At 47.7% G+C, this 144,179-nt stretch overlaps 1 protein-coding gene across 1 annotated transcript; it reads right to left on the reverse strand.

Annotated features, from left to right (window-relative positions):
- Positions 1-6,725: 6,725 nt before the first annotated feature.
- tha1 (threonine aldolase 1) lies at positions 6,726-92,830 on the reverse strand. The gene is made up of 7 exons (XM_038778257.1): positions 92,502-92,830; positions 59,155-59,238; positions 24,668-24,756; positions 16,684-16,866; positions 13,983-14,120; positions 8,109-8,301; positions 6,726-7,201 (listed from the first exon to the last, which is right to left on the reverse strand). Exons 1-7 carry the CDS (start codon positions 92,701-92,703, stop codon positions 6,909-6,911), a joined length of 1,182 nt encoding a protein of 393 aa, XP_038634185.1. The 5' UTR covers positions 92,704-92,830; the 3' UTR covers positions 6,726-6,908.
- Between the last annotated feature and the right edge of the window lie 51,349 nt (positions 92,831-144,179).

Here is a 144,179-nt window from a genome sequence, read left to right on the forward strand (position 1 = left end):
AGAAGCTGAGGGCAATAATAGCCAAGTTGCACAGATGGCAGGATGGGAGAGGATCCTGCGTTGGGCTCAGTAGACAAAAGCAAGCAGTTGGGAGGGACACAAGGACATTGGGGTGGACTTGGCGACCTGCAGGTCCAAATTCAACCACCCAAAATCGGCCCTGTACAAAAACAATGTTATTTTCCTGATGTTATTCCCAACCAGCCTCTAGGTGGCGCACCAGATCAAGAAACATATTTTACTACCCCAACAGGGGCGGATGAGTTTGTCCGTACAAATGGATTAGACAAAAGGCAAAGGAGGCAGCGGAGAGGAAGACGCAGAGAGATAGCGATGGAAATGGACAATTTTGCGCGGGATTGCACTGCCTTGCTATGAGTAAGGGAACACGCTCATAGGAAAGAAGGGGCCGAGGGCAGTAGAACTCAGGTGTGAGGAATAGACAGAGAGGACAACAACGGAATGGGCGTATGAAGGGGTCAGATCAATCCCGGGAGGGGGGGTCACCACACTAATGGGGAAAGCTAGTGCCAGGAAGTATGACAGAGAGGGGGGGGGGGGGCGCGGTGCATCTCTCAGTGGGGAGAGGGCGTCTGGCGGGGGGGGGGAACACACAGGGATAGGGGGAAACCAGGTGAAGATAGAAAGGGGGCCACGGGGAGGCAGGTAGGGGGAATAAAAGGGGGTAACCACAGCGACATGGAGGGGAAGGGCTCCAGATTGGCTTCACCAGGTCAAGTTCGGAAAGATGGAGCAAGATGGCACCCAAAGCAGCCACTTTGGAGGGGCCCGAAACATAGGGAAATCCTGGAATTCAGGGGCTCACCCACATGGCGCACACACAGTTGCCGGCCATATTGGGTGGCCCCTGGACAAAAGGAAACATCCACCAGTGTGGTAGTCACCACTGTTGGATTATATTGTATATATGGGTTTTATGGTAAGGCCCCTGTACTACAGGTACGGGGATAGATTCCTGCCTGCTGACTCCGCCCAGTAGGCGGAGTATAAATGTGTGTGCTCACCGAACAGCAGCCATTTTGTCAGCTGCTGTAGGAGACCACACATCACTGTGTATTAAAGCCTCGATTACATTCTACTCTCGTCTCGTCGTAACAAGTATGGTTGATCCCGCAGGAAGGGGTGGGGGGATTAGAAACCCCCCACCAGGATAATCACCCGGAACATTATGGGACTTAACAGCCCAGTGAAAAGATCCAGAGTCTTCGCCCACCTGAAAAGTATCAGAGCCGACATAGTCTTCCTGCAAGAGATGCACCCATCTCCTCACGCTCTCGGCCCTGGCTACCCGGTGACAGTAATGCAAGTACTGGAGGGCCAGGCCTACCAATCTCCTTCTCCTGTTTAGTACTGTTTTGGGGATTCTTGGATTTTTCCCTCCCCACACAAACGCCATAATACGGGGTATCGGACCAGCCAGAAATACACATGGGGAGGATGGACGACGCCCTTGCCTTTACTTCCCTAACAGTCCACTGGAGAATCCTGCTCGACTGGCGTTCAGCAGCACCACCATAGCTGCAGACTGGCTGACAGACCTATCAGAATTTCTCTGCCTGGGGAAGATTAAGTTCACCATCCAAGGGTCAGAGGAGTGGGGGTCGTTCACAACTTGTTCCAAGACCTGTTCGAAGCCAAGAACCAATGGGGGGGGGGGGGGGGGGGGGGGGGGGGGGCAGTGGGAGAGGCGGCGGACGCACGGGAGCTATAGAGACCACAGGGAACAGACAGAAATGGGTGGGGAGAGACCAGAGGAAACGAGGGGGAATCTAGAAAGCGGCCGACACAGGGACCCAACACAAGGCCACACGGCAGAGAACCCTCAAAGTCAGGCCCACAACAGGAGGGGAAAAGGAGGGGGAGGGGTGAGGCCAAGTGACAGGGAGGGAGAGGAAGAAGGAGCGCACAGCGCACTGCCCACATATAAACACTGAACAACCACCCGCAGTGGTCAACAGACCCCAAAGGGTCAAGCAAAGGACCCTGAAACAGCGAAAGAAGGAAGGTGGGAGGAAGGGGAGCAGGGGAGAGGGGAGGGGGAGGGAGATACCGAAGAAGAACTATTTGTTAATTGTAACCATCTCATCTATGTTTAAGGAATGTACAGTGTAAAAGTGTAAAACATCAATTAAAATATTTCAAAGGCAGAGAAGCATTGATGAATTGTCCACTAATGTCTTTATTCATATCTACATCAACTTATTGAAAAGCAGCAGCACCCCCCAAACCACCTACAATCTGCTGCAAAAGGTGACCCACGTAGACAGAAAATTACAGACGAGTTGAAAAGGTAATAAGTAGAAAACATTACAAAATGTGAAAGTGGGGTTTACTGTGAAGGTCGAGGACCCCATCGAGGCTTCACCACTCAGCAGAAAGGCTAGTTCCTGAGTACAAGGTGACACACATTGTGGAACACAAACTCAACTAATCTGACCTGCACTGATCAAAGACAAACTTTCAAATACAGATGCGCAATTAGGAAATATTATTAGTGGTGTAATTATTGAGACGGCTCACTGAGTAACTTAGACATTCACGTCACCCCACCCCTTTGGGGTTAATGGGCGCATTATTTCTCTCTCTCGCTGTTAACATCCACTGAATTAAGGTTCCAGTGAGGAACCAGACAGTCAAAGCGGTAAGCGGCTGGGTAGCGACACCTCTGCTGAGATGTCATTTGCTGACCTGGGTTTCTGCCTTGTGTGTGAGTTACCATGGTTAACCTATCCTGAGCAATACACAAGTCAGCAACAGAGAGGCTGCTAGACAACCTGCTTTCAGGAATCTTGCTCGAAACCAAGTGTAAAGAAATGCCCGAAGCCCAATGACAGCTCTAACTCTTGATTTTTCTTCCTGCGTAGGGAATCATTTGGTGTCTCACCTTAAATTCTTTCCTCTTCAAAAGTGACAACAGCCATTGTATTGATATGATGAGATGTATTGATCAGGTGGTGTACAACATAATAACAATATGGCACAGTAGTATGAGGAATGGTACTTTATCACTAATACCACAGACTATGTTCAACAGGGCACAAGGGGGTGATCAAAGTGACGGTGTGTTGTGTGTTACTCAGAGGTGAGATGGAGCATTGAAGGGTTGAATTTGTGCTGAGCTGGTTAATGCATTTGAATGACATTCCTTGGTTCAATATTCTAATGAAGGTTTTTGAAATTAGTTTTATCCAAAGTATTTGAGAAATTTGGCAGTGTCTTTGTCAGTGATAGTGCATAAGCTGGCTTGGACCTTTGTGTCTTGCTGGATGGGGAGATGAGTGAACTGATTTTAATACCGAGTGCCAGACATGCAGAGAGGAAATGACAATGCCTCTTTGTTCTGTACAGTGACTGCCCTGAGACATACCGATTCATTGCAAGGAAAAGACATGGAACACTGCATTGATTTCTAGTTGTGCAATTTGGATTAGGCTCCTGATTGAGAGCAAGCTAGTACAGGTCACATCTGATATGCTCTCTTTGCACACAGTTTTACCAAGTCTATAGGGGCCTTTGTACCTTAACTGCCCCTCCGCCAGTTTCACGTTTTTTTTTGAAATAATTTTTATTGAAAAATTTTGAATTTATACAACAATAAAGCACCATAGTAAAATACCAAAAATAACAATAATATTAGCAATCATAAACATTCGCCCCACCTCCATGAACAACACAGCATTTTAACAACAATGCAAATTAACACAATATAAAGTTACAGAATAGAAACTACAATAAGGAACACTCCCCCCCCCCCCCCCCCCCCCCGGGTTGCTGCTGCTATTGACCAAGATACCTATCTTTGAGCCAGGAAGTCCAGAAAAGGCTGCCATTGTTTATACAAACCTTGTATTAATCCTCTCAGGGCAAATTTGACCCTTTCCAATTTTATAAATCCCGCCATGTCACTGATCCAGGTCTCCACACTTGGGGGCCTCGCATCCTTCCACTGTAGCAGGATCCTTCGTTGGGCTACTAGGGACGCAAAGGCCAGGACACCGGCCTCTTTCGCCTCCTGCACTCCCGGCTCTACCGCAACTCCAAAAATCGCGAGTCCCCACCCTGGTTTGACCCTGGATCGAACCACCCTCTACACCGTCCCCGCCACCCCCTTCCAGAATTCTTCAAGTGCTGGGCATGCCCAGAACATATGGGCGTGGTTCGCTGGACTCCCCGAACATCTGGTGCACCTGTCCTCACCCCCAAAGAACCTACTCATCCTAGTCCCGGACATGTGGGCCCGGTGCAACACCTTAAATTGGATTAGACTAAGCCTCGCACATGAGGAGGAAGAGTTGACTCTCTCCAGGGCATCCGCCCAAGTCCCGTCCTCTATCTGCTCCCCGAGTTCCTCCCATTTAGCCTTCAGCTCCTCCACTGACGACTCCTCCACCTCCTGCATTACCTTATAGATGTCAGACACCTTCCCCTCTCCGACCCACACCCCCGAAAGCACTCTGTCCATCGTCCCCCGCGAGGGCAGCAAAGGGAATCCTTCTACCTGTCGCCTAGCAAACGCCTTTACCTGCAAGTATCTGAACATGTTCCCTTGGGGAAGCTCAAATTTATCTTCCAGTTCCCCCAGGCCCGCAAACCTCCCGCCAATAAACAGGTCCCTCAATTTACTAATGCCTGCCCTTTGCCACCCCCTAAATCCCCCATCTTTGTTCCCCGGGATGAACCGATGATTGCCACCCAGTGGAGCCTCCATCGAGCCCCCTGTTTCCTCCCGATGCCGTCTCCACTGTCCCCAGATTCTTAGTGTCACCGCCACCACTGGGCTCGTGGTAAACCTCTTAGGGGAGAGCGGCAACGGCGCCGTTACCATGGCACCCAGGCTCGTACCTCTACATGACGCCATCTCCATTCTTTTCCATGCCGCCCCTCCCCCCTCCATCACCCATTTACGCACCATTGACACCTTGGCCGCCCAATTGTACCCCAGAAGGTTGGGCAGCGCCAGCCCGCCTCTATCCCTCCCTCGCTCCAGGAACACCCTCTTCACTCTCGGAGTCCCATGTGCCCACACAAAGCTCAAAATACTGCTAGTCACTCTCCTAAAGAAGGCCCTGGGGATAAAGATGGGCAGGCACTGAAAGAGGAACAAGAACCTCGGAAGCACCGTCATTTTGACGGACTGTACCCTTCCCGCCAACGACAATGGCAGCATGTCCCACCTCTTGAACTCCTCCTCCATCTGATCTACAAGCCTGGTGAAATTATGTTTGTGAAGAGTCCCCCAGTCCCTGGCCACCTGCACCCCCAGGTACCTAAACCCTGCCCGCCTAAGCGGGAGCCTACCAATTCCTTCCTCCTGGTCTCCAGGGTGCACCACAAACACCTCACTCTTGCCTAAATTTAATTTATAACCTGAAAAGGTCCCAAACTCAGCTAGCAGCTCCATCACCCCCGACATCCCTCCCACCGGGTCCGCCACATACAGTAACAGGTCATCGGCATACAACGACACCCTATGTTCCTCCCCACCTTGTACCAAACCTCGCCACCTCTCTGAATCCCTCAACGCCATCGCCAGCGGCTCGATTGCCAGTACAAACAACAAGGAAGACAGGGGGCAACCCTGCCTGGTCCCTCGGTAAAGCCGGAAGTACTCCGACCTCCTCCTATTCGTGGCCACGCACGCCATCGGGGCCTCATATAGCAGCCTTACCCATCTAATGAACACGTCACCAAATCCAAACCTCCCCAACACCTCCCATAGGTACCCCCACTCCACTCTATCGAAGGCCTTCTCCGCATCCAGCGCCAGTTTCACGTTTTTAAGGCGCACTAATCGGCACCCGCGTGACCACTTGCTGAGGAGGCCGTTAGATCACGGGGTGCCGTTAGACAGGGGGTCGCTCCCGTTAATTGTACGGAGATTGGGATTAAGTGGTGATTACTGGTTTCTCGCCCCCGCTCAGGTGGAATCTTGATTCTGCCAACAGAAATGGGCTGGTTAGATTGCAAACAGATTGGCACCCGCGCGTTCCTTAGTTTTGGCCTCTCACGTGATTTAAAAAAAAAAAAATTTAGAGTAGCCAATTATTTTTTCCAATTAAGGGGCAATTTAGCATAGCCAATCCACCTAACCTGCACGTCTTTGGGTTGTGGGGGTGAAACCCACGCAGACACGGGGAGAACGTGCAAACTCCACACGGACAGTGACCCAGGGCCGGGATTCGAACCCGGGTCCTCAGCGCCGTAGGCAGCAATGCTAGGCCTCTCCCGTGATTTAACAGCCTCGTCACGCTCTCACTTAAGCGCAACCTGGCCGTACAATGGTGCCCATAATAACTAGGTATCTAAAAGGTTTGAGACGCACAGCTTGTTCAGTTGAATTCAGCCACCAGTATAAATTGGAAGCTGACTCTCACTCTATTGAGTCACATTGTACATTCTGCAACATAATTGTCATTGTGCACATTTTAAATCATACTTATAGCCCGTCGTGGGTTTGCTTTCTTCCGGCAAATGCGACACATTTCCCTGATCAGTCATTGATCTAGTTGTCAGTCATCAGCAAAATATTGGGGCCTGGTTTTGCGAACTGATATATGAACAGCCGATTGCCTATTGCTGAACTCTACACTTGCTCAGTGACGATTCAGCAAATCGGACACCAGGGTTGCAAGACTGGAGATGACAAGGTTGGGAGGATCAAGGCCATGAAGCAATGCAGGCAGAAAACAGGACGAGAATTTTTAAATCACCAGGAAAGTACAACATCCGCAAAATATGATTTCCAAGAACAAAGCGCTGAGAACAATGCCATCAGCCCTGACAATTAGATCCAAATGATCACACCCATTCTTCACCTGACAAATTTTTATTCCTTTCAATCCATGATTATTGCATTTGAAGGATTGCAAAGTTTGGTTTATCCACTGCTATTTTTGATTGACTTTCTCTATCACATACTGTAGTTTCCGTAAGGCCAGGTCAGTATCCTCCTCTGATACGTCCAGGTGCCAAACAGCGCGGACTTTGCAATCATACACATGATGTAGTAACACTTGCACACCACATCCCATTGCAGTCACTTCCTCCTCAGTCACTTCTGCCATCTTGTCACAGAATTCCTTGGGTGAGATTCTTGGGTCATTAATTGGGAACATTATAATATTTGTTTCCACAGCATTGATATCGATGTCACAAATGGAGGAGGAAAATGCCTGGACACCTGTGAACAAGATTTGCCAAATCAGACTCTGGAGCGTGATAGGGCAATAATGATGGGTCATAGGGACAGGGGTTGGTCAATCAGCCTTTTGAGCATGTTCCACTTTACAATGAGACGATGACTGCTCCGTAATTTAATTCCACCTGGTTTGGCTTCATATCCTTTTATATAGGGGGCGGCATGCTTGCTTAGTGGTTAGCACGGCTGCCTCACAGCACCAGGGACCCGGTTCAATTCCGGCCTTGGGTCACTGTCAGTGTGGAGTCTGCATGTTCTCCCTGTGTCTGCGTGGGTTTCCTCCGGGTGCTTCGGTTTCCTCCCACAGTCCAAAGGTGTGCCAGGTGAGATGGATTGGCTATGCTAAATTGCTTCTTAGTGTCCAGGGATGTGCAGGTTGCTTTACAGGGATAGGGCGGGATGGGCAGAGGAGTGGACCTAGGTAGAGAGTACTTTCAGAGGGTTGGTGCAGACCTGATGGGCCGAATGGCCTCCTTCTGTACTGTAGGGATTCTATGGATACCTTTTGATTAGTAATTTGGAGTCTCAGGTCACGATTTGGTGCCTTGGCCTTCATTTTAGGCTTCAATCCGACAACTCAGCTGTGCCAGCTTTGAGCCTGTGTTACACAGAGCAGCTGGCGGTCCTTTCAACATGTGAACCAGCCCATGGATCAAGCAGCGGCAACTGCAGGCCGCGCCTGAATGCTCCAGCACATGGCTAATGGCAGGGCTGAGGGAGAAAATCATCCATCAGTAACTCATCATGTCGGGCCCCATCACTAGTCTGGATTTACTCGCTTTCGAATAAGGAAATAGAAATGTCGAATAAATTGAAAAAAGCGACAGAACTGCAACAGGTTATTTTGAGTAAGGAGGTGAACTATGAAATATTTACATCAGGTTGGTACCTTGAGCAAATTTCCTGGTATTTCTGTGATCATCCCGGAGCCTTTCAACCATATCTGACAAGGAGATGAGTCCGGCAGCAGCCAATACCCCGGCCTGTCTCATCAGCCCTCCAAGTACTCTCCGCACACGGATGGCCTGATTGATGAATTCTTTTCGGCCGCCAATGAGAGACCCGATTGGAGATCCTAAACCCTGCACAATTCACAAACACAGTCAACTTAAACAGAAAGACTGTCCTCAATGGAAGTTCGGACCACATTCCACGTGAACACTGCCTCACGAAGGCATTACTTTTTTTTGATAAACAGTTTTATTAAGACATTTTGGCACAATAAACAACACTAATATAAAACAGTGTGCAAAAAAAATCATTATAGTGCAAGAAAATCAGCTCCTCTCCCGCAAGGACGAGCCTAACGACCCTCCTAACCCCCCCCGCCCCCCTCCCCACCTCCCCCGCTGACGATTAATTTTCCACGAAGAAGTCGTTAAATGGTTGTCACCTCCGGGCGAACCCATACAGTAACCCTCTCAAAGCGAACTTAATCTTCTCCAGACCGAGAAAGCTCGCCATATCTGATAGCCAGGCCTCCGACTTCGGGGGCTTTGAGTCCCTCCATGCCAGTAGTATTCGTCGCCTGACTACCCGGGAAGCAAGGGCCAGAACGCCGGCCTCTCTCTCCTCCTGGACTCCAGTGTCCTCCGAAACCCCCAAAAATAGCCACCTCTGGACGCATCACCACCCCTGTTTTCAGTACCCGGGACAGAACATCCACGAACCCCCTGAGTTTTGAACATGCCCAAAACATGTGGACATGGTTCGCAGGTCCTCCCGAACATCTGGCGCACCTGTCCTCCAATCCAAAGAACTTACTCATCCGGGCCAATGTCATGTGGGCCCGGTGGACGACCTTAACTTGAATCAAGCTGAGCCTGGCGCATGTTGCGATCGCATTAACTCTGCTCAACGCCTCCACCCATAAGCCCTCTTCGATCTCATCTCCAAGCTCCTCTTCCCACTTTAGCTTCAGCTCCTCGGTCTGTGACTCCTCCACTCCCATAAGTTCTTTATATATATCCGAGACCCTCCCCTCCCCCACCCATCCACTGGACACTACCCTGTCCTGGATCACCCTAAGTGGCAGGCGTGGGAAGAATGGAATCTGCGTAGAAAGTCCCGCACCTGCAAGTACTTGAAATCATTCCCTCTCGCCAGCCCAAATTTCTCCTCTAACGCCCTCAAGCTCGGGAAGCTCCCTTCCAAGAACAGATCCCTCATCCTCTCAATCCCAGCCCTCCGCCATGCTCAGAACCCACCGTCCATATTCCCAGGGGCAAACCGGTGATTGTCGCAAATTGGGGACCAAACCGTTGCTCCCATTCCCCCCACGTGCCTTCTCCATTGGCCCCAGATCTGCAAAGTCGCCACCACTATGGGGCTGGTGGAGTACCGTACCGGTGGGAGCGGCAGGGGCGCCGTAACCAGGGCTGCCAACCTGGTGCCCCTGCACGAAGTGACCTCCATCCGCCCCCAAACCGACCCCGCACCCACCATCCACTTCCTTATCATAGCTATGTTGGCCGCCCAGTATGGCAGCGCCAGCCCCCCTTCCCCTCGGTTCCTCTCGAGCATAACTTCCTCACCCGCGGGGACTTTGCCGCCCACACAAATCCCATAATCATTTTATTAACCTTCTTGAAAAAAGACCGTGGAATGAAAATGGGGAGACACTGAAAAACGAACAAGAATCTTGGGAGGATCGTCATTTTAACCGTCTGCACTCTCCCCGCTAGTGTCAGTGGGAGCGAATCCCACCTCCAGAGGCATTACTTTAAAAAAAATAAATTTAGAGTACCCAATTCTTTTTTTCAAATTAAGGGGCAATTTAATGTGGCCAATTAACCTACCCTGCACATCTTTGGGTGGTGGGGGTGAAACCCACGCAAACACGGGGAGAATGTGTAAACTCCCCACGGACAGTGACCCAGAGCCGGGATCAAACCTGGGACCTCGGCGCTGTGAGGCAGCAGTGCTAACCACTGTGCCAACATGTTGCCCCACAAAGGCATAACGCTGCCGTTGGCAGGCAGGCGGCAGCATGAGGGAGACACAGGTGAAGTACAAACCACGGAAGTCTCCTAATCACAGCTACGGTTGCGATGATTGGCCATATGCCTCTATCTTCAGCTCACGTCTGCAGGAGGATTACCTATTGTGGCAATGCTGAAGTGGGGGGGGGGACGGGGGGACGGGCGGTTTAGCCAGCACTCAGTTCCTGTTTCTGGATCACCAGACAAGGAACTGGGAACCTATTTACTGGAACATTTTCTCCCGTTTGCAACATGTTGATGCAGTGGTTAGCACTGCTGCCTCATGGCGCTGAGGTCTCCTGTTTGTCAGAGTTATACTGGGGCCGAGGTGTCTGGTGTGAAAGGTCACACTCCAACCCCACAGTACGACGTGTCTCAATGACAATAAGACAGTACGTCAGAGCTGAAAAGGAAGTGTTAAACGCCACCTGGGACAAAGACTACTTAAAGCGTATATCCCCATTTAAGAAATTTGTAAACATTCAAATGAATACTTTGCATCAGTATTCACCAAAGAGAAGGAATTGGTGGATGTTGAGTCTGGAGAATGGTGTGTAGATCGCCTGGGTCACACTGAGATCCAAGAAGACGAGGTGTTGGGCTTCTTGAAAAATATTAAGGTAGATAAGTCGCCAGGCCTGATGGGAACTACCCCAGAATACTGAAGGAGGCTAGAGAGGAAATTGTTGAGGCCTTGACAAAAATCTTTGGATCCTCACTGTCTTCAGGTGATGTCCCGGAGGACTGGAAAATAGCCAATGTTGTCCCTTTGTTTAAGAAGGGTAGCAAGGATAATCCAGGGAACTACAGGCCAGTGAGCCTTAAGTCAGTGTTAGGGAAATTACTGGAGAGAATTCTTCGAGACAGGATCTACTCCCATTTGGATGCAAATTGACGTATTAGCAAGAGGCAGCATGGTTTTGTGAAGGGGAAGTCGTGTCTCTCTAACTTGATAGAGTTTTTCGAGGAGGTCACAAAGATGATTGATGCAGGTAGGGCAGTGGATGTTGTCTATATGGACGTCAGTAAGGCCTTTGACAAGGTCCCTCATAGCAGACTGGTACAAAAGGTGAAGTAACACGGGATCAGGGGTGAGCTGGGAAGGTGGATACTGTACTGGCTAGATCATAGAAGGCACAGAGTAGCAATGGAAGGGTGCTTTTCTGATCGGAGGGCTGTGACGAGTGGAATTCTGCAGGGTTGAGTGCTGGGACCTTTGCTGTTCGTAGCATATATAAATGATTTGGAGGAAAATGTAACTGTTTGATTAGTAAGTTTGGTGATGACACAAAGGTTGGTGGAATTGTGCATAGCGATGTGGACTGTCAGAGGATACAGCAGGATTTGGAGACTTGGGCGGAGAGATGGCAGATGGAGTTTAATCCGGGCAAATGTGAGGTATTACATTTTGGGAGGTCTAATGCAGGTAGGGAATGTACAGTGAATGGTAGAACCCTCAAGTATATTGAAAGTCGGGGAGAGATCTAGGTGTACAGGCCCACAGGTCAATGAAAGGAGCAACACGGGTGGAGAAGGTAGTCAAGAAGGCTTACGGCATGCTTGCCTTCATTGAGTATAAGAATTGGCAAGTCATGTTGCAGCTGCAAAGAACCTTAGTTAGGCCACACTTGGAGTATAGTGTTCAATTCTGGTTGCCACACTACCAGAAGGATGTGGAGGCTTTAGAGAGGGTGCAGAAGAGATTTACCAGGATGTTGCCTGGTATGGAGGGCATTAGCTATGAGGAGCGGTTGAATGAACGCGGTTTGTTCTCATTGGAACCACGGAGGTGGAAGGGCGACCTAATAGAGGTCTACAAAATTATGAGGGGCATAGACAGAGTGGAGAGTGAGAGGCTTCTTCCCCAGGGTAGAGGGGTCAATTACTAGGGGGCAAGGGGCAAGGTATAGAGTAGATGTACGAGGCAAGTTTTTTACACCGAGGGTAGTGGGAGCCTGGAACTCCCTGCCGGAGGAGGTGGAAGCAGATTACACAGAGGGTAGTGGGAGCCTGGAACTCCCTGCCGGAGGAGGTGGAAGCAGATTACACAGAGGGTAGTGGGTGCCTGGAACTCCCTGCTGGAGGAGGTGGAAGCAGATTACACAGAGGGTAGTGGGAGCCTGGAACTCGCTGCCGGAGGAGGTGGTGGAAGCAGATTACACAGAGGGTAGTGGGTGCCTGGAACTCGCTGCCGGAGGAGGTGGTGGAAGCAGATTACACAGAGGGTAGTGGGGCCTGGAACTCGCTGCCGGAGGAGGTGGTGGAAGCAGATTACACAGAGGGTAGTGTGTGCCTGGAACTCGCTGCCGGAGGAGGTGGTGGAAGCAGATTACACAGAGGGTAGTGGGTGCCTGGAACTCGCTGCCGGAGGAGGTGGTGGAAGCAGATTACACAGAGGGTAGTGGGAGCCTGGAACTCGCTGCCGGAGGAGGAGGTGGTGGAAGCAGATTACACAGAGGGTAGTGGGAGCCTGGAACTCGCTGCCGGAGGAGGAGGTGGAAGCAGATTACACAGAGGGTAGTGTGTGCCTGGAACTTGCTGCCGGAGGAGGAGGTGGAAGCAGATTACACAGAGGGTAGTGGGTGCCTGGAACTTGCTGCCGGAGGAGGAGGTGGAAGCAGATTACACAGAGGGTAGTGGGGCCTGGAACTCGCTGCTGGAGGAGGAGGTGGAAGCAGATTACACAGAGGGTAGTGGGTGCCTGGAACTCGCTGCCGGAGGAGGAGGTGGTGGAAGCAGATTACACAGAGGGTAGTGGGGCCTGGAACTCGCTGCCGGAGGAGGTGGAAGCAGATTACACAGAGGGTAGTGGGAGCCTGGAACTCGCTGCCGGAGGAGGTGGTGGATGCAGATTACACAGAGGGTAGTGGGTGCCTGGAACTCGCTGCCGGAGGAGGTGGAAGCAGATTACACAGAGGGTAGTGGGTGCCTGAAACTCGCTGCTGGAGGAGGTGGTGGAAGCAGATTACACAGAGGCTAGTGGGTGCCTGGAACTCCCTGCCGGAGGAGGTGAAAGCAGATTACACAGAGGGTAGTGGGTGCCTGGAACTCGCTGCCGGAGGAGGTGGTGGAAGCAGGGACAATAGTGACATTTAAGGAGCATCTTGACAAATACATGAATAGGATGGGAATAAAGGGATACGGACCCAGGAAGTGTAGAAGATTTTAGTTTAGAAGGGCAGCATGGACGGCACAGGCTTGGAGGGCCGAAGGGCCTGTTCCTGTTCTGTACTTTTCTTTGTTCTTTGAAAACAGTAGGGTTGTTTGTTTTGTTGGAACAGAGAAGGTGACGGGGTGACCTAGTTGAGGTGTCCAAAACTATGAGGGCTTAGTTCAGGTTGACAGGAAAAACTTGTTTCCTCCGAGCTGCGTGGTCAGTTACCAGGAACATAGATTTAAGGTGATTGGTAGAAGGATTTGAGAGGACAGGAGGAAAAAGGTTTTCACCCAGAGAGTGGGAGGTGTCTGGAATTCACTGCCTATATTGGTGGTTGAGGTTGGAATGCTCAATTCATTTAAGAGGTACCTGGCTCTGCCTCTGAAGTGCTGGAACCTGCAAAACTATGGACCAGGTGCTGGAAAATGGATTAAAATGAGCGACTTGTTCATTTTTTCTCCTTTTTGGCCGGCACAGACATGATGGGCAAAAGTGCCTCTTTCTGCTTCATAACCTTTCCATGGTTCTTGACCACCCAAGGACACCTGACGCACTTGTCCTCTACCCAGAGCGCCCCACCTCTCTTCCTGCAGGGACTCCCTTCTCCCGGTTATATGGTGCATACCTTGTTCAGACACACGGACACAGAGTCACAGAGTCGCAGAATCTCTGAGGCCTTAACATCCAAAGCTACAGCTGCGTTCATCAGACGAGCGCCATCTATGTGGATAGGCAGCCCATACCTGTCACTAAGATCCCGTACCTGTAACATGAGCAGAGGAACAGTGACTCAGAGGAGAACGACCAGTCTACACAGGCAGTGAATGCTGCTACTTCCAGCATCTCACACAGTGGGAGCTGACGATTGTCCCACAGAATGAAACTGAACATTTGTGTATAATGTTACTGGAGTCTCAACTCTCTGAACCGACTCACATTCAGAGTGTTGCTAACCTTCCGAGATTGGCCTGGAGACTCCAGGAATAACCGGTAAATTTCCTGCATAATACTGGATACAATCCATGGAGGCGGTGGCGTAGTGGTATTGTCGCTGGACACGTAAACCAAGGACCCAGAGTAATGTTCTGGGAATCCAGGTTCAAATCCCTCCACTGCAGATGGTGAAAATTGAATTCAATAAAAATCTGGAATTAAAGTCTAATGACGACCATTATTAGACTGTTGATTGTTGTAAAAACCCATCTGGTTCACTAATGTCCTTGAGGGAAGGAAATCTGCCGTCCTTACCCGCTCTGGGCAACATGGGACTCCAGACCCACAGCAATGACTCTTACCTGCCCCCTCAAGGGCAATTAGGGATGTGCAATAAATACTGGCACAGCCTGTGATGCCCACGTCTCATATGCGATTTAAAAAAAAATTCCCAGCAATAAACGCTCAGTAAAATTTGTCACCCAAAAACACAGCATCGGTTTTCATATGTTGCTAACAACCACGAGCTGGACCTCACAATTAACACTCTCAACCCTTTCGCTGCCTGGAAATTGCCAGGCTATCCTGCTGATATGCAGCTCTGGATGTGCAGACATTTTCTCCAACTAATTACGGAGTAGACAAGGATCCATTTGCTCCTTGCTGCAAACCCCACTCCCTCACCGCTGATTCCATCCCACATCCTGAAACTAACCCAGTCTGAGGGTAAAGGACACAATTTGCCCTCGGATGAGCTGCTGCCCACATATCCGTAACGTCAATGCCCATCACCAAGGGTGGTGCAGTTACACCAGTGCTGAGCAGCTGCCTGAGCCCTGAAGGATCTCTGTGCCAGACTGGGCATCTGGCAAGGGAACCAACAAGAGGGAGAAACTCACCAACCTGCTCGTCGCGGATGCATCTGCCCATGGCAGTATTGGGAGGAGTGACCACCAGGCAGTGCCTTTTACTGGGTCAAAATCCTGGAGCTTCCTTCCTAACAGCGCTGTGGGTGTGCCTGCAGATGGATTGCAGAGTTCTCAATGTTCACCCACCACAACTCTCACAAGGGCAATTAGGGATGGGCAGCATATTGCTGGCCTTACCAATGATGCACACGTCCCAGGAGATTAATCTATTGTATGCCCTATATTTTCCCCACGTATAGAACAATCAGATTGGACTATACGTAGAACAATACTTTTCACTGTACCTCGGTACACCTGACAATAAAGCTAGAAGAAAGCTGAAGTCACATCTTCTGACAGGGTACTCTCCATCATGTTGTGTGGCACTATCTTCGTGTTAAATGGGATGGGCTCAGAACAAGTCAAACCCAAAAATGAGGCACTGTGGGCCAGGGCAGCAGCAGAATTACAATCTGTAGCCTCATGGCCCAAGCATGTCCCCCACTCTACCATTACCGTCAAACCTCAATGAGGAATGCAGGAGGGCACGGTGGTGGACAGTTAAACAGTTAACTGGAGGTGGAGGATCCGCAAATATCCCCATCTTCAATTATGGGGGAGCTCAGTACATCAGGGCAAAAGACAAGGCTGATCCATCTCAGCCTCCCATCATCACCTTCAGCCAATTTGATTCACTCCTCGTGATATCAAGGTATGGCTGAAGGCACTGTGGGAGTACCTGCACCACATGGACTGCAGCAGTTAAGAGGGCAGCTCACCACCACCTTCTCAAGGGAGATTGGGGATGGGCAATTAATCTCACATCTCACGAACGAATAAAAAACAAATGTGCTTGCTGTCAGATTTTGTCTAATGTTTCACTATGTAAACGGCACTATACGAATACAAGTTGTTGCTGATTGATCAGTGCTGAGCTTGTGCCCCCCCTGGTGGCTGCAGTAAGCATACTGCTCGATCTTCAGTCAGATATGGTGAATCTGAATCGCCTGCCGTCTGGGCCACACACAAACTAAAAAAGGCCTATTCCGTGCTACCTCCTTTCCTGATGGTTCTGGTTGTTACTGAACGAAAGCGTTGCCTGTGTCTTTACTGGTTAAAGCTTGACTCTTAAAGTTTGATTACTTGGGCAGCACGGTAGGACAAGTGGATAGCACTGTGGCTTCACAGCGCCAGGGTCCCAGGTTCGATTCCCCGCTGGGTCACTGTCTGTGCAGAGTTTGCACGTTCTCCCCGTATCTGGGTGGGTTTCCTCCCACAGTCCAAAGATGTGCAAGTTAGGTGGATTGGCCATGATAAATTGCCCTCAGTGACCAAAAAGGATAGGAGTGGTTATTGGGTTACGGGGATAGGGTGGAAGTGAGGGCTTAAGTGGGTCGATGCAGACTCGATGGGCCGAATGGCCTCCTTCTGCACTGCATGTTCTGTGTTCTAAAAGCAGTCTGGACAGTTTCAAGATTGCCTCACCTCCTGGAGAAAGGAGAGTGGTGGAATGCGCCCTCCTGTGAAATTTTGAGTGTTCTCAAGGCAGATGACGGAGGTCTGGGGGCAGTGAGTGCCTGATGAATTACGTATTTTGGATTCCACTTCATTTAAATCAAATGTTCCATCCGGAAGGTTCCTCACAACTCGTGAATGAATTCCAGCGATCTGAAAAATAATAAGAATAATTTTCTTTATTGTCATACAAGTAGGCTTACATTAACATGCCCTCCTGCATTCCTCATTGAGGTTTGGCGGTAATGGTAGAATAGGCCATGAGGCTACAGATTGTAATTCTGCTGCTGCCCTGGCTCACACCGCCTCATTTTTGTGTTTGACCTGTTCTGAGCCCATCCCATTTAACACGAAGATAGTACCACACAACATGATGGGGAGTAGTATCCTGTCAGAAGATGTGACTTCAGCTTTCTTTTAGCTTTATTGTCAATGATGTTACTGTGAAAAGCCCCTAGTCACCCCACTCCGGCGCCTGTTCGGGTACACAGAGGGAAAATTCAGAATGCCCAATTCAGCTAACAAGCATCTCTTTCGGGACTTGTGGGAGGAAACCGGAGCACCCGGAGGAAACCCGCGCAGACACGGGGAGAACGTGCAGACTCCGCACAGGCAGCAACCCAAGCAGGGAATTGAACCTGGTACCCTGGTGCTGTGAAGCAACAGTGCTAACCACTGTGCTACCGTGCTGCCCATGTGCTAAAGGCGATACTTCTAGTGATCAGCATTTATGCTTTAATAGCATTTTTAAAGAGCAGGGACAAATACAGTGGGCTGCATGACCACCTTCTGACCTGGGTGATTCAATCCTGTAAATATGGAGGATTAACTGTGGATGCAGACAAGCAGAAAAACCAGTGTGAGACAATCAGGGCCCAAAAGATAGACAAACAGGAGAGAAAGAGAGAGACAAAGAGGAGAGAAAGAGAAGGATAAAGCCAAGATGCACACAAATAAGGCTGATTTAACTTCTCACTTTAAAGTTTGATTTTCCCAAATTCTGTGGTTAGGGCATGCAATCATAAACTGAAATCTAACAATGCACCACTAGAGGGCTGCAGCTACACAGTAATAGGATTGCTTGACCAAGCAGGGCCAATGTGGCAGCTACTTACCAACAATTTTCTCCATATTATAATAACATAATAATAATCTTTATTGTCACAAGTAGACTTACATTAACACTGCAATGAAGTTACTGTGAAAATCCTCGAGTCGCCACACTCCGGCGCCTGTTCGGGTACACTGAGGGAGAATTCAGAATTCACCGAACAGCATGTCTTTCGGGACTGTGGGAGGAAACCGGAGCACCCGGAGGAAACCCACGCAGACACGGGGAGAACGTGCAGACTGCGCACAGACAGTGACCCAGGGCAGGAATCGAACCTGTGACCCTGAAGCTACGAAGCCTCAGTGCTATCCACTGTGCTACCGGATATAAATTTTACTTTTACATTCCAAGTTAACTTTACTCGTCGAATGATCAGGTTTGGGATTATTTGGGTAAATGCCACATGCAGCAAGGAGGGTGGAGCCGGGAGGATAAAAGACCCTGAGAAGAGTGGGAGTGGGGCCAGAGTGCTCGTTTGGAGCTCCTGTGGTGGGGTCAGAATTCATAAGTGACACGGGGCAAGTGGAAGCTGTAGATCGAGTGAGAACCGTTGGGTAAGTATGTACTACTTTTATAGCTTATAGTTTGTATGGTCTATATTTTGTGGTCTACAGTTTGCAAGGACTATAATCTGTAGTAACGAGCACCAGGGAAGCAGGGCCCTAGAGTAATTGATATTATCTGATTTTAAGAACCTTCCAAACGGTTTAATTTAAAGGGGCAAGTCATAGCAACAGAAAGCAAAGCCGTGGTGTGCTCCTCCTGTTCTATGTGGGAAGCCTGGACCATTTCAAATGTCCAGGGCCAGCATGCGTGCAGTGCCTCCAGCTGCAGCTCCCGGAGGTAGATTTTGGATCTGGAGCAGTGGCTGGGTTCACTGTGGAGTAGGCGTAAGACGGAGAACATCATGGATAGCAGTATAGAGAGGTGATCACACCACAGGCTAAGACTCCACAGACAGGAAGGGAATGGGTGACCACCAGGCAAAGCAAGACAATTAGGCAGTCAGTGCAGGAATTTCCTGTGGCCATTCCCCTGCAACACAGACATAACGCTTGGGGTGAATGGCCTCTCAGGGAAAAACAGCAACAGCCACATACTTTCAGAATGCTGCACAGGGGAGGAGCAAAGTGTGGGAATGCATTAGTTTAGGGGATTCAATTGCAAGGCGATAGGATAAGCATTTCTGTAGCTGCAAATGAGGCTCTTGGATAGTATGTTGCCTCCCTGGTGCTCGGGTCAAGGATGTCTCGGAGCAGTTACAGGACATTCTGGAGGGGAGGGTGACCAGCCAGAGGCTGTGGTACACATTGGTACAAACAACATAGGTTAAAAAAGGGATGAGATCCTAAAAGCAGAATAAAGGGAGTCAGGAAGAAAGTTGAAAGTTCAAAGGTTGTGATCTCAGGATTACTTCCAGTGCCACCTGCTCGTCAGAGAAGAAATAACAGGATATATCGGATGAATGGGACAGTGGGACCAGTTCTAGGGGAGGTGGTACAAGAACAAACTGGACGGGTTACACCTGGGCAGGGCCGGGACCGAGTCCGAGGGGAAGTATTTGCTCGTGTGGTTTTGTAAGGGTTTAAACTAAAATCGCAAGGGGATGGGAACCTTTACAAAGAGTCAGAGGAGGGGGAAAAATGAACAAGAACAAAAGACAGAAAGGGGAATAAGAAAAGTGATAGGCAGAGATAACAAGGACCAGAATCAAACAGGGCCACAGTGAAAAATAGTGGCAGCGGGAGAAGGAATGTTAAAAAGAGAAGCCTGAAGGCTTTGGGCGCGATTCTCTGCTCCCCACGTGGGAGAATTGCGGGAGGGCCCCCCGACAAAATTCACGCCCCCCGGAGCCCCCCGCGCTTTTCCCCACCCACCCCCGCTCGGAACAGCGACCGGCGATTCTCTGACCCGGATGGGCCGAGTGGCCTGCCGTTCGCGACGGCGGCGACCACACCTGGTCGCTGCCGTCGTGAAATCGCCGTGAGATGCCCGTTTTGGGGCTTGTAGGGGGCCTGGTGGGGAATGAGCACCACGACTGTGCTCGGGAGGGGACAGGCCCGCGATCGGTGCCCACCGATCGTCGGGCCGGCGTCTCAATCGGACGCACTATTTCCCCTCCGCCGCCCCGCAAGATCAAACCGCCACGTCTTGCGGGGCAGCTGAGGGGAAAGACGGCCACTGTGCATGCGCGGGTTCGAGCTGTCAGCCGTCGTGACGTCAGCCGCGCATGCGCGGGTTGGAGACGGCCAACCTGCGCATGCGCGGCTGACGTCACATAGGCGCCGCCGTCGCGTCACATAGGCGCAGTGCCCGGCGGGCGAGAGTTACGGAGCGCCGCTCCTAGCCCCGCCGGGTGGGGAGAATAGGGGGCGAGGAGTGGCCTCCGAGGCCATCGTGAAACTCGGCCGAGTTGACGACGGCCCTCCCAATTTTTCCCGGGAGCGGAGAATTCCACCCTTTGTACCTTAATGCGCAGAGCATTTACAATAAAGTGGATTAATTAATCGCGCAAATAGATGTAAACGGATATGATACAATCAGAATTACAGAGACATGGCTGCAGGGTGACCAGTAATAGGAATTAAACATCCAGGAGTATTCAGTATTTAGGAAGGACAGACAAAAAGGAAAACGTGGTGGGGTTGCAGTGCTGGTTAAAGAGGAAAATAACACAATAGTGAGGAAGGATATTAGCTCCGACAATGTGGAATCTGGGTAGAGCTGAGAAACGTCAAGGGGCAAAAAACGTTAGTGGGGGTTGTATAATGACCCCCAAACTGAAGTGGTTATGTTGGGATCAATAAGAAGTCTGACAACACCAGGTTAAAGTCCAACAGATGTGTTTCAAATCACTGGCTTTCGGAGCACTGCTCCTTCCTCAGGTAATGTTGGGAATGGAAGTAAACAGGAAATTAGAGATGCGTGCGATAAAGGAACATCTGTAATTATGGGAAACTTTAATCTGTATATAGATTGGGCAAATCAAATTAATAGCAATACCGTAGAGGAGGAATTCCTGGAGTGTATACGGAATGGTTTTCTGGATCAATGCATTGAGGAACCTCCTAGAGAACAGGCCATCTTAATCTGGGTTTTGTGTATCATTGGTAAACTATTTGGGCGAGGCCCCTATGACAGAATTCTTCATCAAGATGGAGAGTGACTAAGTTGATTCTGAGACTAGGGTCCTAAATCTAAATTGAGGAAACTACAATGGTAGGAGGCCCAAGTTGGGTATGACGGATTGGTGAATGCTACTTAAAGGGATGATGGTGGACACACAATGGCAAACATTCAAAGAGCGCTTGGGTGAGCCGCAAAAATTGTTCATTCCTGTTTGGCGCAAAAATAAAATGGAAAAGGTGGCCAAACCATGGCTTATGGGGAAATTAGAGATAGTATTAGATCCAAGGAAGACACACAAATTGGCCAGAAAAAACAGCAGATCTGAGGATTGGGAGCAGTTTAGATTTCAGCAAAGGAGGACCCAGGGGTTGATTAAGAAGGGGAAAATAGAGTACGAAGTAAGCTTGCAGGGAACATAAAAACTGACTGTAAAAGCTTCTATTGGTATGTGAAGAAAAAGGATTAGTGGAGACAATGAGTCCCCGACAGTCAGAAACAGGTGAATATATAATGGGGAACAAAGAAATGGCTGACAAACTAAACACATATATTGAGACCAGTCGCGGATGGTAAGCATTGCAGGTGCAGCAGGCAGTAAAAAAGGCAACTGGTATGTTGGCCTTCATAGTGAGAGGATTCGAGTACAGGAGCAGGGATATCTTGCTGCAATTATACAGGGCCTTGCGTGCCTGGGTGAGGCCACACCCTGGAATATTGTGTGCAGTTTTGGTCCCCTTATTTGAAGAAGGTTGTTCTTCCTCCAGAGGGAGTGCATCAAAGGTTTACCAGATTGACTGCTGGGATGGGGGGACTGAAGAGGAGGAGATATTGAGTCAGTTGAGATTATGTTCACTGGAGTTCAGAAGAATGAGGGGGGAATCTCACAGAAACCTATAAATTTCTCAGAGGACTAGACTGGGTAGATGCAGGAAGGATATTCCTGATGGCGGGAGAGTCCAGAACCAGGGGTCACTGTCTAAGGTTATGGGGTGAACTATTTAAGACTGAGATGAGGAGAAATTAAATGAAAATCGCTTATTGTCACGAGTAGGCTTCAATGAAGTTACTGTGAAAAGCTCCTAGTCGCCACATTCCGGCGCCTGTCCGGGGAGGCTGTTACGGGAATTGAACCGTGCTGCTGGCCTGCCTCGGTCTGCTTTCAAAGCCAGCGATTTAGCCCAGTGTGCTAAACCAGCCCCTCCTTTATCTAGAGAGGGGAGCCTGCGGAATTTGTCACCACAGGAAGTAGTTGACGCCAAAACATTGTATGTTTTCAAGAAGGAGTTAGATAGAGCTCTTGGGGCTAAATGGATCATAGAATCCCTACAGTGGAGCAGGAGGCCATTCAGCCCAACGAGTTTGTACCGACCCTCTGAAAGAGCACCGTACCTAGACACAATTCCGCACCCTATCGCCATGACCCCACCTAGGGGCAATTTAGCACGGCCAATCCACCTAACCCGCACATCTTTGGACAGTGGGAGGAAACCCACGCAGACACGGGAAGAATGTGTAAACTCCCGGGCGGCATGTGGCGCAGTGGTTAGCATTGGGACTGCGGCGCTGAGGACTTGGGTTCGAATCCCGGCCCTGGGTCACTGTCACTGTGGAGTTTGCACATTCTCCCCATGTCTGTGTGGGTTTCATCCCCACACCCCAAAGATGTGCAGGTTAGATGGATTGGCCATGCTAAATTGCCCCTTAATTGAGAAAAAAAATAATTGGGTACTCTAAATTTAAAAAAAAAAATGTGTAAACTACACAGACAGTTGCCCGAGGTTGGAATCGAACACGGGTCTCTGGCGCTGTGAGGCAGCAGTACTAAGTATTGTGCCACCGTGCCGCCCATCAAAGGATCTGGGGGGGAAAAGCGGAAACAGGTTACTGGATTGGATGATCAGCCATGATCATAATGAATAGTGGGGCAGGCTCAATGGGCTGAATGGCCTCCTCCTGCTTCTATTTTCCATGGTTTATGTTTCTACTGTTTACAGAGTCAGCATCAGTACAGTAGATGTTGCACCTTACACAGGGATGAGAATCCGCAGTTGAAACAGAGTGGGACTCATTTTTGTCTCATAGTTTTAATCAGACCATAAAACAAAGTCAGGCCTTGAGCTATTTGAGTTGTCATTTGGATGCTGCGAGGAGGGGGAACCATAGATTTTCACTATCTGAATGGGTACGGTAAACTGGGATAAATACTCATCTGGCGTTTCGAAAAACCTTTGATTATAGCAAAATACAGCATCGGATTCCAGAAAGGTACCGGACTGTCTGCAGCTCCGAGAGTTTCTGGTCGCTCACTTCTATGGTCTGCAGGATTTCACTCCGGTTATGGCTTTATGCGGGATCTTGCTGTGCGCAAATTGGCTCCCTCCTTTCCTACACGGCAACAGTGATCAAATTTCAAAAAGACCTTCATTGGCCTTAAGGATGTCCTGAGGTGGTGAAAGGTGCGATACAAAGATCTTTCTTCCACAAGGGCCATTAGATTAACACCTTGCCCGATGGGTGCTGTGGTGCAGTGGACTGCATTGCGGTGTCCGCCACGATTATATGAACAAAGAACAAAGGACAATACAGCACAGGAACAGGCTCTTTGGCCCTCCCAGCCTGTCCCGGTCATCATACCACCCTTGGCCAAAACCCTTCGCACTTTCTAGTGCCGAATCCCTCTATACCCATCCTATCCATGTATTTGCTGAGGTGCCTTTTGAACGCCGTTAAAGTATCTGTTCCGACTCCTGCTGTGAAAGTTGGCCAGCGATCCTCTTACTCAAGAGAAGGTGCTACTGAGGTAAGACAAGATAATCCGTTGCGTTTTAACGAGGACTTGTCATAATTCTGCACCATAGCCTCGCTCTGAAGTTAGTGCCGGGGGTGATCACAGCGGCCGGGTGATAGCCGTGGGGAAGTGGAGATGTAGATCTGAATTGAAGCAAAGTCCTAAAGTCTGCAGGAAAGTCGAAATATCAGGAACGAGACTGCTTCTCAGTTTGTGGCAGAGATACAGATTTGGGAAGTCCAGGGAGAGATGTATTTCACATCTGGGATTTATGAGGCCGACACTGGGTGGATTAAAAAAAGCTCCATTCCGCAGCATCTCCTCTACATCCATGAGCAGCAAGCTCCATTAAGATTAACCTTAAACCAAAAAAAAAGAGACTAGTGTGCTAATTGTGGGATAATTATGGATGTAACGAACATGAAAAAGAGTGAGCCTCTTCCGGGGGCTGTGATAGTGCACTCCTCCCTCTGTCACTGGGAGGGGTAGAGTTAGAGATTCTGAACAGTGACTGTTCGGACCAGGGCTGTGCTGGGTTTTAGTTACAGCACTTCAGTTGCATATTAAATATATCTCTGGCGGTTTAGTAGCTTGCTCCACGAATTGCTAATTAGCACTGTAAATATCCAGACATTATTGCAGATGTGGAAAATCCATGTGCAAACCGGGTTTGGGTGTGTCTGTGTGTGTGTGAGGAGGCCCAACTGTACTTTACAGACTCAGCATATTTAAATTTGATTTCATGTCAAACTGGATCAACCTCCCCCAGCCGGCCGGCGCCAAACCTAAATTTAGCTGACGTTATTATGAGGCTTGACATAAAAAAAAATAGGGACACGCTGTACTGTTTACTGACAGCTTTAATTAAGTGTCACATTCTCCTACTGGCTGGCCCCCAGTGTAAAGTGCTGAACGGGCTGCTGTACCTGAGCCACTCCTCCCTGTTCGCAGAGATGGATGTGTGCCTGGTCCCCGACAATCAGTTCAGCTCCCCTCTCCGGGCAATGGCACATAACTGCAAAGGAGAAGAGAGACTCCAGTTATTATTGAAAACGGTGAGATTCCTGGCACTGGAGATGCCGCTGGAGTGGTTGGGGGAGCCCCTAAGGGCGACAGGCCTCATCGGGGGGGGGGGGGGGGGGGGGGGGGGGGGGGGGGATGGGAACCATCGGTGGGGGTTCGCCCCTGGGGTACAGATGTGAGAGACCCAGCGCCAATGGGTCCTACAGACCCCCCCCCCCCCCCCCCCCCCCCCCCCCCGGATTATGTGCCCCCATAACAGGTCCGACTACAGCTGCTACTTATCTGTCCCACCAAACACCCCCAGGGCACAGCCTTGTCCGTGGTAATATGGCGCAGGTCACTTTAACTCCCTTTGACTGTGAGCAGCCTCTGGCTGCACAGCTGACTGCTACTGCTAATAAGGAATCGGCGTTGTTAGTTGCGGGAGCACTTCACAGCTGCAGCTTGGGTTTGCTGTTTCTGCTGGTGGCTGCAGATGGTTGGAGGTTGCTGTTTCTGATTCCTTCCTTTTCTGCGGCCGGAAAGAAGGACAATTTTTTCTGAGACACCCGAGTCCTGGAACACAGGGTTCAGGGGGATGTCTGTGTCTGGAAGGCAATCCGGTTTGAAGCAAGAAGACGATGCAGGACCTGGTGCGCGACATTGTTCCAAATGGGCCACCTGATGAAGGCACTGAAGAAATGCTTGCGCAGATTGCTGATGCTGTTTTTTGCTGGTGTGGTGAGTGCTGCAATGTAATTGGCACGTCACCGCGGGTTAAACTCACTGAAAATCAAGGTTGTTCAACTGCACCTGAGGGATGGGCAGCACGGTGGCGCAGTGAGTAGCACTGCTGCCTCACGGCGCCGAGGTCCCAGGTTCGATCCCGGCTCTGGGTCACTGTCCGTGTGGAGTTTGCACATTCTCCCCGTGTTTGCGTGGGTTTCGCCCCCACAACCCAAAAAGGTGCAAGCTAGGTGGATTGGCCACTCTAAATTGCCCCTTAATTGGAAAAATGATTGGGTACACTAAATTTATAAAAAAAAAAAAAAAAAAAAAAAAAAAAAAAAAAACTGCACCTGAGGGTCAGTGGAACATGTGGATGCCAGGATTTGGTTCTGGTGAGATTGGGCCGTGTGGGAGGGGCCTGCACAGCTCCTGGATGGAGAATGGCTCTCATACGTGGAACAAGTAACACATTGATGCACAGGTCATTTCTACAATAAAGTTCTGGACATGATGACACATTCTCAGGCTCATCCTCCGTTTCTGTTGAGGAACCTGCGCGGGGCGATACCAAGTGTTTATTTTGTGAAAATGAGCTGATATTGCTTTTCTTTGCTGATTCATGGTCAGTGTGATATGTGGAATGCTACGAAGTTTATTTTCAAATCTTTCTCACTCTCGTCTGTTCAACGAACAAAATATTCTCAAGTGGAATCTCATGGGTACATGTTCCATGTCGCAGGCGAGTGCTATTGCCGAGCATTCCAATCAAGCTGTGAGGCCGGGCACTCTGCCTGAACACTGTAGCTATCAAAGTCACAGAGGCAGCAGCCAACAATCAAACACCAAAGAACCAAGCTTCGGCACTGGGGATAATCCTGCGACCAGAGGGTGAGTATGCGTGGATTGGAGAGGGTACCAGAACCAGGTCCCTCGAGTGTTCCCAGCACAACTGGCTCATTGGATGGCACCCTGAGAGAAGGCGGGAAATGTAAGGGTGGGGGAGGCTGGTGGGATTGGAGGGTCTGGGGGTGGAAGCTATAACTGACTGTTGGTCTCTCACCCTCTCCAATCCCTTACAGATATCACATTATGGATGGTATTGTGGATCTCACGGTGCTGGCCACAGTCCAGCTGGCCAGACGGAGGAGAAGACGGCGGCGGCGGCGTCAATGCAGTCTTCAGGACGGGAGCCCACATGCAGGGGCCTGTCGCAAACGCAGAGGACGTGGCCGCCCATCAGGCGGGGGTGGGACCCAGACGGGGATGCCAGTGACAGCCCAAGGTGGACAGGTGTCGTAGGTCGTCTGAGGAGATGACGGACAACATGAGGGTATGGTGTGGCACCCGTGAGGGCATGGTGTGGCACCCATGAGGGTATGGTGTGGCACCCATGAGGGTATGGTGTGGCACCCGTGAGGGTATGGTGTGGCACCCATGCCTTGTCCTTGCGGATACCCGCTCCCGGTATCTGAGCAGGGGCTTGTGCGGCATCTCACAGCCCCCATCCCCCACCCTACCGTCCATTCTCTGCCCCCCTCCCAGCCCCACATCCCAACTACCCTGTCCCACCGTCCCAGGGTGTGTGTAACATTATTCCAGGGTAATGGGCCTGTATCGGCACTGTCAGCGGGTCATTATACAAAGCAGAAGTCTGACTCCTGTCTTTTTGCTGACAGCACTACCCACACCCAGTTTATGTCTCAGGGCTCCCGATCTAGGACCACTGTGCCAAGAGGGCAGGGGGAACGGAGGCATGGGGGTGCAGGCCGGTCCACTATGCTGAATAACGTGACAGAGGCTTCACATGTCTCAGGCATACCATGTTTTAATTGTGAACATTCGAACCCCTAACTGTCCTCAGCTACCGATGGTGCTCCCCCCTCTGATGATGTCTCCCTCCCCCCCAGTGCCCACGCAGTGATCCTCAATCTTCTTAAGCATCCGTGCTCTGCCGCTACATCTAAGTGTGTCCCCAGATCGGAGCTGGAGACACACTGCTGCTTTTTGCATCCTGTGGCCTTTGACACCCCTGGCGGGCGCCCGCTGGATGGGCCTGGAGCCGAGGACCCTGGCCACCTTACTGGTGCCAACTTGTTCTGTCTGCTGACCTCGAGATGTGCCAGGGTACAGAGGGGGAGAGTCGGCAGAGCCGGAGATCTCCCTGGTGGAAAGCTGCGGGTCGGCCTCCGGCACTCCCTCCTCCCGGAGGGTGCCGTAGGACCCTGGGAATTTCCATGGGACGGAGTGAGCTTCAGAGGCCCCTTCATCATCTGATCATGCCGCCTCCCCATTGTGTTGATGCCCTCAGTGATGTTCCTCAGTGACTGGTCCTTGCTCTGGAGAGCCCCATTGATAATTTCCTTCCCTAAAGGACAGCAGTGAATCAGATGGGTTTTACGACAATCAGCAATGATTTTATGGCCATTAATAAACTTTTAATTCCAAATATTTTATTGGGTTTGCCACCTGCTGTGGTGGGATTCAAACCCAGGTCCCCAGATTATTATCCTGGGTCTCTGGATTCCTAGTCCAGCGACAATGCCATTATGCCACTGCCTCCCCCTAGCCTTTGGGACTTCTCCAATTTGCTAGGCACATCCCCTCCTGAATCTCATGGCCGCACCCTAGTGTTTGCATCAACTCCGGGATAATCCTGACCAGAGGCTCGGCTTTTCGAGTCCTGGGATCCAGCAGGCCTCCAACTGCTGACGCCCCGGATGTTCCTGCCTCCAGCTGATGGGCATCAACAACTGTGTGGTGCTCACCAGATTGTGCCCCTGAAACCTGTCGCCCACCGAGGTCTGGGACTCTGCACTGGTGGAAGGTGGGCGTGACAGTTGTGACGCCTTAATGGAAGGCAGGAGGGATTGGGGGGGGAAGGATGGGGCACCCTGGTTGGGCCATCACCATCCGATGGAGATCCTGCGAGAGTTTGGACATGTGGTCACTGAGCGGGAATGTTCATTTTGTCAGACATGAACTATTCACTTGAGACAGGTCACCAGGGTGGAGGGGCAGTGGATCCTCACCTCTGCGGCACAACTTGCTGTTGGTGACGGCTCTATCCTCGAATGACTGTGGTCCTCCTGATCACACTGTGTCCGAATCAACGGCCACTGCCTCCCAGGCAGCACTGCCGGTCCTGTGGCTGACCCTCCTAGCCCTTTAGGAGAATAGGGTGTCCCCTCGCGACTCCATGGCGTCCAGCAGCCTGGTCAGTTCGGCATTTCCGAAACATGGAGCAGGTTTCCGTGGTGCCATGGCTGTGTGGAGTGTATTCGGAGGGAGCGGTTTATGTGATGTTCCCCCTTGTTAGCGGGAAGCTGTCGGGTGCGGTCTCGGCTAATCAGCTGGCACGTCAGCCATTTCACTGTGACGTTCGTAGAAGTTCATTTCCGGCACTAATTGCCGTTAGATACTGTCTGTGGTCTCGCTGGGTCGGCCGTTGAGCAGCACCCAGGAGTCGAGCCCACTATGGCGCTTAGTACTTCATCTGTTAGATTGCACCAAAGGTTTGCAAATGCACTGCAGGGCCAGTGCCCAAGTTGCTCACCTTAAATATGAACCCAATTTACTGTAAGAATCACAGTTAAAAGAACTGTGTTGTCCAGTTATGGGGAGTGATCTGGCCATCAGGAATTGCTGTAATAGATCTTATTGAAGACACATGACAATTTACAAACATCATTCAATCTTGTGACTTTCTCCCATGAGCGCATCTGTCTTCAGTTACCTTCAACCAGCTGCGATCACAATGTGGAAATCTACACTGTTGAAAATAAATGTGGATTACCCAATTATTTTTTCCCAATTAAGGGGCAATTTAGTGTGGCTAATCCACCTACCCTGCACATCTTTGGGTTGTGGGGGTGAGACCGACGTAGACACGTAGAGAATGTGCAAACTCCACATGGACAGTGACCCAGGGCTGGGATTAAACCCGGGTCCTCAGCGCCGTAGGCAGCAGTGCTAACCACTGTGCCACCGTGCCGCCCCCGGAAATCTGCATTTTTGAGAGAGAATAAAAATGCCTTTACCCGAGAAAGATATCTGGCCTGGAATGCAAGGCAGAGATTCGGTTGCCGCCACTCTCCCTCTCCGCCCCAAGTTAGTGATGGCCAGCTGCAGCACTGAGTGAATTAGAATGAAAAATTGCACAAAAAAGTAATTTGTGACAGCCGCGTGTCGTTCTTTTTCCGTGAAATTGCAGTCAATCGAGTCAAAATGCGACAGTAAAGTTTGCTTATTATTGGGTATTATGGAGACAGGTGGCTGGCAAGAGGTACAGAGATATGCCGCAGTTGAGAAAGCCCACCCTTCCAAGAGCCAAAGAGAGCTGGGCCTTGCCAGTGAGGTCCACATCGCAGGAATGAAAAAGAATGGGTAATTCATAGAGGTATTTTTGGGTTACATGGTCTGATAACTTCCTTGTTGATGAGGTTGTCATATTCTCAGGAACATGCCTACGGCGCTGAGCTCCCGGGTTCGAATCCCGGCCCTGGCTCACTGTCCGTGTGGAGTTTGCACATTCTCCCAATGTCTGCGTGGGTCTCACCCCCACAACCCAAAGATGTGCACGGTAGGTAGATTGGCCATGCTAAATTGTCCCTTAATTGGAAAAGAAAAATAATTGGCTACTCTAAATTAAAAAAATATATATTCTCAGGAACATGTTGAACCCCTCTTCCTCAATCCAATTTTTATCAAGGTTATGTTGCTACAAACTACGTAAAATAGCTAAACTCCTACAAACATCCTGCTGATCCATCCAACATGATACTACACGCACCAGTCTGTATAATATTGGAACACTACACTACATACATGTGGATCTGATAATCTTCTTACCAGACAATCTATCTTACTGCTAGAAGTATTCAAACCTTGTTTATTTACATCATAGCCACAAATATTAAGCACAGGCGACGCTCTCAAGTTGCAACTTTTGCCACTTGTTTAGTCATCTTACACTGACTTAGGCAACAACAGTCCATGGGGTAATATTTGCCACAGATTCTTCTTCACAGAATCATAATCATTCTGTCACAATAACTGGTTGCAATATCGCAAATGCGACTGAGTTGGAGATTAACCAGATATTCATGAATCAGCCATCCTGGTGTACACTGTATTCCAATGCCTGTAAATGGGGCCCTGGTGAGCTTTGCTCTCCTGCTGTGCACCCCATTTCCTCACTGTGGAAGTGTGGAAATAATTAGCACAGCCTGCTTATGAGTCAGGATTTCAATGTTCAGTATCTTTTGCCTGTTCGTCCTTTCTATGCTCCTTTTTAATTATGTTTCTTGTTCAACCAGGATTTTTTTGTACGCATTGTAAGTGGTTTCTTCTCACATGGTGTGATCAAGAGGCCATTTAATAAGGGCAGCAGGATGGCGCAGTGGGTTAGCACTGCTGCTTCACCGAGGTCCCAGGTTCGGTCCCGGCTCTGGGTCACTGTCCGTGTGGAGTTTGCACATTCTCTCCGTGTTTGCGTGGGTTTCGCCCCCACAACCCAAAGATGTGCAGGGTAGGTGGATTGGCCACGCTAAATTGCCCCTTAATTGGAACAAATGAATTGGGCACTCTAAATTAAATGAAAAAAAAAGAGGCCATTTAATTCCATCTCAGCCCAGGACCGCAAGAAATTTCAGAGAGTCGTGAACACCACCCAGTCCATCACACTAACCTGCCTCCCATCCATTGACTCCATCTACACCCCCCGCTGCCTGTGGAAAGCGGGCAGCATAATCAAAGACCCCTCCCACCTGGCTTACACGCTCTTCCAACTTCTTCCATCGGGCAGGAGATACAGAAGTCTGAGAACACGCACGAACAGGCTCAAAAACAGCTTCTTCCCCGCTGTTACCAGACTCCTAAATGACCCTCTTATGGACTGGCCTCAATAACACTACACCCTGTTTGCTTCATCCGATGCCGGTGCTTATGTAGTTACATTGTACACCTTGTATTGCCCTATTATGTATTTTCTTTTATTCCCTTTTCTTCCCATCTACTTAATGATCTGTTGAGCTGCTCGCAAAGTACTTTTCACTGTACCTTGATACACGTGACAATAAATAAATCCAATCCATCCAATCCTTCAACCCAAATCCTATTTCTGCGATAGAACTTCATGTACCCAGAAAGACAACAAAAGTACTGTCCCTTACTGTTGCCGGTTCTGAATGTCCCCCCCCCCCCCCAACCTCCCCCCCCAACCTCCCCCCCCCTCCCCCAACCTCCCCCCCCACCCCTCCCCCAACCTCCCCCCCCACCCCTCCCCCAACCTCCCCCCCCCTCCCCCAACCTCCCCCCACCCCCCCCCCCCCCCTCCCCCAACTGGATCAGGATTTTCCGATTAAATCACTATATTTTCACTGTTATCATTTATCAGGATTGATGGGTTTTTACTCATTTAAGAGTTGGAACATGATCTTTCTAACTGTGTGTGTGCACATTACATTGTTCTTCCTGTTCTGCTTGACTGTTTTCTGTATTCTTCACTGCTTCAAACTTTCCCTTGCATCACTCAAAGCAACAACAACATTTATACTGTCCCTTTAACATAAAAAAAAAGGCCCAAAGTGCTTTACAGGAGAATTATGGAACAAAATTTGTCAAACTAGGAGATACTAGGCTGGATGACTTGAGTTCGGGTAAAGAGGTAGGTAGGATTCAAGGAGCATCCAAAAGGAGGGAGGAGTAACGAGGAGGAGAGATATGGCGAGGGTTATTGGGAGGGTACCTCGGAGTTTGGGGAGCAGGCAGCCAAAAGCATTTGCCATTTCGTTCTTAAATGGCAGCGTTGGCAGTTTTCACATTTCACAACAATTGAACCAAATGATTTGATAGAAACCAGCAGTTTTATTTTGAGTAAAACACGGGCCTGAATTATTCCCTGTTGGGTACGCACACTCGACTGGCCCAGAAATGGGCATGAAACGAACAAGCTTCTGGCTGCAAGCGGCTCCGGAATGCAATATCAGCTGGCCAATTAACAGACTGCTAGCATGAAATGCATGCTGGGAAAGGCTCAGCCCTGTTATAAGTATGTAAAAAGAAAAAGATTAGTGAAGACAAATGTAGGTCCCTTACAGTCTGAAACGGGAGAATTTACAATAAAGAACAAGAAAATGGATGAGCAATTAAATAACGAGAACATAGAACATACAGTGCAGAAGGAGGCCATTTGGCCCATCGAGTCTGCACTTAAGCCCTCACTTCCACCTTATCCCCATAACCCAATAACACCTCCTAACCTTTTTGGTCACTAAGGGCAATTTATCATGGCCAATCCACCTAACCTGCACGTCTTTGGGCTGTGGGAGGAAACCGGAGCACCCAGAGGAAACCCACGTAGACACGGTGAGAACGTGCAGACTCTGCACAGACAGTGAACCAGTGGGGAATCGAACCTGGGACCCTGGCGCTGTGAAGCCACAGTGCTATCCACTTGTGCTACCGTGCTGCCCTACTTTTGTTCCATCTTCACGGAGGAAGACACAAATAAGTTCCCAGAAATGCTAGGTAACCAAAGATCTAGTGAGAAGGAGAAATTTAAGAAAATTAGTATTACTAAAAGGACGATGGCACAGATATTAATGGGACTGAAACCCGATTAATCCCAGGGCCTGATAATCTATATCCCAGGGTACTATCTCATTTAAATGTATAGAATTCTGGCAGGCCAGGGCAGGGCAGGGCAGACTGGATACAGGAATGTTGTTTCCTTGGCTGCAGGAAGCGGGCATCACTGTAAATACGCAAGGGGTTAATGTAAATACACATAGACAAGATAGACACTAGAGGGAGCACCAGAGACATGACACACAGACATTCAACCAATAGGTCAGTAATATAGGACACGACCAATGGGCATTCACTTTAAAAAAAAAAAAATTTTTATTCAAATTTTCACAAAATATCAATAACAAAATACAAAAAAAGAAGAAACAAACTCCCCCCCCCCCATATATACAAAAAAGAAATAAATTAACACCCGTCATCATCAATGAACAAATATACATGCCCCTTCAACGCAAAACAAAACGACGAGCCCTCCCAACCCGCCCCCCCCCCCCCCCCCCCCCACACCCCGGTTGCTGCTGCTGCTGGCCTTTTTCTACCGATCTGCCAGGAAATCTAGGAATGGTTGCCACCTCCTGAAGAACCCCTGCACCGATCCCCTTAGGGCACATTTCACCCTCTCCAATTTAATGAACCCCGCCACATCGTTGATACAGGCCTCCACGCCCGGGGGCCTCGCATCCTTCCACTGACGAAGAATCCTCCGCCGGGCTACCAGTGACGCAAAGGCCAGAATACCGGCCTCTTTCGTCTCCTGCACTCCCGGCTCCTCTGCAACTCCAAATATTGCGAGTCCCCAGCCTGGATTGACCCTGGATCCTACCACCCTCGACACCGTCCTCGCTACACCCTTCCAAAATTCCTCCAGCGCTGGGCATGCCCAGAACATATGGGCATGGTTTGCTGGGCTCCCTGAGCATGTAACACACCTGTCCTCCCTCCCAAAAAACTGGCGCATCCTTGTCCCGGTCATGTGAGCCCTATGCACACCTTAAATTGTATGAGACTGAGCCTCGCGCAAGAAGAGGAGTTCACCCTCCTAGGGCATCCGCCCACGTCCCCTCCTCGATCTCCTCACCCAGCTCCTCCTCCCACTTACCCTTCAGCTCCTTCACCGAGGCCTCGTCCTCCTCCTGCATCACTTGGTACGTTACCGAGATCCTCCCCTCTCCAACACACACCCCCGAGAGCACCTTGCCCTGGACACCGTGCAGCGGCAACAGTAGGAACTCCGCCACTTGCCGCGTGACAAACGCCCTTACCTGCATGTACCTAAAGGTGTTCCCCGGGGGAGCCTGAACCTCTCCAGCTCACCCAGACTAGCAAACTTCCCATCCACAAACAGGTCCCCCATCCTCCTATTACCTGCCCTGAGTCAACTCAGGAACCCGTCAATTCTCCCCGGGACAAACCGGTGGTTCCCCCGTATCGGGGACCTCACAGAGGCCCCCACTTCTCCCCTATGCCGTCTCCATTGGCCCCAAATTTTATGGGGAGCCGCCACCACCGGGCTTGTGGTATACCTCGTTGCAGGGAGCGGCAGCGGCGCCGTCACCAGCGCCTCCAGGCTCGTGCCCACACAGGACACCATCTCCATCCTCTTCCATGCTGCCCCTTCCCCCTCCATCACCCACTTGCGCACCATTGCTGCGTTGGCAGCCCAGTAATACCCAGAGGTTGGGCAGCGCCAGCCCCACCCCCATCCCTACCCCACTCCAGGAACACCCTTCTCACCCTCGGGGTCCCCTGCACCCACAGAAACCCCGTAATGCTCCTATTAACCTGCCTGAAGAAGGCCTTCGGGATAAGGATGGGGAAGCACTGGAACAGGAACAGAAATCTTGGGAGCACCGTCATCTTGACTGACTGCGCCCTACCCGCCAAAGACAGCGGCAGCATGTCCCACCTCTTAAACTCCTCCTCCATTTGCTCCACCAGCCTCGTGAGGTTAAGCTTATGCAAGACCAGCGCCGGCCCTAGGGTTGCTGGCGCCCCGGGCAAGCTGAACTTCGGCGCCCTTGGGGGGGGGGGGGGGGGGGGGGGGGGGGACCGATGGGGGGGGGGGCCGAGGAGGGGGGGCGGGGGCGGGGCCGGGGGGACCGAGCGGTGGGGGGGGGGGACCGAGCGGTGGGGTGGGGGACCGAGCGGTGGGGGGCGGACCGAGGGGGGGGCGGGGGGAGCGGACCGAGCGGGGGGGCCCACCGCGCATGCGCTGGTTGGCACCGGCCCAACTGCGCATGCGCGGAACCCGAGTCTGTGGCGCCCCCTAGCACATGGCGCCCCGGGCGACTGCCCGAGTTGCCGGTGCCTTGAGCCGGCCCTGTGCAAGACCACCCAGCTCCTGGCCACCTGGGCCCCCAAGTACCTGAAGCTCCTCTCTGCCCTTTTTAATGGGAGCTGACCAATCCCCCCTCCTGGTCCCCCGGGTGTACAACGAACAGCTCGCTCTTCCCCATGTTGAGCTTGTACCCTGAGAAATCCCCAAACTCCCTGAGAATCCTCATTACCTCCGGCATTCCCCCCCACCGGGTCCGCCACATACAACAAGTCATTCGCATAGAGCGACACTCGGTGCTCCTCCCCACCTCGCACCAGTCCCCTCCAGTTCCTCGACTCCCTCAACGCCATGGCCAAGGGTTCAATTGCCATGGGGGGACAAGGGACACCCCTGCCTCGTCCCTCGGTATAGCCGAAAATACTCCGACCTCCTCCTATTCGTGGCCACACTCGCCACCGGGGCCTCATACAACAGCCTCACCCACCCGCCAAACCCCTCCCCAAACCTTTTCAGCACTTCCCACAAGTACCCCCACTCTACCCAATCGACGGCCTTCTCTGCGTCCATCACCACCACCAACTCCAGCTCCCCTTTTACCGCCGGCATCGTTATAACATTCAAGAGCCTCCGTATGTTAGTATTCAACTGCCTCCCTTTCATGAACCCTGTTTGATCCTCGTGAATAACCTGCAGCACACAGTCCTCTATCCTTGCGGCTAAAATCTTCGCCAGCAACTTGCCGTCTACATTTAAAAGTGAGATCGGCCTGTGTGACCCACACTGCAGGGGATCCTTGTCCCGCTTAAGGATCAAGGAAATCAGCGCCCGAGACATCGTCGGAGGCAAAGCCTCTCCTTCCCTTGCCTCGTTGAAGGTCCTAACCAACAGAGGGCCCAGCAGGTCTGCACCCCTCGCTCAGCCCGTTCCCCACGGCAGCAGACCCCCATCCCGACCCCCTCTACATGCTCTAGCTCCCTCTTGGCCATTCCAGCAGCAACCCGGACCCCCCCCCCCTGCCCCCCCCTCCCCCAGCTAGGACCCTCCCTAGCTACGCTGCTCCCTCCATTGCACTCCCGTAAGTCAGCTGACTCCTGCTGACCCCGGCCACTCCCGCCACTCCTTCGACCCCTCCCAGCGTGGGACTTCCCCTCCTTCCCATTGCCCACCAGCAGGTTCTCCTCCTCCCCCTACCGCTCTCAGCGCGGGAAAAAGCCCGCACTTCCCAGCTCTGGCCCCGCCCCCTTCAGCCCTCAGCGCGGGAAGAAGCCCGCGCTTTCCACCTGCGCGACCCCGCCTCCTCTGACGCCGTTCCCTTTACCGGCCCGGTCCCCTCGCGGGGCCCCAACCCCCCTTCCCGCCATCAGCCCCCCACTGCAGTTCTGCCCCCCTCCCCGAACCCATCCGACAGACCCAAGCAAAAACAGTGCCCCACCCACCCTAAAAGCAACAAAAAACCAACAATAAACAGAGAACCCCCCCTCAAAATGTAACACAGCTACACGCAAACCCCCGTACCCAACCCTCAGTTTGAGTCCAATTTTTCAGCCTGTACGATGGCCCACGCCTCCTCCGGGGACTCAAAGTAAAAGTGTCGGTCCCTGTAGGTGACCCACAGATGTGCCGGCTGTAACATGCCGAACTTCACTCCCTTCCCAGTGTAGCACCGCCTTCGTCCGATTGTACCCGGCCCTCTTCTTTGCCACCTCCGCACTCCAGTCCTGGTAGATCCGTACCTCCGTGTTCTCCCACCTGCTGCTCCGCTCCTTCTTGGCCCACCTGAGCACACACTCCCGGTCAGCGAACCGGTGGAACCGCACCAGCACCGCCCGCGGCGGTTCATTAGGCTTCGGCCTCCTCGCCAATACTCTGTGGGCCCCCTCCAGCTCCAGGGGCCCCTGAAAGGACCCAGCTCCCATCAGCGAATTTAGCATGGTGACCACATAGGCCCCCACGTCCGACCCCTCCAGCCCCTCCGGAAGGCCCAGGATCCGCAGATTATTCCGCCTCGAACGGTTCTTCATCTCCTCGAACCTCTCCTGCCATTTTTTATGGAGCGCCTCGTGCACCTCCACCTTCACCGCGAGGCCTAAGATCTCGTCCTCGTTTTCGGAGACCTTTTGTCGGACCTCTCGGATCGCCACCCCCTGGGCTGTCTGAGTCTCCATCAGCTTGTCGATTGAATCCTTCATCGGCTCCAGCAGCTCCGCTTTAAGCTCCCTGAAGCAGCGCTGAAGAGCCTCCTGCTGCTCCTGCGCCCACTGCATCCATGCTGCCTGGTCTCCACCCGCCGCCATCTTGTGCTTCTTCCCTCGCACCTGCTTTGGCTTTACTACCACTTTTCTGCTCGCCCCACTCCTGGTCCAGGCCATACACTGCTGGGCAAATGTTGCTGACTCCTTCCCACGTTGGGAAACGTCGAAAAAGTACCGCTGGGGGCCCTAAAAAGAGCCCAAACGTCCGTTCCTAGCGGGAGCTGCTGAACGTGCGACTTAGCTCCGCATAGCCGCAACCGGCAGTCGACCAATGGGCATTCACGACACACAGAGGTGACACTACCACAGGAGGGCAATGCACCAACCCATATAAAAGGACACAGCATACATGATCTTCCTCTTTCCAGTGGAGACATTCAGTGTGTACACAGGGTTGATTTGAAACACGTCACACCCACCACCTGGATTGTAGCAGACTGGTTCGTCAGTCTGAATAGCTATAGCAGGATTAACAGGAGAGTCGAATCCAAGTACGAGAATTGTTAACAGTTTAAATAAATGTGTTAAAGCTATCTCCAAGTCTGAACCTTCCTTTGTCAGCGTGCACATCAAGGAAGCAGCTTATGCTACGTCAAGAGCATAACAAAACATCCATGTGGAGTTTGCACATTCTCCCCGTGTCTGCGTGGGTTTCACCCCCACAACCCAAAGATGTGCAGGCGAGGTGGATTGGCCATGCTATATTGCCCCTTAATGGGAAAAAATTAATTGGGTACTCTAAATTTTTTTTTAAAGTGAATATGTACCTGCAGAATTAATTTGGCTAATGGGACCATATAGACTCAGATCTGTGTTCATGATCACTCACCTGACTCTTTTAAGAGCCACGCATTAAATCTAACTTTAATGTCCCCTCAATTTGCAGACATTTAAAGTTGCTGATATAAATAGCTCTGGCATTCTGATTTAGGATTGATCCATAAATAAGATAAGAGTCCTTAAAACAGCCCCTTTCCAAACCTTCAAATCCACAAACTGCCAAATTGCAAACAGAACTGAACTGTGTGTGCATCGTGAGCTGCATTCTCACACCTCAAATTAAATGGAAAAATGAAAGTCGCTTATTGTCACAAGTAGGCTTCAAATGAAAGTACTGTGAAAAGCCACTAGTCGCCACATTCCGGCGCCTGTCCGGGAGGCTGGTATGGAAATTACTGCATTAAAAGTGCCAAACATGAAATTAAAAGCACAACTAATCTAAAACATTGTTCGGTCTCAGTTCAGTTTTTCCAATTGTGCATTCATGTCTATTTTTAGGAGCTCGGCTCCATTCTGCTCAACACTTTGAACTCGTGGAACATCCAGCTTGACAAACAGTTACAATAACATTTAATGCAATATAAAGTGTTCAGCTGCCTCCAAAAGGTTGGCTGGATGAGTGCAGCTCTAACAATACTCAAGTTCAAACACCATCCAGGTCAAAGCTTTCGGCATTCACTCCCCCCACCATATATAAACAATAGCAGCCAGTCTGTACCATGTCCAATGCACTGCAAGAACTCACCAAGGCTCCTTATATAGCAACTCCCAAACCCATGACCTCTACCACATAGAAGGACAAGGACAGCAGGTACATGGGAACACCACCACCTGCAAGTTCCCTTCTACCACCATCCTGACCTGGAACTATTTTGGCATCTTTCACTGGCATGGCATTAAAATCCTGGCACTCCCTTCCTAGGGGCTGGTTTAGCCCAGTGGGCTAAATAGCTGGCTTGTAATGCAGAACAAGACCAGCAGCGCGGGTTCAATTCCCGTACCAGCCTCCCCAAACAGGCGCCGGAATGTGGCGACGAGGGGCTTTTCACAGTAACTTCATTGCAGCCTACTTGTGACAATAAGTGATTATTATTATTATCAACACGGCGGGTGTACCTACACAACATGGACTGAACAAAGAAGAACAATACAGCACAGGAACAGAACCTTCGGCCCTCCAAGTCTGTACTGGTCATGATACCACCCTTGGCCTGCAGCGGTTCAAGTCCTGGTTCACTATCACCTTCTCAAGGGCAATTAGGGTAACAAAAGCTGGCCTTGCCAGTGGCCTCCACGTCACATGAAAGAGTACAAAAACCATGCTCCAGATTTGACCAACAGAGGACAATCAGCCTCAATGAGGCTTTCCACGAACAGAGTGATACATGGGCCACAATACCTCACTGGCTGTGACATTTTACTGTTATCTCTATACCTGCAACTTGCTGTTTACTTATGCAGACTGTTTTCTATTCAAGACAGTGAGTATTCACCACATTGTTGGCTGACCTGGATTTGAGACAGTGCAGCAGCAAAGCTGACTAACACCAGCAAGTATTAACCCAGTCTGCCTTGTCTGCCTTAAGAAATAAGTCATTTCAACACAGGATGTTCATTTACCGCCACCAGGCCTCCCAGCACATTAGTATCACGATGAACTTCGATCAGAATTAATTTGTTCTTTGATTTTAAAAAGTGGGCAGAACTACATTTTAATCAAGCTAATTGTGGTCATTTGAATTTTGACTTTTTAAAATTCATTCTTGGGATGTGAGTGTCGCTGGCTGGGCCAGCATTTTTTTTGCCCATCCCTAATTGCCCTTGTACTGAGTGGCTTGCTAGGCCATTTAAGAGTCAACCACATTGCTGTGAGCCTGGAGTCACCTGCAGGTCAGACGTGGCAAGGATGGCAAATTTCCTTCCCTAAAGGGCATTAGTGAACCTTTTAAAAAAATATATTTTTATTCTCTTCCTATTTTCACAATTTTTCTCCCAAATCTACACCCAACAACAATGAATAACCAATAACAAATATCTCAAACCCCATAACAGTAACAACGATCCCATCCTCCCACCATGCTCAGACATCAGCCCGCATGTTAACATAAACAAATGACAAAGAAAAAAAAAGGAATCAGGGATTACCCATAGCCATCTTCAACATACACAGCCCCCCTCCCCCCGCACCCCCCCCACCCCCCCACAAACTAATGTTCGATATTATCCAGTTCTTGAAAGTGCATAATAAATAGTGCCCATGACTTGTAGAGCCCCTCCGAGCTTCCCCTCAGTTCGAACTTAACCTTCTCAAGGGTCAAGTATTCCAACAGGTCCCCTCGCCACGCCAGGGCACAGGGTGGAGAGGCCGCTCTCCATCCCAACAGGATCCGCCTTTGGGCGATCAACGAGGCGAAGGCTATGATATCTGCCTCCGCACCCGTTTCCATCCCTGGCTGGTCCGACACCCCGAATATGGCCTCCCGGGAACCCGGGTCCAGCTTCACATGCACCACCTTGGAAAGTATCCTAAACACCTCCTTCCAGTACTCCCATAGCTTTGGACAGGACCAAAACATATGAACGTGATTAGCGCCCCCCCCCCCGGCAACGTTCACACACATCTTCTACCCCTTCAAAGAATCGGCTCATCCTCGCCCTCGTGAGGTGTGCCCTGTACACCATCTTCAGCTGTATCAGCCCCAACTTCACACACGAGGTGGAAGCGTTTACTCTCCGGAGCACCTTACACCAGACCCCCTCCTCTATAACCTCTCGCAATTCTTCCTCCTACTTTGCTTTGATCCCCTCTGGTGGTGCCTTATCCTTTTCCAACATAGCTCCGTATACCGCTGACACTGTCCCCTTCTCCAGTCCCCTTGCCGCCAGCACCTCCTCCAACAACGTGGAGGCCGGTTCCTCCGGGAAGCTCTGTATCTCCTTCCTGTCAAAGTCCCGAACCTGCATATATCCAAACACTTCTCCCTGCTCCAGCCCATACTTCGCTTCCAGCTCCCTCAATCCTGCAAATCGACCCCGAGGAAACAAATCTTTTAGAGTCTTAATCCCCTTCTCTTCCCATTTCCGAAAGCTTCCGTCCCACCTCCCTGGCTCAAATCTGTGGTTCTCCCGGATCGGCATTTCCCTCGACCCTGCCCCCAACCTGAAGTGTTGGCGAAACTGCCTCCAGATTTCGGGCATTAGGGAACCTGATGGATTAAAAAAATAAATTTAGATTACCCAATTCATTTTTCCCAATTAAGGGGCAATTTAGCATGGCCAATCCACCTAGCCTGCACATCTTTGGGTTGTGGGGGCGAAACCCACGCAAACACGGGGAGAATGTGCAAACTCCACACGGACAGTGACCCAGAGCCGGGATCGAACCTGGGATCTCGACGCCGTGAGGCCACGATGCTAACCCACTGCGCCACCACCTGATGGATTTTACACGACAATCAACAATGGTCAGCAGTGGGCTTTTCATTCCAGATTTTTACCGAACTCAAATTTCAAGATTCAAACCCAGATCGCCAGAGCATCATCCTGGGTCTCTGGATTATTAGTCCAGTGACAATCCGCCTCTGCCTCCCCTTCTGAGGAGTAATGGAATAAAGAGAGGGGAGGGAGACTGGGAAAGAAGAGGAGGGGTGGAAAAGGAGTGAGGGCGGGCTTGGAGAGTTTTTATGCAACATCTTTGTCTTACGTCGCAAATGGTGGTGTTTTCCAAGATGGAAATAAGAAAGAGAAAAACTTTCTCCAAATGTTCTAGAAAACTGAACAATACTGTAAATATCTGCAGAACACTGCAGAAATAAGGCATGGTTCCTGACTGCAGAGGAAGATTTTCTGCATTAACCTTTTCTCAGATAACGAGGGAAGTCCATTTTTTGAGATTAGGCCTTATGTTTGAGTAAAATGTCACTCAGTACCTGGCAGATTGGAAACCAACATGAAGTGCTGTAGAAACTAATATCTGTAATGATATTTTCTGCTTCCTTATGTCTTCGATAATACGTAAGCATATTTCAGACACAGATGTGTCCAGCTGAACTCAGTCTCGGGTTCAGAAACCTGTGGCTCGTTGACTTGGTTAAATATGGTACAGGCTGGCTGCAAATAACTAGTTCTCTGATTCAATCTAACAATTACAGCTAGTCCACAATGTTGCATCAATTTAATGGGCGGCACAGTGGTTAGCACTGCTGCCTCACAGCTCCAGGGTCCCGGGTTCAATTCCAGCCTCGGGTGACAGTCTGTGGGGAGTCTGCATGTTCTCCCCGTGTCTGCGTGGGTTTCCCCCGGGTGCTCCGGTTTCCTCCCACAGTCCAAAGATGTGCTGGTTAGGTGGATTGGCCACGATAAATTGCCACTTAGTGTCCAAAAGGTTAGGAGGGGTTACTGGCATACGGTGATAGGTGTGGGCTTAAGTAAGGTGCTCGTTCCTAGGGCCGGTGCAGACTCAAGGGGCCGAATGGCCTCCTTCTGCCCTGTAAATTCTAGAAATTCTATAATGACTGTGTGCCTCCTACATTTCCATATTCAGGGCAATAATCATAGGGTCAAGAAATCCAGGATGGAATGTATGAAATGAGATGAGTGACTTTAGTGCTGATAATGAAAAAGGTATTTTGCGGTTAGCCTTTATATGCTAACTCTCACCTTGCACAGTTAGTTACACCTGGAAGATGAATCACAGATTTCAAGTTTTAGTACGCAAGCAATAAATTACTGACACAGAGCAGGTATGATCCAAATGAGTGATTTAGTGTCACTTCCAGCGCTCTGCATGTTATTGTACAATACTTGAAAATCTTTAGGCTTTTTGGCTCCTAACTTTTAAAGTTTGACTTAGTAAAGTCTATGGACAGGAACCATCAGAGCAATGCTTGCCTTTCTACCAGGAAACAGATAAATCCCCAGGGCCAGACGATCTCCGACCCAGGGTACTAAATAAGGTGGCCATGGAAATAGTGGATGCTTTGGTTGTCACCTTCCAAAATGTTCTAGATTCTGCAACAGTCCTGGCAGACTGGAGTGCGGCAAATGTAACCCCGCTGCTCAAAAACTGAAGGAGGGAGCAAAACAGAGATTAACACACCGGTTAGCATAACATCAGTCGTAGGGAAAATGCTGGAGTTTGTTGAAAGGATGCAGCAACAGGACATTTAGAACTGGGATTACACGAAGTCAACGAGGATGTATGAAAGGGAAATCATGTTTGACAAACCTACTGGAGTTGTTTTGAGGACGTAACTAGTAGATTTTGAGAGGAGAGAGGGGTCGTCTTTCCCGGGGCTGCTGTCTCTGGTGTTGCAAGGTAAGCTTCTGTCGGAGGACGAAATAGGGGAGGGGAAGGTTACAGATATTTACAAGGAACTGATGGAGAGGGAGGGAGCCCTGGTGGAGGATGTTAAGTGCAAGGAGGAGCTGGGTGGGGTGGTGTGGGCCAGGATGTGGGCAGACGCCTTGCGGAGGGTGAATACATTCTCATCATGTGTGAGGTTAAGCCTCATCCAGTTTAAAGTGGTGCACTGGACCCACATGACGGTGGCGAGGATAAGCAGGTCTTTTGAGGGGGTGGAGGATAGGAGTGGGAGGTGTGCGCGGTGGGGGGGGGGGCGGGCGCGTGCAAATCATGCGCACGTGTTTCTGGCATGTCCACGATTGAAGGGGTTCTGGCCGGGGTTCTTAGATGTGATGTCCGAGGTTCTGGGGCTGAGAGTGTCCCGAGTCTGGAGGTGGTGATATTTGGTCTGTCGGAACACCTGGATAGGGGAGGAGGAGGCCGATGTATTGGCCTTTGCCTCCCTGATGCCCTGAAGGCGGATTTTGTATTTTCAGTCACTTCATTGCAGTGTTAATATAAGCCTACTTGTGACATTAATTGCCGCCGAAGGCAGGGGTGTGAGTGAGCGATCTGACAGAATATCTGTGGTTGGAGAAGGTTACTGGATCTGGAAGCTTTATTGTGCCTCAGAAGCCTTTCCACTGACATGTCCCATCGAGGTGTGTGTATCTGCGCTGGTGGAGGGTGGGGATGACAGCTGTGCCGCAACTATAACGGTTGCATCCTCGCCGCTCTCCTCCGAGGTGTTTTCCTCGGAGTCAGGAGAGGTTGCCGCCCGGGATGGGCCTGGGGAAGAATGACCATGTGGTCAGTGTGAGGGTTGGGTCAGTCAGTTAGTAAGGCAATAATAAACAACCCACGTTAGACAGGTCCTCTGGGTGGGGCCTGGTGGTTCTTCACCTCTGCGGCATCTGGTTGGCTGCCCTGTCCTCGGCCACTGCAGTCAATACCAGGGCCTATTCCTCGAAGGAGGTGAGGATTCTTAAATCTGACACCTCTCCGTCAGTCTGGGCCCACTTCCAACCATTACAGGAGCTTTTCCTAAAGAGACACAGAGGGGGCATCATTAGCCACACACGTGGGGGAGGGGGGTGTGAAGGGAGAATTGGAGGGGTGGAGGGAAGGGTGAGGGGTTGGGTGTCGCATGGGGAGTTGGGGTGGATGCTCCCTTGGGGGTGGGGCACGTTGGCGTCTACTCACAGGTGCTGCCCGGTGTAGGTCAATGACCTCCTTCCTGCACTGGAGGCCAGTCCTCCCGGTCTCACTCCCCGAGCTCACAGCTGCCACCACCTCGTCCCAGGCAGCACTGGCTGTCCTGTGGCTGACTCTCTGGGACCCTCGGGGGAACAGCACAACCCCCCTGGCCTCCACGGCATCCAGCAACCTCCCAGATCAGCACCCCCGAATCTTGGGGCTGGTCTCCTTGGCGCCATCACTGCGAGCTGGCTGGGATTGGCTGAGCAAGTACAGCTTAAGTGCAACTGCGCCTTGTTAGCGGGGGGACCCGGTGAATCAGCTGGCGAACCTTCATTTCCGTGAAGCCCGTGAGGCCTCGTTAAGTGGACCAATTACCGTTGAATTGTGTTTCCGGCCTCGCTGGGCTGAATGCCAGGAAGCTCACGGCAATTCCCGCTCGCTACCAAACTTAGAAATTTTTCCGGAGAATCACCCCCCAAAACCTCAGGCTCAGAAGTGATTTTTCAGGAGCACGACCTGTGACATATGAACAAGATGCGATGGGAGAGCAAGCTTTACTTTTGTCCCATAACTCAGGGTCTGATCACTCCTTCACACAAGTTGTGCGCTCCATGATAAGGTGGTGGGGAAAAACATCACTATATTCCTGGTAAGATGTGGCGTTAATGAATGTCAAACACAATTCTTCAATTTGGTGAAATAACTAGTGTCTCAATCTTTAAAAGCCTAATCAGAGAACATTTTTCACTTGTGTGCTGGAAAGACCCACAACATAAGATTCTGCCAGGCACTGCAACTTATTTTTTACTAGGGTGTCATTAGAATCTTTAGGTATTTCTATAAAATATGATTACATTGAAGAGTGTAGATAAAAGAACTGTGATGACCATTACAAGTGGAATAGGATGGATTAACTGAGGTGGCAGCCTTGGCTCAGTGATAGTACGCCTGGCTCTGAGGCTGAAGGTCACGGGTTCAAGTTCCATTCCCATAACCTGGCAGTGCATCGGCGCTCAGGCTGTTGCCTCAATAGAGAGCTGCACTGTTTGGAGGTGCCATCTGTGCAATGAGACATAAAACCGAGGCCCTGTCTGCTCTCCTCCGTAGAAGTGAAAGATCCCAGTGTACAAGACAAAGAAGATCACAGGCGTTCACCTGATGTCTCAGTCAATACTTATTCCTGAACCAACATCATTGAAGCAGGTCATCTGGTCATTTGCCTCATTGCTATGCGTGTGTTGCCTTGCTGGTGTCATGGGAATGTCACTTTAAGAAATGTTTGTCTTCTCAAGTGGCTGCAGTGATGTCAGTGTGTGGGTGGAGCTGGGCTCTGGCTCTGCTTTTTACTTTCGTTTTGAGCTGGAAGCTGTTTTTGGCTCTGAGTTTTAGTTTCGTTTTCAGTTGGAGGGCTGCATTCAAACCAAGGAGATGTATTTTGGTCTCTCTCGCTGAATGCTAAAGAATGTCTCCAGATCACTTGACGATTTCAAAGTAATACCTGTTTCTGTAAGGAATACAAACCTGCTGTCTTTGTTAAAAAGGGTCTTTGACTTATGGACATTGCTAAGTTACTAAGGGTTACCTATAGAGTATTGTATCTTGGGGGGGGGGGTATAAGTGTTGGTAGTTGATAAGATGTTTACTGTGTGTTTATAAAATGTTAACTGGATTCATAGAATAAACATCCTCTCCAGAAGGCCACCGGAGAGGAAACTTTTGTTAGGAAAGTTACTAAGGGTTACCTATAGAGTACTGCATCTTTGGAGGGGTTATCAGTGTTGGTAGCTGGATTCATAGAATAAACATTGTTTTTGTTTAAAAATACTTTAGTTCTCTGTTGCATTACACCTGCAAAGTGGGCCCTTGTGCTCCGCATAACCAAAATCTATTCAAAGTTGTGGGTCAGGTAAACTCCATGATATACTTTGGTATTCTCTAAACCCTGGCCCACAATACTGGGCACAAATTGGTTGCCGGGTCATCTGGTATGGCTGAAATTGAAAGATTGCAGTTACTACTGTTAGGCTGCTCGTGCTTGGTACAATGAGGTTCCCGCAAGACCTATTGGGCAGTTAAACCAATTTAACAGTTTCCTCCAAACTGTGTCTGGTTCAACCACAGGACAATGAAATGTGCTTTCTCACAACAAAGCCATTTTCCTTGGGCTGCGTACTGATGCCCGAATTTGAAGGCTGCGGTGAAATTCTACCTCAAGTTCCTTACCACAGCTTTAGTTGACCTTTCATCAAGAAAAGGCAGCATGTTTTCCAACTGTATGTTTAGTATGTTCTACAGCTTGTTCCAGTGTTAGAAGCTAGTGTAAGATTTACAAACAGTCGCTGGTCGTTGGAACCTGAACTTTGCTGATGAGACAGGCTCGTTGCCGAATCATATTGTCTGGCACTCATCAAGTGAAATGCAATGATGTTAAATTACAACCAATCGCAACAATTTTTATACCATGGCAGAAAAGGGGTGCTGATTGGCTAGCAAGTTGATTCGGATTGGACAAGGAGAAACCAATGGGGAAGTATAGTCCCCCCAACCTTCCAAGTAATTCAAAAAAGGTGCAAGGGTTGAACATATTTCTTTCCTTTGCAGAGAATAGAACCCTGGGGATGAATGTATTTCACTTTTTTTCGATGATGTGGAGATGGCGGCGTTGGACTGGGGTGAGCACAGTAAGAAGTCTTACAACACCAGGTTAAAGTCCAACAGGTTTGTTTCAAACACTAGATTTCAGAGCTCTGCTCCTTCCTCAGGTGAATGAAGAGGTATGTTTGATTGACCTGAGTGCTCCGAAAGCTAGTGATTTGAAACAAATATATTGGACTTTAACCTGGTGTTGTAAGACTTCTTACTTTTTTTCGATTCATTAAAGGGATGTGGGAATAGTTGGCTACACCAGCATTCATTGCCCATTGACTACTTCAGTATATGAAGAGTCATGAATAGTGTTGAACACATCAGCGAACATCCCCACTTGTGACCTTCTGATAGAAGGAGCTGAAGATGATGTGGCCTTGGATACTCTCCTGAGGAACTCCTGCATTGTTAGCAGGGGCAGCAGGGTAGCATGGTGGTTAGCATAAATGCTTCACAGCTCCAGGGTCCCAGGTTCGATTCCCGGCTGGGTCTCTGTCTGTGTGGAGTCTGCACGTCCTCCCCCTGTGTGCGTGGGTTTCTTCCGGGTGCTCCGGTTTCCTCCCACAGTCCAAAGATGTGCGGGTTAGGTGGATTGGCCATGCTAAATTGCCTGTAGTGTCCTAATAAAAGTAAGGTTAAGGGGGGTTGTTGGGTTACGGGTATAGGGTGGATACGTGGGTTTGAGTAGGGTGATCATGGCTCGGCACAACATTGAGGGCCGAAGGGCCTGTTCTGTGGTGTACTGTTCTATGTTCTATGTTGTCCTGGAGATGGGATGACTGATGTCCAACAACCTCAACCATCTTACTTTGTGCCGGGTATGACTCCAACCAGCAGAGAGCTTTCTCCCTGATTCCCAATTGACTCCAATTTTGCTCGGCCTCCTCAATGCCATACTTAAGTCAAATGCTGCCTTGATATCAAGGGCAGATATTCCCACCTGACCTCTGGCATTCAGCTCTTTTGTCCAGTTTTGAACCAAGTGTGTAATGAGATCAGGAGCTGAGTGACCCTGGCAGAACCCAAACTGAGGGTCCCGTGAGCAGGTTATTGCTGAGTTAGTGCTGCTTGATTGATTGATGATGACCCCTTCCAGCACTTTACTGATGACCAAGAGTTGACTGATTTCCGTGTACAGGTCATACCTGGGCAATTTTCTACATTGATGGGTTGATGCCAGTGTTGTAGTTGGACTGGACCAACTTGGTTAGAGGCATGGCAAGATCTGGAGCACAAGCCTTTAATACTATTGCTGGATTGTCAGGGTCCTTTGCCGTATCCAGTGCTGTCAGCCTTTTCTAATATCATATGGAGTGAATTGAATTGGCTGAAGACTAACATTTGTGATGCTGGGAACCCAAGATGAATGATCCTCTTGCACGTCTGGCTGAAGATTGTAGAAAACGCCTCTGCCTTATCTTTGGTACTGATGTGCTGGATTCCCTCGTCATTGCAGGTGAGAATATTTGTGGAGTCTCCTCCTCCGATGAACTGTTTAATTGCTCACCACCATTCACGGCTGACTGTGGCAGGACTGAAGAGCTTAGATATGATCCGTGGCGTAAATATGCCATGTTACAAGCTCAAGTGATGAACTTGTTGGTTGTTAGTGTAGCTATTAGTTCACTCAGGATTGTTCAGCAAGTGCTGCCCACTCATCCAAAAGATGTTCTGCCAACGACACAACTGAATAACACAGTATATGAAGTTCAGCGCTGATGGGATGTCAGGCACATCGGCCACACACCCTATGAATTGGCTCCACTGACTGTTTGCAATTGGCAGGGTACTGAACCAGTCAGTGCTTACAAAAACCCAAAAGCAAAATGTCTGCTGTTGAAAGCGATTCTGCAACTGGGCAGCACTTGCTGAACAATCCTGAGTGCGCCAACAGCTACACTAACAAGCAGTCGAGCTCGTAATGTGGCTAATTAACACTAGGCTAGAAGGGGCACAAATTCACACAGAGGACCCTTTCTCTACAAACAAAAGGAATCTGTTCCAAGTCTTATGCCTTTGTAGAATTGACCGGGAACGTGACCGAGGGCACGGGGAACCAATTCCCCATTGATTTCTCCATGTCAGTGCCTCATCAGGAGTCCACTTGCCAACCAATCCGCACCCATTTTCTCCTCTGCTATGAAGTGTGGAGATGGTTTGAAATTTATCATTCTTGCATTTGTCCTGATTAGTGCAAGACAAACAGCTTTGTCAACATATCTCCCTTTTCAATAACATCAGGAGTATGATTCTTGCTATTCCCCCAACTCTTCAATCTCTTGCAGACCTCTTAGTTTAAAGTTTAGAATGTCAGTTGCTGGCCAAGCAAATGTGAATCAGCGGAGGTCTCTGGGTACCACAGTGTGGCTTGGAGCTGGATGAGATCATATGGCTGATGTGCACTAATGACCAATACGTGGAGTACAGAATGGAAACACACGGTGGAAATCTCCATTCAACCAAGTCAAGGTAAAGTTCATGGGCATTCTTGTCCGACGTAGAATGTTTGGAAAACATGACAATATTTTCAATATTTCTGCAAGGTCAACTTGTTTGAAAATATTTGAAGTGCTCCAATCTTTTTCTGGAACTTGCATTTAATAACGATAATAATTGCTTATTGTCACAAGTAGGCTTCAATGAAGTTACTGTGCAAAGCCCCTAGCCGCCACATTCGGGTGCCTGTTCGGGGAGGCTGGTACGGGAATTGAACCCGCGCTGCTGCCTTGTTCTGCATTACAAGCCAGCTGTTTAGCCCAGTGTGCTAAACCAGCCCCATTTCACTTTACTCAAAGCCGACTTACAATAAGAAGATACAAATATCCATAAAATAAAAGCAAATTACTGCGGATGCTGGAATCTGAAACCAAAGAGAAAATGCTGGAAAATCTCGGCAGGTCTGGCAGCATCTGTAGGGAGAGAAAAGAGCGAATGTTTCAAATCCGATGACTCTTTGTCAAAGCTACCAGACAGAGAAAGTGGGAAATACAAATATCCATAACTGCAACTCTGGAAGGCAGGAGAATGTTCTTCAGCCTGTTTTTACATTAGAAATACATGGGATCCTGCAATTAAGAAATACCTGGAGTACTGCAATGTAATATACATTGCTTTCCTATGGATGGGTCAAAGAGTTCAATTATAAATCCTGTAAACTCGCCATGGTTTCTTTACATAAACCATCAAAGTGTGGGTTAAAATGGTAATCACCTGCAACTTTACACTGACCAAGTGTAATACTATTGTATTACACTGCCGATCTACCTCAGTTATCAAATTCTGGGTGACTATTTCCACCAAACAAATCCATCTCTTAGGTTTCATAGAATTTACATTGCAAAAGGAGGCCATTTGGCCCATCGAGTCTGCACCGGTTGACGAAACTTTACACTGTCAAGTATTTAAACTGTGATAGCGATTTGATTCCGTTATTTTAGATTTTCTCTCTAAAAACAACAATGCAGCAAAAAAACTGTGCGCCATTTAAGGTTGCAGTGTTCGCGCCTTTCCTTTGTGGTCAGTTCTCATAAACGTTATCAGATTGACAGAGCGAACTGCACTAGCTGCACACTGTACTCGTACACAGCACAGGAAAGTCATTCCAGATCTACATATGGTTGTGAACGTTACGCGGCCCAACTTCCTGTGTTTTTTCCTCTCAGGCGTAGCAAGCTAGACACCTTCCTCAAAAAAAAAGAAGCTAGTCGGAGAAATCATCTTCAGTCTATTTGTGCCGTCTTTCTAAGAACTAGGCAGGATACAAGGCATTTTGAAGCAACATTCTGATGCATGAGCTCACACCTGTGAAGAACTCAGACACCAACAGATTATCGTTTCATAATTCAGCATGCGACCCTCATCGATAATATAAAAGATCAAATGCTGCTTTATTTCTCTGTAATCTCAAAGACCAAAGGGTGAAGACCAAATCCTGCAAAGCCACTTTGAGAGTTTCGTCAACCGGTGCAGACTCAATGGGCCAAATGGCCTCCTTTTGCAATGTAAATTCTATGAAACCTAAGAGATGGATTTGTTTGGTGGAAACAGTCACCCAGAATTTGATAACTGTGAGGTAGATCGGCAGTGTAATACAATAGTTGCAACTTCTCTCACTGTTTGGGAGGTCGTTTAACAAAAAGAGATAGTTCAATGGAACATCCTGTCTTGAACCGAAATAATCTTCTTTTCTGTTTCTCGTACATTCTTGTCCTATAATAAAAAATTCCGAGGGAGTTGCCACGGCAGCACGGAAATTTTACTCAAATTTCCAACCAAGTTAAAGATTTTAAACGTGGAAACATTTTACTCATTCAGAAATCAGAGCAAAAGACTCGCTCATTGCCATAAACCAGGGAGAAAGGGCAATCAAACTTTAATACAGACTCTGTGATTAATCAACGTAACTTTGGCAGGAAGTCAGAGAAATTGTTTACGACACTTAGCCAAGCTTTCTGCTGAACGTCTTCCAAAGTTACGACAGACAATTGGAAAAAAAAACCCTGTGGAAATTCCAGGACTGGGCAGAGCGTGTGCACAAATCCTGGCTTAATTTACATGCAAAATGGAAGTAAAATCAGATGGGCGCGGCAGGGGAGTGGCTATGTTAATGTGCTAGTTAGTAACCCAGAGGCCTGGGTGAATAAACCGGGGAAAGCAAAGTTCAACACCCACCATGCCAGTTTGCAAAATCAGGATTCAGTTTGAAATCTAGAAATAAAACAAAGTGGTATCAGTAAAGTGAGCACGAAATTGCGAGATTCTCAAAGATCTAAAGTGGTTCACAAATGGTCATGGGGAAGGAAGGCTGCCTTTTTGACCTGGTGTGGCCTGTAGGTGACAGTCCCCACACTAAAAAAGTTGCCTCTCGGCTGCCACAGGAGTGGTCGAGCAAGCCCATCAGTCACACCAAACTCAGAGAAACGGAGAGATAATAAACAAATCCCCACATCCTGAGAATGAATAAAAGACCTCCTAGATTCATTACTGGAAGGATCCTGAACCCAGTACATTGAGTGCATTATTTGAATTGTACAAATGTAGCCCAAATCTCCTTGACCAAGAAAACACTCTGATTCACAAAGACTTACTGTTCAATGACTTTATGGGAATCAGCCTCAAAGCATACGCCTAGTGCATATCCCAGGCTGCTGACGCATCTCTCTACTTTTTAGCACTTCCCTCCAACTACATTCTACTGGGAATTCAAGTACCATTGGAACTGTTCAGTGCATGTCAGCAGCATGAGTCTATTAAAAACATTAATTTCTTTGTTTGGGGTGGAGAGGGCAGAAAGGGAAGGTGGACATGGAATATAAATGTCACCCTTTTATGTTGTGTGAAAATTATATGGAGCATACTGCACACAGAGGTGAATAATGCTGGCAAAAACACAAATCTGGACTGGCTTTTGACAGAGAAAACACAGAAGGGGATAGGAGACAAATGACTTTGTTATTTTTCACATTTTGAAACTGGCCAGATGAACTGCAGTAGCCTCGACTGACCTTATATATATTCTGATAGTCAGGAAAAAGGACATTCGGCGGATGGATGCCTTCTCTTGTTCCATTTTTTTTAAATTTAGAGCACCTGATGTGCCATCAATTGGACTCAAGACACGATTAAGATCTGAACTGTGGCTTTAATCAGCTAGTTGTTAGCCCGGTGGTCGACTACAGAGTAAGGCCGACCGCCGGGAACTCTGGGTACTTATACCCCGCCTCTCGACCAATTGGTGAGCAGTCACATGACTAGTCCCAGCCAATCGGACAAGAGGCACGTGACCAGCCAGAGCCAATGGGAAACCCATGCTCTGCACCAATGGCAGTGCTCACATTCATACCACCACAGCACCCAATTATTTTTTTTTCCGATTAATGACGACCATGAAACCATTGTCGATTGTTGTAAAAACCCACCTGGTTCACTAATGTCCTTTAGGGAAGGAAATCTGGCATCCTTACCTGGTCTGGCCTACATGTGACTTCAGACCCATAGCAATGTGGTTGACTCTTAAATGCCCTCATGGATGGGCAATAAATGCCAGCACAGCCAGAGACGCCCACATTCCATGAATGAATTGTGGTGAATGTGATTCACACTATATATAGTTGCCAATATCACTCCATGTATATATGTTCGTTATCTACCCATTGTAAGTGCAGTTGCACTATCCGACCACCAGGGGGAGTCACTCTGGGAGTACGCGAGAGTTGTACTGGGCTCCTCCCTTGGCTCCGCCCAGGGCTCCTCCCCCTGTGACCGGTGTATAAAGATCAGTGCCTTAGAGCCAGCCTGCCATTTCACCTGAAGTTCAACGACGAATAGGCTGGCTCTATTGTAAGTGTATTAAAGCCTCTGTTCAGATCCAACTACACGTGTTCGCTGAATTGATGGTTCCATCAATTTAATACACTTAAGCTGCCGCCGAAGTAAAGCATGGAATCCGCTCTAAAACCAGGACGTCTAGAACTTGATCCGCAGGATGCAGAGGCAAAAGAAACCTTCTGCCACTGGCTGAAATGTTTTAAGGCCTACCTGGCCGAAATCAGCACCGCTGAAACTACGGAGGAACAAAAGCTCAGCCTACTGCACGTGAGGGTAAGCCACAGAATTTCTACACAACTAAATCCAGCCGGTTCCTACACCGCTGCGCTGGCGATTTTGGACAAAATGTATATTAGGCCCATGAACGAGGTCTTTGCCCGCCATGTGTTCACGACTCGCCGACAAAGGGCTACTGAAACTTTCGCTGAATTTGCATGCGAGTTGAAAAACTCTCAAATGACTGCAATTACCAGGCCGTAACCGCGGCCGAACATAGGGAGCTTGCTGTGCGGGATGTTTTTGTAGCGGGCCTTCGATCTAGCTATGTACGCCAGTGACTATTAGAAAATGGAGCCCAGGGCTTAGAGACTACCGTAGAGGCTGCTATCACAATGGAAGTTTCCTTCCGCAGCCTCAACTCGTTTCCCGCGGACCCCGCAAACCCCGCATGGGCCCCCAACCTGAGGAACCCCCAAGCCTGGCAAACCTCCACCATGCGGCCGGCCACGTGCGATTCATGGGGGCCCCCAGTCAAATACTCAACTATTCAGCTGCTCCAGCTAATTACTCAGCTCCCCCAGCCAGCTACTCAGCTCGCCAAACCAGTTATTCAACTGCTCCAACATGCCACTATTCAGCTCCCCAAACCAGTTATTCAACTGCTCCAGGCTGCCACGATTCAGCTCCCCAAACCAGTTATTCAACTGCTCCAGCCTGCCACTTCTGTGGACAAAGCCAGCACCCGCGGCAGCGCTGCTCAGCCCGATCTGCGACCTGCAGCAGCTGCGGGAAGAAAGGCCACTATGCTAGAGTGTGCCTCGGCAGAAGGGCCCCAGCCCTCAACACCCCAACAGTCCAAAAACATCGCCCCCAGTACCAGCAGGCCCGCGGGGCCCGAAACGCTGCGGCCTATGCTCAGGCTCCGCCCCCTCCCGCCACGTGCGATCCATGGGGGCCGCCACCTTGGCAAACCTCCACAATGCGGCCGGCCACGTGCGATTCATGGGGGCTGCCCTCTTGGACGCCATCTTCATCACCACCCTCCACGTGCGATCCACGGGCCCTAGCTGCATCTCCAGACTCAAACAGCTCATCGGAGGAGTACGACCTCCCCGGGCAGTCACCACATGGCCCGCAACTCAGCGCAATGTTCCTGCATCAAGCTCACCAGAACGCAGCGGCATCTACTTGACAGGACGCCTGATCGGAAGAATTCGACTCCCCTCAGGCACCCACCACGCGGCCAGCAACTCAACGCGGTCACCCTCGCCCAATCTCGCCCCAAGCATCTGAGAAATTCGATGACGGAGGTCGAGATCAACGGGTACAACACATCGTGCCTCTTCAACTCCGGGAGCACAGAGAGCTTCATACACCCAGAGCTGGTAAGATGCTGTTCCCTCCCTATTTATCCCGTCAACCAAACTATCGCCCTCGCTTCGGGCTCCCATTCCATCCAAATCCAAGGCCGCACTACAGCAACGCTAACGATTCGAGGCGCTAGCTATTCCAAATTTAAACTGTATGTCTTGCCCGACCTCTGCGCGCCACTCCTCTTAGGCTTGGATTTCCAATGTAACCTCAAGAGTCTCACCCTCATCTTCGGCGGGCCCCTGCCCCCACTCACTATCTGCAGCCTCGCCACGCCGCGCATCGCCCCCCCCCCTCCTCTCTTCGCCAACCTCACCCCGGATTGCAAACCGGTAGCCTCCCGCAGCAGGCGGTACAGCCTGCAGGATAGGGTATTTATCAGAATGAAGGTCCGAAGGCTGCTCAGTGAGGGGCTCATAGAGGCCAGTAACAGTCCCTGGAGAGCTCAGGTGGTGGTCGTCAAGACCGGGGTAAAATTCCGCATGGTCGTCGATTATAGCCAGACCATCAATCGTTTTACGCTCCTAGACGCGTATCCCCTCCCAAGAATTGCAGACACGGTAAACCAGATCGCCCAGTATTGGGTATTTTCCACGGTGGATCTGAAGTCTGCATACCACCAGCTCCCAATCCGCCCGGAGGACCGCCACTACACGGCGTTCGAGGCCGATGGCCGCCTCTTCCATTTCCTCCGGGTTCCCTTCGGCGTCACTAACGGGGTTTCGGTGTTCCAACGAGCAATGGACCGAATGGTAGACCAGTACGGGCTGCGGGCCACGTTTTCTTATCTGGACAATGTTACCATCTGCGGCCATGACCAGCAGGACCACGATGCCAACCTCCACCATTTTCTCCAGACGGCCCAAAAATTAAACCTTACATATAACAAGGAGAAATGCGTGTTCCGCACAAACAGACTAGCCATCCTCGGCTACGTCGTGGAGAATGGAGTCCTGGGCCCAGACCCGGACCGCATGCGCCCCCTCTTAGAACTCCCCCTCCCCCATGGCCCCAAGGCCCTCAAATGGTGCTTGGGGCTCTTTTCGTACTACGCCCAGTGGGTCCCACAATATGCGGACAAAGCCCGCCCACTCTTCAAGGCCAAACTATTTCCCCTGTCTGCTGAGGCGCGCCAAGCCTTCAGCTGCATCAGGGACGACATCGCCAAAGTGGCCATGCGGGCGGTGGATGAATCCACTCCCTTTCAGGTTGAGAGCGACGCCTCAGAGGTAGCGCCAGCAGCCACTTTAAACCAAGCAGGGCGGCCCGTTGCATTTTTCTCCCATACCCTATCCGCTTCAGAACTCCGACACTCCTCAGTCGAGAAGGAAGCACAAGCCATCGTGGAGGCTATCCGACACTGGAGGCACTACCTCGCAGGTAGGAGGTTCACCCCCATTACCAACCAACGGTCGGTCGCCTTCATGTTCGACAACTCGCAAAGGGGCAAAATTAAAAATGACAAAATTCTTCGGTGGAGGATTGAACTCTCCACCTACAATTATGATATCAAATATCGATCGGGGAAGCTCAACGAGCCCTCGGATGCCCTATCCCGCGGGACATGCACCAGCGCGCAAATCAGCCGCCTAAAAGCCATCCACGATGACCTCTGCCACCCAGGGGTCACCCGGCTCGCCCACTACATCAGAGTCCGAAACCTGCCTTTCTCCAACGAGGAGGTAAAAGCGGTCACCAGGGACTGCCCGATCTGTGTGGAGTGCAAACCGCACTTCTATAGACCAGACAGGGCCCACCTAGTCAAGGTTTCTAGGCCCTTTGAACGCCTTGCGATCGATTTCAAAGGGCCACTCCCCTCCATGAACAAAAACATTTACTTCCTTAACATTATTGACGAGTTCTCCCGATTCCCCTTCTCCATCCCATGCCCCGATATGACCTCCCACACAGTCATTAGGGCCCTGCATAGTGTCTTCACCCTGTTCGGTTTCCCCAGCAACGTGCACAGTGACCGGGGTGCGTCCTTTATGAGTGATGAGTTGCGTCAGTTCCTGCTCGACAAGGGCATCGCCTCGAGCAGGACTACCAGTTACAACCCCAGGGGGAACGGACAGGTGGAGAGGGAGAACGCGACGGTCTGGAAGACCGTCCTACTGACCCTCAGGTCCAGGAAGCTCCAAGTTTCCCAATGGCAGGAAGTCCTCCCTGATGCGCTCCACGCAATTAGATCCCTCCTGTGTACAGCTACCAACCAAACCCCCCACTTCATTTTTTCCAGGGGCACTACCACAGGGGTCTCACTTCCGGCGTGGCTGAGGACGCCAAGCCCGGTTCTCCTAAGGAAGCACGTCAGGGCGCACAAGACCGACCCCATTGTTGAAAAGGTGCGCCTGCTTCATTCCGACCCACAGTACGCATTTGTTGAGTTCCTGGACGGTCGCCAGGACACAGTATCCCTCTGGGACCTGGCACCCGCTGGATCCAGCCCCCCATCTACCCCCACCGAGGAACTCCTTTCCCCTGTTCCCTATGCGGCCGCCCCCTTGCGCCCCCGATTCTGCGAGCTCACCCCACCAGTCCCGAGCGCCAGCACCAGCCCACCCCCCCGCGCTCCCAGTCTCCATTCGACCAGGAGGTGTATGAGGCTCGGACAAGACTCGCCCCGGAGTCGGCAACCGTACCCCAGACCTCGACGCCCGCCCAGCCACCGCAAGAGGCTGCAACCCCGGTGCTCCGCAGATCAAAACGGACAATTAGTCCACCGGACAGACTGACTCTTTGAGCCATCACCCCCGCCGGACTTGATTTTTCAAACAGGAGGTGAATGTGGTGAATGTGATTCACACTATATATAGTTGCCAATATCACTCCATGTATATATGTTCGTTATCTACCCATTGTAAGTGCAGTTGCACTATCCGACCACCAGGGGGAGTCACTCTGGGAGTACGCGAGAGTTGTACTGGGCTCCGCCCAGGACTCCTCCCCCTGTGACCGGTGTATAAAGATCAGTGCCTTAGAGCCAGCCTGCCATTTCACCTGAAGTTCAACGACGAATAGGCTGGCTCTATTGTAAGTGTATTAAAGCCTCTGTTCAGATCCAACTACACGTGTTCACTGAATTGATGGTTCCATCATGAATAAAGAAAGAAACAGAAATTGGAATGTGACATGCGCAACACTCTCTATGGTACCAGATTCACATTTACATTGTGCCTTTTATGAGTTCACGTCGCCCAAGTGTTTTGCCTTTGCAATGGGATCACAGCTGTAACATAGGAGATAAAACAGTTAATTTGTGCACAGCAAGCTCCCACAAACATCAATCTATTTCAGCGATGTTTGTTAAAGGATAAATATTGACCAGGATGCGAGTGAGAACATCACTGTTCTTCTCCAAACTCGTGTCAGAGCATCTTTTACCTCCACCTGAGTGAGCAGGCAGATCCTTGCTTTGCAATCTCATCTGGAAAACGGCAGCTCAGCAATGCAGTACTCCCTCAGCACTGCCCTGGGAATTTAGTCCAGATTATGTGTTCAGATCTCTGGAGCGAGACTTGATCCCACAAATGGTTTGACTCGGGATTGGGAGGGCCACCACCAATGAGTCACGTCTGACACCAGCATTGTATTGTTAGTACGTTTGGACTTTCAGCTGTTTCGTTCATCGTGATTAGATTTTAGAGCGGTGTGGTGTCTTGCTGTAGTTGCACTGACCTGAAATCAGGTTCGCCATTGTTCCACTGGGTACAAACAAGGTCTCCTCCATCCCAAACAGCTCAGCAGCTCGTCTCTGAAGTTCTGTGAGGGGAGGAGAAAGGAAGAGTATCTAGTTTGAGCTGTTAAACTCCGTGAATTGAGAATTATTGCAGAGCCCCATATTATTGATACATTTCTGATTTTTTTCCCCGTGTGGCCTCACATTTGCTTTTTAAGCCTAATGCGTAGCAAGAAGAAAAACCCATTGACACAGCTACTTTCAGCCTCTGGCACATTCTATTTAATAATCAGGCCTAGAAGCAAGCTTAGCACAGCTAATTACATCTTCTTGTTTCAATGTTTTGTGTTTGAGCCCAACACCAAGAGATTGAACTCAAAGGAACGAGCAGCGCGCGGCACACACCGATAGTTAGACACTTCTCACCGTTCACCGTAAACACCGTAAAGTGTTTTGCGCTATAACCTTTTGGAAGTGTGGCAAGGGCAATGGGACAACTGGGATCTCAGTGAACAAAATGACCAAGCATCCATCCCCCTAAACATTGAGATTAAGGATGGCTTCCGGTTGCGGTATGTAGGTGGAAGTCGCACGTTGGGTGGCTCCTGCTTAAGGCTGTGTTTTTTGGAGTTTAATGCCCGGTTTGTGGAGCAGTTTTTGAATAAGCTGGTGCAGGAAGGTGTAAGGAAGGTGGGGAATGTCTAAGACCCAGAAGAAGAAGGAGAGTTTTTTAAAAATTCGTTCTTGTAATGGTGAGCATCGCTGCCTGGGCCAGTATGTGTTGCCATTTTTTGACCACACGGCGAGCTGGGGCTGCACTGAGATGGTGGGTAGCGTGTTGCGGGATGGTGTCGAGAAAACTTGCATCGAAGACTGCCTGGAAGGAAGAGAGCATGCCGGACGATCTCAGAGATGCCTTAAATTGTGACCCTCTTCAAAAAAGGAGACGAGGCTGACTGTGGAAATTAAAGAGGGATTTCCCTACTCTCTGCTACGGGAAAGGTCATTGCGAGAATACTCCTCAACCGCCTCCTCCCAGCGGCTGAAGAGCTCCTCCCCGAGTCTTAGTGAAGCTTCCTCCATCAAGAGGCTCAAAGGACATGATCTTCAGAGCGCGACAAATCCAGGAAGATTGCAGGGATCAGCTACAACCTCTGTACAGGGCCTTCTTCGATCTTGCAAAGGCCTTCGACTCTGTCAACCGTGAGGGATTGTGGAACATCCTCCTCAAATCCATCTGCCCGCAGAAGTTCGTCACCATTCTCCACGGTGACGTGCAAGCCGTGACCCTCACCAACGGAACCATAGAACCAATACGTGTGCAAACTGGGGTCAAACAGGGCTGCGTCATCGCACAAACGCCCTTCTCCACCTTCCTCACAGCAGCACTCCATTCCGTCAGCCTGAAGCTCACCGCTGGAGTGGAGGTAACCTACCGGAGAAGCTGGAAACTGTTCAATCTCCAATGCCTCTGGGTCAGAACCAAGACCTCTGTCAGCGAGCTGCAGTTCGCAGACAATGCCTGTGTGTGTGTGTGTGTGTGTGTGTGTGAGGCCAAGCTACAAACCATCGTCGATGCATTCACTGAAACGTATGACAGAATGGGCCTCAGACTAAACATTCGGAAAACAAAGGTTCTCTACCAGCCCGCTCCTGCCACACAAATCTGCCCCCCCGACCATCAAGATCCACGGCGAGCCTTTGGACAATATGGATCATTTCCCATACCTCGGGAAACTCCTCTCGGTGCAAGCAGATATTGACAATGAAATCCAGCATCGACTCCAATGGGCCAGTGCAGTCTTCGGGCGCCTGAATGTTCGAAGACCGAGTCCTCAAATCCAGCGCTAAGGTCATGGTCTACAGAGCAGCCGTGGTCCTCGCTCTCCTGCATACATCAGAAACATGGGCACCTGAAATCCCTGGAGATATCACCAACGTTGCCTCCGCAAAATCCAACAAATCCACTGGAAGGATAGGCGTACCAACGCGAGCGTCCTCTCCGAGGCCAATATCCCCAGTATCGAGGCACTGATCACGTTCGACCAGCTGCGATGGGCGGGCACATTGTCTGCATGCCTGACACAAGACTCCCAAAACGAGGGCTGTACTCCGAGCTCTGCAATGGCAAGCGATCATTCGGAGGGCAGAGGAAACGCTACAAGAACATTCTGAAAGCCTCCTTAAATAAATGCAATATGCCCATCCACACATGGGAATCGCTTGCCTTAGAATGCACAAACTGGAGAAGAATCCACGAAGGTGCCAATCACCCCGAGCATGCAGAGGCCAAGTGTAAACAACAGTGTCCTGAGCATCCCACCCAACCACCGCATCAAGCATCACCGGCCAAAACCTGAGGCAGGGTCTGCGGATCCAGGATTGGACTATTCAGCCACCGCAGAACCCACCTCCTTGGAGGGGAAACAAGTCATCCTCGACCCTGAGGGACTGCCCAAGAGAGAGGGGGTAGATAGTATGCGTGTAGCAGTGTATGATGGTGAGGGAGGAGTCCATGAAACAGGGAGAAAAGTATTTAGAATGACACTGAATATCATGGAGTTTTAACAAAGCTTCAAGAAGACCACCATCATACCGGTGCCAAAGTAGCACCAGGCAACGTGCCTCAATGACTACCGTCCAGTGGCCCTGATTTCAGTCGTAATGAAGTGCTTCGAGAGGTTGGTCATGAAACGCATCGCCTCCATAGTCCCAGAACGCTTTGATCCACTGTAATTCGCATACCGCCGCAACCTGTCCACAGCAAACGGCATCTCCCTGGCCCTACACTCATCCCTAGAGCATCTTGACAACAAGGACTCCAACATCAGACTCCTATTTATTGACTACAGCTCCGCCTTCAACACAATAATCCCAGCCAAGCTCATATATCAAAGCTCCAAAACCTAGGACATGGCTCCTCACTCTGCAACTGGATCCTCGACTTTCTAACCCACAGACCACAATCAGTAAGAATAAACAACAACACCTCCTCCACAATAGTCCTCACTATCGGGGCCCCCCAATGCTGCGCACTTAGCCGCCTACTATACTGCCTGTACACACGCGACTGTGTGGCAAAATTTGGTTCTAACTCCATCTACACGTTTGCTGACGATGCGACCATAGTGGGCGAGATCTCGAATAACGACGAATCAGAATACAGGAGGGAGATAGAGAACCTCGTGGAGTGGTGCAGCGACAACAATCTATCCCTCAATGCCAGCAAACCTAAAGAGCTGGTCACTGACTTGAGGAAGCAAAGTACTGTACACACCCCTGTCAGCATCAACGGGGCCGAGGTGGAGATGGTTAGCAGTTTCAAATTCTAAGGGGTGCACATCTCAAAAAACCTGTCCTGGTCTACCCCCTTCGATGCTACCACCAAGCAAGAAAGCACAACAGCGCCTTTTACTTCCTCAGAAAACTAAGAAAATTCGGCATGTCCACATTAATTCTTACCAACTTTTACAGATGCACCATAGAAAGCATCCTATCTGACTGCATCACAGCCTGGTATGGCAACTGCTCGGCCCAAGACCGCAAGAAACTTCAGAGAGTCGTGAACACAGCCCAGTCCATCACACGAACCTGCCTCCCATCCATTGACTCCATATACACCTCCCGCTGCCTGGGATCCCTCCCACCCAGCTTGCTCACTCTTCCATCTTCTTCCATCGGGCAGCAGATACAAAAGTCTGAGAACACGCATGAACAGGTCCAAAAACAACTTCTTCCCCGCTGTTACCAGACTCCTAAACGACCCTCTTCTGGACTGACCTCATTAACACTACACCCTGTATGCTTCATCCGATGCCGGTGTTATGTAGTTACATTGTGTACCTTGTGTTGCCCTATTATGTATTTTATTTTATTTCCTTTTCTTTTCATGTACTCAATGATCTATTAAGCTGCTCACAGAAAAATACTTTTCACTAAACATTGGTACACGTGACAATAAACAAAATCACTACTGGACAATGCCGAACACCACTGGACGGGACCAAACAAAAATGGGAGGATGAACTGGGGACAGAGGTAGGATGGGGACGCTGGAGCGAAGCACTGAGCAGGGTGAACTCCACCTCCTCCTGCGCAAGGCTAAACCTAATGCAGCTCAAAGTGGTGCACAGAGCGCACCTGACCAGAACCCGAATGAGCAGGTTCTTCCCGGAGGTGGAGGACAAATGTGAACGGTGCCAGAGGGGCCCGGCCAACCACACCCACATGTTTTGGGCTTGCCCCAAGCTGGCTGGGTTCTGGACAGCCTTCTCCGAGGCAATGTCCAAGGTTGTGGGGGTGAGGGTGAAGCCATGCCTGATAGTGGCAATCTTCGGGGTATCGGAGCAGCCAGAGCTACACATGGGGAAGGGGGCCAACGCCCTTGCTTTCACTTCCCTAATCGCACGCAGGAGAATCCTGCTCGGCTGCCGATCGGCAGCACCAACCAAAGCTGCAGACTGGCTCGCTGACCTCTCGGAATTTCTCCACCTGGAGAAGATGAAGTATGCCATCCGAATGGGGAAATCACAAGAGAAGAGGACGGGTACTGAAACCAATGGGGGGTGGGGGCCGGAAGGAAGGCAGGATATCATAGACAGATCCAGAGGGCAGCAAAATGTACCTACAGTTAGTCAAATGAAGGACAAAACAAACATCTCTGTAAAATAAAGCAAACTAGCGCGGGCAAGAAAAATGGAATGTATGTGAGCAACAACTGTTTATAGATGTGAGAAAAGCCAATAAAAAGATTTTCAAAAAAATAAAATAAACGAAATCAATTCAATAGGAAGGGTCCACACCCGAACATTCAGCCAGCGATTCTCTCACCTGCTGAACATTCCCAGATACATCTGGTTTTGTAGTTGGGCTGGGTTTGACTCTGGCTATGACCTTTCACTGTCCTCAGACAAACCACCAAAAAGGTTCTGGCAAATTACAAATTGATTTCCCACACTTCAGATGTTAGATTAAATTTGAATCACGTCCGCAATCTTTTACTCCTTGTGCAAGAGCACTGTGTGAGCCACTCCCATGGCTTCAGGGCAGGCACTGTATTTACACATAGATGTTAACTGATTACATCTATTTTCTTATTCAATCCTTGAATTCTGACGTGCACTGCGATCGTTCTAGCTATTTAAGTACACTCCTTGTATTGTCTTCACAGCCCTGTCTTTTTCCCCCCTTCTAATAATTATCTAATTATCTTTTGAATTTTAGATCATGATCTGTCTTAAACGTTTTAACTGACCCCCAGCATCCAAAGCCTGGGAACCTTATTAAATGCCTTCTGGAAGTCAAGATAGGAATAGGAAGCCATTCAGCCCCTCAAACATGTTCCACCATTCAATTAGACAGTGATTGATATGTATCAACTCCATTGATTCACATCCTGTGATACCAAACAAAAAATACCAATTTCAGTCCGGAAAATGTAACTGACCCAGAATTTAAAGCCTTTTCAGATTTCTACTAGACTTTGTGTGAGAAAGGGTTTCCTGATTCCACTCCTAGAAACATGGATAAGGAAGTCTTTACACGTTCGCCAAGTCAATTACATATCTGATGAAACGTGGATTGCACAATCAAAATTCCTGCAGAAAGCACCTTGTCATATCAGAACCCTTTCTGTCTCTGTCACCTTCATCCTAATCAATTACCAGTTTATGTTGCAAGGATATACCAATTCCATGGAATTTTATTTTTTACGAGTGATCATTTTGGGGAATTTTATGAAATGCCTTCTGGAAGTAGATGGAAGTAACATTTCCCTATCCACCATGCAGATGATCTCCTCCGTGATTCAGTCTGTGATGATCAACTCCAGTAACTTTTTTCGCAATGAAAATTTAACAGCTGATTTTACAGTTAACTTTTTCCTCCTCTTTTCCTTCTTAATTAATGGAATCTCCATAGTAATTCTCTAATTGATGGACCCAATGCTGAGCTTTGTGTTATGGACAGGAGGGGGATTTTAAACAGCCCTGATTTCCCCCCATGCCACCCATCTGTAAACAGAAAGGTGACAAGCTGAACATTCCAACTTACAGGTTCCATGGCAGCACGGTGGCGTAGTGGTTAATAATAATCTTTTATTGTCACAAGTATGAAGTTACTGTGAAAAGCCCCTAGTCGCCACATCACGGCGCCTGTTCAGGTAAGCTGGGTACGGGAATTGAACGCGCGTTGCTGGCCTTGTTCTGCATTACAAACCAGCTGTCTAGCCCACTGAGCAAAACCAGCCTATAGCCCTGCTGTCTCACAGCGCCGAGGTCCCAGGTTCGATCCTGGCTCTGGGTCACTGTCGGTGTGGAGTTTGCACATTCTCCCCGTGTTTGCGTGGGTTTCGCCCCCACAACCCAAAGATGTGATGGCCCCTTAATTGGGGGGTGTTTAACGTCTTCAGAGATAACGAGGTGACAGCTGTTCTGAACATCAGAAAAGTTCCGTTTGTTTAGGCTTCAGTCATTTTAAAGCCTTTTTTCAGTTTCTTAATAATGGCGTGGATTCTTCGTGCCGGAGGCTATGTTCTCCCACCAGAACTGAATGGGTGCAATTCACGTTCCACCCAGAGGCTCTCTGAGCCTATACAGGATACAATGATAAAGACAGACACACCCCCAGCAAGCCCAAAATGTTTTGAGAGTTTTCCTACCTTCCTTATCCCCGTCCGAGCCCCATTCCAAAATATTTGCAGCAATTTACACCCGTGTGACTCCCGCCTACAACATTGTGGAGGGGTGGAGCATCCAGTGTCCAGTGAGTTACTCGCAGTCAAATCCATGCAAATGATGGATTTGCATGGCACCGCAGCCAGTGCGGGACCCGAGTATTGCGCCTGATTCGGCCCCGGGCACAATTCTCGATTTTTGCCCCACACGACATTCTCCGCCCGATCGCGATTCCGCTGCCGATGTCGGACAGCAGAGAATCCAGCACACTATACATACTTCATGAAAATATAAAGTGAAGTTTTAGCCCCCTAACACTGGGGAAATTTGGAAAATCTGACACCTGTAATGTCCTCACTTATTCCTTTGAGGTGGCTAACCATCAGTTCCTGCAGGGCTGCTATTCTTAGGGTTCCTTTTTCCTGGTATTTTGACCAAACTGCCGACAAGATTATTTTCTTTATTCTTTTATGTGATGTGGGCATTCCTGCCAGGGCCTGCATTTGTCAACCATCTCTAATCGCCTTTGATTTGAGTGCTTTGCTTGGCCATTTCAGGAGGCAGTTCAGAGTCACATTTAGGCCGGACCAGATGAGGACAGCACATTTCCTTCCCTAAAGGACATTAGTGAACCAGATGCGTTTTTATGACAACAATGATGGTCATTACGGTAGCACGTTAGCACAATGGTTAGCACAGTTGCTTCACGGTCGAGACTCCCATGTTCGATTCCCGGCTTGGGTCACTGTCTGTGCGGAGTCTGCACGCTCTCCCAGTGTCCGCGTGGGTTTCCTCCGGGTGCTCCGGTTTCCTCCCACAGTCCAACGATGTGCAGGTTAGGTGGATTGGCCGTGATAAATTGCCCTTAGGTGTCCAAAAAGTTTGGGTGGGGTTATTGGGTTACAGGGATAGGGTGGAGGTGTGGGCTTAAGGGGGGTTGCTCTTTCCAAGGGCCGGCGCAGACTTGATAGGCCGAATGGCCTCCTTCTGCACTGTAAATTCTATGATTCTATGATTATCACGGAGACCAGCTTCACATTCCAGATTTTTATTAATTGAGTTCCAATGCCACCAGATGCCTTGAGGGGACTTGAACCCATGACCCTTGAGTATTAGCCTGGCCCCCTGGATTAGTAGTCCAGTGACATGAGGACTATGCCATCATCTCCCCATTAAAGGCAATGTGATCAGATGTCAAATGATTAGATGAAGTGATCAGACTTTTCAAAAAGTACTGGAGTGCAGTAACCCTACATAGGTGTGATTTGCCTGCTGTTTTGAGGTATCACACTGAATCCCAAAGAAGGGCACTTGAAATCTATACAGTGAAATGGCAGTATTTCTTTGTGCAGCCTTACCTCCAAGCATCCCACACTTGGCACTGATTCCAGTGGACTGGTGCTGAATGCAAATAGATCTGGGCTCGGAGGAACCTCGCCTGGTGTATTCATTTCACAAGTGACGAAATCTGGAGCTTTACTCATCTACTTCCAGCAAGTTTTCATAAGTGTGTAATACTTAATGGGAAGGAAAGTTCACATCTCTTTCCCAAATCTCAAGTGAAACAGGATTTCTTCTTCCTGGCAGGTCATGCATGTCTTCAGTCCTTTAATGAGTCACTATATCAGAAGGGTGATTAATTCTACTTGTATTCCCTGTGTCCGTGAAATGCAAAGTATTACTGAGCAGATGTTATCTATTGTTTCAAAATTCTGCAGGCGGTTTAAAACATTTACAGTGGTTAGCACTGCTGCCTACGGTGCTGAAGACCCGGGTTCGACCACGGCCCCGGGTCACTGTCCGTGTGGAGTTTGCACAGTCTCCCCGTGTCTGCATGGGTCTCACTAAATTTAGTGTGGATTGGCCACACTAAATGCCCTTTAATTGGAAAAGAAAATAATTGGGTACTCTAAATTAGAAGGAAACAGAAGTCACCCCCTAACTTGCTCTGGTTACAAAAGTGACAGTGCAACCTCGAGTAGCTCTGGCTGTTGTCAATATTCCATACCCTGTTGAGCTGGGGAATAACTGACTATCTTACTTTGAATCACACGCTGCTGGAGATAGCAGTTGCGAAAGTATCAAGGGTTTGCCATACAGTAATTTCATAAAAACGTTCAGGATATGCAAGACAGTGCATTGCAAAATGGAATGTGGCTCCTCCTCTGTCAAGGGGCCCACTCATTTCAACATATTCATTCTAAAACAGGAGCTTAAGAGGCAGTTGTTAAGAATCAGCAAATAACACTGACTAAATTACAGAATTGTAAAATCTGCTTTTAAAGGTGGCAGCGCTCCCAGGGTCAGAATCGGGAATTAGAAAATGATTTATTTGTTTCAATACAGGCCATGGCAGGATATCTGTTGAATGATCGAGGCTACAGCAACAACTTGTATTTACACACTTGTGTCCCAAGACACCTCGTAAGAGTGTTAGCAAATAAAATTTTAACACTGAGCCACATAGGGAAATATTTGCACAGATGACCTAAAGTTTGGTCAAAAAAGGTAGGTGTTAAGGATCATTTTAAAGGGAGAGAGGAAGATAGAGCGGAAGATAATCGGAGAATTTAGGGCTTAACAGAGATGAAAACAAGGTTGGCAATTGTTAAGGGATTAAAAGATGGGTTGGGCAAGAGGCCAGGATGAAATAAACAGCGAGGTTTTGGAGGGTCGTAAGGCATGTGACCTCACTTGCTTAGAATGTTTAGCAGAACAACTGATGCCTAATGTCTTATAGAACATACAGTGCAGAAGGAGGCCATTGGGCCCATCGGGTCTGCACCGACCCACTTAAGCCCACTTCCACCCTATCCCCGTAACCCAATAATCCCTCCTAACCTTTTTTTGGTCACTAAGGGCTATTTATCATGGCCAATCCACCTTACCTACACGTCTTTGGACTGCGGGAGGAAACCAGAGCACCCGGAGGAAACCCACGCAGGCATGGGGAGAATGTGCAGACTCCGCACAGACAGTGACCCAGCGGGGAATCGAACCTGGGACCCTGGTGCTGTGAAGCCACAGTGCTATTCACTTGTGCTATAGTGCTGCCTTAACATGTCCAACATGAATCTAATTAGAATCTCCATACACAAAAACACTAAATTAAACCCACTTACATCTATCTATACCTTATTTCTAATGTTTAATAATCCAAATATAGCACATCTAAAACTGCTTCTGCTTTCCTAACACTTGAAAGACATGGGGCGGGATTCTCTGCGAACCGGCGGCTCTTAATTGGGAAGACAAAGTGATAGACATGAGCAAAAGGCTGTGTCTAAAAACAGAATCCAAAATACAGTACTAACCTTTTTCAGGTATTCACTGACTAACAATGGCTAAGCAGCTATATTTGCTTTTGTAATCCTTTATATTCCTGTTATCAGATAATTGGGCTCAAAAAAAACTTCAAAATTCAGACTTGTCAGCTGGATTTACTCATTAGAACAACCCCTTAAACCATGGTTTAAGAATCATAAAATCCCTACAGTGGAGAAGGAGGCCATTTGGCCCATCGAGACTGTACCAACCCTCCGAAAGGGCCTTCTACCTAGGCCCACATCCTGGAACTCCCTCCCTAATGGCACAGTGGGTGTACCTACACCTCAAGGACTGCAGAGGTTCAAGAAGGCAACTCACCACCACCTTCTGAAGGGCAACCAGGGATGGGCAATAAATGCTGGCCTAACCAGCGACACCCACATCCAGTAAATGAATAAAAAATAAAAATAATAGGCTGGTTACCCTGGGACATTCGGTCACTAGGTCACTGGCACAGATCAAATCAATGTGGAATATTGAAGTTTACTCACACTGCTGTGCTTAGAAGTCAAGACAGTCAAGTCATCGACAAAACTACACCACAAAGATTCCACACGGACTGGTAATGTCTGACCCCTCAGTAACCCTTGGTAATATGGTTTACACTCGCTCAAAAAGGTGAGGTTTTTCCAAAGTTGCCCTGTAAGCACAATTGAAGCCATGTTCAATTTCTCGGTTTACATAGTAATCTTCCAGCCCATTTCCTTTGTAATTATCCATTCAGCATTGACTTTGGTGGCTTCTTCACATGAAATCGACCAGAAAAGTAACATACTGGAAATCTGAAATGAAAACAGAAAGTGCTGGAAAAACACAGATCAGGTGGCAAATGTGGAGAGAAGCAGAGTTAACGTTTCAAGTCTATATCAGTCTTCTTCAGTCAAATGGACTTTCAACGTTAACTGTTTCACTCTCCACAGATGTTGCCAGACCTGGGTTATCCCAACACTTTCTGTTTTTATGTTATATAGAAAATAACAGATTGTACAAATTTGAGCAAGAGGGGAGAAATAAAAATCACCCACAAGATTTGGTACTTTCCAATTCTGATTTGATACAAGTCTAATTTATTAAATTCTGCAAACTCTTCAAACTTTGTAATATTAAGGCCCAGAAACAGCAGAAACACTGAAAGAGGAATAAGAATGGATCAGGTTCAATTGTCCCATCAGACAAAACCACTGAACATTCAACCCTAAAATTACACGGGCATTTTGAAATAAAGGAGTCGTTCACTCTCAAATAATTATTTTTGGATTCTTCTGCGTGTGAACCATGCATTTATAGATGCACGTATTGTACTGAAAATATCGAGGGGGATAATGCAGAGGGACAATGCAGTGATGAGAATGTGATAATAGTATGTAATTACACGCACTGTCAGTACACACAATGCAAGTAAACGCCTAGATTCACATGCCAATCCTCAAAATTGGGCTCTTAGCCAATCGCTCTATTTCAACAAGGTTTGTTTCCCCAGTTAGGTGAACTCACTGCTAGGTCAATGAGATTAAGGTGGTAAGTAGTCAGTTACAAGCTGCCAAAAAAAAACTTGATGCAAGATCCCATATCTGCAGAGCTGGTGACAACAGCAGAAGAAAGGAAGGCTGACTGGAAATGATGGGATGTGTCATGCAAGCTGACGCAAACTTGTCAGGGCCTGCATGAATCAGCCTGAAAGAGGAACAGACTGTTATCTGGAGCATTTCTGCACAATAGAGTGGGAATCACTGGGTCGCCATTACTGCGCAGCAGTAATAAATACTTTGCTTACTATTGCATCTTGTACCCAACACAGCAAAACTATTTGGTTTTGACCTTTTCCTCAAAAAGGAAAAAAGTTCCAGACTCCTACTGACTCCCTTACTGAATACATGCTTCCTGACTTCACCCTGAATGACTAGCTCTAATTCTGGAATCATGCCTCCTCGTTCTGGACTCCCCACTCCAGAGCTCCTAAGGTCAATCACATTACACCTTCCCGGATCTCACTCCTCAACGAAAGCCCCAGGCCGCTTTAGGACAATACTCTAGCTCCCAGCTGTTTTTTCCTCTGGGTGGAGGCAATCAGGAACAAGGGAACATTGACAGAAAAGCAGAGCTAGGCCATTCAGAAACGAAATTAAGAAGCACCAGTTTCACTGGAAATTCACTGGTAATGGAAATTTGGAATACTCTCCTCCAAAAGGCTGTGGACGCTGGAACAAGTGGCCCACATGCGATTGAGGTTGATGGATCTTTATTTAGCAAAGGGTATGGAGCGAAGGTGGGAAATTGGAGTGGAGGTGTGGATAAATCATCCAACTGAATGGTGGAGGTGGAATGGGTCTCAAGGGACTGGATAGTCTGTTCCCGGTTCCTAATGTTATTATGCTACTTATAATTTCCGTAGCTCTGTCCAAGTGATCTGTACAGTGCAAAAGAGTTCTTCAAAGGACTCCTGATCTGTGGCGAGTGATCCCTCTACAACTGGGCTTGGGAAATGCATCGGCTGTAGCCCTGTGAATAAATGATCCAGAATTTGAATTGACAAAAATATATCACAAACCCCCAAAACGGGAATCTACAAGTGTGTTGCCAAGTTAAGGTGATGTTACCAGTGAAGTATATGTCTCTTACTATACAAGGGACCTCGAGACTATTTCCTGCACAGCACTGTGTGATGGTGCAAAGGCCAGAGGACGTTATTGTGTCAAAGTAGGGTGAACATACGCCGAGGTAAAAGTGTCTGATGTTGCCTCACAAACCACTGGTTGGTAGTTGTGATACCAAGAGGGTTTCTGCAGACGAGCAAACCTGCAGATTGCACCCAGCTCCCCTGCTCAACATTTGTAATTGCTCTCCCTCTGTGACACCGGCAGCCCCAGCCCAGTGCAGGAGGAACAAAGACAAAGCTGAACCTGTGATCATACATTGCTCACCACAATGGAGACACCACCGAGGTTTAACATCCAGTACGACATTAAAACAAGTGGATACTCACTTAAAAAGTAGGAAGCAGAGCAGCCAAATAGTCGAGGTCCCACAAACAGCAATGAGATAAATGATCAGCTATTGTATCTAGTGGATTTGTTTGAGGAATAGTGTCGGCCTGGTCACCTGGATGACTATTTGATCTTCTTTCAACAGCACCTTGGGCATTTACATCCTCCTGATAGGGCAGACAGATTCCTGCTTTAATATTTCACCCGGAAGACGGCACCTCTGACGGTGTCACAGTCCTTCTGTACTGCCTCAACGAGTGTATATTTTATTGCACCAAAGTCTTTTGTGCAACATCCATACTTTTGAATGCACTGGTCCTAAAACAGTGCAAAGTTACAGATTTAACTGCTGATACCGAGTTGTAGAAAGGACTGCCCACAGCCCACCCCCACTTACCATCTCTCCTGAAAGCTTCAATTGCTGCATGTATAGAGTTTGCTCTGCTACCTTACCTAAGCAGCTATTATTTGTGTTTTCGTTAACGGTGGGTATTTCTGATGACAACCCCAGCTTGCATTTAAAAAGAGCCTTTTAAGGAAAAGAAAACATTCGAAGAAGCTTCGCAGGAGCACCATAAAACAATCATGACACGGAGCTACATAAGGCGATATGAGGTCACATGACCAAAAGATTGATCAAAATAGATACATTTTACGGGATGTCTGAAAGGAAGAGAGAAGTTCGGAGGACATTTCTATTCCAGAGTTTAGGACCTAAGCAACTGAATGCATGGCCAGCCAACAGTGAAGTGATTAAAATTGGGGAAGTTCGAGAGGCCAAAATTCGAGAAGCGCAAATATCTTGGAGGATTGTTGGACTGTAAGAGATATTAAAAAACAGAGGGAGAGTTGAGGGACGAACTTGGGAAAAATCACATCCTCTGTAGCCACCTGTGTTGGCTACTTCCCGATTCCAAAATGGAAGCCCGCTAAGAATGCAGGGAAATTCAGCCAGATAAGGGAAACAAGCAGGTACAAGGTTTCCTGTGTATTAGGACTTGCAGAACCCAGACAGAACCGAATCCAAAAGCCATCTACATATTAATGAGCAATCCCCAGGAACAATTAGATACATTGAAGTAATCAAGACCAAACCAGACTCCTCGGCGCCAGCAGGAGCCAAGACAAAGGAAGGTCAACGGACATTTAGGAACCGCCCAGCGATCAGGGAGCAGCTCCAGTATTGGAGAAATCGATCCAAGCGATCGGAACTTAGTCCAATCAATCGGAACCAGGTACGGGGTCCGCCAAAAAGGGTGCAAAACCCCTGGGGACTATAAAATAGAGTCCCCAAGTTCAGTTCGATCTTCTTGGCAGGGTCTCTCAGCAGCTCGAAACAACTCTTGACCGTGACCTGCTTGGCAGCTGCACCAACCAAGTAAGTCTCCAGTCAACGCACGCTACGAGATAGGCGCTCCTAGCTACTAATCCATACCAGCTTTGAAGCCTGCAGACTCAGAATCAAACGAAAGGCCATTTGTTCCCTGACCTGGTGGGCCAGTTCCAAAGCTAAGTATAGGCTTTTTAGTGTTAGAGATAGTCTAGTAAGTAGAGTTTTTATGCATGAGTAGCGATTGACTGTGTATAATAAATGTGGTTTGATTTGAAACTTACTAACTGGTGTATTGAGTTATTGATCAGCACTTGAACTTGAACCTCGTGGTGGTATCATAAATATACCTGGCGACTCTAGAGCAAGGTGATTAAACAGAGCAAATTAAGTGTAAAGCACACTTAGCAACACCTCACCTTTTAAAATTTTTTATAGAACTCAATTTATTTTCTTCCAATTGAGGGGCAATTTAGCATGGCCAATCTACCTACCCTGCACATCTTTGGGTTTGGGGGGGGGGGTGAGACCTACGCAGACACAGGGAGAATTGTCAAACTCCCCATGGACAGAGACCCGGGGCTGGGATTGAACCCGGGTCGCGGGCGTCATGAGGCAGCAGTGCTAACCTCTGCACCACCGTGCCACCCTGCAACTGGTGTTCGGAGAACAATTATCACATTCCTGGTTAGGACAAACGATGGAGCAGAGAATTTTTCAAAATGGTCCAAACCTGCAAAGTCACAGCCTCAACCAGCTGGCCAGTTTCTTGTCATCCGGCAGTGCTGCGAGTTTACCAGGATGTAATCAAAGGTCTCAGACATCATTAGGATTGCTGTCCTGTCATTCCTCCCCCCCCCCCCCCCCCCCTCTCCGCCCCCCCGCCGTGAGAACGGGACTTCAAAGTGCCAAATTATAGCTGAGCCACAAGTTGGGAATGTATTTCAGCCCACAATAAGTACTCATCATTTTCTTTTGACAATTAAAAAAAAACATTACTCACTCCTCTAATGAGTCATTAGCAGCACCCAGGATCAAAGGGTTTCTGCTTTCTTTGTACACTTTCTTTAACTCTGCGTCAAAGATCCTGGATCCAGAATTCAGTTGGCAGAGTGAAGTTATCCAGCTGTGCACTGTTGCACAGCCCCATCAGTGGGTGATCTCCACAGGAGGCAATGATGAAAGATAAACACTCGCCTTCCTCTCCCAACTCTCCCTTTCCAATTGATTGAAATGAGAGGTAGGAATTCATCCCCTGGAGGAACCCACAAGCCTCAGTCAGGGAGCCGTGCAAGTTGGCATTTCATTCAAGAAGTCAACGCACTTTCTAACTTTTGGACTGTTGTTTTTTAAAAATATATGTTGCGATATTTTAACAGGCAGCTAATCTCACATGCTAAGATTTCTGACAGTATTATTGTAAAAGTATTGTTAGGCAAGTATATTACATCAACATTTGTGGCAACACAGTGGTTAGCACTACTGTCTCAGTGCCAGGGACCCGGGTTTGATTCCGACCTTGGGTGACTGTGTGGAGTTTGCATGTTCTCCCCATGTCTGCGTGGGTTTCCTCCCGGATGCTCCAATTTCCTCTCAAAGTCCAAAGATGCGCAGATTAGGTGGATTGGTCATGCTAAATTGCTACTTATGGGGCCAGAGAGGGGGGAGTGGGCTAGGGAGACTGCTCTTTCAGAGGGTCAGTGCAGACTCGATGGGCCAAATGGGCTCCTTCTGCACTGCAGGGATTCTATGGTTCAATGGTTCTAACTCTGCCTGATGTTCCAATGGATAAAATACATTTTAATGTGGTGCTGAGCTATTAGGACCAGAAAGGTCCCAGGTTCAAGCCATGGTCTATGGTGATTTAGTCAATCTTCAACAACACACTGGTGAAGGCAGAGAGTGGGAGTGTGTGGGTGAGAATGCGATCAGGCTGGCAGGTGATATATCCCATGGCCAAATAATCAACTACTATTTACAGTCAATGCTCAGTCATGAAGAAGGACACGAGGGACACTTACAAAAGTTACTAGAAGGTTGCCAAGCCGAGCATGGTGCACTCGACCCGCTACGCCCGATGCAATCTAGATCACGTCCTGCAGATCAGCATATTTAAATGAGTCTTTACACTCATTTAAATATGCACAGCCCATTCGAGACTGGAATCTTCTGGCTCCAGCTATTCACCGGCCCCATTGGCCAAGCCTGAGGCCCGCATGAATTCAAACTGATCTCCAAAACTGGAAACCAGACATGAAGGAAACAGAAAATAGAAGCAGGAGGAGGCCATTCAGCCCTTAGAGCCCACTCCACCATTCATTATGATCATAGCTGATCATCAAATTCAATACCCTGATCCCGCCTTCTCCCAATATCCCTCAATCCCTTGAGAGACTATACCTAATTCCATCTTGAAATTATACGACGTTTTGTCCTCAACTACTTTATGTGGTAGAGAATTTCACAGATTCACCACTCTCTGGGTGAAGAAATTTCTCCTCATCTCAGTCCTAAAAGGTTTACCTCTTTACCACAAACTACGACCCCTAGTTCTGGACTCCCCACCATCGGGAACATTCTTTCTGAATCTACCCTGTCTCAAGCTGATGGCCAAGCCGAGGGGCTTGGAGGCCATTGAGGCCCCCAGATGATATAGGCAGGGCAGGGCAGTGCCAACCTGGCACCCTGGAAGTGCCAGCCTGGAACTGCAGAGGAGCCAGGTTGGCACTGTTCATTGCTGGGGCAGTACCTGGGTGCAAGGTTGGCACTGCCCTGGTTCCAAGGGCACTGACAAGCGTGGCGCCTGAGGAGGGCCATGGCTATAAAAGAGGGGGTGAAGGGGGGCATGAAGGGGATGCATAAATGGGGGGGGGGCATGAACGGGGGAGTCCTTAAGAGAGCAGGGAGGCCTGAAAGGGGGGGGGGGGGGAAAGAGGCCTGAAAAGGAGGGGAGGGAGGAAAGAGACCTGAAGTGATGTATGAAGGGTGGGACATGAAGGGCGGGGCATGAAGGGTGGGTATGAAGGGTGGACATGAAGCCTCAAGCCTGGGCCCTGTGCGGACACATGGACGTTTAGTGATGGGATAGGTGGGGAGGTTGCCGCTCCGGGGTGGTCTCAATGTCTGTGGGTGGGTGTGGGAGTGGCTCTCAACCTAACTTTGAGATTGGGCCACTCTTTAAAAATGGAGTACCGATCTCTAAGGAGGCCGGTCTTGCTGGCATCTTTAGTTCTCCACTGCGGAAAAAAATTCTAAGGGCGCGATCGAATGGTCACGCTATGCACAAACAGCAGCACACCTGGCACAACATGGCCAGCATAAGCCAAGAGACTCCGCTCCCGGGATCTACCCGGCTCGCAACGCCTAACAAGGTCTAATGTGATCTTGCGAGATTTTGCAATGTAAATCCTGCCAATTGTGGGCGGGATCACTTTTTGGAAAATCTGCACGTTAGAGCGAGACAGCTAGTCTCACTTTAATATGCAGTTTGCCGAGACACCTGAAGCGTTTGGATCCGTACCATAGCTTTGCGTTTCTTGGCGCTGTGAGCATCGGAAAATACATGGCTAAACTCGTTTGCTATGGGACTTTGTATAGGGCGATATAACTAAATGGGAACATCGTGGGATGATTCAGTGAATCACCCCATGCTCCAAAAAAATGACTATGTGTGGATGAATAGCACTCTGGAAATCTGGATCGCGCCCAAACACCTGTTGGGAATCACCACACAAAACCTGCCCAAAATGTCACTTTAGTCGTTTTTTGAGTGACTCACGCCCAATTTCTCCTCCAGCAGTTGTGTGCGATCATGCTACTGTTTCAAAGGTTATACGCATTGGGTTAGATTGGTGTATTCAAGGCGAACATCCTATCTCGATCAATCGTGATTAAATCTATACGCGAATGGAGCTACCTAGAAAATGCAAGATAAGAAAATGAAACGTTGCCACAGAGTTTGAGGGCTAGCCTACATGGTGCGATATAAATCGTTTCAAAGTATTAAATACGTGGCAAACTAAACAAGCAGCACCACCTGCCGAAAGGTTTTCATAAAATGTGGTGAATTATATTCTCCAGGAGAATGTTTTGCACAAGATAATGTTTCACTTGTATATAGAAAGATAGAAAAGAGGACAAGTAGGATATTTGGCCTTTTGAGCTGCTCTGCATTCAATATGATCATGGCTGGTCCTCTATCTCAACACCATACTGCCGTTCTCACCCCATACCCCTTGACACCTGTAGAGTCTAGAAATCTATTTCCTTCTTAAATAGATTTAATGATTTGGCCTCCACGGCCTTCTGTGGTGGAGAATTCCACCGGTTCCCCACCATCTAAGTGAAGAAGTTTCCCCTCACCTCAGTCCTAAATGGCCTATCCTGAATCCTGAGTCTGTTGCCCTGTTGTTCACGACCCCACCCCCAGCCTCAGGTCAACAACATCCCGGCCTCCAGTTCGTCCAGCCCTGTCAGAATTCTGTACGTTTCAAAGGGATCCCTTCTAATTTTTAAAAATTCCAGTGAATACAGGCCGAGTCAACCCAACATCTCCTCATAAGTCAATCCTGCCAGCCCAAGAAACAGTCTGGTGACCCTTCGCTGCAATTCTTCCATGGCAAGTGTACCCTTTCTTAGATAGAGACAAAAACTGGTCACCAAGGTCCTGTACAGCTGCAGTCGGATATCCTGAAAATGAAAAATGAAAATGAAATGAAAAATTGCTTATTGTCACAAGTAGGCTTCAAATGAAGTTACTGTGAAAAGCCCCTAGTCGCCACATTCCGGCGCCTGTTCGGGGAGGCTGGTACGGGAATAACACGCGCTACTGGCCTGCCTTGGTCTGCTTTCAAAGCCAGCGATTTAGCCCTGTGCTAAACCAGCCCTTTGCTCTTGTACTCAAATTCACTTGCAATGAAGGCCAACAGCCCATTTGCCTTTCTCACTGTCTGCTGTAATTGAATGCTTGCTTTCAGTGACTGGTGTACTTGGACACCCGGGTCCCTTCAATCACCATTTATAAAGCACTCTGTCATTTCTCCATCCGAAGTGGATAACTTCACATTTAACCACGTCATACTGCATTTGCCATCTGTTTGCCTACTCGCTCGACTGGTCTAAATCACCTTGAGGCTTCACATCTTCCTCACAACTCACGTTTTATATATATCTTTCTTCCACACAGCAAGACAAAATGGGAGAGAGAGGTGAACATACACATTGTTAAAATAATGGAAATCTACATTAGAAAGAATACACATTGTCCTTTCTTCATTCTACCTTTCAGCCCATTTTTGTCTTCCCCGCTCAGGAACCCCTCGCTGATGCAGCCAGATCTGCTGGTTTCCAGAACTTTCCGTTTTTATTACTGGTGTTCTTTGTTCAGTGGTTCGAGTGGGGTCAGGTCACTCTGACAACTCTCAATGCTGTTTCCCAACTGACCAATGAAAGATTTGTTTCAATGGGAGTGATTTGGCCTCATTATTCTGCCCATGCTGCCCCTCTACCGCCCAGCATACTGTCTGTGGGCATCGGCACCTTCACTGGAATCCAGGGGGAGAGGAAAATGGGGCAGAGAGGCTTCAGAGGGAAAGTCTAGTGCACAGGAGTCCCAACGTGGCCAGGGACACAATTATCAAGAGTGGGGCAAATAGGGGCTGTCTTATTATGCTCTTGGCTTAGCATAAGCGGTTTCCTTGATGTTCACTCTGACAAAGGAAGGTTCAGATATGGAGATAATTTCTACACGTTTATTAAACTATTTACAATTCTCCTACTCGGGTTCGGCACTACTGTTAATCCTTCTATAGCTACTCAGACTGACGAACCAGCCTGCTACAATCCACATGGTGGGTGTGATATTGAATCAACCCTGTGTCTGTACTCACTGAGTGTCTCCACTGCAAAGAGGCAGACCATGTGTGCTGTGTCCTTTATATATGGGTTGGTGTAATGCCCCCCCTGTGGTAGTGTCACCTCTCTGTGTATCGTGAATGCCCATTGGTCGTGTCCTATCTTACTGACCTATTGGTTGAGTGTCTGTGTGTCATGTCTTTGGTGCTCCCTCTAGTGTCTACGTGTACTTACATTAACCCCTTGTGTATCTACAGTGATGCATATCACCACAGGGGCAGCATGTGGTGCAGTGGTTAGCACTGGGATGGCACGCTGAGAACCTGGGTTCGCATCCCGGCCCTGGGTCACTGTCCGTGGGGAGTTTCCACATTCTCCCCGTGTCTGCATGGGTTTCGCCCCCACAATCCAAAGATACGCTGGTCAGGTGGAATGGCCACGCTAAATTGCCCCTTAATTGCTGTGGAACAATAGTCTTCAGCCCTTGTTTCAAACTCTGTCTCCACGCCATTCACTCCATTCCCCTCTATGGCCAGTGTCTCCAGTCCAAGTGATTATCTGATCCTGAGTTGAGCTTCTAAAATTCCCTGCACTCTTTCTCACAAAGACCTCCTGCTTCCATTTCTGTATGAATGCCAATCTCCACCCCTAATCCATTTGCCACTCAAATTGTTGACCGTGCCTCTATCATTTTCTGACTTGATTACTCCAGTATTCTCACAGCCATCCTTAAACTTCAGCTGATCCAAAAATCTGCTGCCCATATCCTATCCTAACCAAGTCTCATTGGCAGCATCCCTCTCCCTCTTCGTGCTGACCCTGGTTTGCTCGCAGTCGCTGAATGCCACAGATTTAAAGTTCTCATCCTCTTATTGAAATGCTTACCCGGTCCCACCTCTCCCTCCTTCTGCAACCCCTCCTCCCCCCTTAAGCTCTCTTCCATTCTCTACAGCTGTTTTCCATCACCTCACCATTATTAGCCTTGCTTTGAGCTGCCCAGGCCGTGTAACAATATGTGTATTGTAAGGAATACAAAGGGTTAACAATAAGATAATACAGTAGTCCCTCGTTATAACGCAGGTGTTGGGGTCCAAGACAGCCACCCGTGTTGCATCCGAGCCGCGGATATCCACGATGGGGGGTTTTTTGGCTCTGCAACCTTTTTTTTGGACCGGAAGTATTGGATAAAACCTTCGATCAGAGTTCTGATAAGAACTTACTTTAGTTGACTGCAGAATTATTACATTATGCTACCATAAGTTAAATATAAGTTAAAGTAAGAAAGTAGCACTTCTAAATTTATTTAAAAATCTATGCATGCGCTTCCCATTGTGAGTCTACGGGGGGCGGGAGGAGAGATCAGACCCCCGTAGACTACAATGGGAAGCGCATGCATAGATTTTTAAATAAATTTAGAAGTGCTACTTTCTTACTTTAACTTTCTTTATTTAACTTATGGTAGCATAATGTAAGTTAAAGTAAGAAAGTAGCACTTCTAAATTTATTTAAAAATCTATGCATGCGCTTCCCATTGTGAGTCTACGGGGGTCTGATCTCTCCTCCCGCCCCCCCGTAGACTCACAATGGGAAGCGCATGCATAGATTTTTAAATAAATTTAGAAGTGCTACTTTCTTTATTTAACTTATGGTAGCATAATGTAAGTAGCACTTCTAAATTTATTTAAAAATCTATGCATGCGCTTCCCATTGTGAGTCTACGGGGGTCTGATCTCTCCCCCCGCCCCCTGTAGACTCACAAGGGGAAGCGCATGCATAGATTTTTAAATAAATTTAGAAGTGCTACTTTCTGACTTTAACTTATATTTAACTTATGGTAGCATAATGTAATAATTTTGCAGTCAACTAAAGTAAGTTCTTATCAGAACTCTGATCGAAGGTTTTATCCAATACTTCCGGTCCAAAAAAAAAGTTGCAGAGCCAATATGCAGCAGTGGATATTGGATATGAATAGAATCTGCATAACCCACTACCTAGTTCCCTTGCTTCATATTAGGAAACCCACAGAAACTTACCAGGAACGCTGCTCCTCTCTCACTGAATCTCCCTCCAATCAGCCGGCAGTGTCAATTTCAGCGGCCGGCTCACTTTGATCCGGAGAGGGAAGCTGACAGTTGGGGTCCATAAGCCCCCCCCCCTGCCGTATATCGCGAACCGCGGTATTGCGGAGCGCGATATAACAGGGGACTACTGTAATGCTTTTCACCGTCAGATAGAGATAAGGAGCAGTCGTAAAAATATGATGAGAGGGCAGCACGGGGTGCAGTGGTTAGCACTGGGACTACGGCGCGGAGGACACGGGTTCGAATCCCGGCCCTGGGTCACCGTTTGTGCGGAGTTTGCACATTCTCCCCGTGCCTGCGTGGGTTTCACCCCCACAACCCAAAAGATGTGTAGGTTAGGTGGTTTGGCCACGCTAAATTGCCCCTTAATTAGAAAAAATATAATTGGGTCCTCAGCGCCGCAGTCCCAGTGCTAACCACTGCGCCGCATGCCACACCATATAGTTTCATTTAATAACTTATTCCTTGTTGACTGGTTAAAATCTTTAATTTAGAAGTGTAAATAAATCAGCTTTGTTCAGTAACTCAGCTTGATGTTCTTTGTGAGAACACTAGCTTCTCAAGACATCCTGATAGACTCAACAGAGAACATCACAGGCCCCAATCAGAAATTCCTTGATGCCTCCACCTCCTTCTTGTCCTTTAAGATCTTCCTTAAATGCCACCTATTCAACCAAGCTTTTGTCCAACCTTCCTAACCTCTCCTTATTTGGGATTACCTTCATGCCACCCAGGAGTACCTTGGGACCTTTCACAAAACAGAAGGCACAATATAAACATTAATGGTCATTAATAGCTTGTATGCCACAAGATAGCAACCTGCAATATGAGTGGCAAGTGAAAGTCCTCATTAGTATCGTTTTGAGTGATAAACTACAGCTGTACTCCTGAGAATTCAGAACCTGCCTGAAATCAGTCTGAAATTACTGACACCTCACTGAAGAGCAGAGCAAAGTATCAGAAAAACCAATCACAAACCGAGAGGAGATCGTAGACAGCCATAACTGGGAATTTCTATTTGGTGGTCAATACGTGTTTAGTGCTTGTGGACAATTGTTACCACCAGAATTATTTTTTACTGTCAGTGGTAAGCCCAATATTTGCATATAAAAACATTTTTCATTCGCAATTCAGATGCGTTAACCTCTGAAACGGTGCATACAGCAGATAAGAAGCACTAACCACCTGGCTTTGATAGAACAGGCCAGATTTGGGTGAAGGGGAGGGGTAGCTGGTGAGAGAGAAAGTCACAGAGAAGGAGCAGAGTTTAATAATAGAACAAGATAGGGCAGCACGGTGGCGCAGTGGTTAGCATTGCTGCCTCACGGCGCTGAGGTCCCAGATTCGAATCCCGGCCCTCGGTCACTGTCCGTGTGGGGTTTGCACATTCTCCCCATGTTTGCGTGGGTTTCGCCCCCACAACCCAAAGATGTGCAGGGTAGGTGGATTGACCATGCTAAATTGCCCCTTAATTTGGAAAAAATGAATTGGGTACTCTAAATTTATTTAAAAAAAAGAATAGACCAAGATAGCACAGAAAGCCATTCAATCCATCATTCCTCTTCTGTTCTAAAAAATTGTCTGCCTCCTTGATCATCTTTGGACTGTGGGAGGAAACCGGAGCACCCGAAGGAAATCTACGAGGAGAACATACAAACTCCACTCAGTCACTCAAGACTGGAATATTTCCTTCAGGTATAATTATTTTGATATTAAAGACTAGTTTGGGTACATCACAAATACAAAAAGCACATTCATAATCTGGAAATGCCTTTGTAGGTTCAGCAACATGTACAGTAAATGTCTCCACAATAATCAAAAATTTAAAGTCTAAATTAAAATTTGGTTGCGGGAACATTGCAATGTTCCATTTCCCCCACTTTATCTGTCAAATTTTCCCTTTCTTTTCTTCCGAAGGGAAGGCTTTCAGTCGATTACAGTTATACGCGCACCAATTTCTGGATACTTGTTAAGAGGCTATTCTTCATGTGGCAGCCTAAGCACAGGTTATTTGGCCCTTTAGACCATCGCACTAAGCTCAGCCTTGCGTCTGCCTGGTCTCTGCACAGATACCCCCCCCCCCCCCACCCCCCACCCCCACAAACAGGAGCGAGAGTTCTATAGAGCGTAGTGGTCCTATTCTGCGTTCCCAGTTTTTGAATAGAATTTACAAGAAGGAAACAGGTCATTCAGCTCAACTGATCTGTGCTTGTGTTAATGACCTACACAACTTTCTTCTCGCTGTATCGGAATCTCCTTCCTCTATTCATCTCATATATTTATTGGCCGCACAGTGGTTAGCACCGCTGCCTCACAGCTCCAGGGACTCGGGTTCAATTCCGGCCTTGGGTGACTGTCTGTTTGAGTGGAGTTTGCACTTTCTCCCCGTGTCTGCGTGGGTTTCCTCCGGGTGCTCCGGTTCCCTCCCACAGTCCAAAGGTGTGCAGGTTAGGTGAATTGGCCCTTAGTGTCCAAAAGGTTAGGTCGGTCCTGGGTTATGGGGACAGGGTGGGGGCCTAGGTAGAGTGCTCTTTCGTGGGTTTGGTGCAGACTCAATGGGCCGAATGGTCTCCTTCTACACTGCAGGGATTGTATGAACTTGCCTATAAATATAGCCATGGTGTTTGCCTTAACTGCTCCAAGTGGTAACAAGTTCCACATTTTAATAGTGTCTGGGTAAAGAGGTTTCTTCTGAATTCCTTAGTGACTATCTTACCGTTTGCTCACACATGAAAATATAGAATCCCTACAATGCAGGAGGCCATTTGGCCCATCGAGTCTGCACTGACCCTCTGAAAGAGCACCGTATCTAAGCCTACACTCCCCAACCTATCCCCATTAACCCAGTAACCTCACCTCACCTTTTGGACACTAAGGGGCAATTTATCATGGCCAATCCACCTAGCCTGCACATCTTTGGACTGTGGGAGGAAATTGGAGCACCCGGAGGAAATCTTGGAGGAGAACATGCAAACTCCACTCAGTCACCCAAGACTGGAATATTTTCTTTAGGTATAAATTGTTTTGATATTAAAGACTAGTTTGGGTACATCACAAATACAAAAAGCACATTAATAATCTAGAAATGCCTTTGTAGGTTAGGCAACATGTACCAGTAAATATCTCCACAATAATCAAAAATTTTAAGTCTAAATTAAAATTTAGTTGCGAGGTCATTGTAATTTTTTAACGGAACAGAAGCTACCAATCACATGTTTACCTATTAGATCCAAAGTGCTCGTGTTATTTGAGGTTCTGCTGGTTGTATTGAATTGAACCTCATTAACAGTACACCCTGTTTGCTTCATCCGATGCCGGTGCTTATGTAGTTACATTGTATACCTGGTGTTGCCCTATTATGTATTTTCTTTTACTCCCTTTTCTTCCCATGTACTTAATGATTTGTTGAGCTGCTCGCAGAAGAATAATTTTCACTGTACCTCGGTACACGTGACAATAAACAAATTCAATCCAATCAAGAATTGTTTGGATTCACTTTTCAAAATAAAATGTATGAGCTTGACTGACCCTTTAAAGAATTGAGCCTCTTAGTTATTAAGAAATAAAGACGTTATTTTGCTTTTCTATCTTACTGATGCATCTTGACTGTAATACTAAGCTCAGCGTTTCAATCATTTTTAGTAAACTAACTTTGTTGCAGTTACGTAAATTGAACCACACCCAAAAATCTTCCAGAAGCTAGTTTTTGACTAACTCTCATGTTGTTCTGATCAACCGCCACACACAAATGTGGGTCTAAAATATTGTTACATGTTCGAATAACGCTCGTGTTGATTTGGAAATTCAGAAACAATTCCATGGTCTCCAATATTGGAAGCAAAGAGCCACGGAACTGCCCTCAGCCGTCTTATTGGAATTTCAAATGGGGACAAACAACATAATTTGATGAGTAGTGATTCGTGACAATCAAAACTGGCACTGGTTTATCGTGCCACACTCAGCACAGATTTCATACCCCTGAGCTTCAACTGACTGAGAAACAGTGACCTATGCAGTCTGTTTAGAAAATGGTTACAGGACAATAGGCATAGTGCATATTTGTCAAAAGATTGAAGTGATATAAAAGTAGAGAATAATGAAGGGGGAGGGGCGGGGGAGGGAGTCGGAAAACAGCTCGGGAATACATTTGATAAGGCTCCAAAGTTGCATCAGTTTTGCCATCTACTCTTAACACAGATAAGAACATGAGGACAGCTATTAGGCCCCTCAAACCAGTTCTACCATTCAAACAGATCATGGCGGATCTGTGTTCCAACTCAATATACTGCCCTTCGTTCCGTAACCTTAAATAAAAACTATCAATCTCAGTATCAATTACAGCAAAAATTCCTCATGTTTTTTTAACTACAATGATGTAAATTGATTTGTATGCAGGAGGAGGTAGAGGGCTACCCCTGTGTAATGCACAGACTTGTACAACTGAAAAAAATGCAAACTGATTCTGAATGAAAAACCTCTGTGGCGGAAGGGCGGCCTGGTGGCGCAGTGGTTAGCACTGCTGCCTCACACGGGGCATCGCGGGCCCGGGTTCGATCCCGGCGCCGGGTCACTGTGTGGAGTTTGCACATTCTCTCAGTGACTGCTTGGGTCTCACCCCCACAAACCCAAACATGTCCAGGCCAAGTTGAGTAGCCACGCTAAACTGCCCCTTAATTGGGGGAAAAAAAGAATTGGATACTCTAAATTTTTTTAAAAGTCTCCATGGCTGGGGCCATGTTACTCAAGGCTCAAATCATACACCAATTGGGTTTCACTAAAACTCCAACTTCTCTTTTGTTGTTTGCAATATGACAAATATGACAATAGGGCAGCACGGTAGCATGGTGGTTAGCATAAATGCTTCACAGCTCCAGGGTCCCAGGTTCGATTCCCGGCTGGGTCACTGTCTGTGCGGAGTCTGCACGTCCTCCCCGTGTGTGCGTGGGTTTCCTCCGGGTGCTCCGGTTTCCTCCCACAGTCCAAAGATGTGCGGGTTAGGTGGATTGGCCATGCTAAATTGCCCGTAGTGTCCTAAAAAGTAAGGTGGGGGGGGGGTGGGTGGGTTGTTTGGTTACGGGTATAGGGTGGATACGTGGGTTTGAGTAGGGTGATCATTGCTCGGCACAACATCGAGGGCCGAAGGGCCTGTTCTGTGCTGTACTGTTCTATGTTCTAAATCGCTCAGAAATTTTGCCCAAGATTAAATTTAAAAAGTAGTTTCAAGGTATTTTTTCAAATGGTTTTCGAAACCATGTCAAAATTTTGGCATCCTGTGTAGTGGCAAGAGTTAAATATACTGTACATTATAACCTTTTTGAGTACTGGACAGAGGGGAGGGAAATATGATTCGGAGTAGATAGCTCTATGTGAAGATCAAGGACTTCCAAAAGCCATAATGTCTCCATTTTTGCTGTCCGAAGGTTCTATGTGTAATAACTGTGCTACCCATAAAGACACTTAAAAAAAAAATCACATTCTGTAACTATCCAATGCTAAATTAATTGCTAAGTAAAATAAAAACAGAAAGTGCTGGAAATACACAAGCACTCAACTGATCAGAAAGGTCACAGACCTGAAAATATTAACTGCATCTCACTTCATTAATGCTGCCAGACATGCTGAGAACTTATTTTTTAGCATTTTCTGTTTTGATTTCAGATTTCCAACATCTGCAGTATGTTGCTTTGACATTCTTAATGTTTTTATACACAAACTCACTGACATCGCCTCTAAAAAGGTAAAGCCAAATATTTTCTGAAACTGGAAAAGTCAAAATATAGGCCATAGACACATGCAACCCCCGCTAGTTCGAGTTCTATTTCTGATAAAATTTCTACTCATGTATTCATCTTGCGGGAATTTTGTGGGCCTGGAGGTTTGGCAAGAATCATTATCTTGAGGCAGTTTTCTCAATGATTAGCACTTTAACTGCAGTGCGGTTGTAGATCAAATGCAGCTTGAATCCAGAGCTGGAGCAACAGTTCTGGAGGGGGTGAGCTTATTCTGGGTACTCCTAATTTATGTTCCACAGATTTGATGCAAGTTTCAACTTTACAACTTTTTTTCAACAATATTAAACTTGGAATCATAATTTCCACATCTTGACATGTATTCAAAATACCAAGCACATCCAATTAATCTCTAGATGTAGCTGTAAGACCACTGTGGTGAGTGTCTAAGCGCCCTAGAAAGGCAAACCTCTTAACGATGCTCACAGACGGTCTACACAATGTGTGCGAATAGAAATGTGAATGAGAGTGTGTGGAAAAAAAAACTGAAGAGCACACGATTTATGGAAAACTGATAGCATCAGTTCTTTGGGCTTCAAGTAACCGAAGTTGAGGGGGTGGAGGTTCTTTCAGCACATCGGCACAAAGTGTAAAAAAAACATTTCATAACAAACACTTCAGAAACACCAGAATAGAACAGGAAAACCAAATCATGTTAGCTACAAGCTGTGAAAGCTGAATACAGTGAACAGTGGAAAATATTTTTCTATCTGTGAGGGACTGAATTTCCATGGGGGTTGGATTTGAAGTGGGGGGGGGGGGGTGGGGGAGAGCAGCTGCAGGTCTTACTCTGATTGCGACCGTGACTGGCTACAAAGCAATGTTTTACAGATTATTTGATCATTACAAGGAAACATACACCTCATCAAGTCCAATGCAAAATCAATTATTCAGAATGAACCTCCATGAGAAAAGGTCTCCTCACTTGGATTCAAGCTGTATTTGATCTACAACCGCACTGCAGTTAAAGTGCTCATCATTGAGAAAACTGCCTCAAGATAATGATTCTTGCCAAACCTCCAGGCCCACAAAATGCCAGCAAGTTGAATACATGAGTAGACATTTTATCAGAAATAGTTAGCACTGTTCCAGGTTCGATTCCTGGCTTGGGCCACTGTCTGTGTGGAGTCTGCACATTCTCCCCATGTCTGCGTGGGTTTCCTCCGAGTGCTCCAGTTTCCTCTCACAAGTGCCGAAAGACATGCTTGTTAGGTGAATTGGACATTCTGAATTCTCCCTCAGTGTACCCGAACAGGCGCCGGAGTCTGGCGACTAGGGGCTTTTCACAGTAACTTCATTGCAGTGTTAATGTAAGCCTACTTGTGACAATAATAAAGATTATTAAACTGGCGTGGGTTTCATGGGTTGCATGAGTCTATGGCCTATACTTTGACTATTCCAGTTTCAGAAAACATTTAGCTTAATCTTTTAGGAGCTATGTCAGTGACTTTTTATATAAATACATTAAGAATATCAAAGCGAAATACTGCAGATGCTGGAAATCTGAAAACAAAACAGAGCATGGTTTCTTATTTCTGGATAGAAAATTGTCAAATCTTAATTAATTAGATTTGATCTCCAACAAATTGATTTTCTTTCCTCTATCCTAGCCTGGGTTCCCATTACCTATAATTAAAATATCACTTTTGCCTAATCTGCTAATTTTGCACTTAAATTGCATCAAACACCACATGATAGGTACAACAGTAAACTGTAATTATACATTCATCAACAAGTAGTGAGCAACAATATAGCTGCTCCTGTCCATTGCCATGATTTCTGAACTGCAGCTTTGACATTATGTGATGGGAAAATGCTCATGTACAAATACAAACTACGACCTTTACAAACAAATAATGGTCATTACTGGATCGCCAACACACTAGCAACTAGAATACATGTAAACAATACATTATATACATTTTTATTTCTCTACTGTGATGATTATATGGAACAGTAATCAAGTTGATGTTTGTTACAAGGCTGTAGATTCAAGTGAACTGCAAATTCTGTTAAATTTACCAGCCAGATGCTGTAATGTCAATCTATCAGGCCTTGATACAACAGCAACTGAGAAAACACATTTGCAGCATTGTAAGGGTTAAACCAAAATTTATTTTTAAAATCGAGACTGATGTTTAATGCTCTCTTTGCAAACAAAATAAACCTTTAGGAGATTCGTGCAAATTATGTGATGAGTATATTTCTTCTTCCACAAGCTGCCCCACCTCACCCTCTGCATGATCCTTCTGAACACAGTTCACTGACACTGAAACATACAAAGCCTGGGAATGTCACAGCTCAGCAAGCTGATCCAATTAATGAGTTCTACAGAGGAGGAGACCCTGGTGTGTTCTGATCCTAGTTAGGGAATAGGATGGGACAACTTCAACACCCTTCAGATCAGGAAGAAAGAAAGAAAACCGGCTGGTTTTCATGCCCCGTTGATCAGTTTATCACTGTTGAAACTCAGTGCGTGGATGTTGAGCAAGATGCAATTAAACTGAACGACAGAGCCCCTATAGTCAGCAATCCCACATGAATCATGGCAAATTACGAGAGGTATCAAAATCAATATCTTTAGGGGGCAATGGGAAAATGGGGCAATCTGAGAAGGCAATAAGTAGAAAGGTGACTTTAATGGGTGGCACGGTAGCACAATGGTTAGCACTTCACAACTCCAGGGACCCAGGTTCGATTCCCAGCTTGGGTCATTGTCTGTGATGGGTCTGCATGTTCTCCCCGTGTCTGGGTGAATAAATATTGCGATCCCCCCAGTTCATTCAATAAAGTGAGTAGGCGAAACGTAAGGGGAAGAAGCGCACTGGTTCAATTCCCCGTCTGTAATCATGTTGGTGATCTCAGGCAGTGCTGCAAGTGAACACAGCTACAAAATGGGAAATAAAATTGGTCAGATTCCTTTTCCTGATTGCCAACCAGCATTCTGGGTGGTACATGGGCGGGAATGCAGCAGGCTGTGTTATTTCTTCCCTTGTTTTATGCAAGGGCTTGCTTTCAAAACTCAAACATTGAAATTACCCAACAAGGAGCAGAGAAAGAAGTTCAATGAAAACAAAATTAAACCACGTTCGGGTCCTAATGTCAGTTCTTCGCTCTATCAGCTCTTCAGAAGCACGCATGAGCAGCTTGAATGCTGGCTGCTAATTAATTTGCACAATTTCCACTGAAATGTCACCTCACTGTGCGAGCTTACCCTGACAGTTCATAACCACAGGCAGATGTAAAACTGCATTCTTAGAGCTCCGTGTTAACTCTGGTGGTTTGTGCATAGTTATCACCAGTGGAGCTTTCCTTCCTGCACACAAGCTGTTTAAACCTTTGGTTTTGAAGAGGAATTATACCTATTGGCACCCCCACCCCCAAACACACACAATGTAAACCAGTTCATAAACCTTGGGCAAGCCTGCTGTGGGGTTGGGAACCTTTTCACAGGTACATTTAAAAGATCTTGCCAATGATCCCATATATATCCTCTCCAACCCCATGCCTCTTCCGTGTATTCTCCATACCCATATATGGTGTCTGGTACCTTTAAGGTGCCATCAGCCAATAAGGTCACACAGGGGACTCAGGTGGGGGTTCATCCCATCAAGCATAGACTTCTGCCTCAGATAGATTTGGGATGCTGACTGGCAGTCACCAAGCTGCAATATTCTAAGCTAGTATGTTGTAAATAAACATTAGTTATTTCATACGCTGTGGATGAGCTAAAGTTATTACATGTGCAAAGAAGATAAAGCAGAGGACGTGTGAGAATGAAGCCAGGATGTGTTTGATCCTGCTAAAATGACAACAAGGAAGCAACGGACACAAAACTAAAGGTTTAACAAACACAACCTTACTATCTACAATTCCAGTCCCCGAAGGGTCTCCCGCCCTGATCTACATGAAATGAAATGAAAATCGCTTATTGTCACGAGTAGGCTTCAATGAAGTTACTGTGAAAAGCCCCTCGTCGCCACATTCCGGCGCCTGTCCGGGGAGGCTGGTACACGAATCGAACCGTGCTGCTGGCCTGCTTGGTCTGCTTTAAAAGCCAGCGATTTAGCCGAGTGAGCTACATCTGGGTCTGTCAGAAATTTCAGAAACAGATCAAGTTGGGTCACAGGAGATGTTGTAGTCAAGACAGACCGCTGTCTTATCAAGTGAATATCCAAAATAGAACTGTCAGGAAACATGTGGGCCGGTTACGAGGATGGGAGTTGTCCCAGCAGCCAGTACTGCAGCCTGAAACCATATTACCAGCAGGAAAAGTTGCTGGTTGTCGAAGTAGAGAAGTACCAAGTCAACCTGTGACAGGAGAGCCTGTCTTCACCAGGCTGACAGCAAGTTGCCAGTACCTGAGGAGATACCAGGTGTAGCAGTTTCTGCAGAAAGAACCCCAGCAGAAGCACCCAAGTCACTTTGTTCTCGCGGTAACCTCCAGAGAGACTAAATCTATGATGGACTGGTTGAATGGTTTAAATGTTAAATTTATTCGGGACTCTCTGGTTTACTGTATCATTGTGTAAACGGACTGGGGGCGGGGGGCGGATGAGGTGTCAGGCCCCTTTAAGGGATGATCAGCCAATAGGATCACATGAGTTGGAAAACCAATCATGGGACAGGGTGGGGATTCACCTGAGCGAACAAATCATTCTGGACTCTGGTTGGCAGCCACAAAGACTCTGAAAATGAGAATGTAAGCCTACTTGTAACACCAGGTTAAAGTCCAACAGGTTTGTTTCAAACACGAGCTTTCGGAGCACTCCTCAGGTGAAGGAGCAGTGCTTCACCTGAGGAAGGAGCAGTGCTCCGAAAGCTCGTGTTCGAAACAAACCTGTTGGACTTTAACCTGGTGTTGGAAGACTTCTTACTGTGCTCACCCCAGTCCAATGCCGGCATCTCCACATCAAGCCTACCTGTGACACCGATAAAGATTATGATCTTGTGAATAAACGTTCACTGTTTCTTACCTTGCTGAAGGGCTACAGTTATTACACCATCCTTCTAGTATCCACTATGTACCAAACTAATAACTGAGTCTTTGAGATGTTCCTAAAACTGACAAAATAAGCTTCGAAAATCTTCAGGTGGGAGGAAAAACACTCATCTTACCTTCATTCAGATACAACTGCTCATAATAACAATGAAAAAAGCTTTAATCCTCTCAACCTCTCGGAATTTTTTGAAATAAACAAACAGGCATTGAAAAACCCATCCTGGCTCATCCTGGCGCCCTCTCCCCAGGTCAACCCCCTGTTCCTATTACCTCGCGGACACCATGACCCCGGCTTCCCATTCTCACCATTGACGGTCGGATCCTCTTCAAAGATGTCATACCCGACCCGCGCTGCCGCCATGGCCGCTCGCATGGCCGGGCTCGGCCGGGTCACAGCGTCACTCCGCAGGTCCACCGTCCGCACAGCCCACCCGGAGCCGGGGTAGCGGCGCTGGGGGAGGGCGCGAAGCTGCCGCGGCCGGAGCCGCCTCAGTAACAGGTGGAGCATCCCCCACGCACGAGGCTTGTTTGGGGCGAGGGGCCGGGGTCTGCCAGGGATTTCCTCGGGTTACCGCCGTCCGAGCGGGAAAGATGAGCCGGGCTCACACACTGACGGGCGGGAGTGGTGTGCATGCCTTAACTAGGCAGGGAAACGTTTGATCGTTGCCTGGGGCTCTCACCTGCCGAGTTTGTGCAAAAGGAATTTGCAGCTATTGAAGATTTTGAAGGAGGTTTACAAAACCCAGTGTGGGAGCCCCCCCATCCAACCCATCCAACCCCTGCTCCCTCCAAAATACAATTTAAATTCAAACCAATTGATTTTGAAAAGAGGACCCGGGTTCAATCCCTGCCCCTGGTCACTGTCCGCGTGGAGTTTGCACATTCTCCATGTGTCAGCGTGGGTCTCACCCCCACGGCCCAAAGATGTGCAGAGTAGGCGGATTAGCCATGCTAAATTGCCCCTTAATTGGTAAAAAAATTGGGTCCTCAAAATTTATATTTAAAAAGAACAAATATTTCTGCAAAGATACGGTGGCACAGTGGGCAGCAAAAAAAGAACAAATATTTCTGCAAAGACACAGTGGCACGATGGTTAGCACTGTTGCTTCACAGCTCTAGGGTCCCAGGTTCAATTGCCGGCTTGGGTCACTGCCTGTGTGAAGTCTGCACATTCTCCTCGTGTCTGCGTGGGTGTCCTCCGGGAGCTCCGGTTTCCTCCCACAAGTCCCAAAAGACGTGCTGTTAGGTGAATTGAACATTCTGAATTCTCCCTCTGTTTTTACCCCCAAAGAGGCGCTGGAATGTGGCGACGAGGGGCTTTTCGCAGTAACTTCATTGCAGTGTTAATGTAAGCCAACTTGTATGACAATAAAGATTATTTTTGAAAAAGACAGGATAAATTCAGAACAGCTGTCCTTAAGAATCAGTGCCTCCAATTCGAACACCGGATCAAGCAGAAAATGGAGGAGAAAGGATAAGGCCATATCAACAAGATAGGATAATATATCAAGCTGCATACCTTTATGTATAGCGAGTTCACAATTTGCAATATGGCTCATGGGAAACCTTGCGGAGCACGTCAGATAGTGCAGAGCTTAGAAGTTTGAGAAAAGGGTCCCACACTTTGCGAGATGTATCAGACTTAGAACAAATCATAGATGTCAGGAATTCTACAGGGATACATTCAATAATTGGAAATAATGACTGTGATATGTTCCATAGTGCCAGGGACCCGAGTTCAATTCTGAGGATGTGCAGGTTAGGTGGATGGCCATGCTAAATTGCCCTAATGTCCAAGGAAATGCAGGTTAGGTAAGTTGACCACGATCAATGCACGAGTTATGAGAATCGGGCAGGGGAGAAGGCCTAGTTAGAGTGCTCTTTTGGAGGGTTGGTGCAGACTCGATGGACAGGATTCGCAGTGTGCGGTGGAAAGGTGGTCCTCCGATGGACTTTGGGGATAACTCCTTTACAGAGTTACATCCTTGATCCACCGCGCCAGGGCCATGCTGGGAAATACCTGCTCCAATTCTTGCACCAGAGGACTGGAGATTCACGTGGGCTTGGCGAATCTGGTGCCCAGCCCATTAATACAATACAAATCCATTTGCATCCTCCCGCTGCCATGGGACGTTGTTGCCAATTCACACCGGAGATGCCAATAATGTTGGTCTTTTTAATGAGTGGAATACTATCCGACCAGCATCACCAATAATGTTGCCAATTCTGGGGTATGTACTTTAGTCAGATATTAGTCTGACCGTTATTAATGAGGATATTGTTTTCAGAGTCGCCAGGTATCAAATGATACCACCACAAGGTTCAACCGGATATCGATCAAAGACCCAACAACTAGTCAGTTTGTTCAAGTTTAATAATAGTTTATTTACACACAAGATTAACTCACACATGCAACATAAAAACACTACAAGCTAAATTATACCTAACACTACAACAACCTGTACTTAACTTAATTCACCCGGCTTTGGCAGAGGAACAAGGCCTTTGTTCGGATCTGGATTGGCTGGGTCTGGAGAAGTAACTTAGTTTCTGCTGGGCTCATTCATCTGGTAGCGATCGTTGATCTTGAACTTGCTTCTGGCTGTGGTGCTGCAGTTGGCTTCAGGTATAGGCCGGGCCGAAGAGAGCCAGTGTTCCAGGGCCAAAAGTGATCGAACACATGGCGGTGTCTCTCTTTATCGTTCGGGGGTTTCGCGCTCTTTTGGGCGTTCCTTAGCTTTGGACCTAATAATTCTGCAGGCTCCGATTACTGCCTTCGACTTGAGCCCTGATGGCTGGGCGTGTCCTGAGCGGTCATTGACATTGGCTGTTTGGGCTTCCTGGGTGAAGGGAGTGGCGCTGATGTGTCTGCAATTGTATCTGATACCTGAGTACAAGTCCTTTGTCCTGGGATAATGGGCCATTAGAATGCCAAACGGCCAGGGGTTTCGATACTGTCTGGTTCTTTGTTAGTAAATATACATTTAGGTTCTGAATTTGCCTGAATCCTGTATTGGTCATATTTCCTTTGAGTCTTTGCAAGTGTCCATGTTTCCTTTGTAAGTGGCCATTCCATTTGGCTGCAGTCCGTCCTCTTGATCCTAAACGCGAGGCGTGGTGGATCACAATACTGATCCTTCATCTGTTCTTTTTTTTTAAATTTAGAGTACCCAATTCATTTTTTCCAATTAAGGGGCAATTTAGCGTGGCCAATCCACCTAGCCTGCACATTTTTGTGTTGTGGGGGCGTAACCCATGTAAACACTGGGAGAATGTGCAAACTCCACACGGACAGTGACCCAGGGCCGGGATTCGAACCTGGGACCTCAGCGCCGTGAGGCCACAGTGCTAACCCACTGCGCCACCGTGCTGCCCCCTTCATCTGTTCTTTGGTGTGCCGGGTACCCTTGGTCAAGGACAGGTTCTATACTACTCTGTCCTATGTATTGGAGCATTTACCTAAGTTTTCATTTTCAATACATCACACATTCATAAATTCTAAGGGGGCACTATAACATATCATCATTCATTTAACTTCTTTACACAAGGGGAACCTCTAACTGTCCTTACCTAAACTACACTTATGCTGCTGGCAAATAACAAAAGGAACTTATATGACAATACAACAATTTTGAACAACAGCAGCATCATATTTCTACTCAACTCATTACATTTACAGAAAATGCAAACTTTATTAATCAGAAAAAGGGGTTCAAAATGTTTGTGGGGTCTGTTGATTGTCAGGAAAAGAGTGTATATATCGGGGAGTGGGAGGCTCTCCTTTGCCATTTTCGAATTCTAAGTATCTGTACGACACTGCGGAGTATTGCAATTTCCAATAGGGCTTCTACCGTGTATGAGAGGGAATACCATTTTACGATGTTTTCGCACCATGTGGTGGTATCAGTGTTTATTTTCCTGTGAGGTGTGGTGTCCGGGCTAGGGTTCTCATATTGTATGGTCATGTTTGGGGTCAGTGTGGTGTGGGTTACAGGGGGTGTCGATGCGCGCAACTGTAGTGATCCAACAATGATCATAATGGTGGTCATCAGGTCTGTCTTCATCTTCTTGTCTTTTTGTTCCTTGTGTTTTCATATATTCCTGGGGGTGCAAGCATAATATTTGTTATTAACCTTGTTGAATATCTCGTTTGTCTGTCTGTTTCTCTTTAACTTCAATTACTGATAGATCTACCATGTGGTTTTAGCAGCACTTGTCGAATCACTAAAACCCAGTAGAAATTTAAGTTAAAACTTCTCAGTGCAAATAAGAATCTGTTTTATTTGTCTCTATTGATTACAATTGAGAGCCATTTAAAAGTCTTATTCTCTAGTACGCCCAGCCAGTATAGGACTCACAGAGAGGCAATTTGTAGACAATGGAACTTTCAAACCATCACACAAATGATTTTCTTGCTTAGGCAAACAGCTCGCAATAACTTTAAAAGTCAAAGTCTGAAAATGAAATATGAAAGACAGGGAGACAGCGAATAGTAAATCAAAGTATAGATAGATTCATGAAAGAGAGAGAGAGAGAGAGAGAATGATCCGGAAATCCATCATGGTTATACCAAATCATATCAGACTTTAGCCATCAATCTACACCCTAATGTAATTCTAATTGGTTTGGATTAACATCAAATAGGTTTGATTTTGAGGGTTAGTTGTCACTCATGTATAGGCAACATTAACATGAAATGTATTCTTGTATAAGCTATGGAATGCGATTCGGCTTTCTTATCGCAAGCTGCTTGAACTGTATTCTTGATGAGGATAATAGCGCCTTGAGGTTACTGTGCTGTTGTCATGGAGCCTGCCCTGTCCTTGGTCACTTTATCTTGCAAATGTATTTGTTAGCTGAATAAGAATGCTGTTTTAATCTATCTGCCTCTGTGTTCTGTTGAAGCTATGTTTTGAAATGCTGAATGTATGTTTTGAAATGACCTGAGGTTATAAGTGAGTTTTAAAATGGTATTTAATAGACAAGGGCCTTAATGATAAATAGCTATCTTTTACCTATAGAAAATAGCTGGCTTCTACAGTCGACCCTTTTGATAAATCGAAAGAATAAGTGAGATATTATAACAATAAAATACATTATTAATGTAATAGGATAGGTAAAAGTGCAAAGAATAACTCATTCATATGGTCATTGCAGTTTTAAACAATCGAGTGGATAAGCATTGTATTACAAGCATTTCAGCAATAATTATTATAATTCTTAAAGAATAACAATTAATAAATTAATAAAATTTGATACTACTGATTCAGTATTAACAAATTATACAATATGTTAACAATATAGTCAAATAGTAATTTCATGTATACACATAAAATGATTATATAGTAAAGATTTGAGTATATGATTTATTAATAAATGGTAAAATGATTATCAAAGTTATCAAAGTCTGGACAGGCGCTGGAATGTGGTGACTAGGGGCTTTTCACAGTAACTTCGTTGAAGTCTACTCGTGACAATAAGCGGTTTTCATTTCATTTAATTTCATTATGTGATTTTGTAATAAATTATTAATAATAATTCACTAATAAATGAATAATAATGCAGTAAATAATAGTTCAACAAAACCTTTCCATTTTGATGTTATTGGCTAGTGGTGCATATGAATAAATATGAACCATGTAGATTGGTGGGGCCTGTGGGTAGGCATGCATTAGCCAAGGTATCTTATCAGCAGCATTAGTACCTAAATGATAAGTCCAAATATGCAAAATATGAAAAGGCCCTTAATGATGTGAATTCCTGTGCCACTCAATCAATTGGAAAGCCAACCCCAATAAGTGTAATCAAAGGGTTGGCCAAGTTTTTTTTTAAACTTTGTATTGGATGTGAATTGCTAAGTCTTTGACATCTTCTGGATTATACACAAAAACTTGTTGAAAGGGTTAATTTTTATGCAGAGACAAAAAGGGCGTATAGTGGGTGGATAAATTGGAATGATGCTATTTGAATCTCTAAACGTTTTTCATATATGTCACTCAAATGGACTGGGAGTAAAAGTTGAATTGCTGCCAAATTCCTGAGAACGATGTGTTTTTTTGGAATATAAATTTGCTTTTAAATCAGAGTTGTGTGTTTTTTTAAAAAACCAGCTTCCACATTGTCTGAAGTTTTAATTTCCAGGCTAATTTTAAACATTTATTTAAAAATATCAAAAACAATACTTATTAAATATATGACTGAACCAATCTTGCGCTGTATCTTGGTTTTCTGTAGATTAATTCGTCGATTCTGTTCAAGGAAGCACAGCTAACAAGATATGTTAATTTATTAAAATTAATAAAGCAACATTCAAAATACTGACAGTTTTCTCAAGTTGACAGTTCTTGGCAACTTTTTAAGTGATACGTGACTTATCCCATATCCCTGTAGCCAGGAGGCAGGCCTTCATCGTAAGAGTTCAGTGTGTAATCATGACACCTGAAACTCGCAAAATGGACGTCTTCAACACGAGAAAGGAATCTTCTGGAATTCTTATTTGAAGTGAGGGCGAGAGTTGGATTTGTCATTAACGGAGGAGGAGAGGCAACGATTAACGTGCCTTTGTTAGCAGTTGCGATTTCGGACTGAGGTCTGGGTAGGATCAAGTTTAAAGCTGCAGACAGTTCTGGTTTTAAACCAGTGAAAAAAAGAACTCCAAGCTGTTTGGTGCTTAATGGGTTAAGTTTTATTACACATTGTTTGCCATTAGGCTTGTCGCTTAATAAAACAGGCTTTTATTGTTTAAAAATCTCTGCACGTCCTCCCCGTGTGTGCGTGGGTTTCCTCCGGGTGCTCCGGTTTCCACCCACAGTCCAAAGATGTGCGGGTTAGGTGGATTGGCCATGCTAAATTGCCCGTAGTGTCCAAAAAAGTAAGGTTAATGGGGGTGGAGTTGTTGGGTTACGGGTATAGGGTGGATACGTGGGTTGGAGTAGGGTGATCATTGCTCAGCACAACACCGAGGGCCGAAGGGCCCGTTCTGTGCTGTACTGTTCTATGTCAACGGGCAGCACGGTAGCATGGTGGTTAGCATAAATGCTTCACAGCTCCAGGGTCCCAGGTTCGATTCCTGGCTGGGTCACTGTCTGTGCGGAGTCTGCACGTCCTCCCCGTGTGTGCGTGGGTTTCCTCCGGGTGCTCCGGTTTCCTCCCACAGTCCAAAGATGTGCGGGTTAGGTGGATTGGCCATGTTAAATTGCCCATAGTGTCCTAAAAAGTAAGGTTAAAGGGAGGGGGGGTTGTTGGGTTACGGGTATAGGGTGGATACATGGGTTTGAGTGGGGTGATTGTTGCTCGGCACAACATCGAGGGCCGAAGGGCCTGTTCTGAGCTGTACTGTTCTATGTTCTATGTTCTATGTAAAACCGCCATGAGAGGCTTTTGGATCGGGACTAGCAGCATTTTGTGGTCAGTCTCAGAGAAAGACAATTGTTTGTTCTGGGGTAAACAGGTTTGAACTTGTCTCCAAATTTCACCATCATCTGGTTGAATACCTGATTCTAACCATGTCCATTTTTCTTCCATTGTACAAATATCCTGCATTTCACACAAATCATGTAATAAAGTGGTTACTCCCAATTTGTAAATGTGACAGAATTCCTGATGCCATTGGGAGGCAGCTTCCCTTGCTGCTTGGTCTGCAAGAGCATTTCCTCTTGCTTCCGTAGTGTCCTCATGAGTATGGGCTTTACATTTTAGAACTGATACTTCTTTTGGTAAGGCCATAGCTTTCGGAAGATCTCGTACTTCCTTTCCATTTCGGATGACCAAAATCATGTGCTACTCCAAAACCATATCTGGAGTCAGTATAGATGTTAACAGTTTTATCTCTTGCAACATGACATGCTTCTCTTAGTGCCTTTAATTCGGCCTGCTAAGCTGAGGTACCTGGGGGAAAACTTCCTTCAGCTAATACTTTGTATGGGCTTGTGACTGCCCACCCAGCTTTTCTGATACTCTTGTCAATAAAAGAGGTACCATCAGTGAATAGGATTAAATCTGGGTTCTGTAGTGGCTCTTCTTCTACTAAGCATACTTCTTCCATTTCCTCTATTATTTTCACAGTCATGCCTTTCTCCCTCCCCTCCCTTTTGTTCCTCGGGAAGTGGGAGCAAAGATGATGGTTTACAGGACTGGCTTTGTGAAAATACAGGTTGGGAGCTTCCAAAACTGCTGTCCATCTAGCTGATGTAACTTGTGACACTCTGTTCATGGATAGTGGACAATGGACTAAGTGTGGACATTTAATAGTTAACCTTTGGTCTAAGACATGCCCTGATGTTGCCATTACAGCTCAACATGTGGCTTCCATGGCTCATAAACAACTGGCAAATGCTAGTGCCACATTGTCAAGTTTAAGGGAATAGTATCTAACCGGTCTTAACTGATCACCATGTTCCTGAGCTAATACGGCATTCATGTAACCATCTTTTTCATGAACAAACATGGTAAAAGGTTTTCCATTGTTTGGGATGCCTAAGGCTGGTGCTGAACACAGGACCTTTTTCAAATTTAGAAATGATTGCTTCTGTTCTAAATTGAGATTAACTGGATTCTTTGATTTTCTGTTTCCTTTTAAAAGATCACTCATTGGTGGGATAACTGAGTGTAAGAATCAATCAAATTTCTGTTAAAATTACAGAGTCCTAAAAAGGATCTTACTTCTTACAGTTGAGGGTTCTTTAGATGCTTTGATGACAGCCTTTCTGTCCTCAGTAAGTTCCCTTTTGCCTTTGGAAATTTTCTGACACAAGTAAACAATTCTGCCTGGGAAATTTGTGCTTTGGTAAAGCTAGCTTTGTGACCATTAGTACTGAGGTGGTTCAAGACCACCCGGAAGTCTTTGTCATGATCATCTTTATTGAAGGAGGCTATCAGATCATCTTTATTGAAGGAGGCTATCAGATCATCATTTACAGACTGGATAATGGTGGAAGGGAGATCAGGCAGTTGCCTGAGATGATTTTGTGGTAAACAGCCATGTGGTAAACAGTTGGGCTATTGTGCAAACCTTGCAGTAGTCTAGTCCATGTGTACTGTTGTTGATTAACTGTAAAAGCAAACCATGGTTGTGCTTCCTTAGCTAGTGGTACTGACCAGAAGCCATTTGCCATATCAATGACTGAAACCATTGAAGGTCAGGAGTTAAAGAGTTAAAGATTGTAGACGGATCTGCCGCTAAAGGAGCTTTTCTGATAATGAAGTGATTTGCTTTTCTGTAGTCAATAGTAAGGCACCATGTGCCATAAGCCTTTTTTACAGGCCATACAGGGCTGTTTGATGAACTGTGAATGCGCACTAAAATACCCCTTTCTTCAAGTTGCTCTATGATAGGTAGAATGCCTTGAATTGAAGTTCTATTAATAGGGTATTGTTTGGTACAAGGTGGAGCGGACCCCGTTAAAGTGTCTGGCTCCATTTTCAAAAGACCACAATCATTTTGGTCAATTGCCCAAATTGGATGATGTTGCATTTCATCTTTTTTGATGTGTCTAATGGACCAGGTGATTTTTCCATGATTGAAATTGAGTGAAGAATTTAGTTGTGATAAGATGTCCATACCTAGAAGTGCTTGTGTTACCGGACCTACCCATATTGACGCTATCAGTTGATGTGATCCGAATTCTAAAAGCAGTGGTTTAGTCTTCCGAAGAGTAACAGAATCTCCTCCTGCAGCAAAAGCGTTAATTTTTCCTGCATTTAGGGGAAAGAAAGCAGCATTCTGTTCAGTAACACAGGTAAGTTCAGCTCCACTGTCAAATAATAAATCAATATGAATACCTCCCACTCTTAGTGAAATATGTAGTCCATCATTTTTCTGTTCCAAAAGTGAATGTAGAGAAAAATGGAGAGAATCATCAAGAGTGGGGTCGATTAGTTTTTTGAATTATCATACAGAGAACGTTTTGAGCTGGAGGACAGCTGTTTAACATTTCATTCATAGCCTTGTCATCATCGTGTACGCCCCTACGTGGGTAAGGCTCGTCCCTGCGTGGGTACGGCTCGTCCCTACGTGGGTACGGCTCATCCTTACGTGGGTACGGCTCCTACCTACGTGGAAATGGCTGGGAGGGTCTAGAATCCCTGTATGCAAGTCTCAGTGTGTCTTGTTGGAATGTAACCCTAGGTGCCTTTTGGCTGTGCGCGTTATGTGATTGTCCACGAGGTGGATACATATTGTAGTGATCACGGTCTACTTCATTGTCATCTCTCAAATCCATCCATTGTTTATGATAGCATGTTGCCATCCAATGTCCTACTCTACCGCAGAAAAGAAATTGTGCTATTTCCGTACGTGATTTTAATGGAGCAAGGGTACCTGTTTGCCCTGATGCTTGTGGTGATATTGTAGTTACTGCTGATATTCCTGCAGGCGCTGCAACAGCCGCTCATGCTGGAGCAGCAGGTAACATAGGCTGAAATTGAGCAACGGGTAACATAGGCTGAAATTGAGCAACGGGTAACATAGGCTGAAATTGAGCAACGAGTAACATAGGCTGAACTTGAGCAAAAGGTACCATTGGCTGGATTTGAGCAATAAGCTGCATTTGAGCAGGTACCATAGGCTTGATTTGAGCAGTTGCAGTGTGAAAGATTGCCTTGTTGTGCAAGCCACGATCTATCTGAATGCATCGGTCAACCATGTCCCGATATGTGTCAGCTGTGGCCCAAGCCGGTAAAACCAAATTCAAGGCAGCAGAAACTTCAGGTTTAACACTGGCTATAAAAGCCATTTTAAATGGACTTAAAGTGCTTGCGTCCCATGTGTCAGTTTCCTGTTCGAATGTCATTCCTGAATATTCCATCCAAGAATGTAAAAATCTTTCCTCGAAATCCTGAATATCCTCATTATATTTTTGAATGCAAGATGTGATCTTTGACCAATCGGTCCTCGGGGAGGGGGGGGGGGGGGGGGGGGCAAAATTTTAATAGCCAATTCTTGACTGCTAACCAACCAGCATCTAAATTTTGCAAATCTTTTCCAGGGGCAACTTCTGCCTCTGTTCTAAGAGTTGAAATGACACGAGTGCCTAACATAATAGTCAGAATTTGTACTCAATCAAATGGGTGGAGATGGTAAATGGATTGTAATCTGTGAATTCCGTCCCATGTGGTCATACCACCCCTTTTAGGGTGTGCAAGACCTTTGGACCATTCGTCAATTTTTTCAGGGTTCGCTGGTTCACCTATCCAATGGTCAAATATGTTTTTAGTGACAGTTTCACCTTCCTCTTCTACTTTCTTGCTTCCAACTCTAATCCGTTTGTGTTTTTAAGGGGCTAGTCGAATTAATTTAGTATTTTGCATTGTACGAAAACTTGTTGCATCATTATCTTCATCTGATTCAACTGGCAAATGAATTTTAGATTTTAATTTAGTCCTGACACTTGATCTTGGCTGTGCAATTGCCGATTGTGCCACTGGGGCTGCTTGCTGAATTTGAACTGTTTGTTCAGCTGCTCATTGAGTCTGAGCTGTGCTTTGGTTTAAATTATGAGTTGCAAGACAGTCTGTCAGGATTTTGTTCATTTCTCCTTCTAAAACACATCTTTCTTCGATTAACCTGCAATTTTCAATTTCAATTCGCTCAGTTTTTGTTTGCAACTGTTGGTATTTTGACTCCATTTCAAGAACATTGCAATGCCGCGATTTGAAAAGATAGCTGCTGGACTTTAAAGGTTTTGTTTTCCAATCCTGTTCTAATTTGATCATAATGCTCAAGTTTGGATTTTGCATCTCGTAATTCCTCAACAACAGCAGGGTAGCATGGTGGTTAGCATAAATGCTTCACAGCTCCAGGGTCCCATGTTCGATTCCCGGCTGGGTCACTGTCTGTGTGGAGTCTGCACGTCCTCCCCGTGTGCGCGTGGGTTTCCTCCGGGTGCTCCGGTTTCCTCCCACAGTCCAAAGATGTGCGGGTTAGGTGGATTGGCCATGCTAAATTGCCCGTAGTGTCCTAATAAAAGTAAGGTTAAGGGGGGGGTTGTTGGGTTACGGGTATAGGGTGGATACGTGGGTTTGAGTAGGGTGATCATGGCTCGGCACAACATTGAGGGCCGAAGGGCCTGTTCTGTGCTGTACTGTTCTATGTTCTATGTTCTAATTAGTTGAATCTTTAGTGGACTTAAGCTCATGATCACTTTTATTTTTAATAGTTATTTCTTGCAGTCTGCGTAGTTGTCTCATAATTGCCAGGGACCATTTTGACGTTCTGCACCATGCAATCGTGTGTATTTTCCCCATGCCCTCTTGATATTATTGAAGGACCACTGCTCTCTGGGGATATCATATTTTGATTCAATTTTTCTTGAGATTTCACATAGATCAAATTGTCTACGTATGAAAGATCCAAAATCTCCCAATATATCTTCAATAGAGACATCTGCTACCCCACTACCCCCCTTGGACGTCGTGGGGAGTAGTTTTCTGCCGGCTAAAGGCTCTGAATCTATCTTAGGATCTGTTTCAGCCATAAATTCAACCTTTCACCTAACTTTTTCTTGGTCGCTGACTGTGTGTAATCTGTGTACACTGCCATGACTATTCTTTCAGTCACGTTTTATGTTAGTCTCAACGACCGGCACCTGATTGATTTAACACAGTCTATAAAAATGTCATCTCCCGGGGTCGAAGAACTGATTGATGTGGCTTTTAAGACTATTAATGGGTGAAAAATATATTTCTTACCCTAGCCTAGCTGATTGTTCGTGAATCTTCCGGTCCTCCTGGGCCTCCTCCGATTATTCCCAAAGGTTCCTGAACCTCTCCGATGTCGTCTTAGAGCTCCTCCCCTCCTGCCAAGACTACGCCAAGTTGATAGATCTACCATGCGGTTTTAGCAGCACTTGTCGAATCACTAAAACTCTGGAGAAATTTAAGTTAAAACTTCTCAGGTGCAAATAAGAATCTGTTTTATTTGTCTCTATTGATTACAATTGAGAACCATTTAAAAGTCTTATTCTCTAGTACGCCCAGCCAGTATTGGACTCACAGAGAGGCAATTTGTAGACAATTGAACTTTCAAACAATCACAGAAATTATTTTCTTGCTTAGGCAAACAGCTCGCAATAACTTCAAAAGTCAAAGTCTGAAAATGAAATATGAAAGACAGGGAGACAGCGAATAGTAAATCAAAGTATAGATAGATTCATGAAAGAGAGGGAGAGAGAGAATGATCCGGAAATCCATCACGGTTATACCAAATCATATCAGACTTTAGCCATCAATCTACACCCTAATGTAATTCTAATTGGTTTGGATTAACATCAAATGGGTTTGATTTGAGGAATAGTTGTCACTCATTTATAGGCAACATTAACCTAAAATGTATTCTTGTGTAAGCTATGGAATGCGATTCGGCTTTCTTATCGCAAGCTGCTTGAACTGGATTCTTGCTGAGGACAATAGCGCCTTGAGGTTACTGTGCTGTTGTCATGGAGCCTGCCCGTGTAGCACGGTAGCATTGTGGATAGCACAATCGCTTCACAGCTCCAGGGTCCCAGGTTCGATTCCGGCTTGGATCATTGTCTGTGCGAAGTCTGCACATCCTCCCCGTGTGTGCGTGGGTTTCCTCCGGGTGCTCCGGTTTCCTCCCACAGTCCAAAGATGTGCAGGTTAGGTGGATGGGCCATGCTAAATTGCCCTTAGTGTCCAAAATTGCCCTTAGTGTTGGGTGGGGTTACTGGGTTATGGGGATAGGGTGGAGGTGTTGACCTTGGGTAGGATGCTCTTTCCAAGAGCCAGTGCAGACTCGATGGGCCGAATGGCCTCCTTCTGCACTGTAAATTCTATGTCTATATATATGTGATCCTGCCTTTGCTAGGGCGTCTGCTTTTACGTTACCGGTTGGGGATGAACGATGATGGCTTCTGACTTTTATTATGTCATATTTGCAGTCTTTAGCTGTTTCAAGAACGTGCTTCAATAATGGGGCTGAGGGTAGGGGTTTACCGTCGGCGGATATAAATCCTCTAGGTTCCCACAGGGGCATGAAATTCCGTCAATTGTTACAGACATATAAACTGTCCGAATATATATCTGCGGGTGTCGGGAACAATCTGTGTACTGCACTATATATGCAATTGCTGCTAATTCAGCTGCCTGCGATCCTAAGTGACCTGGTAGTTTTAGCGATATCTCTTCTAATACGCGTCCCTGTGTGTCTTCCACATATTTCCCACATCCTGTAATCCTTTTTCCATTATCAACGGTGGAGGAGCCATCTACATACATTTTTAGAGTTATCCGTGGTCGGGGGATTCTGTGCTTTACTACCTACACGTAGGTGTAGTGATTTCGGAATAAAGGGTCCTGCGTGGTGCCTGGCTGCGATGATCTGCACTCATGTAGGGTTCCTTCATACTGCAAATTATCTGCTAAAATGTGTGTGTCTTTGTCCTTTTTACTGTGATATCCCTTCCTTGTAAGAGTAGGGCCCAGCGCGCTGCTCTAATCTGGCTAACTGAACCGTCCTTTAACCTGCCATCTAACAGGAGTTGCGTTGGGGTGTGCTCAGTTAAAATCGTTACGGGGTTGAGGCCTGTGATGTATGCGAAGTACTGAACAGCCCAAAAAACTGTGAGCAAGTGCCTTTCACAGGCTGAAAATCCTTGCTCCACTGGGTCCAAAACTCGTGAGGCATAGGCTACGGGCCCTACATGTTCGTGCCTTTCTTGGAGCTGTGCGGCCGATAGGGTTCGGTCGGTGGTCGCTACTTCTATGGCATATGGGGAGTGTGGGTCTGGTACCTGCAAAGCGGGCCTGTACCTTGTCATAATATCCACTCATGTATATAATGAGATGCAGGCAGGCAGTGATTGACACATAGGATGACCAGTAAGCACACAACACAGTACAGCCAATCACCAGGCAGGACACTACCACTATAAAGCCAGAGGGCACTAGGTTTCCCGCTCTTTCGGGACCCAGGTACTGAGACAGTCAGAGCCCACGAGCTAGCCAGTGCAAACACCATGAGGTAGCTAGTAAGTCTGGTCAGGCTACTACAAGGTCACCAGTCAGATCAGTATAGTGTCGGCCCACAGCTGAATATGCATAGCAGTTCTATAGTTGAATAAACCAGTGTTGGATCTTCTCCAGTGTTAGACATCTGTTTCTAATTTCCCTGCATCAAGTGCAGTCCACATCGAACCAACCTGCCTAACACATCATACCTAGGGCGCGTTTTTTTAACAAACACTTTAATTGAGGTATTTTAGGCATACAGAAAAAGTGACATTGTACAGTACAAAAAAAAAGAAGTCTAGACACAAATTCAACATAGTGAAAACCACGGCTCTGTTCACGCATGGACCTGCCTCAATATCCTCTTACTCTACTCTACTCTACCCTAGCACCCCTTTCTCCACCTTCCCCCTCCCCCGCTGACGCTTACTCCTCTGCGAAGAAGTCAATAAATGGCTGCCACCTTCGGGCGAACCCTAGTAGCCAACCTCTCAAGGCGAACTTGATTTTCTCCAGACCAAGAAAGCTCACCATGTCCAATAGCCATACCTCAGCCCTCGGGGGGCTTTGAGTCCCTTCATGCTAACAGTATTCGTCGCCGGGCTAACCAGGGAAGCAAAGGCCAGAACGTCGGCCCCTCTCACTTCCTGGACTCCCGGGTACTCCGAAACCCCAAAGATTGCCACCTCCGGGCTCATTACCACCCCAGTTTTCAATACCCGGGACATGACATCTGCGAATCCCTGCCAATACCCCCTGAGTTTAGGGCATGACCAGAACATGTGTACATGGTTAGCCGGTCCTCGTCATGTGGGCACAGTGCACGACCTTAAACTGGATCAGGCTGAGCCTGGTGCATGTTGCGGTCATGTTCCTCTGCTCAGGGCTTCTGCCCAGATACCGTCCTCCATCTCCCCCCCACCCCGAGCTCCTCTTCCCACTTAAGCTTCAGGTCCTTGTTCTGCGTATCCTCAGCTCCCATTAGTTCCTTGTAGACGTCTGAGACTCTACCCTCTCCCACCTCTCCCCTAGAAACTACCCTGTCCTGCCTCCCCTTCAGCAGGAGACGTGGGAAGGACGGCACCAGTCTGCGTACAAAATCCCGCATCTGTAAGTATCTAAAGTCGTTCCCTCTCACCAGCTCAAACTTCTCCTCCAGCGCCCTCATGCTCGGAAAGCTCCCTTCCAGGAACAGATCCCCCATCCTCACAATCCCCGCCCTCCTCCACAGTCGATACCCCCCGTCCATGTTCCCCGGGGCAAATCGGTGGTTGCCGCAGATTGGGGTCCACACCGATGCTCTTACCTCCCTACATGCCTCCTTCACTGGCCCCAGATCCGAAGAGCCGCCACCACTATCGGGCTGGTGGAGTACTGTGCCGGCGGAAGCGGCAGAGGCGCCGTGACCAGGGCTGCTAAGCTAGTGCCCCTGCACGAAGCAGCTTCCATCCACTCCCAAACCGACCCCGCACCCACCATCCATTTCCTTATCATCGCTATGTTGGCCGCCCAGTAATAGTTGCTGAAGTTCGGCAACGCCAGCCCCCCTTCTCCTCTGCTCCTTTCAAGCATCACCCTCTTCACTCGCAGGGACTTCCCTGCCCATACAAATCCCAGAATAATTTTATTCAGCCTCTTAAAGAAGGACCGCGGGATAAAGGTGGGGAGACACTGAAAAACAAACAAGAACCGCGGGAGAATTGTCATCTTAACAGTCTGCACCCTCCCCGCCAATGACAGCGGGAGCGCATCCCACCTCAGGACCTCCTCCCTCACTCGTTCCACCAGTCGGAATAGTTGAGCTGATGCAACTTGCCCGAGTCCCGTGCCACTTGAATCCCCAAATGTCGGAAACTCTCCCCCACTAGCCTGAACGGCAACCCCTTCAGCCCACTCTCCTACCCCCTCGCCTGAATTATGAACATTTCGCTCTTAGCCATGTTCAATTTGTATCCTGAGAACCGGCCAAATTCCCTCAGGATTTCCATAATACCGTCCATCCCTACCATTGGGTCCGATATATATAACAGCAGATCGTCTGCGTATAACGAGACTCTATGTTCTATTCCCCCCGGACAAGCCCTTCCCAGCCCCTAGAAGCTCTCAGTGCAATTGCCAGCGGCTCTATGACCAGCGCAAACAGCAGAGGGGAGAGAGGGCAGCCCTGTCTTGTCCCACGGTGCAGTCTAAAGTAGTCTGATGTCCTGTTCGTTCTTATACTCGCCTCCGGGGACTGATATAATAGCCTAACCCAGTCGATGAACCCCGCCCCGAACCCAAACTGTCCTAGTATCTCCGACAGATAATCCCACTCGACCCGGTCAAAAGCCTTTTTAGCATCCATGGCTACCACTATCTCTACCGCCCTACTCTCCGGGGGCATCATAATCATGTTGAGCAGCCTTCTTAGGTTGGCTACCAGCTGCCTCCCCTTTACAAACCCGGTTTGGTCCTCCACAATTATATCCGGTACACAGTCCTCAATTCTGGTCGCCAAAACCTTGGCCAGTAACTTGGAATCTACGTTGATCAAAGAGATCGGCCTGTATGACCCACAAGCCTCCAGGTCCTTATCCCGTTTCAGAATAAGCGAGATGGTGGCCTGCGACATCGTCGGGGGTAAACTCCCTCTGTCTCTTGCCTCGTTAAAGACCCTGACCAGCACCGGCCCCACTATCCCGGCAAATTTTTTGTAAAACTCCACCAGATCCCCGTCCGGCCCCGGGGCTTTGCCCAACTGCATGACCTTTAGGCCCCCCAATACCTCTTTGATCCTAACCAGGGCCCCCAGTCCGTCCACCAACCCGTCCCTACTCTTGGGAAGGTCAGACCGTCCAGGAATCGCCTCATCCCCCCTGGTCGCCCGGAGGTTCCGAAGTGTACAGTTTCCTATAGAAGCCCCTAAAGACCTTGTTCAGCCCTGCCGGGTCACCCACTAGATTACGCTCCCCATCCACTACCCTCCCTATTTCCCTAGCCGCTTCCCTCTTCTTTAGTTTAATCTCCACGGATCTGCTCCCCCCCCTTTGCTCCATGAACCCTCTCAGTTCCTTTGCCAACACTGGCAACCTGCCCATTCTTGAACATGACCGATCCAGGCCCGGAGCCGGGACTGTATTAAAGTCCCCGCCCATGATCACCTTACGCAAGTCCAAGTCGGGGATCTTCCCTAGCATCCTCCTAATAAAATCCACATCATCCCACTTAGGGGCATACACACTGACCAGGACTACTCTCACCCCTTCGAGCTTACCCCCCACCATAACGAACCTGCCACCCCCATCCACGACTGTGCCCTCCACCTCAAATTGTACCCTTTTATTAATCAGGATCGCAACCCCCCCCCCCCTCGTCTTAGAATCAAGCCCTGAATGAAAGACCTGACTGACCCAGCCTTTCCTTAATCTAACCTGGTCTGCCACTTTTAGGTGCGTCTCCTGCAGCATGACTATGTCCGCCTTCAGAACCCGCAGAAGCGCAAACAAATAAGCCCTCTTCACTGGCCCATTTAACACTCTAACATTCTAGGTGATCAGCCTGGTTGGGGGACACTTCGTCCTACCCTTTGCTGATCAGCAATCCCCTTTCCTTGGCCAGCCCCCCAGCCATGTGTCACGCTTCATCTGACCCACCTCCTGACCGGCTCCACCCATGTCCTCTTCACTGTTACCATTCCCAGTTTCCATCCCCATCAGCAGAACGACTCCCCCCCCCCCTCCCCCCCCTCAGCAACACCATACTATCACCTAACCCCTGCTCTAATCTAACTATATGCACCCCCCCCCCCCCACCTCGGCTACCGTTGACTCGCCCCACACAGCTAGCCTGGGGCTCCCAGCCTCGGCGCCAGCACGTCTCCCACCCATTGTTCCCAGTCACCCCACCCCCGACCCATCCATACCACTTCCCCTACTTAAGCAAACACTCTATACAAGTCATAAACAACCCCCAGAATAGCACAATTCAAGTTAAACAAGTAAAGAAAAAAAGGGATAAGAAGTAACAGGCACTCTCAGTCCTTCCCATACAGATACAGAAAAGACTGCACAAAGTTCCCCTGAAGCATTCCTCTTAACCCAACCCTTTTAACTGTTTTCTTTATAATTTTCCCCCCAGCCAAGCTCCAACTAATCAAAGAGCCCAAAAAGGAAACATTCAGGTAAACTACGCAAAAAGCATGCAAAGAAGCGACAAAAACAGACTCAAACATACAGGCAAGTTTCAAAACAGGAGAGACGCCACATATGCTTAAAAGTTCTAACATGAGTCCAAACACCCTGAGCTCAGGGCCAGCCCTTGCTTCTTAACAAAGTCCATCGCCTCTTCGGGTTCCTCAAAATGGTGGTGCTGACCCTCATACGTAACCCACAGTCGCGCCGGAAAAAGCAGACCGAATTTCACCTTGTTTTTATACAGTATCTCCTTCACCTGCTTGTAACTTCCCCTCCTCCTGGCCACCTCAGCGCTCAAATCTTGTTAAACATGCAGGGTGGTATTGTCCCAAGTGCAGCTTTGTGTTCTCTTTGCCCATTGCAGCACCCGTTCCTTGTCCAGGTATCTGTGAAAGCGTACCATCATCACTCGTGGGGGACCCCCTCATCGCGGCTGCCTCACCTGCACTCTGTGTGCCCTGTCCACCACCGGCGGGCGGAGGAACACCTCGTTCCCCAGCAACTTCTGAAACATACCCTCCACAAACGAGGCAGCGTCCGGCCCCTCTGCCCGCTCCGGGAGGCCCACGATTCTCAAGTTCTGCCGGCGAGATCTGTTGTCCAGGTCCTCCAGCCTTTCCAGAAGCACTTTTTGCTGGTCCCTCAACCTCCGAATCTCCACATCAGCCACCGTTTGAAAGTCAGCCTGCTCCTTCACTGACTTCTCCAACTGCTGGAGCTTCTCAGCCTGATGATCCAGCCTTTTTCCCATCCGGTCAATCGACTTCTGTAGCGGCTCCAAGTTGTCACCCTTCAGAGCCAAAAAGCCCTTCTGCATAGTCTGCAGCAGCTGCTCCATTGTGGGCTGAGCTGTCGACGCCTTGCTGTGAACACCAGCCATGCTGGTCTCTCTCACAGCCTCCACTGTGCCCTTATTCGACCACTTCTTCTGCTGTTTATGGTCCCTCCGGCTTCTTAGGTCCATACAATTCTGTATGGGTCCTGTGCCTGAGTATTATTGCTTTCCAGTTCCGCGCTCAAAAGCATCAAAAAAGTCGGGGGAAAGGTCCAAAAGTCCGACCGAGACGGGAGTCACCAAATGTGCGACCTGCTCCCTCATAGCCACCACCGGAAGTCCCTAGGGCGCGTTTTAATGCATCAATGGCATCCGTATGCTGTGGAAGCCATTCCCAAGGGGCGTCCTTATTTAGGAGCTCGGAAAGTGGGGCTGCCTTGGTGGCGAAACCGTCTATATGCTCCTACAGTAACCAACCAGTCCTAAAAATGACCGTAGTGCAGTGACATTATGGGGCAAGGGCAATTTAACAATCGAATCAATCCGTTTTTGCTCTCTCTCTCTTTTTCTGTGTGTGATGACTGTGCCTAAATAAAAGACCCTTTCTTTTAGGATTTGGGCCTTTTTCGGGTTAACTTTAAATCCAATTGAGTGTAGGATACCTAATAATTCGGAAAGAAGCAAAATGTGCTCTTTTACATAGATACATAGAATTTACAGTGCAGAAGGAGGCCATTCGGCCCATCGAGTCAGCACCGGCTCCTGGAAAGAGCACCCTACCCAAGGTTAACACATAGCTTTGGACCCAATAATTCGGCAGGTTTTGATTACTGTCTTCGATTTGAGCCAATAAAGGGGCGGGTGCCTTGATGGCTGGGCGTGTCTTGAGCGGTCATTGACCTTGGCTGTTTGGGCTTCCTGGGTGAAGGGAGTGGCGCTGATGTGTCTGCAATTGTATCTGATACCTGAGTACAAGTCCTTTGTCCTGGGAAAATGGGCCATTAGAATGCAAATTGGCTAGGGGTTTCGGTACTGTCTGTTCTCATTTAGGTTCTGAATTTGCCAGAACCCTGTATTGGCCATATTTCCCTTGAGTCTTTGCAAGTGTCCATGTTTCCTTTGTAAGTGGCCATCCCAGATGGCTACAACGTGATCCTTGATGACACCCTGTTGGGCTGGAACATCAAAACGGAAAGCCAATCCTGTTTTTTGGCCAACGCAGAATTCTCTGCCACATTGCGAATTCCGCTACTGGCGACAGAGAATCCTGCCCTAAGCATTAACTCCCAGATTAGGCAAGCATGTGCCGTACAAACAGGATAACTAGCGGATCAAAAAGTGAGTGACGCCAGAGCTGGCGGGTAAGCTGCCATTCCCCCGCCCGCAGCATGTGGTCCCTACACGTGGATGATTAACCAGGTGGGAGTGATTTCACTGAATAGGCCTGCGTGTTGGTAGATATAAACGCTGGAGTTTTGGATAAACTGGAGCTTGTGGAGGAATGAGTTTAGGGTTACCAGCAGAAGCAAAATGGCATTGGGGACAGGTAACTGGGCAGCTAATATCAAGCAATTGAGTGGAAAATGCAGATGGGGAGACTAAAATAACTGAACTGCTGTGATTTTCTGGATGTCGACCCAGACTGTATTTTATGAACATCTTGGATTAACTTTGTTAATCTACTGCAATTTATAGGACTGTACATGACCTCTCCACCTGATGGCAGTTTCCAGCCCTCTTTGATACATACCTTATTACATATGGTGCTTGCCATACAGGCCTCACTCCTTCCATGAATGGTTAATCGTTGTTACTGGAAGTTTCTCTAGAATGGCATCTCCTTGACTTTTATCATTTTGACAAACTTGAAGAGATTATTTCAAGGCCAGAAGAAAAAGCAGGCAATAACTGGATTTCCTTTTATCTAATTTAAAAAATCTTTTTGTTTTATTAGCAGCGCGGCGTCAGACACATGATTAAATGAAATGTTTATGCGACATAACTAGCCTGTTATCCAGTAAATTCTGAGGCAAAAAAAACCCCATGCCTCAAACAAAACAAACGAGAAGTGTTCTTCGATGAAATCGCCGACATTTTGTCCCTAGTTTTAATTTAAAATTAAAAGTTATTTGTTGGTCTCTCATCTGATCACCCACTAACACCAGCAACGAATTGTATTCATATTGCGCTTCCTCCCAGTAAAACATCCCAAGGCACTTCAAAGGAATGTTGTCAAATGAACTTGGAACAGTGCCACACAATGGGATGTTAGGTCAGATCACCAAAAGCTTGGGTTTCAAGTCTGTTTTAAGAGAGGAAAGAGAGGCAGAGATGTTTAGCGAGAGAATTCCAGGACTTTACAGCCATCAATGATGAAGTGATTAAAATCATTGTTCCTCAAGAGGCCGCCATTAGCGTGGTGCCGATACCTTGAACGGTTGTCTGACTGGAGGAGGTTACAGATATTGGGGGCAGGGCAGGCGGGAGCAGTGGTACATTGATGATGGGATTGTACACTGTGGGATTTGAAACAAGGATGAGAATTTAATTTCCAATTTCCAGAGAGTCGTGCTCCAACACCCCTCCCCCCACCACCCTGGCCCCTCAGGTTCCCAGATAAGAATTATACGGCAATGTCCCGGGAAGAGCAACCTCCCATTGGGCAATTGCCCTCCGCTCAGAGTGATCCAATACTCCAATTTAAATTGCGCTCTTCCAAAGGCTCTGCCTGTCTAACAGTAATACTACCCAGGAAAAGGTAGAAGATTTAAAACTACTTCTAACGTCTGGGTAACTATAGTGCTACCCGCTAGGCCCCGGGTCACTATCCGTGTGGTGTTTGCATGTTCTCCCCGCATCTGCGTGGGTCTCACCCCACAAACCAAGGGCTACATAATGAACTTTCATAAACTGTTGGTTCTGCTGGCATATTGTGTCCAATGAAGGACACCACATTTCAGGAAGGATATGAAGACTTCAGGTAGGATGCTGAAAGGATCCCAAAGAATTGTTCCGGGTTGAGGAAGTTCAGTTGCACGGATGAATTTGATAAGCTGGTGCTGTGCTCCTTAGCGGAGATAAAGTTGAGAGGTAATAGAGGCGTTCGACATCATGAGGAGTCTAGATCCTGAGGGGTTTTGTACCTTGGCTGGGTCAAATCCTGGACCTCCCTCCCTAACAGCAGGGTGGATATAACTACACCAGGTGGACTGCAACGGTCCAAGAAGGTGGCAAGGGCAAGTTGGAATGGACAATAAATGCTGACCTCACCAGTGATGCCCACACACATGAAACAAAAAAGACAAATTAGAGAGAAATTGTTCCCACCTTTGGGAGGGTTGAGAATCAGAAGACACCAATATATGATGAATGACCAAACAGCGAAAAGAGGAAAAGCTTTTTTAAGCAGCAGATGGTTACGATCTGGAGAGCACTGTCTGATAGCGGAGGCAGAAGGGACTTGTGGGGGAAAACCGGAGCACCCGGAGGAAACCCACACAGACACAGGGAGAACATGCAGACTCCGCACAGACAGTGACCCAAGCTAGAAATCGAGCCCGGGTCCCTGGCGCCGTGGAGCAACATCCTGCGCTATCATAATGCCCATATGTGGCCTTGAAAATGGAATTGGATAAGTTAACTGGACGGAAGATTTGCAGGGTTAAGGGGCAAAGGCTGGGGCGTGAGTCTAGCTGATTTGCTTTCACGGAGAGGTGGCACAAAAATAAAGCACTCAAAACTCTGATCTTTGTAGCCGGGTGCCACATTGCATTTACCTCAGGGCCATGAAAGTCACACACCACCTTTTTCCTCAAAAAATGACTGGAGTTAGGTTGGTCCACTAGAATGAACAGATAGAGTTGTTTCACTCTGTTACCCAATATGAATACGTCAAGAGCAGCTGTAAATCAGTCTGATTCAGATCTGCCCAGGTTTCAAGTGGTCAATATGGAGATAAAAGTGCGATGAATAAAACAATACAATATGATCTCATGGTGATAAAACATGAAAAGTATTGCTGCACAAGTTTGTGACGTTGACATTAGTTGGCAGTGACCCTGTGAGCAATTGTTCTGCAATTGGCCCAGGGCATTATTGTGTGCAGCACTTCCTTTTAAAGATATTTTGTCAAAATATCGAAATCTCTGAGAATTGAATTTCCTTTCCAACTTTTAAGATGAATGTCCTCAACAGACGCTCTCTTTCATGTTCTCAGACACACCACAAACCATGAATCAGGCGTTGTTTTGTCAAACAGGATTTCTTGGGCCTCCTGCAAAGAAAAGTGGAGGGGGGGGGGGGGGGGGGGGGGGGGGTCCTTGGTTGGGGCCTTTCTGTTGATTTTTAAATGTTTATCTCAGATGTTTTCCTCATGTTTCGTTTCAAAGATAATCTAGGGAATTGAGCCATTAATCTCAATCAATTTAGTGCGTCTTTACTTAACTAATATTTAGGTATTAGTATGGGTCCCAATAGCATAATGGCTTATTGGAAATAACATACCCTTGCTTTGACTTCAGAAAATGGTAATAGTAAACCTTGAACAATTTAACACTGTAGGCTTTGGCTACAAACTAGCAGAATTATTCAGTCAATTGACCTGTAAGGTTTTCCTTTAGATATAGGAAGTTGCCCTTCCTGATTTGATTTGATTTGATTTATTGTCACATATACCGAAGTACAGTGAAAAGTATTTTTCTGCGGCCGAGGAACGCACACAGTACGTGCATAGTAGACACAATTAATCCTCCAATTAAACCAAGTATTAAACTGATTTTGAACAAAGTCTGACCATAAGCTTTTGTCGAGATCTCTCCTAGCCTTCCACTGTGTATGTTTGCCTCTCTCGGTTTCTGATGGTTCCAAAATGGGGGATGTCTATGCAAGAAATACTTTCCAAATCCTTTGGAATGCACTAAGTGGACAAGGGAGATCAAACGTATCACTCACGAATGCACCACACTGCCAAACAGGATGTGTGGTGCAATTAGAAGGGATATGTTTGTGATCTCCTTTGTTGCATTCCCAGAATTTGGTTCCATGTTGATGATTCTGGAAGGTTGCTCAATCAAAAAGCCAAGATGGGCTCTGCCCATTGAACAGCAGCGCAAGTAACCCTATGATCATATAATTGTGACAGTTCCCACCTCAGATATTATGGATATGTATGGGAAGGGTGGCACAGTGGCACAGTAGTTAGCGCTGCTGCCTCATGGTGCCGAGGACCCGGGTTCGATCCCAGTCCCGGGCCACTGTCCGTGCGGAGTTTGCACATTTTCCCCGTGTTTGTGTGGGCCTCACCCCCACAACCCAAAATGCTGTGCAGGGTAGGCGGATTGGCTAGGCTAATGTGCCCCTTACTTGGAAAAAAAGAATTGGGTACACAAAATTTATTTTTGAAAAAGATATTTATCTGTAGAACACTGCCCGTGGCATTGCACTAACAGACAATTACACATGAAAAGCTGCCTGGGAGGTTGGTAGAGACGGCTTGCCTCACAACATCATTTAAAAAGTACCTGGAAGTGCACTTGGCACGTCATGACATTCAAGGCTATGGGCCAAGTGCTGGCAAATGGGATTAGGGAAGCAGGTCAGGGGTTTTTCATGCGTCGGTGCCGACTGGATGAGCCGAAGAGCCTCTTCTGTGCTGTATTATTCTGTCGTTCTGTGAAAACAATCTTTTGTTACAATGCAGTAACAACAGTTGCAACATCCCTCTTTGTACATTTCACCTCAATCAGCCAGACTGGCTCATTGCATTCAATGAGCCTGGTTTTAACCCTGTAGGTACCGTATAGACAAAAATACTTCAATTTTGTTGCATTTTCTAATATTCCTACAGTAGTTTTCTGTATGAGCACAGACCAGGAAGACTCCATTCACCAATTCCATTTAATTGCCCTAATTCCAAATCCCTTGAGATCTAACAAAAGTCTATCAATCTCAATCCTGGAAGCTCTAATTGCACCAGAGTCCTCAGTGTTTAGAAGGAGAGAACTCAACATTTCTATCGTCCTTTTCGTGGAAAAGCATCTTGATTCCCTCTTAAATAGCCAAGCACCAATCTTAAGGTTATTCCCCCATCTCTATTTTGATCAGATCACTCCTCAGCCTTTCTATTCAAGGGTATCAAGTCAACTTTATGAGGCGGGAGGCTCAAAAGTCTGTTTCATTCCGGTGTGAACTTACAGTGGAATCTTCCGCTGGTGCCCGCTACGGTGGATTGGAAAACGCACTGAAAGCTGGCCGGAAAGTCATTTGAATACCATTAATGGAATACAGATGAAGGCTTGACCCTCAAGCCAGATTCTCCACAGTTCCCGCGTAAAACACTTTTGGGACACTGTGGCATGCAGATGTCAGGGCTCACCAGTACTATGCCTGGGGCTTCCTCTGGAGTTCAGGATGGAGGCCACCGGCAATCCTGCACCCCGGAACGCCACAGCAGTGGGTGGGAAGGGCTTCTGCAGGTGGACCTTCCATGGTTCAATGTCCTGGAGGGGAGTCCATTTTCCAGCCTCCGAATGTTCTTGAAGATACATCTTCGTTCTCAGGAGGTCCATCTTCCGGACTCGGAGTGCTCCTGGAGACCCACCTTCATTTTCAGGAGGTTCACCCTCTTTCTTCAATACTGGGTCAGTGATGTTGGGCACCTTGGGCTGGATTCTCCATTGCCCACCACCAGTGGCGGGTTTCGCAATCCAGGAATTTCTGTTTTCCCGATTCTGATGCTCCAGTCCCCCGGCGGCAGTAAGCTTCACACCCCGTGCCGGTGGCACTGTGCAAATGTGTCATGAGCACCCATTTATATCCGACTAACAGGCTGGAAGCCGGATTCTCCAGGCCCCCGTGATGCTCCAGCCCTCTCAACCAGGATTCACGCAGGATTGAATTGCTGCAAGTATTTCAAGCTTGGTCCTGATGCAATGTACCCTGTGGTGGGCATAATGGAAGTGCTCCCCAACGTCCATCAGAAGGCCCCCCTCCTGACCACACCCCAAGCCTCTCAGTCCCCCCCATCAGACCCCTCTCAGACACCCCCATCAGACACCCCCCCCATCAGAACCTCCCATCAGAGTGTTTATAAACATGGTGGTTAGCATCAAAGCAGGGTAATGGAGATGCATTCAAGTGTAAAGGGAAAGATCAAGAGACAGTCCACCATGCAACTGTCTCTGGAGTAATAAAACTGCCAATCACTAGCTAATGCAATGTATTGCTATGTGGAATTGAATGGAAGATTTGCATAGAATTTACAGTGCAGAAGGGGGCCATTTGAATTTCAAAGGCTGTCAAGGGATTTCAAGCCCTTTGAAGTGTATTTGCTTTTCGAGGAAACTTCCGACACTTGTAATTGTTGCTGCTTTGAACACTTTTGTTTGATGCAGCAGATGTTAGGAAAGGGTAAGTGAACATGCAATGATTTCTCACCCTACTGCCTGGACTGCTCTTCAGCTTCCAGGCAACAGTCTCTGATGGGAGGGTCTGATGCAGATCTCTTGGGGATCCTAATGGTGGGGTGTCTGTTGGGGGTGTCTGTTGGGGGTCTCTGATAGGGGTCTGATGGGGGTTTCTGCTGTGGTGGTTGTGGAGTGGCTTGGGTCACACTCGTGCATCGTGGTGTGAGGGGAGGATGCACCTACTTGTCAGTGGAGGGCTGGGGTGGGGGGGGGGGGTGGGGGGCAGCTACAAGACCTCGGAATAAGGCCATCGGCACAAAATGCCAGCCTGATACCGGAATTCCAATAGAATCCAACAAGCTCCCCTCCAAATGTCAATTTGGATGGAAATGGAACATTTGGATGGGCACTGCTCCGAGCACCAGCTGGCGGGAGCACCTAGTCTCCAGATAGGAGAATCCAGCCGCTATTCAATATGGCGCCTGGACCCAATAGCAGGCTACACAACATCCAGGCCTGCCCACCACTGAATACAATGCAAAACACCCAGCCTCCACAGGAAACATTCCACGTTACCACCTGTGCCACAGCATTTTGTCTCAAAATGGGAGAATTCTGTAATTGTTTCCGTTTCTGGGCTGTAATATTTCTAGGTTCCCATTCCACACGGCCTTCTGTATAATCCTATTCATAAAGGGGTTTTCTAGACAGCGGTTAAAGTGTAATCCCTCAAGGAATATATCTCCTCCCCCCAGTTTATACGTACCTTTGACACAGCACTATTTGCCACGTGCCACAAGTTCTGGGCTCCTCCACCCGGATCATATGGAATAAAGAACTTTGAGTTACAAAGCACCTCTCATAACTTTGGAAACATCTTTGCAGCCAATGGAGTATACTTTTGAAGTGTGGACACTGTTGTGAGGCAGACAAATCACGTGTGCCTTCTAAGTGAGCGAAACGGCAATAAAATCCGCCTTTATCGGTTCTTATGGGATATCGTTCATTGTTATTTATTGAACCCTGACAAAGTCCAAAAGAATAGAGATTTTAATGAACAGGAACGAGCAGTACAAGGTCTAATTGCTTGAGTAAATTGCTCATAAGGGTGTAATGAGGTGAATTAGTGGATAATCTCTGCTGCTTGGAATGATTTTCTTTATACTGGAAGTGACTGACTGTTTTCCCTTTGCAATTTGTTTCATGAAAAGTAAAATTAAATTGAGACATACAAGACAAACCTCTGTCCATTACTTGCAGATCCACTGTGGCATTGCTCTTCATTCATTGCTAAATATTGGGAACAGGCATGGGGATTGGGGGGGGGGGGGGGGATTTTAATTGCGTTCTACTGAAAATAACAACAGGCAGTTTTTAAAATAGATGGCCCATCCAATATCGTCACATATCTGCCCAATGGGCTTGTTCAAAATTTTACCCTTGGTGATTTCTGACAACAGAACCATGCAGAGGAACATATTAACAAGGAGCAAGAGTCGGCTATTTGGCCCCTTGTCATGGGAATGTTGCTTTAAAAAATGTTTGTCTTCTCAAGTGGGTGCAGTGATGTCAGTGTATGGGTGGAGCTGGGCTCTGGCTCTGCTTTTTACTTTTGTTTTGAGCTGGAAGCTGTTTTTGGCTCTGAGTTGTAGTTTTGTTTTCAACTGGGGAGCTGCATTCAAACCAAGGAGGTGTATTTTGGCCCCTCTCGCTGCATGCTAAAGAATGTCTCCAGATCACTTGATAATTTCAAAGTAATACCTGTTTCTGTAAGGGATGCAAACCTACTGTCTTTGTTAAAAAGGGTCTTTGATTAAGGGATGTTGTTAAGTTACTAAGGGTTACCTGTAGAGTATTGTATCTTTGGGGGGGGGGGGCGGTATCAGTGTTGGTGGTTGATAAGATGTTTACTGTGTGTTTATAAAATGTTAACAGGGTTCATAGAATGAACATCCTCTCCAGAAGGCCACCGTGGGAGTTGACTCTCCAGCAAATCTGGGTGTCGTTCTCTTGAGACTGCTGATGCCTGACGTCAAACCTTGAGCTGAAGGCCCAGTTTGATGAGAAATGAGGTGTTTGTGCTGAAAGCCTGCTTCCTGTCAGTACTGTATTTTTTTAACCTGTGGGAACCCTGAATAAATGACTCTACGAAGACGACCATTATTGGCTGTAAATAATGCATTTATTGTGAATAATGCATGCTAAAGAACCACCATCTGAAGCATAAAATCTTGTCTTTTGACCTTCATCCTTACTACCAAACCAGGGAGACGGGAAGGATTATCTACATCCCCAGTCAGAATCCCTTTAATAAATTCAACATATTTATTTTCATGAATATAATGCCCATTCTTATTTAAAGGCTGGAATACTTTTGGGCAAGATTTTAACTCCGTCAAACCCATTCACATAATTAAAGTCAGGCCCTGTATGTCAAGATACTTCCATCCTATTTCACAAATGAGCTGGGCTTTTTATGGAATCAAAGAATCCCGACAGTTCAGAAGGAGACCATTTGGCCCGGGAGGAGGGGATACTGGGGCCTGTGCCAGTGACCCCCCCACAGGGGAAGTGTTGGAACACCACAGCACCTTGGACCCCCCCCCCCCCCCCCCCCCCACCACTGTCCATGGTGCATCTGGTTCGCAGTGGGCAGAACAGGGCGGCACCACGCCACCAGGGACGCCGGAGCAGCAGCTGGGCCCATCCAGGCCAGGTTGCCCCAGAAGATGTGCGCCAACAGGGACCCTTGTCACAGGGCAGGAGTCACAGCAGGCCGCCTCCACTCCTGGTGTACCGTCTGGGGAACCACCTAGGCATAGTGTTGGGCCCATAAGGATGCAGGGCACAGTTTAATCATAGGGGCTAGGGTACAGACTGTATATATTACCTCACAATAAACACCTGTTAACACCGTCGAAACCTGCCTCTGTGCTCTGTCTGATGGGTGTGTGAGGCGGTCAGTGCTGGCCAGTGGGAGTAGGGGGGTGGGGGATGGGTGAAGGCCCCGTGGGAGGACCGTCCTCCCCACACTTGCCCTGACCGTCCCCAGCAAGCCCACCAGCAATTAGACAGGACTGTGTGATGGGCTGGCCAGCTCATATGCTGGGATGAGCCAGGTGGAAGGTGTTACTGTGGGCATGAGTCAGACATCGTCAAATGATGTGGAGCACGGAACTCATCGTAGAGCGTTGTCATCATCCTCCATCCCAAGGACCAGACCCTCTGTCACTGCAAACCCAATGCCCCAAGCTCGTAGCCCGGTAGGTAACGGAGGGGGTGTACAAGTTGGTGCTTTGATGGTATGGGAGGTGAGGGGGTGTGGGTCTGGGATGGTGGTGTCTGTGCCCCTGGCCAGCGAACCCCTCTCTTCCCCCTCTTCCCCCACCCTAGTCGGTGAAACGTCTCTCGACGAGCGAGTGCGTCCCGTGCGCGCTGGCCCTGGTGATGGCGTTTTTCAGCCTCCCGTGCCCCATGTCCCACTATTGGCCGCCTCCCCTTTAGCCACCTCGTCTGACGAGGCCTGCCTTCCACCTCCTCCTCCTCCAGCACATTGCCCCTCTGCTGGGCTATATTGTGGCAGATGCAGACGACCACCACGATGTGGACGATCCTCCTAGCCTCGTACTGGAGGGCCCCTCCAGAATGGTCCAGGCGCCTGAAGCGCATCTTCAGGTCCCCGAAGCATCGCTTGACAACACCCCTGGTCGCCATATGGGCATCCTTGTAGCGGGTCTACGCATCGATCTGTGGCCTTCATATATTGGTCATCAGCCACGACCGCAACAGGTAACCCCGGATATCTTGGTGGGCGCGGTCCACAGAGTACTGGATGTAATGCCACGCCTGTGCATACAGGGTGTCAGTGACGGCGCAGATGCACCTGTGCGCCGATGCCTGTGAAATCTCGGACAGGTCCCCACTTGCCGACTAGAACGATCCCGCAGCATAGACATTCAACGCGACCGTCACCTTGACGGCCACTGGGAGTGGGTGTCCTCCCCATTACCACTGCAGTGCCAGGTGTGCCATCATCAGATGTGTCAACCTGTCTCCCTGCTCAACCACAGTGTCCATCTGCATGCCCGGTTCGAGAGGTCCTCAAATGACATGCGGCACCGGTACATGCAGAGCCTCAACCTGCGCCTCCATTGCACCTCTTCCTCTTCCTCCCCCTCCCCGGCCTGTTGCCCAGCCTGAGCGGCTGCCACCTTCTCCGCTGCAGCGCGTTCCTCTGCTGTAGCCTCCACATCCTCTCTGAGCGCCCCCCCCCCCCCCCCCCCCCCCGCTCATGCTGCCACTGGGCTGCTTACAGGGCAGAGGCCATCGCCACGGCAGTCAGCATCGCAGGTTGATGACCAAAAGCTATTATTTTCTGCAGGGGGTTTAAGACAAACATGTTAGCATGGTGCATACACCCATGACCAACCAGATGCCATGGGGTTTGGAACCGCGGGCCCCACCCATGTATGTCTCCCCCCCCCCCCCCCCCCCCCCCCCTCCCCCAGCCCTGTCGGTGCCCCGGTCCTGGTGCCCGTCCCTGCTGCCGGGGGCACCGTTGACTGGCACTGCCCTCACTCTGGGCTGCCATTGGTGTGGCCCTGGGTGCTCCCCCGGTAGGTGGCTGCCGGTTGGGTGGGGTGGTCGGAGAGGGACAGGGCTTCTTACTTTGAGAGATGGCTGCTGAGAGAATGGCACTGGAGTGTCAGACCTGATTTTGTGTTCAAGCCCTGGAGCGGGACTTGAACCTGGAAAGTGGTAACTCAGAGGTCAGGGTGCTACCGACTGAGTCGTGGCTGACATTTCTATGCCGTTGTAATGCTACGCAAAACTCTTTTTCAGTCCGACTGATTGTGGGCAGATCAGGGTCTTGCTACAACATGTTCATCTGCTTTCCTCATAATGACCTGAGGATGTGATGTCCACAAGAAGGAATTTTTTGACCTTCCCAAGTTGACCAAATGGCATTTTATTATTCTTATGCTTTTGGATTTGCAAAATTTGACGGGACTTAAAACACACTTGTGATCTGTAATGGTGCAAAAAAGATAGATCTAGTTTACATAAACCCAGTTTGAACTACAATGGGCAGGATTCTCTGATTCCCAGCGATGTGTTTCTCAGTTGTGCTGGGTGGGAAAATCGAATCCTGACAGCCGGACAATTCTGGCAAAGATCACTTTAGAGAGCTAAGATTGTGAAATGTTAATCAATCAGTGCTATTCAGACAAGACAGAGTCTGTACAAATACATTATATCAAAGAGGTAAAGTGGGATGTCTTTAATTTATTTCACAAAGAACCAAATATTTTGTGGTTTAAAGGAGAACTGGGTACTGTCAGATCCAATAAATCTGAAGACCACTTCCGTTGTAAAATAAAATTCCCACAAATAAAAGCTTTGTTTAGAATATACGAAAAGCCACACAGAATAATGAAATGAGAAACTTTTTGTGTCATATTGACCTGAGTATTAAATCCATTGTATTACAGGAAAAACATCGGATTTATGGGATTTCTTGGTGGAGGCTATATTTACTGGATGATCATCTTGTTGATGTGAATCGTGCTCATTGCCCTAATTCTGTGCATTATGGTTAGTGGGAATTTCATTAATCATGATTTTTTTTTAAGGTTTGTTCAGAATCTTCCTTTCTTTGTCTGGAGTTTTTTGTGACAAAGAATATCCCTAGCTTTGACAAAAGTCATCCAGACTCGAAACCTTAGGTCCCTTCTCTCTCTCCACAGATGCTGTGATGTGGAGATGCCGGCATTGGACTGGGGTGAGCACAGTAAGAAGTCTTACAACACCAGGTTAAAGTCCAACAGGTTTGTTTCAAACACGAGCTTCAGAACAGCGACCACGACACCATACAACCCTGCCAGGGCAATCTCTGCAAGACGTGCCAGATCATCGACTTGGATACCACCATTGCACGTGGAAACACCACCCACCAGGTACGCAGCACATACTCGTGCGACTCGACCAATGTAGTCTACCTCATACGCTGCAGGAAAGGATGTCCCGAAGCGTGGTACATTGGCGAGACCATGCAGACACTGCGACAACGAATGAACGGGCATCGTGCGACAATCACCAGGCAGGAATGTTCCCTTCCAGTCGGGGAACACTTCAGCAGTCAAGGGCATTCAGCCTCTGATCTCCGGGTAAGCGTTCTCCAAGGCGGTCTTCAGGACACGCGACAACGCAGAATTGCCGAGCAAAAACTTATAGCTAAGTTCCGCACGCATGAGTGCGGCCTCAACCGGGATCTTGGATTCATGTCGCATTACATTCACTCCCCACCATCTGGCCTGGACTTGCAAAATCCTACCAACTGTCCTGGCTTGAGACAATTCACACCGCTTTAACCTGGGATTATCCCTCTCTCTGGATCTGTAATGATTTGATTACCCGCAAATGCTCGCATTCCAAGCATTGTCCGGCATCTCTGACTTTGTCTATATAAATGTTTCTGGAAAATACCTCTCCATTCACCTGAGGAAGGAGCTGCGCTCCGAAAGCTCGTGTTTGAAACAAACCTGTTGGACTTTAACCTGGTGTTGTAAGACTTCTCTCCACAGATGCTGTCAGACCTGCTCAGATTGTCCAGCATTTTCTGTTTTTGTTTTACATTTCAGCATTCAGAGCAATTTGCTTTTATCCATTTATTTATAAACTGGTAAGACATGAGGTGAGGGGCAGGAGGTTTAGTGTGGATTTGAGGAAAACCATTTTACCCGGACGGTGGTGACAGTCTAAAATGCGCTGCCTGGGAGGGTGGTAGAGGCGGGCTGCCTCACATCCTTTAAAAAGCATCTAGAAGGGGGCGTCACAGTGGTGCAGTGGTTGGCACTGCTGCCTCATGGCGCCGAGGACCCAGGTTCGATCCCGGCCCCCGGATTACTGTCTGTGTGGAGTTTGCACATTCTCCCCGTACCTACGTGGGTCTCACCCCACAACCCAAAGATGTGTAGTCAAGGTGGATTGGCCACGCTAATTTGCCCCTTAATTGGAAAAATGTTTTTAACAAGTACCTGGATTAGCACTTGGCAAGTCATAATATTCAAGGCTGTGGGCCAAGTGCTGGTAAATGTGTTGCTCGTTCTGGGTGAGTGTGCTGAACACTCAATTTGGCTCTGTTTCGTTACTTAGCTTTGGAGTCGCCAGGTATCGTTAAGATATCGCCACAAGTTTCAAGGTCAAGTTCAAAACAATAAAACCATACACCAATTAGTAAGTTCAAACAAGACACGTTTATCATATTACAGTAATCTACTAATCATGCATATAAAACTATAAGACTAGGCTAATCCTACCACTAATAGGCCAAATACTTATCTGGATAAGGGGACTGCCGGATCAGGGAACAACGGCTTCTAGCTTTGTCCTGGGTCCGCAGGTTTCCAGTAGTTATGGACTACAGGGGGTCAGGAGTGCCTATCTCATAGCGTGCGTTGTGACTTACTTGTTGGCGGCTTCTGTCCAGACCTCTCTTCCTCAAGGTTCTTCTGCTGCAACGGTGTTCTGCTGGGAGGGCTGGCTGGTCAAGGAGAGGCTGGCAGAGAGAGAGAGCTGGGGTCACGGTCTCTGTCTTGTACTCCTCTCAGGGTCTTGCGCCCACCTGGGCGGACCCTCTATACTCTTGCAATCGATTGGGTCTCTTCCCAATCGATTGATTTGAATTCCCCAATAACGGGACGGTATCTCGATCACTGGGGCGGTTCTTGGGACTTGTTGTTTTGGGCTTCTTTGGCGCCGGAAAGTCTGGCCTTCCATTGAATGTATCGATTAGTGTTAACTTGTTTCTTTTGTGCCTGGGGATCGCCCGGTATTGCCTCATTAATATATTAACTATTTTCTTTTCATAGTGCTGTCTGGTTTCTGCAATAGCCAAAACTGGTTTCTGCAGCATTCCAAATGTACAAGCGCTTTGCAAGCTGCTTGCTTTACAACATGTCAATGTTCCCTGCATTCCTTGCAATCTTCCATTTTGTGTTTGGGCAGTGGTCACCCCAGGTGGCTACAATGGGATTAGGTAGATAGGTCAGGTGTTTTTCACTGGTCAGTGCAGACTTGATGGGCCGAAGGGCCTCTTTTGCACTGTGACTCTGTGACACACTCTGAAATAGTACTTTAAGAAGTGACCATTTTAAACTGATGGGTGTGAAACCCGGAAATAAATGCGTTGAAACACACCCAAGCCAGTTAGATGGGTTTTCTGTTAAGATTAAGAAAACAAATTGAGGTTTCTGATGACTTGATTTTTAAGTGAAAGATGTAATGTTGATCTTCCGCCCATGTCCCTCAGGCACTCAGCACTTTGTTCCAGTGCATTGGGACATGATGCCTCTTATAAAGAGTGTCTTTGTTATTAATGACTATCCTAACAAACTATTGTTACATCAGAAGGTGCAATCTCTGCAGTGGAGGCTTTAGTTTTGCATAAAAGCCTTCGTAAAATTCTTTTAAAAAATTATTCGGAACATCTAGATTTCCTCAACTATCCTTGTCAGCATGAGAGATAAACGGGCTGTGATGCAAACAAAGATGTTATGCAAAACTATTTAAAAATGTACATGGTAAAACTATGCAGAGGGTTAGTATGAAATGACATTGAGTAACTGCACTTTGAAATGAAATGAAAATCGCTTATTGTCACGGGTAGGCTTCAATGAAGTTACTTTGAAAAGCCCCTCGTCACCACATTCCGGAGCCTGCCCGGGGAGGCTGGTACGGGAATCGAACCGTGCTGCTGGCCTGCTTGGTCTGCTTTACAAGCCAGAGATTTAGCACAGTGAGCTAAACAAGCCAACTGCACTTTGTTCCGCAATAGACAGGACAGCTTCCCAATAGCAAAGCTGATTGAAGCAGTACGTAACTAAGTAATGCAAAGCAAGGTTTGGTAGGGTAGTCAAGATCGAGACCTAGGGTTCATAACTCTTAAGATAGTCACTTTTCCTTCTCCAGATAGTGTTGTGTTCTGTGACCTTGATTTTCACAGAACAAAGGAAAAATCTTCTCTTTTTCGTTCTTCAACATGTATTGCCTCATGTTTTCCTGCTGTTACCGATCCCTCAACGTCTTGGGAAGGGATGGCCCAAACACGCAGTAAACAGCCAACCTTCGGAGTCGAACTGATACCCCCGGAGTCCGCACAACAGTGTTGAAATGGGTACCATTGCATGATTACAGACGGTTTCAGGTCATAATGGTTGGACACCTGCTCTACCAACTCGTCAAACGATTTTGAATCTGGAGCAGCGGTCTACATGAGGTTTATATCATGCCGAAGGTCGTCTCTCCGCAGGCAGGCAGGAGGATTACCTCCTATCGGTCCTCTCCAACGATGCCGTTCACTTTGGAAAAAGTACTTCACCCGCCCTGTGAACTGAGCCCAATCTTCCAGGCCTGTGTCGAAGGCTTTTAATGTTATGAAGAGCTGCGTATTTAAAAATCCGTTCAATGCATTGCTGCATAGCAATCCTCTGGAAAGGCTAGGATGTCCAGAATCGGAGTTAAAGTTTCTTTCACCCCATTGCCAGTAATATGACTCTGGAAGCCGAGCAGTAAGGTGAACGCAGATTTATTTACGGTCACAGAAAGTCTGCCCATGGCAGCGAATATATTTCCAGAGTACAGTCCCTTTTGGACAACCAATATGCGGGTTGCTGTCCGGGCCGGCTTTTATTCTGAGTTCTTCTGAGTCCCAGCTGCGCAGGTGGCTGTCCACTAGTGGGGAAGCTTATATTCCACAAGTCCCACGAGAAGATCAATCAGGGAATCCGTGTGGGCCTTGTGGTGATATGCATCACTGTAAATACACTACGGCTAATTAAACACTAGAGGGAGCACCAGAGACGCCATGACATGCAGACATACAGCGAATGAACACATAGAATAGGACACGACCAATGGGCAGTCAAGACACCCAGAGGTGACACTACCATAAGGGGGCATTACACAACCCATATACAAGGACAGGGTACACATGCTCTGTCTCTTTCCACGGGGTGACACTTCGAGAATAGGACAGGGGCAGATCAGAAGCATCACACCCACCACGTGGCTTAGAGCAGACTGGTTAGTTAGACGGAGTTACTACAGTAAGATTAGCAGGAGAGTCAAACTCCTGGAGAACTGTGCTAATGGTTCAATAAATCGCATTGAACTTACTTCAAAGTCTGGAGTATCTTTTGGTCAAAGCTGCATCGTGTTGCAGCCTGTGTTATCCCAGAGTGCATAACACAATAGGCCTCATTGGGGTTATCACAGTTACAATGTGGAACTCACTGTGTGAACAGCACAGATGCCTTCATGGGAAAGTCTATGAGGTTAAGAAGGAATAAAAGACTGGGGTTAGTGAATTGGAAGGAGGCTCATGTGGAGCATGTAAGACCATAAAACTATAGAATCATAGAATTTACAGTGCAGAAGGAGGCCATTCTGCCCTCGAGTCTGCACCGGCTCTTGGAAAGAGCACCCACTAAGCCCACACCTTCACCCCATTCCCGTAACCCAGTAACCCCACCTAACTTTTAGACGTAGGAGCAGAATTAGGCCAACGGCCCAATGAGTCTGCTCTGCCATTCCATCATGGTTGGTATTTTTCTCATCCCCATTCTCCTGCCTTCTCCCCATAACCCCTGATTCCCTTATTAATCAACATACAGCAACAAGGACCAGTTTGGCTCAATGGTCTGTGTTGTAAATACTTTGTGCTATTTTGCAACACTTTATAAACACAAAGAGACATTGATAGGATGCAGCTCTGGGCTGAAAAGTGGCAGATGGAGTTTAACCCTGATGAGTGTGCGGTGATTCATTTTGGTAGGACAAATTTGAATGCGGATTACAGGGTTATCGGCAGGGTTCTGAAGAATGTGGAGGAGCAGAGAGATCTCGAACTTCACGCCCATAGATCTCTGAAAGTTGCCACCCAAGTGGATAGAGCCGTGAAGAAAGCCTTTAGCGTGTTAGCATTTATTAACGGGGGATTGAGTTTAAGAGCCGGGAGGTTATGCTGCAACTGTACAAGACCTTGGTTAGACCACATTTGGAATATTGTGTGCAGTTCTGGTCACCTCATTATAGGAAGGACGTGGAAGCATTGGAAAGGGTGCAAAGGAGATTTACCAGGATGCTGCCTGGATTGGAGGGTAGGTCTTATGAGGAAAGGTTGAGGGAGCTAGGGCTTTTCTCATTGGAGCGAAGGAGGATGAGAGGTTATTTAATTGAGGTGTATAAGATGATGAGAGGGATAGATTGAGTGGACGTTCAGTGACTTTTTCCTCGGGTGGATGTAGCTGTTACAAGGGGGCATAACTATAAGGATCATGGTGGAAATATAGGAGGGATGTTCGAGGCAGGTTCTTTACTCAGAGAGTGGTTGGGGCGTGGAATGCACTCCCAGCTATGGTAATGGAGTTGGACACTTTAGGAACTTTCAAGCAGTTATTGGATAGGCATATGGAGTGCACTAGAATGATTGGGAGTAGGTTGATTTGATCTTAGTTTCAGACTAGTTCGGCACAACATCGTGGGCCAAAGGGCCTGTACGGTGCTGTACAGTTCTATGTTCTATAAACCAGAACATTTTGGGTTCAGTTGATGGACATTTGCTGAGTGCTGCACTGGGCCTCAGAGTCCCTATATTTTAGGAGGATGAAGAAATGAATCAGGGACCTTGCCGCCTTTTGCGATCCATCGACACCCACTGGGGGCAGGATTCTCGGGGCTCCGCACGGCATGCTTCTCAGCAACGGGAAGTGGCCCGCCATTGGTTAGTGCCGGGATCTTTCAGTCCTGTCGCTATCAATGGGTTAGCACTGCTGCCTCACGGCGCCGAAGACCCGGGTTCAATCCCGGCCTCGGGTCACTGTCTGTGTGGAGTTTGCACATTCTCCCTGTGTCTGCATGGGTTTCACCCCCGCAACCCAAAGATTTGCAGCGTCGGGGGATTGGCCTCGCTGAATTGCCCCTTAATTGGGAAAAAAAAAATCAATGGATAGGTTCAAAAGATCCTGCCAGCGTGAAGAGCAGGTAGATCTCACTCTGGAAGTCTACATGTGTGACTGTTCAAGAAGGTCGGGACTGGGCAAATTGTGATTAGCTTAATTAAGGAAAGCCAGCATGGATTTGTTGAGGGCAAATTGTGTTTAACTAACTTGCTGCAATTTTTAGTGAGGAAACAGGGAAGATTGATGTGGGTCATGCTCTTGATGTGGTGCACATGGATTTCCAAAAGGCATTTGATACAGTGCCACACAACAGACTTGAGGGATGGAATGAGAGGGAGAGTAGCAATGTTAATACGTAACTGGCTGAGTGACGAGAAACCAAGAATAGTGGTTAATGATTAGTTTGGCCTCCCCTGGAGTACTGCTTCCAGTTCTGGGTGCTTCACTTTGGGAAAGATGTGAAGGTATTAGAGAGGGTGCTTTAGAAAAGATTCACCAAACTAGTGCCCGGGATGAGAAACTTAGATACTTAAATAGATTGGAGAGGCCCAGACTGTTTTCTTTGGAAAAGAGAAGGTTGAGAGGAGATTTGATAGAAGTATTCAGAATCATGAGGGGGTTTGTACAGAGTAGATAGGGCGAAAGAAATTCCCAATGGTGGATGGGTTGAGAACAGGAGAGCATAGAAAAGAAGCAATGGAGGCATGAGGAGAAACTTTTCCGTGCAGTGAATGGGTAGGATCGGGAACGTGCTGCTGGAGAATGTTGTGGAGGCAGGGTGAATTGAGGTTGCAAAAGGCAATTGAATCAGTACCTGAGAAGGAAGAAAGTACAGTGCTGCGGGGGGAAGGCAGCAGAGTGGCACGAGGTAAACGCCCCCTACAGAGAGTCAACGTAGGCATGACGGGCTGAATGGCCTCCTTCGGTGCTTGTAACAATTCTGTGATCCTGTGATGCCCCACAAGGTTAAATAGCTGACCAATATGCACCATTGAGACTCGTACATCAAGAATGGCTCCTGCCGCCTGTGGAACAGTAGAGGGTAGAGCGTTCAGGAAAATCATGGGAAAACCTGGTGAACAAATCGAAAAGGAAAGGAGAGGACAAGTAAGAGAGAGAATGTAAGACAATAGCGAAGTTCACTTTGGTTCTTTACCTGCTGCTGTGGGGTGCTTGCCAATAATGACTGCTGGAACCTGAAATAAAACCAGTTCTACTCCACTTGTGCAGATAATTTTGAATACTTGAAAATATAAATACCAACTTCCTGAAAGTTCCGAATCAGCAGAAATGCTGTGCCAAGTAAGTTTTTAAGTTGTCAGATGGCATGGTGGCGCAGTGGTTAGCACTGGGACTGCAGCACTGAGGACCCGGGTTTCAATCCCGGCCCTGGGTCACTGTCTGTGTGGAGTTTACACATTCTCCCCATGTTTGCGTGGGTTTCATCCCCACAACCCAAAGATGTGCAGGGTAGGTGGATTGGCCACGCTAAATTGCCCCTTAATTGGAAAAAAAAATAATTGGATACCCTAAATTTATATTTTAAAAAATTGTCAGAAACATCCTAGTTATCAGATCCTCAAAGAGATTTTGATTCTAGATTTAGATTTATTGTCGCGTCTGCTCAAAAGGAATTTGGTGGGGCCCATCAGCTATTAGCGTTTCCCCACCCTTCCCACTCCCCATCCGAATGTTTCCCCACCCAGAGTTACAGCCTGTATTATAGAATGCTCTGACTGTAATTTGACTGGAAGGAAAATGAGTACTAAGGTCTGATGCTTACTGGAAATCATTCATATCAGCAGAACATCTATGTTGTGAATCAAGTGGCGAGAATTCTGATCCAACCCAGTATTCTCTTTAAGAATGAAAAGCTATACCCGAGTCTCCTTCTGGATGGAGAGATATGAGGCTGGAAGGTTACTGATTGGCACATATCTGCAGCACCACCATGCCTAATGGCAGTAAACCTGTTGCTGCCAAGTTTACTCCCGCAAGGAACAGTCTTTTGACATTCGTTGTGTCGTAAGAACTCCTATGGGAGCATTTAACATATTGACGGGGTACGCGGTGTCTGAGATCAAACGGAACGCCTGACAAAGCACTATGTTCAGTGAATTAACTCTCTATTGGTCTTCCTTTGCGATTCAAACTGCTTTTTACTTTAAGAAATGCTGATTTATGAATGCTTTCACTCCATTCCATGGACGGTATTCAAGTGGAGCTAATGGACCTCAGTGAGGCTTCAGCATCCAACTTTAAATATTCATTTAATTTACTGTTAAATCGAAAAGCAGTGGAAAAGCTTTCATTGGTTTTCTGGTCATGTTTATTTTAAAGCCAACACAGTTCAGCACTGGAAACCTAATAACAGTGAGATTAACATTCATCACAAAGCCTTTACAAGGTGAGTATATAATCGGGCAGCCAGGTGCCCAGCCTCAAATGGAAGACTATCAGTTATAACATTTGATTTCCGACAAATTGTTTGTTCTTTGACTAAAATTGATTATAGAATCGTACAATGCCTACAGTGCAGGAGGTGGCATTCGGCCCATCGAATCTGCACTGACCCTCTGAAAGAGCATTTTGCCGAGGCCCAAGTCCCCCCCCCCCCCCCCCCCCCCATTCCCATAATCCCACCAACCGTTGGAAGCTAAGGGGCAATTTTATCATCGCCAATCCACCTAACCTGCCCATCTTTGGACTGTGGGAGGAAGCCGGAGGAAACCCACACTGACATGGGGAGAATGTGCAGATTTCACAGTCACCGAGACTGGGATTGAATCCGTGTCCCTGGCGCTGTGAGGCAGCAGTGCTAACCACTGTGCCGCTGTACATTTTTTTCATTCCTGTTTGTGGGAACTTGCTGTGCACATATTTGTAGGGTGGCACAGTAGCACAGTGGTTAGCACCGTTGCTTCACAGCGGCAGGGTCCCAGGTTCGATTCCTGGTTTGGGTCCACATCTGTGTGGAGTCTGCACGTTGTCCCCGTGTCTGCGTGGGTTTCCTCCGGATGCTCCGGTTTCCTCCCACTAATCCCGAAAGACGTGCTATTAGGTGAATTGGACATTCTGAATTCTCCCTCTGTGTACCCGAACAGGTGCCGGAATGTGGCGACAAGGGGCTTTTCACAGTAACCTCATTGCGGTGTTATTGTAAGCCTACTTGTGAGACTAATAAAGATTATTATTATTATTATTGGGTTTTCCTACATTTTTTTGTTCAGGAATATTCATGTCACACCCAGCGTTTGTTGCGAAACATCAACTAGGCAAACATCCCAGATCAAACTTCATTTTGTGTCCCTGTTGCTGACTTCTTGCCAGAGGTCCAGACGTAACAGCAGAGGCTAAATTGAGGATGTGGCTGCAATCGTCATTCGCGTAAAATCCAACCCCTTCTGGGAAAAAAATCTTATTCATAGATATTTTAGGAGAAGCGCATCAACGTTTTTACACAAATGGGCTGATTTAAAGATACAGATTGGGGTCTGTAGAATTTCATGTAACTGAAATTCAGCTTTGTTTGTATCAGTTAACTGTTATTAGAAGTCTCGTAAAATTTTCATTGACTGCTTTACATCCCAGTTAATGGTGTCCGCTGACATTTACACCTTTCACACAGTTAGCACTCTGCCAGGACTTCCTGCCAGTCACTTCTCACTTACTGTTAATTCCACAGAACTGTAGTATCGGTAACTGACTCCAAAGTATCAGTTAACATGTTTGTGCTTTGCCTATCCATCCATGTCTTGCCCATGCTTAGCATGCAATCTGATCTACAACTCTGCCACGGTGGATTATACAAAGCACCCCACATTGCTGCCGCCGAACTTTGTGACATCTTCTGCTGCTCCACTAAATATATCTCAAAAGATACACAGACAAAGAAGAGGCCATTTTAACTAGTGGGCAGGCCAGCTGCCCAATTCCCTGCTCCCACCGCCTTGACTGAAAATCATTGTGTGCGTACATAAGAACATAAGAACATAAGTACCAGGAGCAGGAGTAGGCCATCTGGCCCCTCAAGCCTGCTCCGCCATTCAATGTGATCATGGCTGATCTTTTGTGGGCTCAGCTCCACTTTCTGGCCCGAACATCATAACCCTTAATCCCTTTGTTCTTCAAAAAACAATCTATCTTTATCTTAAACATAATTAATGAAGGAGCCTCAACTGCTTCACTGGACAAGGAATTCCATAGATTCACAACATTTTGGGTGAAGAAGTTCCTCCTAAACTCAGTCCTAAATCTACTTCCCCTTATTTTGAGGCTATGCCCCACAGTTCTGCTTTAACCCGCCAGTGGAAACAACCTCGCTGCATCTATCCTATCTATTCCCTTCATAATTTGATATGTTTCGATCAAGGACAGGGGCTGGTTTAGCTCACTGGGCTAAATCGCTGGCTTTTAAAGCAGACCAAGCAGGCCAGCAGCACGGTTCGATTACCGTACCAGCCTCCCCGGACAGGTGCCGGAATGTGGCGACTAGGGGCTTTTCACAGTAACTTCATTGAAGCATACTCGTGACAATAAGTGATTTTCATTTTGATTTCATTTCATTTCTATAAGATCCCCCCCCCCCGCATCCTTCTAAATTCCAATGAGTACAGTCCCAGTCTACTTAACCTCTACTTAATCACCTGTTGCACCTGTAAACCAACTTTTTGCGAGTCATGCACTAGCACTCCCAGGTCTCTCTGCACAGCAGCATGTTTTAATATTTTATCATTGAAATAATAATCCCTTTTGCTGTTATTCCTACCAAAATGTCTAACCTCACATTTGTCAACACTGTATTCCATCTGCCAGACCCTAGCCCATTCACTTAACCTATCCAAATCCCCGTGCAGACTTCCGGTATCCTCTGCACTTTTTGCTTTACCACTCATCTTAGTGTCGTCTGCAAACTTGGACACATTGCACTTGGTCCCCAACTCCAAATCATCTATGTAAATTGTGAACAATTGTGGGCCCAACACTGATCCCTGAGGGACACCACTGGCTACTGATTGCCAACCAGAGAAACACCCATTAATCCCCACTCTTTGCTTTCTACTAATTAACCAAGCCTCTATCCATGCTACTACTTTACCCTTAATGCCATGCATCTTTATCTTATGCAGCAACCTTTTGTGTGGCACCTTGTCAAAAACTTTCTGGAAATCCAGATGCACCACATCCATTGGCTCCCCGTTATCTACTGCTCTGGTAATGTCCTCAAAAAAATTCCACTAAATTAGTTAGGCACAACCTGCCCTTTATGAACCCATGCTGTGTCTGCCCAATGGGACAATTTCCATCCAGATGCCTCGCTATTTCTTTCTCGATGATAGATTCCAGCATCTTCCCTACTACCAAAGTTAAGCTAATGAGCCTATAATTACCCACTTTCTGCCTACCTCCTTATTTAAACAGTGGTGTCACGTTTGCTAATTTCCAATCTGCCAGGACCATCCCAGAGTCTAGTGAAGTTTAGTAAATTATCACTAGTGCATTTGCAATTTCCCTAGCCATCTCTTTTAGCACTCTGGGATGCATTCCATCAGGGCCAGGAGACTTGTCTACCTTTAGCCCCATTTGCTTGTCCATCACTACCTCCTTAGTGATAACAATCATCTCAAGGTCCTCACCTGTCATAGCCTCATTTACATCAGTCACTGGCATGTTATTTGTGTCTTCCACTGTGAAGACTGACCCAAAAAAACCTGTTCAGTTCCTCAGCCATTTCCTCATCTCCCGTTATTAAATCTCCCGTCTCATTCTCTAAAGGACCAATATTTACCTTAGCCACTCTTTTTTGTTTTATATACTTGTAGAAACTTTTACTATCTGTTTTTATATTCTGAGCACAATTACTCTCATAATCTATCTTACTCTTCTTTATCGCTTTTTTAGTAGCTTTCTGTTGCCCCCTAAAGATTTCCCATTATTCCCAGGGTGTCATTAACAAGCCACAAGCAAGCACCCTCCAGGATAGATCTGGCCACTGCAGGAATGACTGAATTCAATTGAATTTGATTTATTGCTGCAGGTACCGAGGTACTGTGAAAAGTATTGCTCTGCGTACAGTCCAGACAGATCATTCTATACATGAAAAAACTTTGGACATGCATAAATACACAATGTAAATATATAGACACAGGCATCGGGAGAGCACACAGACTACTCAGTGGAGAAGATGTGTGAAGAGATCAGTTCAGTCCATAAGAGGGTCATTCAGGAGTCTGGTAACAGCGGGGAAGAAGGTGTTTGTGAATCTATAGGTGAGTGTTCTCAGACTTTTGTATCTTCTGCCAAATGGAAGAAGCTGGAAGAGAGAATAAGCTGGGTGGGAGGGGTGTTTGATTATGCTGCCCGCATTCCCAAGGCAGCGGGAGGTGACTGGGCTGTGTCCACAACTCTTTGTCGTTTCTTACAGTCTTGGGCCGAGCAGTTGCCATACTAGGCTACTTAGCCAGATAGGATGCTTTCTATGGTGCAACTGTAAAAATTGTTAAGAGTCAGGGCAGCACGGTGGCCTAGTGGTTAGCACAACCGCCTCACGGCGCCGAGGTCCCAGGTTCGATCCCGGCTCTGGGTCACTGTCCGTGTGGAGTTTGCACATTCTCCCTGTGTCTGTGTGGGTTTCGCCCCCACAACCCAAAAATGTGCAGAGTAGGTGGATTGGCCACACTAAATTGCCCCTTAATTGGAAAAAATAATTGGGTAATCTAAATTTAAAAAAAAAATTGTTAAGAGTCAATATGGACATGCCGAATTTTCTTAGTTTCCTGAGGAAGTATAGGCGCTGTTCTGCTTTCTTGATCGTAGCGTCGACGTGGGTGGACCAGGACAGATTGTTGGTGATGTGCATACTAAGGAACTTGAAGCTGTCAACCATCTCCACCTCGGCCCCATTGATGCAGACAGGGGTGTGTACAGTACTTTGTTTCCTGAAGTCAATGACCAGCTTTTTAGTTTTGCTGACATTGAGGGGCAGATTGCTGTCTTTACACCATGCACTAGGTTCTCTATCTCCCTCCTGTACTCTGAATCATCGTTGTTTGAGATCCGACCCACTACGGTCGTGTCAGTAGCAAACTTGTAGATGGAGTTGGAGCCACATTATGTCACACAGATGTGTGTGTATAGGGAGTACAGTAGGGGGCTAAGTACGCAGCCTTGTGGGGCCCTGGTATTGAGGACTATCGTGGAGGAGGTGTTGTTGTTTATCCTTACTGATTGTGGTCTATGGGTCTGGAAGTCGAGTATCCAGTTGCAGAGGGAGGAGCCAAGTCCTAGGTTTTGGAGTTTTGATATGATCTTGGCTGGGAATATGGTGTTGAAGGCGGATCTGTAGTCAATGAATCAGAGTCTGATGTAGGAGCTTGATATTGAGATGCTCCAGGGATGAGTAGGGCCAGGAAGATGGCGTCCGCTGTGGGACGGTTGTGGCAGTATGCGAATTGCAGTAGATCAAGGCCTTCTGGGAGTATGGGGTTAATGTATCTCATGACCAACCTTTTGAAGCACTTCATAATTATAGATGTCAGGGCCACCAGAGAGTAGTTGTTGAGGCACGTTGCCTGGTTCTTCTTCAGCACCAGTATGATGGGTGGTCTTCTTGAAGCAGGTGGGAACTTTGGAATGGAGTAGGAAGAGGTTGAAGATGTCTGCGAACATACCCGCCAGTTGGGCCGCACAGGATCTGAGTGCATGACCAGGGACTGCATCAGGACCCCTCGTTATTCGAGGGTTCACTTTCAAGAAGGCTGATCTGACAGTTGGTATGGGTGTGTCTGAGTCTGCTGGAGCAGTTGACGGCGGTTTGATGGTTTCCTGCTCGAACTGAGCATAGAAGCATTGAGTTCATCAGGGAGGGTGCGCTACTGTCAGAGATTCTACTTGGCTTTGCTTTGCCTTAAATTATGTTGTTTAAGCCTTGCCACAGCCGACGAGAGTCCGTGTCATTAATCTGTAACTCTAGCTTAGTCTGGTATTGTCTCTTCGCATCCCTAATAGCTTGTCGGAGGTCATACCTGGACGTCCCGTATAGGCCAGGGTCACCTGTCGTGAACGCCTCAGACCTGGCCTTCAGTAGGGAATGAACCTCCAGATTAAACCATTGTTTCTGGTTGGGGAATGTACGTACCACCTTCTTTGGCATGCAATCTTCCACACACTTGCTGATGAAGTCTGTGACGGTTGTGGCATACTAGTTTAGGTTGGCCACTGAGTTCTTAAATATGGACCAGTCCACTGACTCCAAGCAGTTGTGTAGGAGCTTGCCTGTTGCCTTGGGCCAGCATTGCACAACCTTCTAAACCGGATTCTCACGCTCAGATTTCTGCTTGTAAGGTGGGAGAAGGAGCACTGGCTTGTGGTCCGATTTTCCTAAGTGCGGTCGGGGGAATGGATCGGTAGGAAACCTTGATGTTTGTGTAGGGGTAGTCGAGGATGTTGGCATCCGTTGTGGGACAGGAGATGTGTTGGTGGAATTTTTGTAGGACACTCTTGAGGTTGGCCAGGCTGAAGTCACCGGCAAATGAGCAAAGCCCCCGGATACTCTGTTTCATTTTTATTTATAGCGGTGTACAATTCATCAAGCGCCTTCTTCACTTCCGCCTGGGGTGGGATGTAGACCGCTGGGATGATGGCTGAAGTGAATTCCTGTGGAAGGTAGCATGGGCGTCACTTCACACTCAGGTATTCCAGGTCTGGGGAGCAGCAGTAGGTCACCAGGTTCGTCACGTCCGAGCACCAGGAGATGTTGATGAGGAGGCAAATCCCTCCACTCTTGGCTTTGCCCGATGGCACCGCACGGTCCATCCGGTTTATTGAGAAGCCGTCAGTTTGTATGGCACAGTCCGTCCGGTGAGGCAGGGGAATTAAAGATTTGACTCCCAGACACTGAAACTAGTAAAAATTAGAGAAAAACAGTCGGGGCATTACAGAAAGAAAGTGAGATTTATTTATCATCTTTGTTCATTTCCCTTTGAAGGTGGGCATAAAAGGATGTTTGATAGGGAATCAGGAAGCGTCCAATGGAATAATGGCAAGTATGTCTCCTTCACAATTGGCTTTTTCCACCAGGATGGGCGACCAATGGTGGCAGCTCGAGAAAGAGGCAGCGGTCATGTGATGAAACCTCCAGGAATACATCCAATCAGAATTGGCCATCCTATGTGTACCTTGAATAGACATTCCAGTGTCGCGCACTTGCGGACTCCGGACTGGGGCAATCCTACAGTGAGTTTTATTAACAACCAGAACATATCTACAGACCAGGTCAAGTTAACCCAATTCATAAATAACTTGTAACATAAAACTCGTACTTATCCCTCAGGATCTCTTTGGTGCTTCCTGAAGAATGCCAAAGAAAACCAATAAAAACGAGAGAGGGACAGCTGATCCTTGTCACACCGGCATGCAGTATCTTGCTTCATTTCTCAAACACCTCTTACCCTGGTTTCTTAATCTCCCTCCCTTTGCTCTCACATTCTTTGTTTCTGGCTGTTGCTTCCCACTCTGGAGAAGTATAGAGCATGGTGGCCACTACATCTTGTAGTTGCAAGAAGAATGATGATGACTGAAAACTATCAATGACTTCGAGCCTTTGAACAAAATACTTCAAATGCTCCAACTTTAAAAATGGTCTCATGTACACACTGGGTAGAATTTGTGCATTAAACCTTGTTGATAAAGAGAAACTTTAGGTTATTGCTTCCCAAACCTGTTCTCGCTGTTACTCTCATTTAAACATTTGAAACTTACTGTCACCCTAAAGCAGGGAGATGTGGGGCCGGAGAGTCGGGTGGGTGGGGGCGGGGGTTTGCTGTGAGTGAGCAGTTGGAGCTGGGGGAAGGACGATAGCTGTCAGATCAGGGTTGGGGGGTGCAGTGGGGGTGGTGGAGAGCGGTCAGAGTGGGAGGGTGAGAGTTTCTAGGGCAGCGGCAGATGAGAGAGCTGTTAGAGTGGGGTGGAGGATGTTGGGGGGTGGAACGGTTGGAGGGAGTGAGCTGTCAGAGTGGGGAGTGGGACAATAGCTGTGAGATCAGGGCGGGGAGGAGAAGAGTTTTCAGGAAAGGGGAAGGAAGGAAGTTGTGAGAGTGCGATGGGAGATGTGGGGTGTACATTACAATGGGCCATCGAGTTAGTCCAAGCCTGTCCAACAGAGTTCCCCTCCACAGTCAAAATTGCTGTCTTAGAGTTTATGACTTCAATTGGTCATCACACGACCTTACCAGGGAACATACCTTGGAGGGGGAGTGGGCGCAAAGAGAATCAATCAAAGGAGCGACAGAGCACTTTGAATAATTTTCCTGATAGGACATCTCACCCAGCTACACATTTATAATTCTTAATTCCCTGGAATGACTGAATCATTTATAATGCAATATCGAGATGAAAAAGCCTTTACTTTGCATTAATCACCTATTTCATCCGCTAAGCTTGTTCATCCTTTATGAAAAACTTGATGGTGCAAGCACAGATCATGTCGGTACAGATTTGCTTTATACGTGACCTGGGTCACAGAACAGGAAGACCAATCTCTCAACCTTTCTTGTTTGCATAAGACCATTGTTTCTCTTTACCTCCTGCTGCTCAAACCATCTGTGGAGAGGTGAGACGTCAACCGTCTCTTGGTGCTTCGCTTGCTCATTTTATCTGACTGTCCACAGGGTAGCAATTACACCACCGCTCCATAATGACGCCAAAATAGGGAGAATCGTGGGTGAAAAGTAATGTTTCTAAATGCTCTGGGGGCCCAAGTTCAAATCCCACCACAACAGATGGTGAACTTTGACTTCAATAAAAATCTGGAATTAAAAAAGTCTAATGATGGCCATGAAACCATTGTTGATTGTCGTTAAACCCATCTGGTTCACTAATGTCCTTTAGGGAAGGAAATCTGCCATCCTTACCTGGTCTGGCCTACATGTGACTCCAGACCCACAGCAATGTGATTGACTCTTACCTGCCCCATCAAGGGCAATTAGGGATGGGTAATAAATGGTGGCACAGCCGGCGACACCCATGTTCAATGTATTTTTAAAAACGCTTTCACCGCACAGATACACTGGATGGGATTCTCCATGTCGTCGGCTGGTCAATGGGGTTTCCCATTGTGGGGCAGTCCCACGCTGTCGGGAAACCCCTGGGCTGCCGGAGAAACGGAGATTCCCGACGGCGGAGAATTCAGCCACCTGTCTCTGCACAGATAGTGCAGATTTCTAAGCTCACCTCTGTGAGCTTCCCGGCACACGGCATGTTGAGGCCAACAATGCAATGCAACAATGCAATGCAACAATGCAATGCAACAATGCAATGCAATGTTAATTGGTCCTCTTAACGAGGCCCCGCAGACTTCACGCCGCAAATGAAGGCTCGCCAGCTGATTCACTGTGATCGTGCTGCCAGCTACCCCCCCTCTCGAAAAAGGTCAAGCAGCGAGTCAGAGGCCTGCTGGACCCCCGGACCCATCTGGGTCCCAGCCTGATGCTGAGCCTCTGGAACAGGCAATCCCTGAGCTTATGGAGATGTTAGAGATGTCAGCGACACTCCAGCAGGTCCATAGCTGATTGGAGGAGTCCCAGAGGCTACGGGCACAAGGGATGTCGCCGACAAAGTGTGGCACCAAGGCCAACATTGTTCGGATGGTGACCGCCATGGAGAGCCTGGTGCACGACGTCGGCACCATTAGTGAAGGTGTCCAAGGCGTCATGCAGTCGGTGATGGCCATGGCTAAGGGCCTTGGCAGAATGTCCGACTCACTGGGGCATGTCATCCAGTATCAGGCTGACCTTGATGAGGTGCTGCGGGACATGTCCTGCTCTCAGATCAGAATGGGGGTGGCGCTGCGGAGCTTGTCCCAGTCACAGGTGGGCATTGCCGAGGTGCTGCAGAGCATGGCCCAGTCACTGAGGAGCATCGCCAAGGGTATTGACACTTTTGCGCAGACATTAGGGAGCTGCCAGGGCTGACAGAACCAGATGATGCAGGGGCAGCCAGGGCTCAATCCAGCTTCCCCTCCATCCCAAGGTGAACCCCAGAGCCCTATGGGCACGGGGCTGGAGAGGGAGGTGCTAGGTGCCAACCTGGACCCGTCCAATGGAGTGGGGATGGTGGCCACCAGCTCCCCTAAGTTCCATCCCTCCTGATGATGCCGCGTCTCGCAGGAAGCGGTCAGACGGCATGTACTTTTTAGAAATGTACATTTAAAGTGCCCAATTCCTTTTTTTCCCCTTGTTTTCAATTAAGGGACAAATTAGCGTGGCTAATTCACCTAACATAGAACATAGAACAGTACAGCACAGAACAGGCCCTTCGGCCCTCAATGTTGTGCCGAGCCATGATCACCCTACTCAACCCACGTATCCACCCTATACCCGTAACCCAACAACCCACCCTTAACCTTACTTTTATTAGGACACTATGGGCAATTTAGCATGGCCAATCCACCTAACCCGCACATCTTTGGACTGTGGGAGGAAACCGGAGCACCCGGAGGAAACCCACGCACACAGGGGGAGGACGTGCAGACTCCACACAGACAGTGACCCAGCCGGGAATCGAACCTGGGACCCTGGAGCTGTGAAGCATTTATGCTAACCACCATGCTACCCTGCTGCCCCCCATGCTACCCTGCTGCCCCTAATGCTACCCTGCTGCCCCAAACCTGCACATCTTTTGGGTTTGTGGGGGTGAGACCCACACGGACACGG

This window comes from Scyliorhinus canicula, chromosome 18, assembly GCF_902713615.1.
Source record: "Scyliorhinus canicula chromosome 18, sScyCan1.1, whole genome shotgun sequence".
NCBI lineage: Eukaryota > Metazoa > Chordata > Chondrichthyes > Carcharhiniformes > Scyliorhinidae > Scyliorhinus > Scyliorhinus canicula.

What these genes read in the sequence shown, in the direction of transcription:
- tha1 (XM_038778257.1), bottom strand. Translation starts at nt 92,703, where the DNA reads ATGCTCCACCTGTTACTGAGGCGGCTCCGGCCGCGGCAGCTTCGCGCC. An exon ending in TGTCCGTGTGTCTGAACAAG is followed by an intron (nt 8,302 to 13,982) that starts GTATGCACCATA and finishes TGAATTGTGCAG; the next exon opens with GGTTTAGGATCTCCAATCGG. An exon ending in TACCAGGAAATTTGCTCAAG is followed by an intron (nt 7,202 to 8,108) that starts GTACCAACCTGA and finishes TCTTGTTCACAG; the next exon opens with GTGTCCAGGCATTTTCCTCC.